Raw genomic sequence first — 143763 nt, forward strand, 5'->3', positions numbered from 1 at the left:
TGGGCATGTGCAGATCTGTGGTTGCTGGTGATACAGCGCCCCCTAATGTGTGCCCTGAGATGGCGCCTAGTTATGGGGGGTCCGCAGCTTATCCCCCCAGTTTCATGACTCTTCCTCCTGCTTTCTACTTTAGCAGTAAGATAAATAAAAAGAATAAACCTGAGGGACATAAAGACGTCTCCGGAGAAACGCGTCAGGAGCTGCAATCCCACAATGACCTCAGCGACATCATAAAGAAAACTGCGAAACCCGATACAGACGAGAACCGGGGCCCCAGCGCCACCGGGGGGATTATACATAGGACAGCAGGAGCCCGCAGGGGCATAGTGCATCATGGGACAGCAAATACTGTATACACCAGGTCTGGGGGTGTCATGTATAAGGTATAGGCTCCTGTATACATCAGGTCTGGGGGTGTCATGTATAAGGTATAGGCTCCTGTATACATCAGGTCTGGGGGTGTCATGTATAAGGTATAGGCTCCTGTGTACATCAGGTCTGGGGGTGTCATGTATATGGTATAGGCTCCTGTATACATCAGGTCTGGGGGTGTCATGTATAAGGTATAGGCTCCTGTGTACATCAGGTCTGGGGGTGTCATGTATATGGTATAGGCTCCTGTATACATCAGGTCTGGGGGTGTCATGTATATGGTATAGGCTCCTGTATACATCAGGTCTGGGGGTGTCATGTATATGGTATAGGCTCCTGTATACATCAGGTCTGGGGGTGTCAGGTATAAGGTATAGGCTCCTGTATACATCAGGTCTGGGGGTGTCATGTATATGGTATAGGCTCCTGTGTACATCAGGTCTGGGGGTGTCATGTATATGGTATAGGCTCCTGTATACATCAGGTCTGGGGGTGTCATGTATAAGGTATAGGCTCCTGTGTACATCAGGTCTGGGGGTGTCATGTATATGGTATAGGCTCCTGTGTACATCAGGTCTGGGGGTGTCATGTATATGGTATAGGCTCCTGTATACATCAGGTCTGGGGGTGTCATGTATATGGTATAGGCTCCTGTGTACATCAGGTCTGGGGGTGTCATGTATATGGTATAGGCTCCTGTATACATCAGGTCTGGGGGTGTCATGTATAAGGTATAGGCTCCTGTGTACATCAGGTCTGGGGGTGTCATGTATAAGGTATAGGCTCCTGTGTACATCAGGTCTGGGGGTGTCATGTATAAGGTATAGGCTCCTGTATACATCAGGTCTGGGGGTGTCATGTATAAGGTATAGGCTCCTGTATACATCAGGTCTGGGGGTGTCATGTATATGGTATAGGCTCCTGTATACATCAGGTCTGGGGGTGTCATGTATAAGGTATAGGCTCCTGTATACATCAGGTCTGGGGGGGTCATGTATAAGGTATAGGCTCCTGTATACATCAGGCCTGGGGGGTCATGTATAAGGTATAGGCTCCTGTATACATCAGGTCTGGGAGGGTCATGTATAAGGTATAGGCTCCTGTATACATCAGGCCTGGGGGGTCATGTATAAGGTATAGGCTCCTGTATACATCAGGCCTGGGGGGTCATGTATAAGGTATAGGCTCCTGTATACATCAGGTCTGGGGGTGTCATGTATAAGGTATAGGCTCCTGTATACATCAGGTCTGGGGGGGTCATGTATATGGTATAGGCTCCTGTATACATCAGGTCTGGGGGTGTCATGTATAAGGTATAGGCTCCTGTATACATCAGGTCTGGGGGTGTCATGTATAAGGTATAGGCTCCTGTATACATCAGGTCTGGGGGTGTCATGTATAAGGTATAGGCTCCTGTGTACATCAGGTCTGGGGGTGTCATGTATATGGTATAGGCTCCTGTGTACATCAGGTCTGGGAGGGTCATGTATAAGGTATAGGCTCCTGTATAAATCAGGCCTGGGGGGTCATGTATAAGGTATAGGCTCCTGTATACATCAGGTCTGGGGGTGTCATGTATATGGTATAGGCTCCTGTATACATCAGGTCTGGGGGTGTCATGTATAAGGTATAGGCTCCTGTGTACATCAGGCCTGGGGGGTCATGTATAAGGTATAGGCTCCTGTATACATCAGGTCTGGGGGTGTCATGTATAAGGTATAGGCTCCTGTGTACATCAGGTCTGGGGGTGTCATGTATATGGTATAGGCTCCTGTGTACATCAGGTCTGGGAGGGTCATGTATAAGGTATAGGCTCCTGTATAAATCAGGCCTGGGGGGTCATGTATAAGGTATAGGCTCCTGTATACATCAGGCCTGGGGGGTCATGTATAAGGTATAGGCTCCTGTATACATCAGGTCTGGGGGTGTCATGTATATGGTATAGGCTCCTGTATACATCAGGTCTGGGGGTGTCATGTATAAGGTATAGGCTCCTGTATACATCAGGTCTGGGGGTGTCATGTATAAGGTATAGGCTCCTGTGTACATCAGGTCTGGAGGTGTCATGTATAAGGTATAGGCTCCTGTATACATCAGGTCTGGGGGTGTCATGTATAAGGTATAGGCTCCTGTATACATCAGGTCTGGGGGGGTCATGTATATGGTATAGGCTCCTGTATACATCAGGTCTGGGGGTGTCATGTATATGGTATAGGCTCCTGTATACATCAGGTCTGGGGGTGTCATGTATAAGGTATAGGCTCCTGTATACATCAGGTCTGGGGGTGTCATGTATAAGGTATAGGCTCCTGTATACATCAGGTCTGGGGGTGTCATGTATAAGGTATAGGCTCCTGTATACATCAGGCCTGGGGGGTCATGTATAAGGTATAGGCTCCTGTATACATCAGGCCTGGGGGGTCATGTATAAGGTATAGGCTCCTGTATACATCAGGTCTGGGAGGGTCATGTATAAGGTATAGGCTCCTGTATACATCAGGCCTGGGGGGTCATGTATAAGGTATAGGCTCCTGTATACATCAGGTCTGGGGGTGTCATGTATAAGGTATAGGCTCCTGTGTACATCAGGTCTGGGGGTGTCATGTATAAGGTATAGGCTCCTGTATACATCAGGTCTGGGGGTGTCATGTATAAGGTATAGGCTCCTGTATACATCAGGTCTGGGGGTGTCATGTATATGGTATAGGCTCCTGTATACATCAGGTCTGGGGGTGTCATGTATAAGGTATAGGCTCCTGTATACATCAGGTCTGGGGGGGTCATGTATATGGTATAGGCTCCTGTATACATCAGGTCTGGGAGGGTCATGTATAAGGTATAGGCTCCTGTATACATCAGGTCTGGGGGTGTCATGTATAAGGTATAGGCTCCTGTATACATCAGGCCTGGGGGGTCATGTATAAGGTATAGGCTCCTGTATACATCAGGTCTGGGGGGTCATGTATAAGGTATAGGCTCCTGTATACATCAGGCCTGGGGGGTCATGTATAAGGTATAGGCTCCTGTATACATCAGGTCTGGGGGTGTCATGTATATGGTATAGGCTCCTGTGTACATCAGGTCTGGGGGTGTCATGTATATGGTATAGGCTCCTGTATACATCAGGTCTGGGGGTGTCATGTATAAGGTATAGGCTCCTGTATACATCAGGTCTGGGGGTGTCATGTATATGGTATAGGCTCCTGTATACATCAGGTCTGGGGGGGTCATGTATATGGTATAGGCTCCTGTATACATCAGGTCTGGGGGTGTCATGTATAAGGTATAGGCTCCTGTATACATCAGGTCTGGGGGTGTCATGTATATGGTATAGGCTCCTGTGTACATCAGGTCTGGGGGTGTCATGTATATGGTATAGGCTCCTGTGTACATCAGGTCTGGGGGTGTCATGTATATGGTATAGGCTCCTGTATACATCAGGTCTGGGGGGGTCATGTATATGGTATAGGCTCCTGTATACATCAGGTCTGGGGGGGTCATGTATATGGTATAGGCTCCTGTATACATCAGGTCTGGGGGTGTCATGTATAAGGTATAGGCTCCTGTATACATCAGGTCTGGGGGTGTCATGTATATGGTATAGGCTCCTGTGTACATCAGGTCTGGGGGTGTCATGTATATGGTATAGGCTCCTGTATACATCAGGTCTGGGGGTGTCATGTATATGGTATAGGCTCCTGTATACATCAGGTCTGGGGGTGTCATGTATAAGGTATAGGCTCCTGTATACATCAGGTCTGGGGGTGTCATGTATAAGGTATAGGCTCCTGTGTACATCAGGTCTGGGGGTGTCATGTATAAGGTATAGGCTCCTGTATACATCAGGTCTGGGGGTGTCATGTATAAGGTATAGGCTCCTGTATACATCAGGTCTGGGGGGGTCATGTATATGGTATAGGCTCCTGTATACATCAGGTCTGGGGGGGTCATGTATATGGTATAGGCTCCTGTATACATCAGGTCTGGGGGGGTCATGTATATGGTATAGGCTCCTGTATACATCAGGTCTGGGGGTGTCATGTATAAGGTATAGGCTCCTGTATACATCAGGTCTGGGGGTGTCATGTATAAGGTATAGGCTCCTGTATACATCAGGTCTGGGGGTGTCATGTATAAGGTATAGGCTCCTGTATACATCAGGTCTGGGGGTGTCATGTATAAGGTATAGGCTCCTGTATACATCAGGTCTGGGGGTGTCATGTATAAGGTATAGGCTCCTGTGTACATCAGGTCTGGGGGTGTCATGTATATGGTATAGGCTCCTGTATACATCAGGTCTGGGGGGGTCATGTATATGGTATAGGCTCCTGTATACATCAGGTCTGGGGGGGTCATGTATATGGTATAGGCTCCTGTATACATCAGGTCTGGGGGGGTCATGTATATGGTATAGGCTCCTGTATACATCAGGTCTGGGGGGGTCATGTATAAGGTATAGGCTCCTGTATACATCAGGTCTGGGGGTGTCATGTATATGGTATAGGCTCCTGTATACATCAGGTCTGGGGGTGTCATGTATAAGGTATAGGCTCCTGTGTACATCAGGTCTGGGGGGGTCATGTATAAGGTATAGGCTCCTGTATACATCAGGTCTGGGGGTGTCATGTATAAGGTATAGGCTCCTGTATACATCAGGTCTGGGGGTGTCATGTATAAGGTATAGGCTCCTGTATACATCAGGTCTGGGAGGGTCATGTATAAGGTATAGGCTCCTGTGTACATCAGGTCTGGGGGTGTCATGTATAAGGTATAGGCTCCTGTATACATCAGGTCTGGGGGTGTCATGTATGAGGTATAGGCTCCTGTATACATCAGGTCTGGGAGGGTCATGTATAAGGTATAGGCTCCTGTATACATCAGGTCTGGGGGGGTCATGTATGAGGTATAGGCTCCTGTGTACATCAGGTCTGGGGGTGTCATGTATAAGGTATAGGCTCCTGTATACATCAGGTCTGGGGGGTCATGTATAAGGTATAGGCTCCTGTATACATCAGGTCTGGGGGGGTCATGTATATGGTATAGGCTCCTGTATACACCAGGTCTGGGGGTGTCATGTATAAGGTATAGGCTCCTGTATACATCAGGTCTGGGGGTGTCATGTATAAGGTATAGGCTCCTGTATACATCAGGTCTGGGGTGTCATGTATAAGGTATAGGCTCCTGTATACATCAGGTCTGGGGGGGTCATGTATAAGGTATAGGCTCCTGTATACATCAGGTCTGGGGGTGTCATGTATAAGGTATAGGCTCCTGTGTACATCAGGTCTGGGGGTGTCATGTATAAGGTATAGGCTCCTGTATACATCAGGTCTGGGGGTGTCATGTATATGGTATAGGCTCCTGTATACATCAGGTCTGGGGGTGTCATGTATAAGGTATAGGCTCCTGTATACATCAGGTCTGGGGGGTCATGTATATGGTATAGGCTCCTGTATACATCAGGTCTGGGGGGTCATGTATATGGTATAGGCTCCTGTATACATCAGGTCTGGGGGTGTCATGTATGAGGTATAGGCTCCTGTATACATCAGGTCTGGGGGGGTCATGTATAAGGTATAGGCTCCTGTATACATCAGGTCTGGGGGTGTCATGTATATGGTATAGGCTCCTGTATACATCAGGTCTGGGGGTGTCATGTATATGGTATAGGCTCCTGTGTACATCAGGTCTGGGGGGTCATGTATATGGTATAGCAGTGATGGCAAACCTTTTGGAGACAGAGTGCCCAAGCTACAACCAAAACCCACTTATATGTCGCAAAGTGCCAACAAGACAATTTAAGTGGTAACTTATTGATCCCTGCTGTATCACAGGTTTAATCGTATTGGCGTCCTGAGTTCATCAATACAATAGAAAGATGATGGAAAAATTTGGATTGTATCTTCCCTCCAGGGTGCCCTGAAGAGGAAGGATCAGGGGACCCAGAGTGGGAGTTCCAATGACAATCCATCTCTATCCACACCTTCTTGCTCTTCATGTAGTCCTGGCAGCCAAATAGCGCTGAGCATGGCACGTCCTGGGCTGTATTGGATTACATGAGAAAGCCTTAAGTAATAGCTGGCAAACTCTGTGTTGGAGTAAAGGCCTGAGTGCCCACAGAAAGGGCTCCGAGTGCCACCTCTGGCACCAGTGCCATAGGTTCGCCACCACTGTGGTATAGGCTCCTGTATACATCAGGTCTGGGGGTGTCATGTATATGGTATAGGCTCCTGTATACATCAGGTCTGGGGGGGTCATGTATAAGGTATAGGCTCCTGTATACATCAGGTCTGGGGGTGTCATGTATAAGGTATAGGCTCCTGTATACACCAGGTCTGGGGGTGTCATGTATAAGGTATAGGCTCCTGTATACATCAGGTCTGGGGGTGTCATGTATAAGGTATAGGCTCCTGTATACACCAGGTCTGGGGGTGTCATGTATGAGGTATAGGCTCCTGTATACATCAGGTCTGGGGGTGTCATGTATAAGGTATAGGCTCCTGTATACATCAGGTCTGGGGTGTCATGTATAAGGTATAGGCTCCTGTATACATCAGGTCTGGGGGTGTCATGTATAAGGTATAGGCTCCTGTATACATCAGGTCTGGGGGTGTCATGTATAAGGTATAGGCTCCTGTATACATCAGGTCTGGGGGTGTCATGTATATGGTATAGGCTCCTGTATACATCAGGTCTGGGGGTGTCATGTATAAGGTATAGGCTCCTGTATACATCAGGTCTGGGGGGGTCATGTATAAGGTATAGGCTCCTGTATACATCAGGTCTGGGGGGTCATGTATATGGTATAGGCTCCTGTATACATCAGGTCTGGGGGTGTCATGTATAAGGTATAGGCTCCTGTGTACATCAGGTCTGGGGGTGTCATGTATATGGTATAGGCTCCTGTATACATCAGGTCTGGGGGGTCATGTATAAGGTATTTTTGCTGATGTGGTGTAATGTTGGTGCGCTTCTATCCTCAGACTGGAGTGTGCGCTCCGCCGAGTATCCGGCCCCCCCACCCCCACCCGGGAGACGATTATGTATTTATAAAGCTGCAAGAACAAATATAAAACTTGTGTCTTACTGTTTGCTCTGCCCGAGGCCTCGTCTCCAGCAGCTGCTCACAGCCGGGATATTACAGGGAGAGACGCGGCTATTACAATGGTTAGAGAAGGGCTGGAAATATGGTCTGACCCTAGAACTGGACGGACTGTGTATCAGGACAGGGTCACCCTATAACACGACCGGGTCACCCAGTATCAGGACAGGGTCACCCTATAACAGGACAGGCTGACCCTATATCAGGACAGGGTCACAATATATCAGGACAGGGTCACCCAATATCAGGACAGGGTCACCCAATATCAGGACAGGGTCACCCTATAACAGGACAGGCTGACCCTATAACAGGACAGGGTCACCCTATAACAGGACAGGGTCACCCTATAACAGGACAGGGTCACCCAATATCAGGACAGGGTCACCCTATAACAGGACAGGGTCACCCTATAACAGGACAGGGTCACCCAATATCAGGACAGGGTCACCCAATATCAGGACAGGGTCACCCTATAACAGGACTGGCTGACCCTATATCAGGACAGGGTCACCCAATATAAGGACAGGGTCACCCTATAACAGGACAGACTGACCCTATATCAGGACAGACTGACCCTATATCAGGACAGACTGACCCTATATCAGGACAGACTGACCCTATATCAGGACAGACTGACCCTATAACAGGACAGGCGGATACCGGAGCAGGAGGGGGACTGAGATGATAACACTACAAGGTGACACAGTGTCCGCCTGTACTGCTCCGGCGTCCGCCTGGACTGCTCCGGCGTCCGCCTGTACTGCTCCGGCGTCCGCCTGTACTGCTCCGGCGTCCGCCTGTACTGCTCCGGCGTCCGCCTGTACTGCTCCGGCGTCCGCCTGTACTGCTCCGGTGTCCGCCTGTACTGCTCCGGTGTCCGCCTGTACTGCTCCAGAGCAGAGCACAGCAGGGAGAGGAGAGAGCGTCACACAGAGCACAGCACAGCAGGGAGAGGAGAGAGCGTCACACAGAGCAGAGCACAGCAGGGACAGGAGAGAGCGTCACACAGAGCAGAGCACAGCAGGGACAGGAGAGAGCGTCACACAGAGCAGAGCACAGCAGGGACAGGAGAGAGCGTCACACAGAGCAGAGCACAGCAGGGACAGGAGAGAGCGTCACACAGAGCAGAGCACAGCAGGGAGAGGAGAGAGCGTCACACAGAGCAGGGCACAGCAGGGAGAGGAGAGAGCGTCACACAGAGCAGAGCACAGCAGGGACAGGAGAGAGCGTCACACAGAGCAGGGCACAGCAGGGAGAGGAGAGAGCGTCACACAGAGCAGAGCACAGCAGGGAGAGGAGAGAGCGTCACACAGAGCAGAGCACAGCAGGGAGAGGAGAGAGCGTCACACAGAGCAGAGCACAGCAGGGAGAGGAGAGAGCGTCACACAGGGCAGAGCACATCAGGGACAGGAGAGAGCGTCACACAGAGCAGAGCACAGCAGGGAGAGGAGAGAGCGTCACACAGAGCAGAGCACAGCAGGGACAGGAGAGAGCGTCACACAGAGCAGAGCACAGCAGGGACAGGAGAGAGCGTCACACAGAGCAGAGCACAGCAGGGACAGCAGAGAGCGTCACACAGAGCAGAGCACAGCAGGGACAGGAGAGAGCATCAGACAGAGCAGAGCACAGCAGGGAGAGGAGAGAGCGTCACACAGAGCAGAGCACAGCAGGGAGAGGAGAGAGCATCACACAGGGCACAGCACAGCAGGGACAGGAGAGAGCGTCACACAGAGCACAGCACAGCAGGGGCAGGAGAGAGCGTCACACAGAGCAGAGCACAGCAGGGACAGGAGAGAGCGTCACACAGGGCAGAGCACAGCAAGGAGAGAGCGTCACACAGAGCAGAGCACAGCAGGGACAGGAGAGAGCGTCACACAGCAGAGCACAGCAGGGAGAGGAGAGAGCATCACACAGAGCAGAGCACAGCAGGGAGAGAGCGTCACACAGAGCAGAGCACAGCAGGGAGAGAGCGTCACACAGAGCACAGCAGGGACAGGAGAGAGCGTCACACAGAGCAGAGCACAGCAGGGACAGGAGAGAGCGTCACACAGAGCAGAGCACAGCAGGGACAGGAGAGAGCGTCACACAGAGCAGAGCACAGCAAGGAGAGAGCGTCACACAGAGCAGAGCACAGCAGGGAGAGGAGAGAGCGTCACACAGAGCACAGCACAGCAGGGAGAGAGCGTCACACAGAGCAGAGCACAGCAGGGAGAGAGCGTCACACAGAGCACAGCACAGCAGGGACAGGAGAGAGCGTCACACAGAGCAGAGCACAGCAGGGACAGGAGAGAGCGTCACACAGAGCAGAGCACAGCAGGGACAGGAGAGAGCGTCACACAGAGCACAGCACAGCAGGGACAGGAGAGAGCGTCACACAGAGCACTGAAATCTACAGGCTGCCCAAGTACAGGCTGACACCGGATCAGTACATGTGGAGACCGGATCAGTACATGTGGACACCGGATCAGTACATGTGGACACCAGAGCAGTACAGGCTGACACCGGATCAGTACATGTGGACACCGGATCAGTACATGTGGACACCGGATCAGTACATGTGGACACCAGAGCAGTACAGACTGACACCGGATCAGTACATGTGGACACCGGAGCAGTACAGGCTGACACCGGATCAGTACATGTGGACACCGGAGCAGTACATGTGGACACCGGATCAGTACAGGCTGACACCGGAGCAGTACAGGCTGACACCGGAGCAGTACAGGCTGACACCGGAGCAGTACAGGCTGACACCGGAGCAGTACAGGCTGACACCGGAGCAGTACAGGCTGACACCGGAGCAGTACAGGCTGACACCGGAGCAGTACAGGCTGACACCGGATCAGTACATGTGGACACCGGATCAGTACATGTGGACACCGGAGCAGTACATGTGGACACCGGAGCAGTACATGTGGACACCGGAGCAGTACATGTGGACACCGGAGCAGTACAGGCTGACACCGGAGCAGTACAGGCGGACACCGGAGCAGTACATGTGGTCACCGGATCAGTACAGGCCGACATCGAATCGGTACATGAGGACACCGGAGCAGTACAGGCTGACACCGGAGCAGTACAGGCTGACACCGGATGAGTACATGTGGACACCGGATGAGTACATGTGGACACCGGATGAGTACATGTGGACACCGGATGAGTACATGTGGACACCGGATGAGTACATGTGGACACCGGATGAGTACATGTGGACACCGGATGAGTACATGTGGACACCGGATCAGTACATGTGGACACCGGATGAGTACATGTGGACACCGGATGAGTACATGTGGACACCGGATGAGTACATGTGGACACCGGATGAGTACATGTGGACACCGGATGAGTACATGTGGACACCGGATGAGTACATGTGGACACCGGATGAGTACATGTGGACACCGGATGAGTACATGTGGACACCGGATGAGTACATGTGGACACCGGATGAGTACATGTGGACACCGGATGAGTACATGTGGACACCGGATGAGTACATGTGGACACCGGATGAGTACATGTGGACACCGGATGAGTACATGTGGACACCGGATGAGTACATGTGGACACCGGATGAGTACATGTGGACACCGGATGAGTACATGTGGACACCGGATGAGTACATGTGGACACCGGATGAGTACATGTGGACACCGGATGAGTACATGTGGACACCGGATGAGTACATGTGGACACCGGATGAGTACATGTGGACACCGGATGAGTACATGTGGACACCGGATGAGTACATGTGGACACCGGATGAGTACATGTGGACACCGGATGAGTACATGTGGACACCGGATGAGTACATGTGGACACCGGATGAGTACATGTGGACACCGGATGAGTACATGTGGACACCGGATGAGTACATGTGGACACCGGATGAGTACATGTGGACACCGGATGAGTACATGTGGACACCGGATGAGTACATGTGGACACCGGAGCAGTACAGGCGGACACCGGAGCAGTACAGGCGGACACCGGAGCAGTACAGGCGGACACCGGATCAGTACAGGCGGACACCGGATCAGTACATGTGGACACCGGATCAGTACAGGCCGACAACGGAGCAGTACAGGATGACAACAGAGCAGTACGGGCTTGCACTGGAGCACTTTAGGCTGACACCGGAGCACTTCAGGCTGACACCAGAGGCTGCAGTACAGGGTGACACCGGAGCACTTTAGGCTGACACCGGAGCACTTCAGGCTGACACCGGACTAGGACAGGCTGACACCAGAGGCTGCAGTACAGGGTGACATTAGGGCACTGATGTATCCAACATTTTTCCCCCGAAAAGAGCCGCTATCTGCCATATTGTCACATGACTTGTCAGTCCAGCGCCTTCCTCTCCTGGAGCTGCTGATGACTTCATCCGTCTGCTCCCTCCCCGCTCCTTGCCCTCCACTGGGGATAATACTACAGAGTGGGGAGGATACGAGGGGCACAGACCCCCTGCCCGCCGTGCGGAGGGGACATGAGGGGATAAAACACAGAGTTCTGGACAAAAAGTAAAATCTACATCGGGATGAAGATCTGCCCTGACATAACCTCAGTAATCCCTCAAAAACCTTCACCCCGGAGACCTTCTATGAAGAGGAGCCTCACAATCTGCTGCACCAACAGACCCTCCGCTCCAAAGAGGGGACATAATCTGCCCTACCTGCACCCCCCGGCAATGGAGAGACCCATCAGGAGCCACATAATCTGCCCTACCTGCACCCCCCGGCAATGGAGAGGTCCCATCAGGAGCCACATAATCTGCCCTACCTGCACCCCCCGGCAATGGAGAGGTCCCATCAGGAGCCACATAATCTGCCCTACCTGCACCCCCCGGCAATGGAGAGGTCCCATCAGGAGCCGCATAATCTGCCCTACCTGCACCCCCCGGCAATGGAGAGGCCCATCAGGAGCCGCATAATCTGCCCTACCTGCACCCCTCGGCAATGGAGAGGTCCCATCAGGAGCCGCATAATCTGCCCTACCTGCACCCCCCGGCAATGGAGAGGTCCCATCAGGGGCCACATAATCTGCCCTACCTGCACCCCCCGGCAATGGAGAGGTCCCACCAGGGGCCACATAATCTGCCCTACCTGCACCCCCCGGCAATGCAGAGACCCATCAGGAGCCACATAATCTGCCCTACCTGCACCCCCCGGCAATGATGAGGTCCCATCAGGAGCCACATAATCTGCCCTACCTGCACCCCTCGGTAATGGAAAGGTCCCATCAGGAGCCGCATAATCTGCCCTATCTGCACCCCTCGGAAATGGAGAGGTCCCATCAGGAGCCACATAATCTGCCCTACCTGCACCCCCCGGGAATGGAGAGGTCCCATCAGGAGCCGCATAATCTGCCCTATCTGCACCCCTCGGTAATGGAGAGGTCCCATCAGGAGCCACATGATCTGCCCTACCTGTACCCCCCAGCTATGGAGAGTTCCCATCAGGGGCCACATAATCCACCCTACCTGCACCCCCCGGAAATGGAGAGGTCCCATCAGGAGCCACATAATCTGCCCTACCTGCACCCCCCGGCAATGGAGAGGTCCCATCAGGAGCCACATAATCTGCCCTACCTGCACCCCCCGGCAATGGAGAGGTCCCATCAGGAGCCACATAATCTGCCCTACCTGCACCCCCCGGCAATGGAGAGGTCCCATCAGGGGCCACATAATCTGCCCTACCTGCACCCCCGGCAATGGAGAGGTCCCATCAGGAGCCACATAATCTGCCCTACCTGCACCCCCGGCAATGGAGAGGTCCCATCAGGAGCCACATAATCTGCCCTACCTGCACCCCCGGCAATGGAGAGGTCCCATCAGGAGCCACATAATCTGCCCTACCTGCACCCCCGGCAATGGAGAGGTCCCATCAGGAGCCACATAATCTGCCCTACCTGTACCCCTGGCTATGGAGAGGTCCCATCAGGGGCCACATAATCTGCCCTACCTGCACCCCCCGGCAATGCAGAGACCCATCAGGAGCCACATAATCTGCCCTACATGCACCCCCCGGCAATGGAGAGGTCCCACCAGGAGCCACATAATCCGCCCTACCTGCACCCCCCGGCAATGGAGAGGTCCCATCAGGAGCCGCATAATCTGCCCTACCTGCACCCCCCGGCAATGCAGAGACCCATCAGGAGCCACATAATCTGCCCTACATGCACCCCCCGGCAATGGAGAGGTCCCACCAGGAGCCACATAATCCGCCCTACCTGCACCCCCCGGCAATGGAGAGGTCCCATCAGGGGCCACATAATCCGCCCTACCTGCACCCCCCGGCAATGGAGAGGTCCCATCAGGGGCCACATAATCTGCCCTACCTGCACCCCCAGCAATGGAGAGGTCCCATCAGGGGCCACATAATCTGCCCTACCTGTACCCCCAGCAATGGAGAGCTCCCATCAGGGGCCAGACAACCAGCTCCACCTGTGGACCCCTTGGCTGTACAGAGGCACCAGCAGGCGAAGCACAACCTGCTCCACTTGTAGACCCTCTGTTCTACAAAGAGATGCCATTAGGAGGCACACAACCGGCTCCACGTGCGACCCCCTTGGATCTGGAGTGAGGAGGTCTTGCTGTCATACCTTGCACACTTGGAACTGTTCGGAAGTTATGCTCTCCTGTATTTCCGCTTCTCGGGGTGACACCACAGCCCCGGGCTGGCCAGACGGATATACGACATAGCCACCACCTGTCCCACCAGTGACTCCTGCCCCAGCTGGTGTTGAAGCAGTTAAGCCGTCCAAAACTTTCCGGATAGTCTTCATCCTTGGACACCTCTATGAGGTCAGGGGAGCGCAGGGAGCCCCAATGTTCATCCCCCAAATAAATGGAGTCACTTTCAGATGATGTAGGAAGGCACCACTTATACACGACTATGGGGGATCATAGTGGATATTGTGGGAATACTCTGTCCAGGATAATCCTTATCCGAATGATAAATCCTCCGGAGCAAAGTCCAATCCAAGAGGGAAGGTTCTTAGAAAGTGATGCCAGGATCTTCTCTATCGGGGGTCCCTAATAAAGTCCATAGAGTGATCCTAAAAACAGCTAAATCATGGACTGATATCCCCCCCGACCAGCAGCTGCAACACATGTCCTGCAGCAGCCTGATCCTCCCTACTGTCTGACCCGTCAGTCCCTACACCCCACACAGGTCCTGCATCAACCAACACAAAATCTAGGACTATAGGAGGAACCCCGCACCCAACCGAGAATCTAATGTTCTCCTCAGACCTTCTACCTCCTCCGATGCCTCTGGGCTACGGCTTCCCGTCAGGATCCTACACGGCAAACACGTGACCTGAACACAGACCAGACCACGGTCTCCTCCACCAGCATCTGGCATCAATCACTGACAGGACCGGATCCACCAACCTCCGCTACAGACAACCAGATCCCTAAACCTCCGCTACAGACAACCAGATCCCTAAACCTCCGCTACAGACAACCAGATCCCTAAACCTCCGCTACAGACAACCAGATCCCTAAACCTCCGCTACAGACAACCAGATCCCTAAACCTCCGCTACAGACAACCAGATCCCTAAACCTCCGCTACAGACAACCAGATCCCTAAACCTCCGCTACAGACAACCAGATCCCTAAACCTCCGCTACAGACAACCAGATCCCTAAACCTCCGCTACAGACAACCAGATCCCTAAACCTCCGCTACAGACAACCAGATCCCTAAACCTCCGCTACAGACAACCAGATCCCTAAACCTCCGCTACAGACAACCAGATCCCTAAACCTCCGCTACAGACAACCGGATCACCTGCAATTATCTACAGACAACCGGATCCCCCCGAAATTATCTACAGACAACCGGATCCCCTGCCATTATCTACAGACAACCGGATCCACCAACCTCCGCTACAGACAACCGGATCACCTGCAATTATCTACAGACAACCAGATCCCCCGAAATTACCTACAGACAACCAGATCCCCTACAATTACCTACAGACAACCAGATCCCCTACAATTATCTACAACCAGATCCCCTGCAATTATCTACAGACAACCAGATCCCCCGAAATTACCTACAGACAACCAGATCCCCCAGAAATTATCTACAGACAACCAGATCCCCCAGAAATTATCTACAGACAACCAGATCCCCCGAAATTATCTACAAACAACCAGATCCCCCGAAATTATCTACAGACAACCAGATCCCCCGAAATTATCTACAGACAACCAGATCCCCCCAAATCATCTACAGACAACCAGATCCCCCCAAATCATCTACAGACAACCAGATCCACCGAAATTATCTACAGACAACCGGATCCCCTACAATTAACAACCAGATCCCCTGCAATTATCTACAGACAACCAGATCCCCTGCAATTATCTACAGACAACCAGATCCCCTGCAATTATCTACAGACAACCAGATCCCCTGCAATTATCTACAGACAACCAGATCCCCTGCAATTATGTACAGACAACCGGGTCCCCTGCAATTCTGTACAACCAGATTCACAGACCTGAATTTTTAATAGTTTCTATGACCAGCACTAGATCCCTGTGTATTGTGTATAATTTCTATGACCAGCACTAGATCCCTGTGTATTGTGTATAATTTCTATGACCAGCACTAGATCCCTGTGTATTGTGTATAATTTCTATGACCAGCACTAGATCCCTGTGTATTGTGTATAATTTCTATGACCAGCACTAGATCCCTGTGTATTGTGTATAATTTCTATGACCAGCACTAGATCCCTGTGTATTGTGTATAATTTCCTCAGTCTCTGTATAGTTTATAGACAGATCTCCCGCTATACAACCAGATCCCTCAATGTCCTGTGCAGTAACTTTACAGCTGACTCAGGGTGAAGACTCTCTGCTCTACAATCTATGATCTCCTCTACAATCTGGATCTTTCTAGATTGCTCCAACTTCTCTGCAGCGGATCCCCGTGTCCTGAACAATAGAAATGATCCCTCACTAGTGACTGGATCTCTCCTAGATCTCTCTATGTTCCTCACAGAAGATCAGATCTCTCTATATTATACACATAGATCTCTATGAAATGTCCTGATCTCTCTAGATTCCTCACAGCAGACCAGATCGATTCCAGATCTCTCTAGATTCCTCACAGCAGATTAGATCTGTGGTGGCTCCCCTGATCTCTCTATGTTTCTCACAGTAGATCAGATCGATGCCCGATCTCTCCAGATTCCTGACAGCAGACCAGATCGATGCCCGATCTCTCCAGATTCCTCACAGCAGATCAGATCGATGCCCGATCTCTCTAGATTCCTCACAGCAGATCAGATCGATGGCCGATCTCTCCAGATTCCTCACAGTTGTGGGTGTGCAGGTCCTGGGCTCCGCTCCCGCCACAGGTTCCGCACCTGCCTCCCGTGTGAGGGCGCAGCCACTGCGGAGGTTTGTCCGCCCGCCTCGGCTGCAGGATGACAGGGATGAGGGATGGCGGGAGGCGGTCACCGGGCGCTCGTCCTCCGCCCGCGGCTCTTCTCTCTCCGGCTCTGCAGGTGCGGCCGCCGCTGGAGCCCGCTCGGTCGCTGTCACAGCTCTGCTGTCCGTGGTGCTGAGGAGAATGGGCGGGAACAGGGCGGTGCGCCACGGCATAAATAATTCACGAGCCGCTGACGTTAGCCCCGCCTACGACACGCCCAACACGTGGCAGCCAATCGGGTTGTGGCAGCCATTAGCAGGGACAAGGCGCCAACTCACGTTTGACCAATCAGTATCCGGACCTGTAAGATATCCACGCCCATGCTGCGTTCCGTCAGCTGCAGCAAACGTGGGCGGTGCTTTGCATGGAGAGCAACGACTCCCGCCAGACGTCCAGTGATTGGTTCACTTTGATGACAGACATCTCCAGCAGCAAATGAGAAATCAATGAATGAGTGGGTGTGGTTAGACAGTGATATATAAGAGTTATTTGTCGCGCTGTAGTTTATATCGATGTGTGAGGGGATGGTGGTGAGTAAGGAAGCAGGAGCACAGTCCTAATAGTGAGCAGCATCATAGTGTACGTTATTATAGATAAAGGGGCCATTCACCTGAGGCCGGAGCAGCGTCGTAACTTAGGGAGTAGATAGAGGAACACAATATAATGGGGCACATTTACTTACCCGGGCCTGTCCCGATCCCTGCTGTGCGGTGTCCAACGATCATGGACTCGGCCCCATTCACTAAGGTCCTGCATGTGTCGCTTCCCCGCTCAGGTCCCTGGAGTTCACCTTCTTCTTCCTGGTGCATGTAAGTGCATTGTCTGTGTATAATGCGCTGTGCGGGGAGTCACTAAGATCCTGCGCCCGATATCCTGCATGTGTCACTTCCCCGCTCAGGTCCCCGGAGTTCACCTTCTTCTTCCTGGTGCATGTAAGTGCATTGTCCGTGTATAATGCGCTGTGCGGGGAGTCACTAAGATCGTGCGCCCGATATCCTGCATGTGTCACTTCCCCGCTCAGGTCCCCGGAGTTCTCCTTCTTCTCTCTGGTGCATGTAAGTGCATTGTCCGTGTATAATGCGCTGTGCGGGGAGTCACTAAGATCCTGCGCCCGATATCCTGCATGTGTCACTTCCCCGCTCAGGTCCCCGGAGTTCACCTTCTTCCTGGTGCATGTAAGTGCATTGTCCGTGTATAATGCGCTGTGCGGGGAGTCACTAAGATCCTGCACCCGATATCCTGCATGTGTCGCTTCCCCGCTCAGGTCCCCGGAGTTCTCCTTCTTCTTCCTGGTGCATGTAAGTGCATTGTCCGTGTATAATGCGCTGTGCGGGGAGTCACTAAGATCCTGCGTCCGATATCCTGCATGTGTCGCTTCCCCGCTCAGGTCCCTGGAGTTCACCTTCTTCTTCCTGGTGCATGTAAGTGCATTGTCCGTGTATAATGCGCTGTGCGGGGAGTCACTAAGATCCTCCTGCGCCTGATATCCTGTATGTGTCGCTTCCCCGCTCAGGTCCCAGGAGTTCACCTTCTTCTTCCTGGTGCATGTAAGTGCATTGTCCGTGTATAATGTGCTGTGCGGGGAGTCACTAAGATCCTGCGCCTGATATCCTGCATGTGTCCCTTCCCCACTCAGGTCCCCGGAGTTCACCTTCTTCTTCCTGCTGCATGTAAGTGCATTGTCCGTGTATAATGTGCTGTGCGGGGAGTCACTAAGATCCTGCGCCTCAAACTATCCTGCATGTGTTGCTTCCCCGCTCAGGTCCCCGGAGTTCACCTTCTTCTTCCTGGTGCATGTAAGTGCATTGTCCGTGTATAATGCGCTGTGCGGGGAGTCACTAAGATCCTGTGCCCGATATCCTGCATGTGTCGCTTCCCTGCTCAGGTCCCTGGAGTTCACCTTCTTCTTCCTGGTGCATGTAAGTGCATTGTCCGTGTATAATGCGCTGTGCGGGGAGTCACTAAGATCCTGCACCCGATATCCTGCATGTGTCGCTTCCCCGCTCAGGTCCCCGGAGTTCACCTTCTTCTTCCTGGTGCATGTAAGTGCATTGTCTTGTAACACCTGCGCCGATGCGCTTGCACCACGATCCTCTTCTAAATGCCTGTCCCAGCGGCGCAATCCCCGAAATGTTGGAAACCCTGACGGAAATGCGGCTGCGGGACCCTTAGTAAATATGACCCAATGGGGGTCATTTACTAAGGGCCCGAATCGCGTTTTCCCGACGTGTTACCCGAATATTTCCGATTTGCGCCGATTGTACCTGAATTGCCCCGGGATTGTGTCGCACGCGATCGGATTGTGGCGCATCGGCGCCGGCATGCGCGCGACGGAAATCGAGGGGCGTGGCCGAACGAAAACCCGACGTATTCGGAAAAAACGCCGCATTTAAAAACCGAAAAGTGTCGCTTGGGGAGTGCTTACCTTCACCTGGTCCGAGGTGGTGCATTCCGGCGCGTTGAGATGATTTTCAGCGCAGCAGCGCCACCTGGTGGACGGCGGAGGAACTTCCTTCTTAAATCCCGGCCGGACCCGAATCCAGAGCAGAGAACGCGCCGCTGGATCGCGAATGGGCCGGGTAAGTAAATCTGCCCCAATGTGTCCATAAGGAGCCGGTCACCCCACAGAGGGCGGAGCATCGTCGTATCGGTCAGGAGCGTCATGCACCCACCTTGGGCCCTGGACTGGATGAACATTCTGGGGGCCAGATCAAAATTTTTTTAAAATGGTCTGACATTCACTGCCCAGGATGACTTCATAGATAACAAAGGGAAGAGATACAGTTCTGCTCTGGAGTTTGAGGACCTTTCAGAGGTCCTGGAGGTGCTTTGTACATTTGTGTCAGGAATCAGGTCAGTATCTTTGGTTTAGTTCCTCAGGCGGCTGCCATGTCGCCCATATGCTGGTATGTGTGAGGTGTTCACCATTACACATAAAGACGGACAATACTGAGAGCTAAATATCAGGAGAGTATCTGGAGGAAGATGACGCGTGTCTCTCGGCTGCCTCTCTGAGAGCCGGGGCCTAATTTACATGGGTCCGTGGATCATGGATTAAAGGGGTTTTCCAGGCCAAATGCAATGACTGACAAACGATAGCGTCCAAATCGCGAATTTGCCAAAAAAATGTAATAAAGAGTGACCAAATTGTCGTACAGTCCCCAAATGGTGGCTACAAAAACATCAGCTCCTCCTGTAACAAACCATACGAAGTGTGAGAATGGAACAGCAGCAGACAGCGCCGTTATCTTTGCAGTGGCTGAATGGAGGCGCTGCAGCCTCGCTCCTCTTCACATGACCTGCAGTAACCTGATCGGACCCCTGAGAATAGTCGTGTGCGTGTGTGCTGCCTGTAGTACGCAGTCACGTAGAGGAGGTATATATCCACACAGTGGGGGTGACGGATCAATATGTCGTTCTTTAGAGTAGCACCAGACCGTCTCCTGCTGCGCCAGATTTATCACCGCGTCTGATGCCGGATCATGGAGCCGGCGCCGTACAAGATCATGGAGTCCGACTCCTTTCCATCTACCAGCGAAATTTACATCAGAAAACCTCACTTTTGGTGCAATTGCATGATTGTTGGCGCGCAGACTTTTGACTGAAGTAACGCCCCTCTCCCTAGGACACGCCTCTTTATCACGATAGTCAAAAAAAGGAAACTCCTCAATAAATGTAGCACCAGGCGTTTTGGGGTTTTTGTTTTTTTTTTTTTCTGCAAATTTTGACAGTTTTCTGTCGTAGACCATTTAACAAAAGCCGTTCCCAAATTAGAGATGACCTCTACTTACAGACAAAGCCCTCTGCCCCTTGTGACCTCTGGTAAATCCTTGTCCCCATTATGAACACTGGGACAATGAACATACTACAAATATAGCAGTTCCTACTTATATACAAATTCAACTTCAGAACAAACCTACAGAACGGATCCTGTTCGTGACCCGAGAACTTTCTCGAGTTCTGAGGATGTTGGACAGAATCCTCTCCTAGACATCGGTGCAGCCTCTGGCGACAGCTCGTCCTGGGTGTGATCCATAGGGGGCGCCGCACTTCAAGGCCATATGTACCATGGGGCATGTACTGCTGAAGCTCTGGGGGAGGGGCTTCCAGTGTAGCCCCGCCCTATTTTATCTCCTGCCTCCTCCCCTCATTTTTGGGATCCAGAATATGATCAATGATGTCTAGGATTACAAAAACCTGGCTGCTTGCACCCCAAAAGTATGGCCGCGCCTGTCCATAGCTGGTGTCTGGTTCTGCAGCGCTGTCCTGCTCCTGAGGGGGGCGCCGTCTATGGAAGAAGAGGGCAATGGCTTTCTAAGGAAGCTAAAAAACACAATTGAATCCTTTCCCCACAGCTGAAGGTTTGTTACAGTGTATGAGCCCAGGTAGAGGAGAACCCTCCCGGCTGTAGGTTGTGACAGTTTACCAGACATTTGGGCCGTGTTCACACGCAGGGTTTGATCACATGCGTTGGCTAAACGTGATGGACTGTTCCCTTGTGATCACGGTCGGAGACTCTCAAAACGTGCGAACGCGGCTTCAGGCGCATAGGATAGGTTTTCACTGTATGCAACCGCCAAGAGATTGTCTGGACTGGATACAATTGTAACAACACCCCATCTGTGAGCAGTGCACCAGCTCTGCAGGAGCACGTTTATATTCCCTGACAGCAAGCGGAGATCTTTAGAAGGGCAGAATGTGTCTGTTACCGGTTATAAATGTGACACAAATTAGGAGCAGACCCCAACCTCCCGCCCCTGTATGTGCCCAAAAGTGTCAGAATGCAGACGGCACAACGATCTATCTGCCCCAAGTCTACGAGTCTGAACACGCCTTTAACCATGTGCATGTCCCCCCCCCGCCGTGCTCCCACCCAAGAGGGTGACACTCAGAGCGAGGCCTCAGATAACACGTCCCGGGTCACACGTCGCTTACATTGTATCATCCCAGATAAGATATTCCCTACAAGACAGCGGCTCCGCAGAGAACCAGGACAAGAGATCCCGGGATTATCCTCATCATCACCGATGTCCTCACTGAGTGCTGGAAACCATCCCTAAAGCTGCCGTATCTAATCCTATCCAGTGTGATACTGCCTTCTGTGCTGTGTATCTAATCCTATCCAGTGTGATGCTGTCTGCTGAGCAGTGGATCTAATCCTCTCCTGTGTGATACTGACTGCTGAGCTGTGTATCTAATCCTATCCTGTGTGATACTGCCTGCTGAGCTGTGTATCTAATCATATCATGTGTGATACTGCCTGCTGTGCTGTGTATCTAATCCTATCCTGTGTGATACTGCCTGCTGAGCTGTGTATCTAATCCTATCCAGTGTGATACTGTGTGCTGAGCTGTGTATCTAATCCTATCCAGTGTGATACTGTGTGCTGAGCTGTGTATCTAATCCTATCCAGTGTGATACAGTCTGCTGAGCCGTGTATCTTATCCCATCCTGTGTGATACTGACTGCTGAGCTGTGTATCTAATCCTATCCAGTGTGATACTGTGTGCTGAGCTGTGTATCTAATCCTATCCAGTGTGATACAGTCTGCTGAGCCGTGTATCTAATCCTATCCAGTGTGATACTGTGTGCTGAGCTGCGTATCTAATCCTATCCTGTGTGATACTGTCTGCTGAGCTGTGTATCTAATCCTATCCTGTGTGATACTGTCTGCTGAGCTGTGTATCTAATTCTATCCAGTGTGATACTGTCTGCTGAGCTGTGTATCTAATCCTATCCAGTGTGATACTGTGTGCTGAGCTGTGTATCTAATCCTATCCAGTGTGATACTGTCTGCTGTGTATCTAATCCCATCCTGTGTGATACTGTCTGCTGAGCTGTGTATCTAATCCTATCCTGTGTGATACAGTCTGCTGAGCCGTGTATCTAATCCTATCCAGTGTGATACTGTGTGCTGAGCTGTGTATCTAATCCTATCCAGTGTGATACTGTCTGCTGTGTATCTAATCCCATCCTGTGTGATACTGTCTGCTGAGCTGTGTATCTAATCCTATCCTGTGTGATACAGTCTGCTGAGCCGTGTATCTAATCCTATCCAGTGTGATACTGTGTGCTGAGCTGTGTATCTAATCCTATCCTGTGTGATACTGTCTGCTGAGCTGTGTATCTAATCCTATCCTGTGTGATACTGTGTGCTGAGCTGTGTATCTAATCCTATCCTGTGTGATACTGTCTGCTGTGTATCTAATCCTATCCTGTGTGATACTGTCTGCTGAGCTGTGTATCTAATCCTATCCTGTGTGATACTGTGTGCTGAGCTGTGTATCTAATCCTATCCTGTGTGATACTGTGTGCTGAGCTGTGTATCTAATCCTATCCTGTGTGATACTGTCTGCTGTGTATCTAATCCTATCCTGTGTGATACTGTCTGCTGAGCTGTGTATCTAATCCTATCCTGTGTGATACTGTGTGCTGAGCTGTGTATCTAATCCTATCCTGTGTGATACTGCCTGCTGTGTATCTAATCCTGTCCTGTGTGATACTGCCTGCTGTGTATCTAATCCCGTCCTGTGTGATATTGTCTGCTGTGTATCTAATCCCATCCTGTGTGATACTGTCTGCTGAGATGTGTATCTAATCCTCTCCTGTGTGATACTGACTGCTGAGCCGTGTATCTAATCCTCTCCTGTGTGATACTGACTGCTGAGCCGTGTATCTAATCCTCTCCTGTGTGATACTGACTGCTGAGCCGTGTATCTAATCCTCTCCTGTGTGATACTGACTGCTGAGCCGTGTATCTAATCCTCTCCTGTGTGATACTGACTGCTGAGCCGTGTATCTAATCCTCTCCTGTGTGATACTGACTGCTGAGCCGTGTATCTAATCCTCTCCTGTGTGATACTGACTGCTGAGCCGTGTATCTAATCCTCTCCTGTGTGATACTGACTGCTGAGCCGTGTATCTAATCCTCTCCTGTGTGATACTGACTGCTGAGCCGTGTATCTAATCCTCTCCTGTGTGATACTGACTGCTGAGCCGTGTATCTAATCCTCTCCTGTGTGATACTGACTGCTGAGCCGTGTATCTAATCCTCTCCTGTGTGATACTGACTGCTGAGCCGTGTATCTAATCCTCTCCTGTGTGATACTGACTGCTGAGCCGTGTATCTAATCCTCTCCTGTGTGATACTGACTGCTGAGCCGTGTATCTAATCCTCTCCTGTGTGATACTGACTGCTGAGCCGTGTATCTAATCCTCTCCTGTGTGATACTGACTGCTGAGCCGTGTATCTAATCCTCTCCTGTGTGATACTGACTGCTGAGCCGTGTATCTAATCCTCTCCTGTGTGATACTGACTGCTGAGCCGTGTATCTAATCCTCTCCTGTGTGATAGTTCTGCTGAATCGCTGTATCTAATCCTCTCCTGTGTGATAGTTCTGCTGAATCGCTGTATCTAAGCTCGTGCTTGCGGTCGCAGGTGGCGTTGTGTTCGGCTGCTGACGCTGCAGGACGGGCGCATGAATATGATTACATCCGAGGATCTTGCGCTCGGCGCGCTCTATTAACCCTCTAGAGACCTGGCGCAGTGTGACGCAGCCGGTGCAATGCTCCCGTGCGATGGATCCGCCGCTGGATCCTATTCAGAATTTCTGGTGTTCTGTAACAAACCTTCAGCTGTGTTAGGACTAGTAATGGCAGATGAAACGACCCCCTGCTCCTGTGCTTTACCGGCAGGTGCCACAAATTAACCCCTAGAAGCCCCTTATCCGTGGCCCCTACTTCTGCTGTCTTTTAACCCTTTGGGCACGGGCACTCACCTGCTGACCCCTGCCCCTTCCACGCTGTATATTATGGATGTGATAACCACTACTCCCCACATCCAGCCGCTCCAGGCCTCCTCTTAATTACAGCCAATCAATAGCCGGATCGTTTATCTTCTGTGTCCCAGCGTCCGTCCTTCCACCTCTGCCAGGGGGAGAATATTCTGCTGACGCCCATGAACCTGGCCCCGCTCATACAGTGTGACAGATTCACGACACGGGATAAAGGGAACCTGTCAGCGACGCAACTAGGAATTTTGAGGGTCTTACCTGGAAATTTATGTGCTCGTATGTTAGCGATTGGAGTAGTAGTTTAAGACTGTGATAGGCCCTGAGCTGTAAGGAGAGGGTGGGGTCATACCACAGTATTCTCACATAGATACAGCATCATAACCAAGCTTACTAGATAGATGCGCTACCGGAACCAAGCCTGGTGCGCGGATGCGTTACCGGAACCAAGCCTGGTGCGCGGATGCGTTACCGGAACCAAGCCTGGTGCGCGGATGCGTTACCGGAACCAAGCCTGGTGCGCGGATGCACAACCGGAACCAAGCCTGGTGCGCGGATGCACAACCGGAACCAAGCCTGGTGCGCGGATGCACAACCGGAACCAAGCCTGGTGCGCGGATGCACAACCGGAACCAAGCCTGGTGCGCGGATGCACAACCGGAACCAAGCCTGGTGCGCGGATGCACAACCGGAACCAAGCCTGGTGCGCGGATGCACAACCGGAACCAAGCCTGGTGCGCGGATGCACAACCGGAACCAAGCCTGGTGCGCGGATGCACAACCGGAACCAAGCCTGGTGCGCGGATGCACAACCGGAACCAAGCCTGGTGCGCGGATGCACAACCGGAACCAAGCCTGGTGCGCGGATGCACAACCGGAACCAAGCCTGGTGCGCGGATGCACAACCGGAACCAAGATTACTACAAAGATACAGAAAAAAATTAGAGGAGCATGATCAAGCTTTCTACTTCGCACAACACAGCTTACTACATGGTCACCAGAACCAAGCAGAGTAAGACGACAGCCTTCTACTGCAGCCTATTTATCACAGTGTCTGATGCTGGATGATAAATGTGACGTTGTATAAGATAAGAGGGTCTCCGCACAAAGAAAATGCTGAAGAACTGGGAGCTCTTGGGGAATTCAGCACTTGCTATGAATTTGCTGACAGATGAAAGATACTCCTCCAATCATAGATGTCATGTTCCACTTACTCACCATGTCAGCTTCTTCCAGCCATGACTCGCAAATTATGCAACACAATTTTAGGTTCCTTACTTCATCATCATCATCATCTCCTGTTACTACTGTAATTCTGTTCTTTAGCTCTCATGAAAATCGTTACAATGACACCACAGTAGCCAAAAGGGTTTAGTTACAGCTCTCCTACAGGAGCCATTATATTAATCCTGTCCACCTGCTGAAGCCTATAAAGTAAATGTGCCCCCACAGTATCCAATACAGTGTCAGTTCTCCCTACTGTACCCAATAGAGTAATAACGCTCCCATGGTAGCCCTTATAGTCACATGACCCCCACAGTAGCCAAACTGGTTAGGATTACAGCTCTACTATAATAGCCAAAATTTTAAGTTTCCACCTGCTCAAGCCTATTAAGTAAATGTGCCCTCTCAGTATCCAGTATATTCATAATGGCCCCACAGGAACCAATACAGTAGCCCATGTAGTACCGGCGCCCCCTGCAGTAGCCCATGTAGTACCGGCGCCCCCTGCAGTAGCCCATGTAGTACCGGCGCCCTCTGCAGTAGCCCATGTAGTAACGGCGCCCCCCCGCAGTAGCCCATGTAGTAACGGCGCCCCCCCCCCGCAGTAGCCCATGTAGTAACGGCGCCCCCCCCGCAGTAGCCCATGTAGTAACGGCGCCCCCCCCCCCCCCGCAGTAGCCCACGTAGTAACGGCGCCCCCCCGCAGTAGCCCACGTAGTAACGGCGCCCCCCCGCAGTAGCCCACGTAGTAACGGCGCCCCCCCCCCCCCGCAGTAGCCCACGTAGTTACGGCGCCCCCCGCAGTAGCCCACGTAGTTACGGCGCTCCCCGCAGTAGCCCACGTAGTAACGGCGCCCCCCGCAGTAGCCCACGTAGTAACGGCGCCCCCCGCAGTAGCCCGCGTAGTAACGGCGCCCCCCGCAGTAGCCCGCGTAGTAACGGCGCCCCCCGCAGTAGCCCGCGTAGTAACGGCGCCCCCCGCAGTAGCCCGCGTAGTAACGGCGCCCCCCGCAGTAGCCCGCGTAGTAACGGCGCCCCCCGCAGTAGCCCGCGTAGTAACGGCGCCCCCCGCAGTAGCCCGCGTAGTAACGGCGCCCCCCGCAGTAGCCCGCGTAGTAACGGCGCCCCCCGCAGTAGCCCGCGTAGTAACGGCGCCCCCCGCAGTAGCCCGCGTAGTAACGGCGCCACCACGTTCTGTTCCATCTTTGCTTTACTAGATTTGAGCCAGCCGAACGCCCTCACAGTTGGTGTAATTTTAAGCAGGGGTTGGGCATTAGGGGATTCACTTGAATATCCCCGTATCAGATATTAAACATCTTAGAGAATAACGTATTAGGGAAAGGTTTGGTGTATTACATGTGAATGATTCCTATAGATGCTGCCAGTTGTGTCGCCCTCTTAGCGGATCACTTGGGTCTTAGGTGTTTTGTTTATTTAAATTTTGCACAAAAGCTTTTCTCCCAAATCTATAAAGTTATCAGGACGGTAGAAGCCCAAGGAGAGGGGCATCCTCGCCTGCTGATGGGCTATGGAGGTGCAATTAGTAGTCACCAGGGGGTAACGTTATAGGAATGTTGCATCTTCCTCATTGAATAGGAAACTCTGGATTTCCTTCCGGAACATCTTCATACAATGCCCGGCTTCATCCTCTGCTGCAATAACTGGAAGGTGGGGGACAGTTTGGAGCCCAATTGCTTCCCAGTTCCCTGAATCGGCTGTAAGTTAAACATTCAGTTCAGGAAAACTGGGGAGATCCCTGCACCAATATCTTCAAGACACCAGTACAATTGTCCAAGGGGGGCACTGGGACTATTTACCAGGCCCATGACAGGAGTCACAGTATTCCCTCCCAATGCAGAGTCTGGTAACCCTGCAGACTGCCGCCAGTGCAGTAATCAGACCTTTGTGTATGTTAGTAGCAGCAGGACTGTGATATACAGATTATATTCCAACAGCCCCTTCTTTCTGTGATTAGTTAATGCTTCTGGGTCAGCACCACAAAAGTTACTGAGAAATCGTCCTCACACTGCTGTGCTCTGTGCACTTGGAAGTTACAATGCTGCATATGGAAAGATAAGGGTATAGATCAGGATCTGAATGAATCAGCGGGCTCTGGATGTACAGCATGATGGGTCCTGTGTGAATCGATGGAAGATGAATCCATAATGTAAATGTATACGGTGCTGCAGAGACGATGTGTGGAGAGGCGGCTTCTCTTCTTGTATTTTACATGACTGTGATCCAAACCTTCTTCCTCATGTTGTGCATGTGCCGAGCGCCAGCGCCCCGAGCACCCAATGCTCAACAATAGTGACAGCCATGAACCCTGCCGGATGTGACCGCAACGTTCTACGGATTATTTGGCCTAGAAACGTTATTCATGTACCAAAAATGTATCGATGTCATTATTGTATATTAGTGGAAGTGACTGCAAGCATGAGGCCGGGTGCTAAGACGCCACGTAACAACAACGGGCACGGGGCCGGGAGCTAAGACGCCACGTAACAACAACGGGCACGGGGCCGGGAGCTAAGACGCCACGTAACAACAACGGGCACGGGGCCGGGAGCTAAGACGCCACGTAACAACAACGGGCACGGGGCCGGGCGCTAAGACGCCACGTAACAACAACGGGCACGAGGCCGGGTGCTAAGACGCCACGTAACAACAACGGGCACGGGGCCGGGAGCTAAGATGCCACGTAACAACAACGGGCACGGGGCCGGGAGCTAAGACGACACGTAACAACAACGGGCACGGGGCCGGGAGCTAAGACGACACGTAACAACAACGGGCACGGGGCCGGGAGCTAAGACGACACGTAACAACAACGGGCACGGGGCCGGGCGCTAAGACGACACGTAACAACAACGGGCACGGGGCCGGGAGCTAAGATGCCACGTAGCGACAACGTGCACGGGGCCGGGAGCTAAGATGCCACGTAACAACAACGGGCACGGGGCCGGGAGCTAAGATGCCACGTAGCGACAACGTGCACGGGGCCGGGAGCTAAGATGCCACGTAACAACAACTGGCACGGGAGCTAAGACTCATGAAGCAACAACGGGCACAGGGCCGGGAGCTAAGATGCCACGTAGCGCCAACGGGGCCGGGCGCTAAGACTCATGAAGCAACAACTAGCACGGGGCCGGGAGCTAAGACGCACGTAGCAACAACGGGCACATGGCCGTGCGCGAAGACGCCACATAGTAACAACGGGCACAAGGCTGGGCGCCAAGACGCCACGTAGCAACAACGGGAACAAGGCTGGGCGCCAAGACGCCACGTAGCAACAACGGGAACAAGGCTGGGTGCCAAGACGCCACGTAGCAACAACGAGCACAAGGCTGGGTGCCAAGACGCCACGTAGCAACAACGGGCACGGGGCCGGGCGCTAAGACGCATGTAGCAACAACGGGCACGGGGCCGGGCACTAAGACGCACTTTAGCACCACCGGGCACGAGTCCGGCAACGACTAGGAGTATTTCACATGCGTTTTGTTTGTGTATTTCATAAACAGAACCTTGTAATCCTCTATAATTCTATGCATCACGCTCTATCACATGTATCACCGTTATTATTAATGCCATTATAGCATCATGAATCACAATGACTACTTGGTGTGGACCTGCCTCCTGCTGGAGATGTAAAGCTTATAGAGACGCGGCAGGGGACTGCCTGGTATTTATGGGCTGCACAGAACCTCCTGTGCTCTGTAATAAAGGTCCTCTATATCATATACAGACACAGTACACAGTGCGGGAAGGAATCTCCCCGTATTCACCAGCAGATGGAAAGTACTGGCCTCCGAGCACACTGCTTCCCCATGAGGAGCTGACTCACTTTCCATGATGCCTGCAGGCGTAGGGAGCGGAGACAGACAGCGGATAACACATCTATAGTGCACTCTGGATAATGAGACCGTCCCAGGGATTCTCTGTGACTACACATGTCCCTGCGATTATCTGCAATATGAGGGCCGTGAGATAGATCCGCCGCTATACCCGGGCCCATGGGGGACATGGGGGCCCCCGTTACATTTCACCTTCTATCATCCTGTTTATTTGTAGCATTTTTGGTACATCCTAGATCTCCAGTAATGAAATCTTCCAGCTTATTCTTTATTCATTGCAAAGTGAAATGTGCTGAGAGCAAGAAAATCACAATGAATATCCCCTGGATGTCGGGATTTGGAATGATCCTGAAAATCAATGTGTCTGGAGCCGGTGCTGACAGTCACAGATGATCCCGGATGAGCTGCACTAGCTGGGCACCGTAGACACCACCTCCTGCTACCTCTAGGGGGGAGCAATGACAAAATGGTCTGTGGTCACCACCTACAGAACCTCCTTTGCAGCGATTGTCCTGCTTGATATCTGTTTTCTGTTCCATCTGCAGAACATACAGAGAAATGTATTCACAATCGGTGATGATTCTATAACAACTTATAAAAGTTTTATCGTATAAGGGGACAGGTGATTGAGTTGGAGTTACATTGTGTAGGTGTGCATTGTGTCCTATCAGTGGCTCCTCTTCTTCTAGTCCTGGATTCCTGGTCATTTTTTGTGTTTGTTCTGTAACCTAAGTGTATGGGGGTGCAGTACCTATAACTGCCTAAAAGGTGGCGCTGTTTAGGAATAAAAAATGTTTACCGGCTGTGTCGTCCTAGACATCCCCTTTAAGAGAGGTGATAAGAGCAATGTGTAGTAATGCTGTCTGCGTGACACTGTGTCTGAGGGGAGTGTGAATGATTGTCATCTGGAGTCTACTAATCTGTTACTATCTCCCTGTAATTACCCCACACAGATCCTGCGTGACTCACTGAACGCATCTGTGACTCGCCCCCAGCCTAACGGAGCGAAACAAAGTGCGAAACTTAGGAGGACTTCAAGATGGTCAGACCCCGGCGGGCTGACACACAGAGAACCCATCCTAAGAATAGGGGGTAGGTAACACCTACAGTGCTTAATAATATAAATGTATATAATACCGCCATGCAGTGCTCAAATAATACCACCATACAGAGCTCAGATAATACCACCATACAGAGCTCAGATAATACCACCATACAGAGCTCAGATAATACCACCATACAGGGCTCAGATAATACCACCATACAGCGCTCAGATAATACCACCATACAGGGCTCAGATAATACCACCATACAGTGCTCAGATAATACCACCATACAGAGCTCAGATAATACCACCATACAGCGCTCAGATAATATCACCATACAGCGCTCAGATAATATCACCATACAGTGCTCAGATAATACCAGCATACAGCGCTCAGATAATACCAGCATACAGCGCTCAGATAATACCAGCATACAGCGCTCAGATAATACCACCATACAGCGCTCAGATAATACCACCATACAGCGCTCAGATAATATCACCATACAGCGCTCAGATAATACCGCCATACAGAGCTCAGATAATACCGCCATACAGCGCTCAGATAATACCACCATACAGTGCTCAGATAATACCACCATACAGTGCTCAGATAATACCACCATACAGCGCTCAGATAATACCACCATACAGCGCTCAGATAATACCACCATACAGGGCTCAGATAATACCACCATACAGTGCTTAGATAATACCACCATACAGAGCTCAGATAATACCACCATACAGCGCTCAGATAATACCACCATACAGAGCTCAGATAATATCAATATACAGTACTGGCCAAAAGTTGTGAGAATGATACAAATGTTAATCTTTACAAAGTCTCCGGCATCAGGTGTTATAATGGTAATTTGCATATTCTCCAGAATGTTATAAAGAGCGATCAGCTTAACAGCAATTAATTGCAAAGTCAGTATTTGCCTAGAAAATGAACTTTTTCCCCCAAAACAAAGCAGCCAGAAAGATGTCACCTCTGTCACCGATCTATCGCATCATCAAGGAATTCAAGTAGAGAGGCTCCAGGGCCCAAGAAGGAACAGCAAGCGCCAGGAGCGTCTCTTACAAGTGTCTCAGCTTGGGGATGGGGCTCCCAGCATCGCAGAGCTCAGGAATGGCAGCAGCAGGTGTGAGGCATCTGCACGCACTGTGACACTGCGGAGACTCCTGGAGCAAGGCCTGGTGTCCAGGAGGGCAGCACAGAAGCCGCTTCTCTCCAGAAACCATCAGGGACAGACGGATATTCTGCAGGAGGTGCAGGGAGTGGACGCTGAGGACTGGGGAACAGACGGATATTCTGCAGGAGGTGCAGGGAGTGGACGCTGAGGACTGGGGGACAGACGGATATTCTGCAGGAGGTGCAGGGAGTGGACGCTGAGGACTGGGGGACAGACGGATATTCTGCAGGAGGTGCAGGGAGTGGACGCTGAGGACTGGGGGACAGACGGATATTCTGCAGGAGGTGCAGGGAGTGGACGCTGAGGACTGGGGAAAGACGGATATTCTGCAGGAGGTGCAGGGAGTGGACGCTGAGGACTGGGGGACAGACGGATATTCTGCAGGAGGTGCAGGGAGTGGACGCTGAGGACTGGGGGACAGACGGATATTTTGCAGGAGGTGCAGGGAGTGGACGCTGAGGACTGGGGGACAGACGGATATTCTGCAGGAGGTGCAGGGAGTGGACGCTGAGGACTGGGGGATAGACGGATATTCTGCAGGAGGTGCAGGGAGTGGACGCTGAGGACTGGGGGACAGACGGATATTCTGCAGGAGGTGCAGGGAGTGGACGCTGAGGACTGGGGGACTGACGGATATTCTGCAGGAGGTGCAGGGAGTGGACGCTGAGGACTGGGGGAAAGTCATTGTCTCTGATTGTTGGGAGCAGACAAGGTGAGCGATGCCCCCAGTCCTGTCTCCTGCACCTGTAAAGCTCCTGCAGCCATTCATGTGGGGGGGGGGGGGGGGTGTTGAGAACACAGAGATTCTGGGTCCATGGCCCGGGAACAGAACACAGAGATTCTGGGTCCATGGCTCCGGGGACAGAACAAAGAGATTCTGGGTCCATGGCCCGGGAACAGAACACAGAGACTCTGGGTCCATGGCTCCGGGGACAGAACACAGAGACTCTGGGTCCATGGCTCCGGGGACAGAACACAGAGATTCTGGGTCCATGGCTCCGGGGACAGAACACAGAGATTCTGGGTCCATGGCCCGGGAACAGAACACACAGATTCTGGGTCCATGGCCTGGAGACTCCCCGTATCTTATCCCAATCATCAGGAGACGGGGGACAAACAAAACCCAACACAGTGGGGCAGATTTACTTACCCGGTCCATTCGCGATCCAGCGGCGCGTTCTCTGCACTGGATTCGGGTCCGGCCGGGATTTAATAAGGTAGTTCCTCCGCCGTCCACAAGGTGGCGGTGCTGCGCTGAAGTTCCCCGGAACGCACTGGAGTACACCGGCTCGGGCTGAGTGAAGGTAAGCGCGTCCCGAGCAACACATTTAACGTTCTTAAATGCGGCGGTTTTTCCGAATCCGTCGGGTTTTCGTTCGGCCACGCCCCCCAATTTCCGTTGCGTGCATACCAGCGCCGATGCGCCACAATCCGATCTCGTGCGCCAAAATACCGGGGCAATTCAGGTACAATTGGCGCAAATCGGAAATATTTGGGTAACACGTCGGGAAAACGCATATCGGGCCCTTAGTAAATGACCCCCAATGTGACAGAATGCAGCAGTGATAGTGCAGGAATGGACGGCGATCAGTCAGGATCTGGTGCAGGAGGTGAGTGAGAGCTGCCAGGGAGAATTGCAGAGGTCCTGAAGAAGAAGGAGAGGTCCTGCAGATACTGACTGGCTGCAGTAACTCCTCCCACCTGACAATAAAAGCTTCTTCTCCCCATAATATGATTGCACTTGTATCTCTGTATGTGATAAACATCTGACATACCAGAGGGACACATCATGTGACAGGAGGAGATTGTGTCATTCTCAGGACTTATGGCCAGGACTGTACACTGCTCAAATAATACCGTCATACAGTGCTCAAATAATACTGTCATACAGTGCTCAAATAATACTGTCATACAGTGCTCAAATAATACCGCCATACAGTGCTCAAATAATACTGTCATACAGTGCTCAAAAATTATCGCTATAGTGGCCAAATAATTGAATTCATATTAGAAGTAAAACATTACAGCTCTCAAATATCTCCAAGAAGAGTTCATACAAAACCACCATAAAGAACGTAAGGAATGTTTCCGTGTATTACTCAAATAATACCGCCAGACAGTGCCCTAATAATACCATCATACAAATAATATGGAATATTACAGAATTGCCCCTTTTGCCCCTGGTATAATCTGCCCTTGTCTGATCTCATGAATATTAATGAGGCCCCGCAGCACAGGTTGTAGTCCTGCGGTAATCCGGGGGGAGGGGGCTCCCCCAAATGACTTCCATCCTTACATTGTGTATGTGGATCCAGCATGGGAGTGAGTGGGCAGAGCGAGGAGTGAGTCAATCATGGAGAGGATGAGTCAGAGATGACAGGCGGAGAGGAATCTGTCAGCCCCCAGCAGGGATGGCGGCATTATTAACCCCCGATGTCACGTATCTCTTATGTACACAGCAGGTAATAAGCCCCGGGTGACTATAAACATCTCCAGTCACATCCAGAGCTGCAATCACAAGTCTGCGATGACATTGGAGATTATACTCCACTCACTACTAGAGCAGCATTTACAAGAAACCTATCGGCTTCTGTTACGTAATGTCCTAAGTGCCCCTCGTAATCTGTGGGGTCACATCACTGAGACTAATCAGAAAGTTACCCCCTGACCTGAGAACAGGGACTAACTTATGGTCACTGGACAACCCCTTTAATACAAGGAATAATCTGGTCTGTAGTGTCCAGCACATTGGCCGCTGAGCAGCACCCCCGGGTGACAGGACGATGCCCGAGTCACTTATAGAGGCAGAGCACCTAAACATGAGATAGTGACAGTCCCTTTAAGAACATAAAGCACTTCCTGCTGTAAAGGGTTCGTGTCTGCGACATGTGCAGAGCGTCTCCTCCCGCAAACAAAGAAGAAAACCATGGATTCTATTCTCCAGGGAAACAACGCGGAGGATGAGACGCCTGATACACTGTCACACTGGTAACACAGCACCGACCCTCCCCCCACCACTGCCTGCAGGAGGAAATGAGGGAACTGCTGCAAATGTACAGATTATACACAAACTAGTGGTGGTGTATAATGTGTATGTAGTGATCTCCCCCTAGTGGTGGTGTATAATGTGTATGTAGTGATCTCCCCCTAGTGGTGGTGTATAATGTGTATGTAGTGATCTCCCCCTAGTGGTGGTGTATAATCTGTATGTAGTGATCTCCCCCTAGTGGTGGTGTATAATCTGTATGTAGTGAGCTCCCCCTAGTGGTGGTGTATAATCTGTATGTAGTGAGCTCCCCCTAGTGGTGGTGTATAATCTGTATGTAGTGATCTCCTCCTAGTGGTGGAGTATAATGTGTATGTAGTGATCTCCCCCTAGTGGTGGTGTATAATCTGTATGTAGTGATCTCCTCCTAGTGGTGGTGTATAATGTGTATGTAGTGATCTCCCCCTAGTGGTGGTGTATAATCAGTATGTAGTGATCTCCTCCTAGTGGTGGTGTATAATGTGTATGTAGTGATCTCCTCCTAGTGGTGGTGTATAATCTGTATGTAGTGATCTCCCCCTAGCGGTGGTGTATAATCTGTATGTAGTGATTTCCCCCTAGTGGTGGTGTATAATCTGTATGTAGTGATCTCCTCCTAGTGGTGGTGTATAATCTGTATGTAGTGATCTCCCCCTAGTGGTGGTGTATAATCTGTATGTAGTGATCTCCCCCTAGTGGTGGTGTATAATGTGTATGTAGTGATCTCCTCCTAGTGGTGGTGTATAATCTGTATGTAGTGATCTCCTCCTAGTGGTGGTGTATAATCTGTATGTAGTGATCTCCCTCTAGTGGTGGTGTATAATCTGTATGCAGTGATCTCCCCCCTAGTGGTGGTGTATAATCTGTATGTAGTGATCTCCCTCTAGTGGTGGTGTATAATCTGTATGTAGTGATCTCCCCCCTAGTGGTGGTGTATAATGTGTATGTAGTGATCTCCCCCTAGTGGTGGTGTATAATCTGTATGTAGTGATCTCCCCCCTAGTGGTGGTGTATAATCTGTATGTAGTGATCTCCCTCTAGTGGTGGTGTATAATCTGTATGCAGTGAGCTCCCCCTAGTGGTGGTGTATAATCTGTATGTAGTGATCTCCTCCTAGTGGTGGTGTATAATGTGTATGTAGTGAGCTCCTCCTAGTGGTGGTGTATAATGTGTATGTAGTGATCTCCCCCTAGTGGTGGTGTATAATGTGTATGTAGTGATCTCCCCATAGTGGTGGTGTATAATCTGTATGTAGTGATCTCACCCTAGTGGTGGTGTATAATTAATCTGTATGTAGTGATCTCCTCCTAGTGGTGGTGCATAATCTGTATGTAGTGATCTCCCCCTAGTGGTGGTGTATAATCTGTATGTAGTGATCTCCCCCTAGTGGTGGTGTATAATCTGTATGTAGTGATCTCCTCCTAGTGGTGGTGTATAATCTGTATGTAGTGATCTCCCCCTAGTGGTGGTGTATAATCTGTATGTAGTGATCTCCCCCTAGTGGTGGTGTATAATGTGTATGTAGTGATCTCCCCCTAGTGGTGGTGTATAATCTGTATGTAGTGATCTCCCCCTAGTGGTGGTGTATAATGTGTATGTAGTGATCTCCTCCTAGTGGTGGTGTATAATGTGTATGTAGTAATCTCCTCCTAGTGGTGGTGTATAATGTGTATGTAGTGAGCTCCCCCTAGTGGTGGTGTATAATGTGTATGTAGTGATCTCCCCCTAGTGGTGGTGTATAATGTGTATGTAGTGATCTCCTCCTAGTGGTGGTGTATAATGTGTATGTAGTAATCTCCTCCTAGTGGTGGTGTATAATGTGTATGTAGTGATCTCCTCCTAGTGGTGGTGTATAATGTGTATGTAGTGAGCTCCCCCTAGTGGTGGTGTATAATCTGTATGTAGTGATCTCCCCCTAGTGGTGGTGTATAATGTGTATGTAGTGATCACCCCCTAGTGGTGGTGTATAATCTGTATGTAGTGATCTCCTCCTAGTGGTGGTGTATAATCTGTATGTAGTGATCTCCCCCTAGTGGTGGTGTATAATGTGTATGTAGTGAGCTCCTCCTAGTGGTGGTGTATAATGTGTATGTAGTGATCTCCCCCTAGTGGTGGTGTATAATGTGTATGTAGTGATCACCCTCTAGTGGTGGTGTATAATGTGTATGTAGTGATCTCCCCCTAGTGGTGATGTATAATGTGTATGTAGTGATCTCCCCCTAGTGGTGGTGTATAATGTGTATGTAGTGATCTCCCCCTAGTGGTGATGTATAATGTGTATGTAGTGATCTCCCCCTAGTGGTGGTGTATAATCTGTATGTAGTGATCTCCCCCTAGTGGTGATGTATAATCTGTATGTAGTGATCTCCCCCTAGTGGTGGTGTATAATCTGTATGTAGTGATCTCCCCCTAGTGGTGGTGTATAATGTGTATGTAGTGATCTCCCCCTAGTGGTGGTGTATAATGTGTATGTAGTGATCTCCCCCTAGTGGTGGTGTATAATTTGTATGTACTGATCTCCCCCTAGTGGTGGTGTATAATCTGTATGTAGTGATCTCCCCCTAGTGGTGGTGTATAATGTGTATGTAGTGATCTCCTCCTAGTGGTGGTGTATAATGTGTATGTAGTGATCTCCTCCTAGTGGTGGTGTATAATGTGTATGTAGTGATCTCCTCCTAGTGGTGGTGTATAATGTGTATGTAGTGATCTCCTCCTAGTGGTGGTGTATAATGTGTATGTAGTGATCTCCTCCTAGTGGTGGTGTATAATCTGTATGTAGTGATCTCCCCCTAGTGGTGGTGTATAATGTGTATGTAGTGATCTCCCCCTAGTGGTGGTGTATAATGTGTATGTAGTGATCTCCCCCTAGTGGTGGTGTATAATGTGTATGTACTGATCTCCCCCTAGTGGTGGTGTATAATGTGTATGTAGTGATCTCCCCCTAGTGGTGGTGTATAATGTGTATGTAGTGATCTCCTCCTAGTGGTGATGTATAATATGTATGTAGTGAGCTCCTCCTAGTGGTGGTGTATAATGTGTATGTAGTGATCTCCCCCTAGTGGTGGTGTATAATCTGTATGTAGTGATCTCCTCCTAGTGGTGGTGTATAATCTGTATGTAGTGATCTCCCCCTAGTGGTGGTGTATAATGTGTATGTAGTGATCTCCTCCTAGTGGTGGTGTATAATGTGTATGTAGTGATCTCCTCCTAGTGGTGGTGTATAATCTGTATGTAGTGATCTCCTCCTAGTGGTGGTGTATAGTCTGTAGTGATCTCCCCCTAGCGGTGGTGTATAATGTGTATGTAGTGATCTCCCCCTAGTGGTGGTGTATAATCTGTATGTAGTGATCTCCCCCTAGTGGTGGTGTATAATGTGTATGTAGTGATCTCCTCCTAGTGGTGGTGTATAATGTGTATGTAGTGAGCTCCCCCTAGTGGTGGTGTATAATGTGTATGTAGTGATCTCCCCCTAGTGGTGGTGTATAATCTGTATGTAGTGATCTTCTCCTAGTGGTGGTGTATAATGTGTATGTAGTGATCTCCTCCTAGTGGTGGTGTATAATATGTATGTAGTGATCTCCTCCTAGTGGTGGTGTATAATGTGTATGTAGTGATCTCCTCCTAGTGGTGGTGTATAATGTGTATGTAGTGATCTCCTCCTAGTGGTGGTGTATAATCTGTATGTAGTGATCTCCCCCTAGTGGTGGTGTATAATGTGTATGTAGTGATCTCCCCCTAGTGGTGGTGTATAATGTGTATGTAGTGATCTCCCCCTAGTGGTGGTGTATAATGTGTATGTACTGATCTCCCCCTAGTGGTGGTGTATAATGTGTATGTAGTGATCTCCCCCTAGTGGTGGTGTATAATGTGTATGTAGTGATCTCCTCCTAGTGGTGATGTATAATATGTATGTAGTGAGCTCCTCCTAGTGGTGGTGTATAATGTGTATGTAGTGATCTCCCCCTAGTGGTGGTGTATAATCTGTATGTAGTGATCTCCTCCTAGTGGTGGTGTATAATCTGTATGTAGTGATCTCCCCCTAGTGGTGGTGTATAATCTGTATGTAGTGAGCTCCCCCTAGTGGTGGTGTATAATGTGTATTTAGTGATCTCCTCCTAGTGGTGGTGTATAATGTGTATGTAGTGATCTCCTCCTAGTGGTGGTGTATAATGTGTATGTAGTGATCTCCTCCTAGTGGTGGTGTATAATCTGTATGTAGTGATCTCCTCCTAGTGGTGGTGTATAGTCTGTAGTGATCTCCCCCTAGTGGTGGTGTATAATGTGTATGTAGTGATCTCCCCCTAGTGGTGGTGTATAATGTGTATGTAGTGATCTCCTCCTAGTGGTGGTGTATAATGTGTATGTAGTGAGCTCCCCCTAGTGGTGGTGTATAATGTGTATGTAGTGATCTCCCCCTAGTGGTGGTGTATAATATGTATGTAGTGATCTCCTCCTAGTGGTGGTGTATAATGTGTATGTAGTGAGCTCCCCCTAGTGGTGGTGTATAATCTGTATGTAGTGATCTCCTCCTAGTGGTGGTGTATAATCTGTATGTAGTGATCTCCTCCTAGTGGTGGTGTATAATGTGTATGTAGTGATCTCCTCCTAGTGGTGGTGTATAATGTGTATGTAGTGATCTCCCCCTAGTGGTGGTGTATAATGTGTATGTAGTGATCTCCCCCTAGAGGTGATGTATAATGTGTATGTAGTGATCTCCCCCTAGTGGTGGTGTATAATGTGTATGTAGGGATCTCCCCCTAGAGGTGATGTATAATGTGTATGTAGTGATCTCCCCCTAGTGGTGGTGTATAATGTGTATGTAGTGATCTCCCCCTAGTGGTGGTGTATAATGTGTATGTAGTGATCTCCTCCTAGTGGTGGTGTATAATGTGTATGTAGTGATCTCCCCCTAGTGGTGGTGTATAATGTGTATGTAGTGATCTCCCCCTAGTGGTGGTGTATAATGTGTATGTAGTGATCTCCCCCTAGTGGTGGTGTATAATCTGTATGTAGTGATCTCCTCCTAGTGGTGGTGTATAATGTGTATGTAGTGATCTCCTCCTAGTGGTGGTGTATAATGTGTATGTAGTGATCTCCCCCTAGTGGTGGTGTATAATGTGTATGTAGTGATCTCCCCCTAGTGGTGGTGTATAATCTGTATGTAGTGATCTCCTCCTAGTGGTGGTGTATAATGTGTATGTAGTGATCTCCTCCTAGTGGTGGTGTATAATGTGTATGTAGTGATCTCCCCCTAGTGGTGGTGTATAATCTGTATGTAGTAATCTCCTCCTAGTGGTGGTGTATAATGTGTATGTAGTGATCTCCCCCTAGTGGTGGTGTATAATGTGTATGTAGTGATCTCCCCCTAGTGGTGGTGTATAATGTGTATGTAGTGATCTCCCCCTAGTGGTGGTGTATAATGTGTATGTAGTGATCTCCTCCTAGTGGTGGTGTATAATGTGTATGTAGTGATCTCCCCCTAGTGGTGGTGTATAATCTGTATGTAGTGATCTCCTCCTAGTGGTGGTGTATAATGTGTATGTAGTGATCTCCTCCTAGTGGTGGTGTATAATCTGTATGTAGTGATCTCCCCCTAGTGGTGGTGTATAATGTGTATGTAGTGATCTCCCCCTAGTGGTGGTGTATAATGTGTATGTAGTGATCTCCCCCTAGTGGTGGTGTATAATCTGCATGTAGTGATCTCCTCCTAGTGGTGGTGTATAATCTGTATGTAGTGATCTCCTCCTAGTGGTGGTGTATAATGTGTATGTAGTGATCTCCTCCTAGTGGTGGTGTATAATCTGTATGTAGTGATCTCCCCCTAGTGGTGGTGTATAATCTGTATGTAGTGATCTCCTCCTAGTGGTGGTGTATAATCTGTATGTAGTGATCTCCCCCTAGTGGTGGTGTATAATCTGTATGTAGTGATCTCCCCCTAGTGGTGGTGTATAATGTGTATGTAGTGATCTCCCCCTAGTGGTGGTGTATAATGTGTATGTAGTGATCTCCTCCTAGTGGTGGTGTATAATGTGTATGTAGTGATCTCCTCCTAGTGGTGGTGTATAATGTGTATGTAGTGATCTCCTCCTAGTGGTGGTGTATAATCTGTATGTAGTGATCTCCCCCTAGTGGTGGTGTATAATGTGTATGTAGTGATCTCCTCCTAGTGGTGGTGTATAATGTGTATGTAGTGATCTCCTCCTAGTGGTGGTGTATAATCTGTATGTAGTGATCTCCCCCTAGTGGTGGTGTATAATCTGTATGTAGTGATCTCCCCCTAGTGGTGGTGTATAATCTGTATGTAGTGATCTCCCCCTAGTGGTGGTGTATAATGTGTATGTAGTGATCTCCCCCTAGTGGTGGTGTATAATCTGTATGTAGTGATCTCCTCCTAGTGGTGGTGTATAATGTGTATGTAATGATCTCCCCCTAGTGGTGGTGTATAATCTGTATGTAGTGATCTCCCCCTAGTGGTGGTGTATAATGTGTATGTAGTGATCTCCTCCTAGTGGTGGTGTATAATCTGTATGTAGTGATCTCCCCCTAGTGGTGGTGTATAATCTGTATGCCCTCGCTGCACTTGTTACCCCCCTCCTTGTATATCTTTCTCTCTCCTGCTCCTTCTACATATTTCTTAGGTGAATAATCTTCCTGATTTTCCATTCTTCATTAATATTCAGCCGGATGCAGCGGCTTTGATGTCAGTCCGGCAGAGAGTGAGGCCGCCGGGGAGATAGCGGGGTCAGACCCCGGGATACAGGAGAATATATCTCAGACTTGTCTTTGTTCTGTAGACCCATTGATTGAATCCTCAGAGCCCAGGAGCCGGATTTTATAAATAAATCCATTAATATTACATCACAGCATTGGCCTCGGAAGTTACTCCGGACAGCTGGACGCTGACTGCCCAGTGTGAACGTGGAGCAGAGGCCGGAGGAGGAGGAAATATCAGAAGAAGGAGACACCAGAGACTAAAATCCCAAAGAATACAGAGCTGCCCCTTTTATACAGGGAATTACTGTCTTCTACTGTACTGACTACTAAGAGGGAGAGGCTGTCATCTTATAGCCGGTCCTGCCTCAGTAATAATAAGAAGAGGCTGTCATCTTATAGCCGGTCCTGCCTCAGTAATAATAGGGAGAGGCTGTCATCTTATAGCCAGTCCTGCCTCAGTAATAATAAGGAGAGGTTGTCATCCTATAGCCAGTCCTGCCTCAGTAATAATAGGGAGAGGCTGTCATCTTATAGCCAGTCCTGCCTCAGTAATAATAAGGAGAGGTTGTCCTCTTATAGCCAGTGCGGCTTCAGTAATAATAGGGAGAGGCTGTCATCTTATAGCCAGTCCTGCCTCAGTAATAATAAGGAGAGGCTGTCATCTTATAGCCAGTCCCGCCTCAGTAATAATAAGGAGAGGCTGTCATCTATAGCCAGTGCAGCCTCAGTAATAATAAGGAGAGGCTGTCATCTTATAACCAGTCCTGCCTCAGTAATAATAGGGAGAGGCTGTCATCTTATAGCCAGTCCTGCCTCAGTAATAATAAGGAGAGGTTGTCCTCTTATAGCCAGTGCGGCCTCAGTAATAATAGGGAGAGGCTGTCATCTTATAGCCAGTCCTGCCTCAGTAATAATGAGAGGCTGTCATCGTATAGCCAGTCCTGCCTCAGTAATAATAAGGAGAGGCTGTCATCGTATAGCCAGTCCTGCCTCAGTAATAATAAGGAGAGGCTGTCATCCTATAGCCAGTCCTGCCTCAGTAATAATAAGGAGAGGCTGTCATCTTATAGCCAGTGCAGCCTCAGTAATAAGGAGAGGCTGTCATCTTATAGCCAGTCCTGCCTCAGTAATAATAGGGAGAGGCTGTCATCTTATAGCCAGTGCGTCCTTAGTAATAATAAGGAGAGGCTGTCCTCTTATAGCCAGTCCTGCCTCAGTAATAATAAGGAGAGGATGTCATCTTATAACCAGTCCTGCCTCAGTAATAATAGGGAGAGGCTGTCATCTTATAGCCAGTGCGTCCTTAGTAATAATAAGGAGAGGCTGTCCTCTTATAGCCAGTCCTGCCTCAGTAATAATAAGGAGAGGCTGTCCTCTTATAGCCAGTCTAGCCTCAGTAATTATAAGGAGACGCTGTCATCTTATAGCCAGTGCGGCCTTAGTAATAATAAGGAGAGGCTGTCCTCTTCTAGACAGTCCTGCCCCAGTAATAATAAGGAGAGGCTGTCATCTTATAGCCAGTCCTGCCTCAGTAATAATAAGTAGATGCTGTCATCCTATAGCCAGTCCTGCCTCAGTAATAAGGAGAGGCTGTCATCCTATAGCCAGTCCTGCCTCAGTAATAATAAGGATAGGCTGTCATCTTATAGCCAGTCCTGCCTCAGTAATAATAAGGAGAGGATGTCAACCTATAGCCAGTCCTGCCTCAGTAATAATAAGGAGAGGCTGTCTTCTTATAGCCAGTCCTGCCTCACTAATACTAAGGAGAGGCTGTCATCTTATAGCCAGTCCTACCTCAGTAATAAGTAGATGCTGTCATCCTATAGCCAGTCCTGCCTCAGTAATCATAAGGAGAGGCTGTCATCCTATAGCCAGTCCTGCCTCAGTAATAATAAGGAGAGGCTGTCATCTTGAAGCCAGTATGGCCTCAGTAATAATAAGGAGAGGCTGTCATCTTATAGCCAGTCCAGCCTCAGTAATAATTAGGAGAGGCTGTCATCTTATAGCCAGTGCAGCCTCCGTAATAATAAGGAGAGGCTGTCCTCTTATAGCCAGTTCAGCCTCAGTAATAATGAGACGCTGTCATCTTATAGCCAGTGCGGCCTTAGTAATAATAAGGAGAGGCTGTCATCTTATAGCCAGTGCGGCCTCAGTAATAATAAAGAGAGGCTGTCATATTATAGACAGTGCGGCCTCAGTAATAATAAGGAGCGGCTGTCCTCTTATAGCCAGTCCTGCCTCAGTAATAATAAGGAGAGGCTGTCATATCATAGTCAGTCCTGCCTCAGTAATAATAGCGAGAGGCTGTCATCCTATAGCCAGTCCTCCCTCAGTAATAATAAGTAGATATTGTCTTCCTATAGCCAGTCCTGCCTCAGTAATAATAAGGATAGTCTGTCATCTTATAGCCAGTCCTGCCTCAGTAATAATAAGAAGAGACTGTCATCCTATAGCCAGTCCTGCCTCAGTAATAATAAGGAAAGGCTGTCATCTTATAGCCAATGCGGCCTCAGTAATAATAAGGAGAGGCTGTCATCTTATAGCCAGTTCTGTCTCAGCAATAATAAGGAGAGGCTGTCATCTTATTGCCAGTCCTGCCTCAGTACTAATAGGGAGAGGCTGTCATCGTATAGCCAGTCCTGCCTCAGTAATAATAAGGAGAGGCTGTCATCTTATAGCCAGTCCTGCCTTAGTAATAATAAGGAGAGGCTGTCATCTTATAGCCAGTCCAGCCTCAGTAATAATAAGGAGAGGCTGTCATCTTATAGCCAGTCCTGCCTCAGTAATAATAGGGAGAGGCTGTCATCTTATAGCCAGTCCTGCCTCAGTAATAATAAGGAGAGGCTGTCATCCTATAGCCAGTCCTCCCTCAGTAATAATAGGGAAAGGTTGTCATCTTGTAGTCAGTCCTGCCTCGGTAATAATAAGGAGAGGCTGGCATCTTATAGCCAGTCCTCCCTCAGTAATAATGAGAGGCTGTCATCCTATAGCCAGTCCTCCCTCAGTAATAATAGGGAGAGGCTGTCATCTTATAGCCAGTCCTGCCTCAGTAATAATAAGTAGATGCTGTCATCCTATAGCCAGTCCTGCCTCAGTAATAAGGAGAGGCTGTCATCCTATAGCCAGTCCTGCCTCAGTAATAATAAGGAGAGGCTGTTATCCTATAGCCAGTCCTGCCTCAGTAATAATAAGGAGAGACTGTCATCTTATAGCCAGTCCTGCCTCAGTAATAATAAGGATAGGCTGTCATCTTATAGCCAGTCCTGCCTCAGTAATAATAAGGAGAGGCTGTCTTCTTATAGCCAGTCCTGCCTCAGTAATAATAAGGAGAGGCTGTCATCTTATAGCCAGTCCTACCTCAGTAATAAGTAGATGCTGTCATCCTATAGCCAGTCCTGCCTCAGTAATCATAAGGAGAGGCTGTCATCCTATAGCCAGTCCTGCCTCAGTAATAATAAGGAGAGGCTGTCATCTTGAAGCCAGTATGGCCTCAGTAATAATTAGGAGAGGCTGTCATCTTATAGCCAGTGCAGCCTCCGTAATAATAAGGAGAGGCTGTCCTCTTATAGCCAGTTCAGCCTCAGTAATAATAAGGAGACGCTGTCATCTTATAGCCAGTGCGGCCTTAGTAATAATAAGGAGAGGCTGTCATCTTATAGACAGTCCTGCCTCAATAATAATAAGGAGAAGCTGTCATCTTATAGACAGTCCTGCCTCAGTAATAATAAGGAGAAGCTGTCATCTTATAGACAGTCCTGCCTCAGTAATAATAAGGAGAGGCTGTCATCTTATAGCCAGTGCGGCCTCAGTAATAATAGAGGCTGTCATATTATAGACAGTGCGGCCTCAGTAATAATAAGGAGAGACTGTCCTCTTATAGCCAGTGCGGCCTCAGTAATAATAAGGAGAGGCTGTCATCTCATAGTCAGTCCTGCCTCAGTAATAATAGCGAGAGGCTGTCATCCTATAGCCAGTCCTGCCTCAGTAATAATAGCGAGAGGCTGTCATCCTATAGCCAGTCCTCCCTCAGTAATAATAAGTAGATATTGTCTTCCTATAGCCAGTCCTGCCTCAGTAATAATAAGGATAGTCTGTCATCTTATAGCCAGTCCTGCCTCAGTAATAATAAGGATAGTCTGTCATCCTATAGCCAGTCCTGCCTCAGTAATAATAAGGAAAGGCTGTCATCTTATAGCCAATGCGGCCTCAGTAATAATAAGGAGAGGCTGTCATCTTATAGCCAGTTCTGTCTCAGCAATAATAAGGAGAGGCTGTCATCTTATTGCCAGTCCTGCCTCAGTACTAATAGGGAGAGGCTGTCATCGTATAGCCAGTCCTGCCTCAGTAATAATAAGGAGAGGCTGTCATCTTATAGCCAGTCCTGCCTTAGTAATAATAAGGAGAGGCTGTCATCTTATAGCCAGTCCAGCCTCAGTAATAATAAGGAGAGGCTGTCATCTTATAGCCAGTCCTGCCTCAGTAATAATAGGGAGAGGCTGTCATCTTATAGCCAGTCCTGCCTCAGTAATAATAGGGAGAGGCTGTCATCCTATAGCCAGTCCTCTCTCAGTAATAATAGGGAGAGGCTGTCATCTTATAGTCAGTCCTGCCTCAGTAATAATAGGGAGAGGCTGTCATCTTATAGCCAGTCCTCCCTCAGTAATAATAAGGAGAGGCTGTCATCCTATAGCCAGTCCTGCCTCAGTAATAATAAGGAGAGGCTGTCATCTTATAGCCAGTGCGGCCTCAGTAATAATAAGGAGATGCTGTCATCTTATAGCCAGTTCTGTCTCAGCAATAATAAGGAGAGGCAGTCATCTTATAGCCAGTCTTGCCTCAGTAATAATAAGGAGATGCTGCCATCTTATAGCCAGTCCTGCCTCAGTAATAATAAGGAGAGGCTGTCATCTTATAGCCAGTCCCGCCTCAGTAATAATAAGGAGAGGCTGTCATCTTATAGCCAGTCCCGCCTCAGTAATAATAAGGAGAGGCTGTCATCTTATAGCCAGTCCTGCCTCAGTAATAATAAGGAGAGGCTGTCATCTTATAGCCAGTCCTGCCTCAGTAATAATAAGGAGAGGCTGTCATCTTATAGCCAGTCCTGCCTCAGTAATAATAAGGAGATGCTGTCATCTTATAGACAGTCCTGCCTCAGTAATACTAAGGAGATGCTGTCATCTTATAGCCAGTCCTGCCTCAGTAATAATAAGGAGATGCTGTCATCTTATAGCCAATGCGGCCTCAGTAATAATAGGGAGAGGCTGTCATCTTATAGCCAGTCCCGCCTCAGACCTTTAGCTGCTCCTCCCAGGGACCTCAGACTGCTCAGCTACTATATCTAACAGTTGGTTTTAGTTTGTTCCTTAAAGGGGATTTTCCCACAAATACAAGTTATGCCATATCCACAGGATAGGACCTAACTTACTGATCATCTCAGTGCTGAGACCCCCACAGATCGGGAAAATGAGGGGTTCAACCGACCCCTCGCCATTCCTCAGACTAATGGAGCAGACGGCTGCACATGACCATTCTGCTCCATTCATCCCTATGGTGCTGACGGAGACCCCCCGTGAAACCCTTTAAGGATGTTAAGGAGACTCATCCAGATCTCATCAGCCTGTAGTAATAGGAAACGACCACTAGGGGTAAACATTACGATTGTCACTACATTGCATTCATTGTAACAATATAGTAATGGCCTCTGGGTTATTACAGGGCAGTGACTGTATGAGACGGGGTAAAAAATGGTGGTAAAATATTGTCTCCTCCATGTGACAAGTGAGTACACAGAGGACCCCATCATGTGCAGCAGATCAGCGGAGACTTACAGCTCTGGAGCCTCGGCCTCACACACTGCAGTAATCTCTTCGCGCCTCCATGATTGTGATTAATTCCTTCCATTACATGTTCTGACCTTATCTACATATTTCTTCTTAGGAATTTCTTGTAAAAGAAAATGATTATGTAAAAAGTCCTAAGTCTCAGACGCCTCACCGAGAACAAATTACCCCCCAGCGACTCCGACTCCTGGGGATGTATTACTAATCCGTGCCGTGCTCTGCTGCATGATTATAGCCGGGTAAAGAGGTGCCCTAAATCTAGGCCCACAGGGACATAAATCCTGAATACTACACATCAATGTCACTACTACTCTATAGTACTATAACTACTATAATACTGCCCCCTATGTACAAGAATATAACTACTATAATACTGCCCCTATGTACAAGAATATAACTACTATAATACTGCCCCCTATGTACAAGAATATAACTACTATAATACTGCCCCTATGTACAGGAATATAACTACTATAATACTGCCCCCCTATGTACAGGAATATAACTACTATAATACTGCCCCCTATGTACAGGAATATAACTACTATAACACTGCCCCCTATGTACAAGAATATAACTACTATAATACTGCCCCCTATGTACAGGAATATAACTACTATAATACTGCCCCCTATGTACAGGAATATAACTACTATAATACTGCCCCCTATGTACAGGAATATAACTACTATAATACTGCCCCCTATGTACAAGAATATAACTACTATAATACTGCCCCCTATGTACAAGAATATAACTACTATAATACTGCCCCCTATGTACAGGAATATAACTACTATAATACTGCCCCCTATGTACAGGAATATAACTACTATAATACTGCCCCCTATGTACAGGAATATAACTACTATAATACTGCCCCCTATGTACAGGAATATAACTACTATAATACTGCCCCCTATGTACAAGAATATAACTACTATAATACTGCCTCCTATGTACAGGAATATAACTACTATAATACTGCCCCCTATGTACAGGAATATAACTACTATAATACTGCCCCCTATGTACAAGAATATAACTACTATAATACTGCCTCCTATGTACAGGAATATAACTACTATAATACTGTCCCCTATGTACAGGAATATAACTACTATAATACTGCCCCCTATGTACAGGAATATAACTACTATAATACTGCCCCCTATGTACAGGAATATAACTACTATAATACTGCCCCCTATGTACAGGAATATAACTACTATAATACTGCCCCCTATGTACAAGAATATAACTACTATAATACTGCCCCCTATGTACAGGAATATAACTACTATAATACTGCCCCCTATGTACAGGAATATAACTACTATAATACTGCCCCCTATGTACAGGAATATAACTACTATAATACTGCCCCCTATGTACAAGAATATAACTACTATAATACTGCCCCCTATGTACAAGAATATAACTACTATAATACTGCCCCCTATGTACAAGAATATAACTACTATAATACTGCCCCCTATGTACAGGAATATAACTACTATAATACTGCCCCTATGTACAAGAATATAACTACTATAATACTGCCCCATATGTACAAGAATATAACTACTATAATACTGCCCCCTATGTACAGGAATATAACTACTATAATACTGCCCCTATGTACAAGAATATAACTACTATAATACTGCCCCCTATGTACAGTAATATAACTACTATAATACTGCCCCCTATGTACAGGAATATAACTACTATAATACTGCCCCCTATGTACAGGAATATAACCACTATAATACTACCCCCTATGTACAGGAATATAACTACTATAATACTGCCCCCTATGTACAGGAATATAACTACTATAATACTGCCCCCTATGTACAGGAATATAACTACTATAATACTGCCCCCTATGTACAAGAATATAACTACTATAATACTGCCCCCTATGTACAGGAATATAACTACTATAATACTGCCTCCTATGTACAAGAATATAACTACAATAATACTGCCCCCTATTTACAAGAATATAACTACTATAATACTGCCCCCTATGTACAAGAATATAACTACTATAATACTGCCCCCTATTTACAAGAATATAACTACTATAATACTGCCCCCTATGTACAGGAATATAACTACTATAATACTGCCCCCTATGTACAAGAATATAACTACTATAATACTGCCCCCTATGTACAAGAATATAACTACTATAATACTGCCCCCTATGTACAGGAATATAACTACTATAATACTGCCCCCTATGTACAGGAATATAACTACTATAATACTGCCCCCTATGTACAGGAATATAACTACTATAATACTGCCCCCTATGTACAGGAATATAACTACTATAATACTGCTCCCTATGTACAAGAATATAACTACTATAATACTGCCCCCTATGTACAGGAATATAACTACTATAATACTTCCCCCTTTGTACAGGAATATAACTACTATAATACTGCTCCCTATGTACAAGAATATAACTACTATAATACTGCCCCCTATGTACAGGAATATAACTACTATAATACTGCCCCCTATGTACAGGAATATAACTACTATAATACTGCCCCCTATGTACAGGAATATAACTACTATAATACTGCCCCCTATGTACAGGAATATAACTACTATAATACTGCCCCCTATGTACAGGAATATAACTACTATAATACTGCCCCCTATGTACAGGAATATAACTACTATAATACGGCTCCCTATGTACACAAATATAACTACTATAATACTACTATACGTGTTCCCGATTGACCCATTCCTTAGGAGGGTTGATCGTGGGCCGTTGGTGGGAGTCGGGATGGATCGGCAGCACCGGAAGCGGCTCTTAGAGTGGTAGCGTATGCCGATGACGTCACCGTTTTCGTGTCCTCGGGAGGGGAGGCACAATGGGTGATGTCAGAGGTCGACCGCTACTCAGAGGCTTCTGGGTCCAAGATCAACCTGGATAAGTCTCATAGTCTCTGGCTGGGATAGGGAGGTCCAGGCTTTGATCTCCCGGACACTCTTCCAGGGCCCCAAGACTCTGCCAAAGTTCTCGGCATCGAATTTGGCCAGGGGGATTACCCCATGCAAAACTGGGACGGCAGGCTTAAGATCGCCGCTCAGAAGGTGGACTAGTGGAAGGGTTGGTCTTTGACCCTCAGAGAAAGGGTTAACCTGATTAAAACTTACCTGCTCCCATTGCTGATTTATCTGGGCAGTGTGTGCATGTTGCCAGAACCCCTCTGGACTCGGGTGTACAGTCTGTTCTTCCAGCTGTTATGGGGGAATAGGCTGAACCTAATCAAGAGGGAGGTTACTTACCGCACGAGGAGACAAGGAGGGTTGTGTATGGTCAACCCTGTGGTGTTCCTAGTGAATACCGTTCTTAAGATCAATGTAGCAAACCTCTGGAAAGAGAGGGCTCCTCCGTGGGTATACTCCTGCAGGGGATGGGCTCCTCCGTGGGTATACTCCTGCAGGGGATGGGCTCCTCCGTGGGTATACTCCTGCAGGGGATGGGCTCCTCCGTGGGTATACTCCTGCAGGGGATGGTTTCGGCCTTTCTTCCAGGAATGGGAGACAGGAGGGCAAGTGAAGGATCTTCGTACACCGCATGGGCATCTTCCGGCTTACGCTACCCCGGTTCTGAAGGTGATTCGCCGGTGGGGTCTGGGAATGTGGGAGATCAGGACCATGTCGAGGAAACTCCTTGACAAGAGGGTTCTATTGACCCATTTCCAGAAGCCTCTGGCCCTCAGGGATTGCCCAAGTCGGGATCTGAGGGTGGGTTTGAGTTTATTGAATTCCATCAGGATCCCCTTGAAGTTTTGGGACGTGACTTGGCGCTGCTTCCATGGAAAGCTGTGTGTGAGGGACAATTTGAAGTGTAGGAGCTCTGAGGAAAGGGGTTGTCCCCGGGAGGAGTGCGGTGGTCTACTGGAGAGCATGGACCACTTCCTGCTTCAGTGCCCCTTTAACACAGAGGTGTACAACCGGGTGGGCGCTTCCATCCATTGGCCCGAGTTGGCCGGTCTCTTCTATGCGGAGTGGGCCTATGGAGCATTCAGAGGCCTGGGTGGCCGGGACCGCTGCACGTTATTCCTAGTTAGCCTAGTGGTTAGGTACCACACGTGGAACGCACGGTGTTTAGTATCAACGAAGCGTAAAATCCTCCCGGTGGATGAGGTGGTTAGGAACATTCTGGGTGACCTGGTGAAGGTGTGCTCTCTGGAGTATGAGGGGCTGGGCACGGGGAGGGCCTCTCTGCTTAGTGTCCCTTAGTCTGTCCTCTCCCTCCTGGTGAAGGTGCGCTCTCTGGAGTATGAGAGGCTGGGCACGGGGAGGGCCTCTCTCCTTAGTGTCCCTTAGTCTGTCCTCTCCCCCCCTAGTGAAGGTGCGCTCTCTGGAGTATGAGAGGCTGGGCACGGGGAGGACCTCTCTCCTTAGTGTCCCTTAGTCTGTCCTCTCCCCTCCTGGTGAAGGTGCGCTCTCTGGAGTATGAGAGGCTGGGCACGGGGAGGACCTCTCTGCTTAGTGTCCCTTAGTCTGTCCTCTCCCTCCTGGTGAAGCTGCGCTCTCTGGAGTATGAGAGGCTGGGCACGGGGAGGGCCTCTCTCCTTAGTGTCCCTTAGTCTGTCCTCTCGCTCCTGGTGAAGGTGCGCTCTCTGGAGTATGAGAGGCTGGGCACGGGGAGGGCCTCTCTCCTTAGTGTCCCTTAGTCTGTCCTCTCCCTCCTGGTGAAGGTGCGCTCTCTGGAGTATGAGAGGCTGGGCACACGGAGGGCCTTTCTCCTTAGTGTCCCTTAGTCTGTCCTCTCCCCTCCTGGTGAAGGTGCGCTCTCTGGAGTATGAGAGGCTGGGCACGGGGAGGACCTCTCTCCTTAGTGTCCCTTAGTCTGTCCGCACACCCCTGGTGAAGGTGCGCTCTCTGGAGTATGAGAGGCTGGGCACGGGGAGGGCCTCTCTCCTTAGTGTCCTTAGTCTGTCCTCTCTCTCCTGGTGAAGGTGCGCTCTCTGGAGTATGAGAGGCTGGGCACGGGGAGGACCTCTCTCCTTAGTGTCCCTTAGTCTGTCCTCTCCCCTCCTGGTGAAGGTGCGCTCTCTGGAGTATGAGAGGCTGGGCACGGGGAGGACCTCTCTCCTTAGTGTCCCTTAGTCTGTCCTCTCCCCTCCTGGTGAAGGTGCGCTCTCTGGAGTATGAGAGGCTGAGCACGGGGAGGACCTCTCTCCTTAGTGTCCCTTAGTCTGTCCTCTCCCCTCCTGGTGAAGGTGCGCTCTCTGGAGTATGAGAGGCTGGGCACGGGGAGGGCCTCTCTCCTTAGTGTCCCTTAGTCTGTCCTCTCCCTCCTGGTGAAGGTGCGCTCTCTGGAGTATGAGAGGCTGGGCACGGGGAGGACCTCTCTCCTTAGTGCCCCTTAGTCTGTCCTCTCCCTCCTGGTGAAGGTGCGCTCTCTGGAGTATGAGAGGCTGGGCACGGGGAGGACCTCTCTCCTTAGTGTCCCTTAGTCTGTCCTCTCCCCTCCTGGTGAAGGTGCGCTCTCTGGAGTATGAGAGGCTGGGCACGGGGAGGGCCTCTCTCCTTAGTGTCCCTTAGTCTGTCCTCTCCCTCCTGGTGAAGGTGCGCTCTCTGGAGTATGAGAGGCTGGGCACGGGGAGGGCCTCTCTCCTTAGTGTCCCTTAGTCTGTCCTCTCCCCTCCTGGTGAAGGTGTGCTCTCTGGAGTATGAGGGGCTGGGCACGGGGAGGGCCTCTCTCCTTAGTGTCCCTTAGTCTGTCCTCCCCCCTCCTGGTGAAGGTGCGCTCTCTGGAGTATGAGAGCCTGGGCACGGGGAGGACCTCTCTCCTTAGTGCCCCTTAGTCTGTCCTCTCCCCTCCTGGTGAAGGTGCGCTCTCTGGAGTATGAGAGGCGGGGCACGGGGAGGACCTCTCTCCTTAGTGCCCCTTAGTCTGTCCTCTCCCCTCCTGGTGAAGGTGCGCTCTCTGGAGTATGAGAGGCTGGGCACCGGGAAGGGCCTCTCTCCTTAGTGTCCCTTAGTCTGTCCTCTCCCCTCCTGGTGAAGGTGAGCTCTCTGGAGTATGAGAGGCTGGGCACGGGGAGGACCTCTCTCCTTAGTGTCCCTTATTCTGTCCTCTGCTCCCCTGGTGAAGGTGCGCTCTCTGGAGTATGAGAGGCTGGGCACCGGGAAGGGCCTCTCTCCTTAGTGTCCCTTAGTCTGTCCTCTCCCCTCCTGGTGAAGGTGCGCTCTCTGGAGTATGAGAGGCTGGGCACCGGGGAGGGCCTCTCTCCTTAGTGTCCCTTAGTCTGTCCTCTCCCCTCCTGGTGAAGGTGCGCTCTCTGGAGTATGAGAGGCTGGGCACCGGGAGGGCCTCTCTCCTTAGTGTCCCATAGTCTGTCCTCTCCCTCCTGGTGAAGGTGCGCTCTCTGGAGTATGAGAGGCTGGGCACGGGGAGGGCCTCTCTCCTTAGTCTGTCCTCTCCCCCCCAGGTGAAGGTGCGCTCTCTGGAGTATGAGAGGCTGGGCACGGGGAGGGCCTCTCTCCTTAGTGTCCCTTAGTCTGTCCTCTCCCCTCCTGGTGAAGGTGCGCTCTCTGGAGTATGAGAGGCTGGGCACGGGGAGGACCTCTCTCCTTAGTGTCCCTTAGTCTGTCCTCTCCCCTCCTGGTGAAGGTGCGCTCTCTGGAGTATGAGAGGCTGGGCACGGGGAGGACCTCTCTCCTTAGTGTCCCTTAGTCTGTCCTCTCCCCTCCTGGTGAAGGTGCGCTCTCTGGAGTATGAGAGGCTGGGCACGGGGAGGGCCTCTCTCCTTAGTGTCCCTTAGTTTGTCCTCTCCCTCCTGGTGAAGGTGCGCTCTCTGGAGTATGAGAGGCTGGGCACGGGGAGGGCCTCTCTCCTTAGTGTCCCTTAGTCTGTCCTCTCCCTCCTGGTGAAGGTGCGCTCTCTGGAGTATGAGAGGCTGGGCACGGGGAGGGCCTCTCTCCTTAGTGTACCTTAGTCTGTCCTCTCCCTCCTGGTGAAGGTGCGCTCTCTGGAGTATGAGAGGCTGGGCACGGGGAGGGCCTCTCTCCTTAGTGTCCCTTAGTCTGTCCTCTCCCTCCTGGTGAAGGTGCGCTCTCTGGAGTATGAGAGGCTGGGCACGGGGAGGGCCTCTCTCCTTTGGAGGGGGTTCTCCTTTAGTGTCCCTTAGTCTGTCATCTCCTCTCCTGGTGTTGGGCTGAAGCTGACACTGTAGATTTTTGTTTTGTGTCCTGATGTTATAGTGATGTTGGGCTTGCAGGCACCGAACCTGGGCTTTATGTGGTTGATTTGTTATATGTTGATATGTTTAATGTGTTTGTATCTTGTGTACAGTGTGATATAGTTATATGTAGTTATAGTTCTTGTGTGTATATATAGGTTGGTTGGTTTTTGGGGTGTTGGTGTTAGGTTGGGGGGGGGGGTGGACTGGACTTGGACTATACAATCCTGGGCACTGGTCTGGACTATATAACGCGAACTTTGGACGTTAGACCAGTGTCTGGGGGGGGGAGGGTGATGGGCGTGGGATTTAGTTAGTTATATTTAATGTTAATAATGTTATTTCCGTTATATTCATTGTTATTTCTGTGTTTATTTATTGTTTATTTATGTGTATTTTGCTGTGTATTTCAATTAAAAAAAAAAAAAAAAATGTAGGTGGTGGGACTGGGTGAGGGTTTTTGGTTATTTTCATGCTGAGTGTGTGGTGTGTGTGGCTGGGCCAGGAGAAGTTTTTGTAAGTTTCTCTTAGTTTATATCAATGTTTTTTGCTAGAAGTTATGGCTTGATTTATGTCTATGATTGTTATGTTTTTCATTTTTGTATAAAATAAAAGATCTACAGGATGAGTAATGTTATGTATGTAGTCTCCTCCTCTGTGCTGTATTACACAGATTAGTGGTGACATGAGGGGTTAATGAGGTCCAGGGTTCTGGATCCGTCTCTATTATTTGATCACAACATTCAGTAATCTGGAGTATAAACATGCCTGCGGCGCTCGTGGTTTCCTTGGTGACGCTTCGTGGTGTGATATAATGGTTGTCTGGTATATTACACTCCTGCACTTACAGTAATTAATAGAGAAGGTGAAATGTTAATGAGGTAATTGTCCCGGATCCGGCTACAGGCGGCACGGACCCCCAGGGAGCAGCTTCCCGCTAATGAGAAGGTCAAACTACAGCAAGGGGCACACAAGAATAATAGGACCGGATTATAACGTCGCTTTACTGGATCAGAACCAGAACCTTTGCAGATATTAGAGAGAAACACACCACAGTCTCTGCTCAGGAGGGGGCGCTGTACAGCAACAAACTGAGAAAAGCTGTCATGATGTATCTAATCCCATTTTAGGATATTCAACTGTGACTATAGTTTCACCTATAGCTGGACCAGATCCACTCAGGGGCATAACTACAGGGGCAGCAGCTGCTATGGGGCCCGCAGTGTCAGGGGGCCCCAGCATCTGACTAAAGAGTGGAGGATGAGGGCAGTGGGATCTGGCGGAGGACAGGGCAGGAGTCGTGGGGGCGGAGGAGGACAGGGCAGGAGTCGTGGGGGCGGAGGAGGACAGAGGAGTCTGGAGTAGGAGAAGGAGGTGACCTCCGGGCAGGAGCATTACTCAGGTCACCAGTCTGTGTGGTCCCAGTCCCGTTCCTGTCCCTGTGCACTGACCGTTCTGTACCCATATATTGTTCTTCCATGTGGATAATAAGTATAATGTGATTGTTCTCTGTGTGGAGAACCCGGGGGGGCATCCGATTCCTGACATCTCCGGACACAAGGAAACCATCAGCCGCACAGAAGACGGAAGCGCTGTGCTCGGGGTAATGAATTTACTGGAGTCGCTGCTTTCCAGGAAATCATCTGCTCATTACTGTCTGCCCGGGGGTCAGATGCAGCAGAGATGACGATGAGCAGGGTGGGCAGACAGGGGGCTGCCAGCTGGAAAGTCCTAATGATGCCCCCAGTGTCACCCGTAACGCTAGAGGGACGGTAACCGGGTGACACATGGACACTCGGATCCTTAATGGTAAAAAGAGACGGTCGGGGGATCTGGACGGTGAATTCAGTTTTAGTTTATTTTGATGAGTTTAAGGGATTCTCCACTTTCAGCCAATAAATAATATTGTTTGTGGAATGAAACGTTTTACATACTTTCTACATCTCTGCTTGCTGTCCTGCTATAGGAAGGTTCATTGTTTACTTCAAGTGTATAAAGGCCATTCCATAGTCCTGCCAGGACCTAAGGTGGTGATGGAGACCTTCACCTGGAAGATCCTCCTACACCTGTTGGAACTGAAAGTAGCCGGGGGACGGTGAGGATCCCCTGGGCTCTACCGGGCAGATAGTATAGGGGAAGCTTGTGGTGGTAATAGATCTGCACACAGGGTGCGCCTGGTCGTGCTGGCTGCACACAGGGTGCGCCTGGTCGTGCTGGCTGCACACAGGGTGCGCCTGGTCGTGCTGGCTGCACACAGGGTGCGCCTGGTCGTGCTGGCTGCACACAGGGTGCGCCTGGTCGTGCTGGCTGCACACAGGGTGCGCCTGGTCGTGCTGGCTGCACACAGGGTGCGCCTGGTCGTGCTGGCTGCACACAGGGTGCGCCTGGTCGTGCTGGCTGCACACAGGGTGCGCCTGGTCGTGCTGGCTGCACACAGGGTGCGCCTGGTCGTGCTGGCTGCACACAGGGTGCGCCTGGTCGTGCTGGCTGCACACAGGGTGCGCCTGGTCGTGCTGGCTGCACACAGGGTGCGCCTGGTCGTGCTGGCTGCACACAGGGTGCGCCTGGTCGTGCTGGCTGCACACAGGGTGCGCCTGGTCGTGCTGGCTGCACACAGGGTGCGCCTGGTCGTGCTGGCTGCACACAGGGTGCGCCTGGTCGTGCTGGCTGCACACAGGGTGCGCCTGGTCGTGCTGGCTGCACACAGGGTGCGCCTGGTCGTGCTGGCTGCACACAGGGTGCGCCTGGTCGTGCTGGCTGCACACAGGGTGCGCCTGGTCGTGCTGGCTGCACACAGGGTGCGCCTGGTCGTGCTGGCTGCACACAGGGTGCGCCTGGTCGTGCTGGCTGCACACAGGGTGCGCCTGGTCGTGCTGGCTGCACACAGGGTGCGCCTGGTCGTGCTGGCTGCACACAGGGTGCGCCTGGTCGTGCTGGCTGCACACAGGGTGCGCCTGGTCGTGCTGGCTGCACACAGGGTGCGCCTGGTCGTGCTGGCTGCACACAGGGTGCGCCTGGTCGTGCTGGCTGCACACAGGGTGCGCCTGGTCGTGCTGGCTGCACACAGGGTGCGCCTGGTCGTGCTGGCTGCACACAGGGTGCGCCTGGTCGTGCTGGCTGCACACAGGGTGCGCCTGGTCGTGCTGGCTGCACACAGGGTGCGCCTGGTCGTGCTGGCTGCACACAGGGTGCGCCTGGTCGTGCTGGCTGCACACAGGGTGCGCCTGGTCGTGCTGGCTGCACACAGGGTGCGCCTGGTCGTGCTGGCTGCACACAGGGTGCGCCTGGTCGTGCTGGCTGCACACAGGGTGCGCCTGGTCGTGCTGGCTGCACACAGGGTGCGCCTGGTCGTAGCAGGGCTGAGGTAGTACTGACTGTATACAGGATACATATTACAGGGTCAGGAGGGGCCGGGACGTCTGCAGTGTAATAATGTCACATGTTACGGATGGTGCATGGCACGGGGTCAGGAGGGGCCGGGACGTCTGCAGTGTAATAATGTCACATGTTACGGATGGTGCATGGCACGGGGTCAGGAGGGGACGGGACGTCTGCAGTGTAATAATGTCACATGTTACGGATGGTGCATGGCACGGGGTCAGGAGGGGCCGGGACGTCTGCAGTGTAATAATGTCACATGTTATGGATGATACATGGTCAGGAGCGGCCGGGACGTCTGCAGTGTAATAATGTCACATGTTACGGATGGTGCATGGCACGGGGTCAGGAGGGGCCGGGAAGTCTGCAGTGTAATAATGTCACATGTTACTGATGGTGCATGGCACGGGGTCAGGAGGGGCCGGGACGTCTGCAGTGTAATAATGTCACATGTTATGGATGATACATGGTCAGGAGCGGCCGGGACGTCTGCAGTGTAATAATGTCACATGTTATGGATGATACATGGTCAGGAGCGGCCGGGACGTCTGCAGTGTAATAATGTCACATGTTATGGATGATACATGGTGCAGGGTCAGGAGGGGCCGGGATGTCTGCAGTGTAATAATATCACATGTTATGGATGATACATGGTACAGGGTCAGGAGGAGGAGGGATGTCTGCAGTGTAATAATATCACATGTTATGGATGATACACGGTACAGGGTCAGGAGGGGCCGGGATGTCTGCAGTGTAATAATATCACATGTTATGGATGATACACGGTACAGGGTCAGGAGGGGCCGGGATGTCTGCAGTGTAATAATATCACATGTTATGGATGATACACGGTGCAGGGTCAGGAGGGGCCGGGATGTCTGCAGTGTAATAATATCACATGTTATGGATGATACACGGTGCAGGGTCAGGAGGGGCCGGGATGTCTGCAGTGTAATAATATCACATGTTATGGATGATACACGGTGCAGGGTCAGGAGGGGCCGGGATGTCTGCAGTGTAATAATATCACATGTTATGGATGATACACGGTGCAGGGTCAGGAGGGGCTGGGATGTCTGCAGTGTAATAATATCACATGTTATGGATGATACACGGTACAGGGTCAGGAGGGGCCGGGATGTCTGCAGTGTAATAATATCACATGTTATGGATGATACACGGTACAGGGTCAGGAGGAGCCGGGATGTCTGCAGTGTAATAATATCACATGTTATGGATGTTACATGGTACAGGGTCAGGAGGAGCCGGGATGTCTGCAGTGTAATAATATCACATGTTATGGATGATACATGGTCAGGAGCGGCCGGGACGTCTGCAGTGTAATAATATCACATGTTATGGATGATACACGGTGCAGGGTCAGGAGGGGCCGGGATGTCTGCAGTGTAATAATATCACATGTTATGGATGATACACGGTACAGGGTCAGGAGGGGCCGGGATGTCTGCAGTGTAATAATATCACATGTTATGGATGATACACGGTACAGGGTCAGGAGGGGCCGGGATGTCTGCAGTGTAATAATATCACATGTTATGGATGATACACGGTACAGGGTCAGGAGGGGCCGGGATGTCTGCAGTGTAATAATATCACATGTTATGGATGATACATGGTACAGGGTCAGGAGGGGCCGGGATGCCTGCAGTGTAATAATATCACATGTTATGGATGATACATGGCACAGGGTCAGGAGGGGCTGGGATGTCTGCAGTGTAATAATATCACATGTTATGGATGATACATGGTACAGGGTCAGGAGGAGGAGGGATGTCTGCAGTGTAATAATATCACATGTTATGGATGATACACGGTACAGGGTCAGGAGGGGCCGGGATGTCTGCAGTGTAATAATATCACATGTTATGGATGATACACGGTACAGGGTCAGGAGGGGCCGGGATGTCTGCAGTGTAATAATATCACATGTTATGGATGATACACGGTACAGGGTCAGGAGGGGCCGGGATGTCTGCAGTGTAATAATATCACATGTTATGGATGATACATGGTACAGGGTCAGGAGGGGCGGGATGTCTGTAGTGTAATAATATCACATGGGGAGTTAACCCCTGCCATACTAACAGGACGTGTAATGTTACTCACACAACTTTCCCAGACTCCAGAACAGCAGATCTGCCTTGCCCTGCAGTCATAGTAAGGTCACTCAGCTTTTCCAGAGACAGATAATTACTAAGATAATGAATCTGACAAATACAAAACTATTTATTTCAGAAAAAGGTAAAATAAGTGTAAGAACATTTTAGACAAATCATGTAAAAACCGCGGGAAACGGAGCGACCCCCCCCCCCTAACACCCGGAGTCCCAACGGCCGAGGAGGCGGCTACCTACTGATACAGATACCTACCTGAGCCGTAACAAAGGCCGACCATGTATCTGCTAGAACACAGCTCATCACTGACAGCAAGCAGAGGTCTTACAGCCACAGCACAGTTATGCCTCCAGCTGCCGCAACCACCAAGAGGAAAACCTTCCGGAAATCTAAAATATCTATTCACAGAATTTGGTGGAAGAAAAGTGTCCTTTGTGGTTTTGGCAGCAGCATTCATAAGGTCACCCTAGGGGTCGTGCCGCTCCTGCGGGTCACATGGGAGGGGGCGGGATCTAAAAACCACATACCACTGCCTTATCCAATAATAAAATCCAAATAAAACCGGACTCACCCGGGGGAGGGGGCAATGAATGATTGAATGAAGCCCCGCCCCATAGTCATGTGACACCCTTGAAGAGGCGGGGTTATGAATAAATGAACTGCCCCCTTCTATGTAAAAGTATAAAATGTAAGTCGTGGCGCCTCCTGCTGCTGGCGGGTCAGTCGTACATGTCCTCGAACACCCTCTGCCCCATCTCGATGTAGACCTCCTTCTCCTGGGGGGTCATCTGTGCCACCAGCTCCGGCCTCTGGCTGACCTCGCTGTACAGGAAAGGTCGTCCCCCCACCGTGACCGTGGGGTCTGCGGACACCTCCTCAAACTCGTCCTCGTCATCATCCTCGTCCTCCATCAGGCGGGGGGCGCTGGTGAGCGGGTGGCGGGGGGCCGGGCTCTCTGCCTCGGACTCGCTGGTGTCGCTGTCTGAATCGCTGCCCATGCCGGTGTTGGTGCTGGGGGCGGAGGAGACCCCCACGGCACCGGCGCCGCTCTTCTTCTCGTGGATCAGCAGCGCCTGCATCACCTCCTCATTCTCATCCGCCAGCGGCCGACTCGCGTCCTGGAAGGAGTCCGCGTCCAGACCTGGGGAGACACGAGGGGTCATATACAGCGACCTCACACATACAGGGGTCATATACAGCGACCCGACACACACAGGGGTCATATACAGCGACCCGACACACACAGGGGTCATATACAGCGACCTGACACACACAGGGGTCATATACAGCGACCAGACACACACAGGGGTCATATACAGCGACCAGACACACACAGGGGTCATATACAGCGACCTGACACACACAGGGGTCATATACAGCGACCAGACACACACAGGGGTCATATACAGCGACCAGACACACACAGGGGTCATATACAGCGACCTGACACACACAGGGGTCATATACAGCGACCTGACACACACAGGGGTCATATACAGCGACCCGACACACACAGGGGTCATATACAGCGACCCGACACACACAGGGGTCATATACAGCGACCAGACACACACAGGGGTCATATACAGCGACCAGACACACACAGGGGTCATATACAGCGACCCGACACACACAGGGGTCATATACAGCGACCCGACACACACAGGGGTCATATACAGCGACCCGACACACACAGGGGTCATATACAGCGACCCGACACACACAGGGGTCATATACAGCGACCCGACACACACAGGGGGTCATATACAGCGACCAGACACACACAGGGGGTCATATACAGCGACCCGACACACACAGGGGTCATATACAGCGACCCGACACACATACAGGGGTCATATACAGCGACCCGACACACACAGGGGGTCATATACAGCGACCCGACACACACAGGGGTCATATACAGCGACCCGACACACACAGGGGGTCATATACAGCGACCCGACACACACAGGGGTCATATACAGCGACCCGACACACACAGGGGGTCATATACAGCGACCTGACACACACAGGGGTCATATACAGCGACCTGACACACACAGGGGTCATATACAGCGACCAGACACACACAGGGGTCATATACAGCGACCCGACACACACAGGGGGTCATATACAGCGACCAGACACACACAGGGGGTCATATACAGCGACCCGACACACACAGGGGTCATATACAGCGACCCGACACACACAGGGGGTCATATACAGCGACCCGACACACACAGGGGTCATATACAGCGACCTGACACACACAGGGGTCATATACAGCGACCCGACACACACAGGGGTCATATACAGCGACCCGACACACACAGGGGGTCATATACAGCGACCTGACACACACAGGGGTCATATACAGCGACCAGACACACACAGGGGGTCATATACAGCGACCTGACACACACAGGGGTCATATACAGCGACCCGACACACACAGGGGGTCATATACAGCGACCTGACACACACAGGGGTCATATACAGCGACCCGACACACACAGGGGTCATATACAGCGACCCGACACACACAGGGGGTCATATACAGCGACCCGACACACACAGGGGTCATATACAGCGACCAGACACACACAGGGGTCATATACAGCGACCAGACACATACAGGGGTCATATACAGCGACCCGACACACACAGGGGTCATATACAGCGACCCGACACACACAGGGGTCATATACAGCGACCCGACACACACAGGGGGTCACACAGGGAGAGGCGACCTAAGACTGACCCTGTGGTGGCCAAGTTAGGACGTGAAACAAAAAGTAGTAGAAATTTTCAAATATTGGGTCTTCTCCCCAGAGACGCCTCTACTGCCTCTATTTATAGCAACTCCATGAGGAATCACAGATTTATACTTCAGGATTGTTCTCCAAATGGTGTAGGGGGCGGATCCTCACACTGCTGTGCTCTGTGCAACCTCTATTGAGCTGTTACTGAGCACCTTTATTCTGCTCTGACTTTTGCAACTTTAAAGCAATACAGTAGGCTGAGTCTGTGGTGTAGCTCAATGCACAGAGCACAGCAGTGTGAGGTCTACAATCCTGAAATATAAATCCATATCTCACAGTCCTGCTGCTACTAATATCATACACAGAGGTCTGATTACACGTAACACTGGCTGCAGAGAGCACAGAGCACAGCAGTGTGAGGTCTGACTACACATCTCTCCAGGGACAATACATAACACTGACTGCAGAGAGCACAGAGCACAGCAGTGTGAGGTCTGATTACACATCTCTCCAGGGACAATACATAACACTGACTGCAGAGAGCACAGAGCACAGCAGTGTGAGGTCTGATTACACATCTCTCCAGGGACAATACATAACACTGACTGCAGAGAGCACAGAGCACAGCAGTGTGAGGTCTGATTACACATCTCTCCAGGACAATACATAACACTGGCTGCAGAGAGCACAGGGCACAGCAGTGTGAGGTCTGATTACACATCTCTCCAGGGACAATACATAACACTGGCTGCAGAGAGCACAGAGCACAGCAGTGTGAGGCTGATTACACATCTCTCCAGGGACAATACATAACACTGGCTGCAGAGAGCACAGAGCACAGCAGTGTGAGGTCTGATTACACATCTCTCCAGGGACAGTACATAATACTGGCTGCAGAGAGCACAGCAGTGTGAGGTCTGATTACACATCTCTCCAGGGACAACACATAACACTGGCTGCAGAGAGCACAGCAGTGTGAGGTCTGATTACACATCTCTCCAGGGACAATACATAACACTGTCTGCAGAGAGCACAGAGCACAGCAGTGTGAGGTCTGATTACACATCTCTCCAGGGACAATACATAACACTGTCTGCAGAGAGCACAGAGCACAGCAGTGTGAGGTCTGATTACACATCTCTCCAGGGACAATACATAACACTGGCTGCAGAGAGCACAGAGCACAGCAGTGTGAGGTATAATTGAGCATCTCTCCAGGGACAATACATAACACTGTCTGCAGAGAGCACAGAGCACAGCAGTGTGAGGTATAATTGAGCATCTCTCCGGGGACAATACATAACACTGGCTGCAGAGAGCACAGAGCACAGCAGTGTGAGGTATAATCTCTCCGGGGACAATACATAACACTGGCTGCAGTCTGTATGATGACACTTGCTGACTCACCATCTTTGATGTCGGTGGTCTCGCTGTAAGCTCCGCCCTGCACGGTGCTCTCCCTCAGCCAGATGGGGCGCTCTTTCACTGGTTTGCCCTCGGTGGGCGCTCTCTGCAGGTCCTCCTGCTCCTCCATGCTGATGACCACGTCTTGGGTGTAGAGATCATCATAGGACGGACCTTTGGACCAGGATTCCTTGTGAGGACCGGAGGGTCCCACCCCCGCAGCCGCGGCCCGGTCCTTACTGCAAAACAAGGAGGATTAACAGCGAGAACAGCCCCCCCCCAGACATACACAGCGCACGGAGGGGGGAAATTACCCCCCCCCCCCAATAATCATCCACTAAGTGCAGAGTTATAGAGATATGACAGGAAAGAAAGAACTGAGGGGGAGACAAAGGAACGTGATACAATGTACCAAAAACACAACCTACACCCCCACAGAATACAGGGGCCCCCAACACCTACAGGAGAGGACCCCAAATATACAGAAAACTGAGGCACCAAGTACAAACAGGACATTACTGATCCTGCATTATACTGCAGAGCTGCACTCACTTTTCTGGATTCTATGTGTGAGGGGGCAGAAAGCTTTTCCTGCTGTTCCCTTAGTTCCTGCATAAAACTAGTTCTATCACACAATGCAGGATGTTACAGCGCCCCCTGCAGTTCAGGAGGATCATGTACCTTTGTCTGAGTGCTGGGATTTCTGTGGGTTCTGGCTCCAAGATCTCGTAGGCAAGGTTTATGTCCTCGGTGTCACGGAGCAGAGCGTAGATCGGTTCTATCTGCTCATTAAATCGGGCAACAAGGGTGCGGGCGTCCTTCTTGGGCATCGCAGACTCATCCTCCTCCACCTCTGTCTGGCAGAATGTACATCGAAAAGTGCCTGGAAGACGAGAAGATTATCAGGCAAGAAGCCAATGTCATGTATGTACAAAGAGACTGCAGAATAGTGAGTGCAGCTCTGGGGTATAATACAGGATGTAACTCAGGATCAGTACAGGATAAGTAATGTCATGTATGTACACAGTGACTGCACCAGCAGCAGAATAGTGAGTGCAGCTCTGGGGTATAATACAGGATGTAACTCAGGATCAGTACAGGATAAGTAATGTCATGTATGTACAGTGACTGCACCAGCAGCAGAATAGTGAGTGCAGCTCTGGAGTATAATACAGGATGTAACTCAGGATCAGTACAGGATAAGTAATGTCATGTATGTACACAGTGACTCCTCCAGCAGCAGAATAGTGAGTGCAGCTCTGGAGTATAATACAGGATGTAACTCAGGATCAGTACAGGATAAGTAATGTCATGTATGTACACAGTGACTGCACCAGCAGCAGAATAGTGAGTGCAGCTCTGGAGTATAATACAGGATGTAACTCAGGATCAGTACAGGATAAGTAATGTCATGTATGTACAGTGACTGCACCAGCAGCAGAATAGTGAGTGCAGCTCTGGAGTATAATACAGGATGTAACTCAGGATCAGTACAGGATAAGTAATGTCATGTATGTACACAGTGACTCCTCCAGCAGCAGAATAGTGAGTGCAGCTCTGGAGTATAATACAGGATGTAACTCAGGATCAGTACAGGATAAGTAATGTCATGTATGTACACAGTGACTGCACCAGCAGCAGAATAGTGAGTGCAGCTCTGGAGTATAATACAGGATGTAACTCAGGATCAGTACAGGATAAGTAATGTCATGTATGTACACAGTGACTGCACCAGCAGCAGAATAGTGAGTGCAGCTCTGGGGTATAATACAGGATGTAACTCAGGATCAGTGCAGGATAAGTAATGTCATGTATGTACACAGTGACTGCACCAGCAGCAGAATAGTGAGTGCAGCTCTGGGGTATAATACAGGATGTAACTCAGGATCAGTACAGGATAAGTAATGTCATGTATATACACAGTGACTGTACCAGCAGCAGAATAGTGAGTGCAGCTCTGGGGTATAATACAGGATGTAACTCAGGATCAGTGCAGGATAAGTAATGTCATGTATGTACACAGTGACTGCACCAGCAGCAGAATAGTGAGTGCAGCTCTGGAGTATAATACAGGATGTAACTCAGGATCAGTACAGGATAAGTAATGTCATGTATGTACTCAGTGACTGCACCAGCAGCAGAATAGTGAGTGCAGCTCTGGGGTATAATACAGGATGTAACTCAGGATCAGTACAGGATAAGTAATGTCATGTATGTACACAGTGACTGCACCAGCAGCAGAATAGTGAGTGCAGCTCTGGAGTATAATACGGGATGTAACTCAGGATCAGTACAGGATAAGTAATGTCATGTATGTACACAGTGACTGCACCAGCAGCAGAATAGTGAGTGCAGCTCTGGGGTATAATACAGGATGTAACTCAGGATCAGTACAGGATAAGTAATGTCATGTATGTACACAGTGACTGCACCAGCAGCAGAATAGTGAGTGCAGCTCTGGGGTATAATACAGGATGTAACTCAGGATCAGTACAGGATAAGTAATGTCATGTATGTACAGTGACTGCACCAGCAGCAGAATAGTGAGTGCAGCTCTGGGGTATAATACAGGATGTAACTCAGGATCAGTACAGGATAAGTAATGTCATGTATGTACAGTGACTGCACCAGCAGCAGAATAGTGAGTGCAGCTCTGGGGTATATGATCTGATCTCCTGATGCTACTGTCTATCTTTCTGAGTAGATGACGTGCGGCGCCTGCAGAGAGTTTCAAGGTCTCGCATTCAGCGAGTGTCTGCAGCGGCGTTCATCGCTCTACGCCTCCAGCTTTCCAGCTGCTCATTGTTTCTCCTCCCGGATCCTGACAATGGCGCGGAGCAGAGGGAGACGCAGCCAAGGTCGGAGTCACTTCTGCGGCGGTTTTGCTTCTGGAAATGACATTAAAAGAAGAACAAAAACAACAACAAATTCTGCTGTGATCTTCAAGGGTTAATCCTGCGGAAAGCTGGGTGGAGGTTGATCCTGAGCATCATCCTCCAGTCACACCCAGAGCTGCGTGCAGATAGTTGGAAGACCGCAGCTTCCATTATACTAAGCGTCATTGGACCTCACAGCTCAGGGAGGCATCATGGTAGCAGCTCTCGCTGTGACTAGAGTAGAACATAGAACTGATGTAGTGAAATGACTTCATATTAGGACAAGGTCACTTTAAGGGAAGTCAACCTCTATAAGATCTCATTCACACACAGCAGAAAAGCAGAACCAGCGGATTTTCATAGGGTGAAAGGGACTGCAGCGAGGCCTTAAAGGGGAAGGAGAAGGCAGACAAAGGCAGAGGATGCTGGGAGCCCCAGGGAATTGTGGGGCTTTAACGCCGCCTGTGGTCAGGAATAGAGAGGAGCCGGGGCCCATCAGGGATCAATCACAAGGAAATAACTGCAGGACTGGTAGAGGAAGGGTTAAACTGCCCTCACCTATTCCCCCCTGTACAGTCTCCTCTCCCCAGGGTGTATTGGCTGATAACAGAGAGTAATAGATTGTATTCCCCCCCCCCCCCTGTACAGTCTCCTCTCCCCGGGATGTAATGGCTGATAACAGAGAGTAATAGATTGTATCCCCCCTGTACAGTCTCCTCTCCCCGGGATGTAATGGCTGATAACAGAGAGTAATAGATTGTATCCCCCCTGTACAGTCTCCTCTCCCCGGGATGTAATGGCTGATAACAGAGAGTAATAGATTGTATCCCCCCTGTACAGTCTCCTCTCCCCGGGATGTAATGGCTGATAACAGAGAGTAATAGATTGTATCCCCCCCTGTACAGTCTCCTCTCCCCGGGATGTAATGGCTGATAACAGAGAGTAATAGATTGTATCCCCCCTGTACAGTCTCCTGCCCCCGGGATGTAATGGCTGATAACAGAGAGTAATAGATTGTACCCCCCCCCCCCCCCCTGTACAGTCTCCTCTCCCCGGGGTGTAATGGCTGATAACAGAGAGTAATAGATTGTATCCCCCCCTGTACAGTCTCCTCTCCCCGGGATGTAATGGCTGATAACAGAGAGTAATAGATTGTATCCCCCTGTACAGTCTCCTCTCCCCGGGATGTAATGGCTGATAACAGAGAGTAATAGATTGTATCCCCCTGTACAGTCTCCTCTCCCCGGGATGTAATGGCTGATAACAGAGAGTAATAGATTGTATCCCCCTGTACAGTCTCCTCTCCCCGGGATGTAATGGCTGATAACAGAGAGTAATAGATTGTATCCCCCTGTACAGTCTCCTCTCCCCGGGATGTAATGGCTGATAACAGAGAGTAATAGATTGTATCCCCCCTGTACAGTCTTCTCTCCCCGGGGTGTAATGGCTGATAACAGAGAGTAATAGATTGTATCCCCCCTGTACAGTCTCCTCTCCCCGGGGTGTAATGGCTGATAACAGAGAGTAATAGATTGTATCCCCCCCTGTACAGTCTTCTCTCCCCGGGGTGTAATGGCTGATAACAGAGAGTAATAGATTGTATCCCCCCCTGTACAGTCTTCTCTCCCCGGGGTGTAATGGCTGATAACAGAGAGTAATAGATTGTATCCCCCCTGTACAGTCTTCTCTCCCCGGGGTGTAATGGCTGATAACAGAGAGTAATAGATTGTATCCCCCTGTACAGTCTCCTCTCCCCGGGGTGTAATGGCTGATAACAGAGAGTAATAGATTGTATCCCCCCCTGTACAGTCTTCTCTCCCCGGGGTGTAATGGCTGATAACAGAGAGTAATAGATTGTACCCCCCCCCCCCCCTGTACAGTCTCCTCTCCCCGGGGTGTAATGGCTGATAACAGAGAGTAATAGATTGTATCCCTCCTGTACAGTCTCCTCTCCCCGGGATGTAATGGCTGATAACAGAGAGTAATAGATTGTATCCCCCCCTGTACAGTCTCCTCTCCCCGGGGTGTAATGGCTGATAACAGAGAGTAATAGATTGTAATAGATTGTATCCCCCTGTACAGTCTCCTCTCCCCGGGATGTAATGGCTGATAACAGAGAGTAATAGATTGTATCCCCCTGTACAGTCTCCTCTCCCCGGGGTGTAATGGCTGATAACAGAGAGTAATAGATTGTATCCCCCCCCCCCCCTGTACAGTCTCCTCTCCCCGGGATGTAATGGCTGATAACAGAGAGTAATAGATTGTATCCCCCCCCCCCTGTACAGTCTCCTCTCCCCGGGGCGTTATGGCTGATAACAGAGAGTAATAGATTGTATCCCCCTGTACAGTCTCCTCTCCCCGGGGTGTAATGGCTGATAACAGAGAGTAATAGATTGTATCCCCCCTGTACAGTCTCCTCTCCCCAGGGTGTATTGGCTGATAACAGAGAGTAATAGATTGTATTCCCCCCCCCCCCTGTACAGTCTCCTCTCCCCGGGGTGTAATGGCTGATAACAGAGAGTAATAGATTGTATCCCCCCTGTACAGTCTCCTCTCCCCGGGATGTAATGGCTGATAACAGAGAGTAATAGATTGTATCCCCCTGTACAGTCTCCTCTCCCCGGGATGTAATGGCTGATAACAGAGAGTAATAGATTGTATCCCCCCCTGTACAGTCTCCTCTCCCCGGGATGTAATGGCTGATAACAGAGAGTAATAGATTGTATCCCCCTGTACAGTCTCCTCTCCCCGGGATGTAATGGCTGATAACAGAGAGTAATAGATTGTATCCCCCTGTACAGTCTCCTCTCCCCGGGGTGTAATGGCTGATAACAGAGAGTAATAGATTGTATCCCCCCTGTACAGTCTCCTCTCCCCGGGGTGTAATGGCTGATAACAGAGAGTAATAGATTGTATCCCCCTGTACAGTCTCCTCTCCCCGGGGTGTAATGGCTGATAACAGAGAGTAATAGATTGTATCCCCCCTGTACAGTCTTCTCTCCCCGGGGTGTAATGGCTGATAACAGAGAGTAATAGATTGTATCCCCCCTGTACAGTCTTCTCTCCCCGGGGTGTAATGGCTGATAACAGAGAGTAATAGATTGTATCCCCCCTGTACAGTCTCCTCTCCCCGGGGTGTAATGGCTGATAACAGAGAGTAATAGATTGTATCCCCCCCTGTACAGTCTTCTCTCCCCGGGGTGTAATGGCTGATAACAGAGAGTAATAGATTGTATCCCCCCCTGTACAGTCTTCTCTCCCCGGGGTGTAATGGCTGATAACAGAGAGTAATAGATTGTATCCCCCCTGTACAGTCTTCTCTCCCCGGGGTGTAATGGCTGATAACAGAGAGTAATAGATTGTATCCCCCTGTACAGTCTCCTCTCCCCGGGGTGTAATGGCTGATAACAGAGAGTAATAGATTGTATCCCCCCCTGTACAGTCTTCTCTCCCCGGGGTGTAATGGCTGATAACAGAGAGTAATAGATTGTATCCCCCCCTCTGTACAGTCTCCTCTCCCCGGGATGTAATGGCTGATAACTGAGAGTAATAGATTGTATCCCCCCCTGTACAGTCTCCTCTCCCCGGGGTGTAATGGCTGATAACAGAGAGTAATAGATTGTAATAGATTGTATCCCCCTGTACAGTCTCCTCTCCCCGGGATGTAATGGCTGATAACAGAGAGTAATAGATTGTATCCCCCTGTACAGTCTCCTCTCCCCGGGGTGTAATGGCTGATAACAGAGAGTAATAGATTGTATCCCCCCCCCCCCTGTACAGTCTCCTCTCCCCGGGATGTAATGGCTGATAACAGAGAGTAATAGATTGTATCCCCCCCCCCTGTACAGTCTCCTCTCCCCGGGGCGTTATGGCTGATAACAGAGAGTAATAGATTGTATCCCCCTGTACAGTCTCCTCTCCCCGGGGTGTAATGGCTGATAACAGAGAGTAATAGATTGTATCCCCCCCCCTGTACAGTCTCCTCTCCCCGGGATGTAATGGCTGATAACAGAGAGTAATAGATTGTATCCCCCCCTGTACAGTCTCCTCTCCCCGGGATGTAATGGCTGATAACAGAGAGTAATAGATTGTATCCCCCCCTGTACAGTCTCCTCTCCCCGGGGTGTAATGGCTGATAACAGAGAGTAATAGATTGTATCCCCCTGTACAGTCTCCTCTCCCCGGGGTGTAATGGCTGATAACAGAGAGTAATAGATTGTATCCCCCCCCCCTGTACAGTCTCCTCTCCCCGGGATGTAATGGCTGATAACAGAGAGTAATAGATTGTATCCCCCCCCCCTGTACAGTCTCCTCTCCCCGGGATGTAATGGCTGATAACAGAGAGTAATAGATTGTATCCCCCCTGTACAGCCTCCTCTCCCCGGGGTGTAATGGCTGATAACAGAGAGTAATAGATTGTATCCCCCCCTGTACAGTCTCCTCTCCCCGGGGTGTAATGGCTGATAACAGAGAGTAATAGATTGTATCCCCCCCCTGTACAGTCTCCTCTACCCGGGATGTAATGGCTGATAACAGAGAGTAATAGATTGTATCCCCCCCCCTGTACAGTCTCCTCTCCCCGGGATGTAATGGCTGATAACAGAGAGTAATAGATTGTATCCCCCCTGTACAGTCTCCTCTCCCCGGGGTGTAATGGCTGATAACAGAGAGTAATAGATTGTATCCCCCCCCTGTACAGTCTCCTCTCCCCGGGGTGTAATGGCTGATAACAGAGAGTAATAGATTGTATCCCCCCCCCCCTGTACAGTCTCCTCTCCCCGGGGTGTAATGGCTGATAACAGAGAGTAATAGATTGTATCCCCCTGTACAGTCTCCTCTCCCCGGGATGTAATGGCTGATAACAGAGAGTAATAGATTGTATCCCCCCTGTACAGTCTCCTCTCCCCGGGGTGTAATGGCTGATAACAGAGAGTAATAGATTGTATACCCCCCCCTGTACAGTCTCCTCTCCCCGGGGTGTAATGGCTGATAACAGAGAGTAATAGATTGTATCCCCCCCTGTACAGTCTCCTCTCCCCGGGATGTAGTGGCTGATAACAGAGAGTAATAGATTGTATCCCCCCTGTACAGTCTCCTCTCCCCGGGATGTAATGGCTGATAACAGAGAGTAATAGATTGTATCCCCCCTGTACAGTCTCCTCTCCCCGGGGTGTAATGGCTGATAACAGAGAGTAATAGATTGTATCCCCCCCTGTACAGTCTCCTCTCCCCGGGGTGTAATGGCTGATAACAGAGAGTAATAGATTGTATCCCCCCCTGTACAGTCTCCTCTCCCTGGGGTGTAATGGCTGATAACAGAGAGTAATAGATTGTATACCCCTGTACAGTCTCCTCTCCCCGGGGTGTAATGGCTGATAACAGAGAGTAATAGATTGTATACCCCTGTACAGTCTCCTCTCCCCGGGGTGTAATGGCTGATAACAGAGAGTAATAGATTGTATACCCCCCTGTACAGTCTCCTCTCCCCGGGGTGTAATGGCTGATAACAGAGAGTAATAGATTGTATCCCCCCTGTACAGTCCCCTCTCCCCGGGGTGTAATGGCTGATAACAGAGAGTAATAGATTGTATCCCCCCTGTACAGTTTCTTCCCCCCCCTGAGATGTAATGGCTGATAACAGAGAGTAATAGATTGTATCCCTCCTGTACAGTCTCCCCTCCCTGAGATGTAATGGCTGATAACAGAGAGTCTTATCTTCTCATAGATCAGAATCATCCAGGGAGATACATTCTAGGCATGGAAAGAGTTAATCATTAGCCTCCTTATCTGTCTGAACTGGATAGACCTCATGAAGCTTTCAGTAACTGCTCACTACAGATTCATTGCCATTCAGGGTCTTGAGAAAGCTGGGAACAAAGATCATCCGCTGCCCCTGATAAGGTAACACTGAAGAGGGGGGCACTTACTTCCCATAATACACCTCTGCAGACCCTGAACAAGCAGGGAATTGCTGAGACTTGAGACAACGCAGCAGAACTCTGAGCGCAGCTGTGAAGTACAGAGGCCGATAATCACTTGTAGAAGGGGAATTACTACTAATTATTTCTCTCTGAATACAAAGACCGAAACCGGCGAGCAGACAGCACAGCGCCCCCCGAAATGTAACAGAGGGGAATACTGGGGGGTCTTATCAATGGAAGAAACAGCAGGGAGACAACAACCGCCTGGACAGCGAGTAAGCAGGGAGAAGAGCGCCTCCTGCTGGAGCCACCCTCACATAGCAGTCTCCTCCCACTGTATACAGGGGGACACAACAAGGACCCCAGGAAGATCCGGGGACCCCAGAAATTGTGGGGAAGGGATGGAAGTGCAAACATCCTAGTGTGAGTATATGTATGATACTACTCCAGAGCTGCACTCACTATTCTGCTGCTGGTGCAGTCACTGTGTACATACATGACATTACTTATCCTGTACTGATCCTGAGTTACATCCTGTATTATACCCCAGAGCTGCACTCACTATTCTGCTGCTGGTGCAGTCACTGTACATACATGACATTACTTATCCTGTACTGATCCTGAGTTACATCCTGTATTATACCCCAGAGCTGCACTCACTATTCTGCTGCTGGTGCAGTCACTGTGTACATACATGACATTACTTATCCTGTACTGATCCTGAGTTACATCCTGTATTATACCCCAGAGCTGCACTCACTATTCTGCTGCTGGTGCAGTCACTGTGTACATACATGACATTACTTATCCTGTACTGATCCTGAGTTACATCCTGTATTATACCCCAGAGCTGCACTCACTATTCTGCTGCTGGTGCAGTCACTGTGTACATACATGACATTACTTATCCTGTACTGATCCTGAGTTACATCCTGTATTATACTCCAGAGCTGCACTCACTATTCTGCTGCTAGTGCAGTCACTGTGTACATACATGACATTACTTATCCTGTACTGATCCTGAGTTACATCCTGTATTATACTCCAGAGCTGCACTCACTATTCTGCTGCTAGTGCAGTCACTGTGTACATACATGACATTACTTATCCTGTACTGATCCTGAGTTACATCCTGTATTATACTCCAGAGCTGCACTCACTATTCTGCTGCTGGTGCAGTCACTGTGTACATACATGACATTACTTATCCTGTACTGGTCCTGAGTTACATCCTGTATTATACTCCAGAGCTGCACTCACTATTCTGCTGCTGGTGCAGTCACTGTGTACATACATGACATTACTTATCCTGTACTGATCCTGAGTTACATCTTGTATTATACCCCAGAGCTGCACTCACTATTCTGCTGCTGGTGCAGTCACTGTGTACATACATGACATTACTTATCCTGTACTGATCCTGAGTTACATCCTATATTATACCCCAGAGCTGCACTCACTATTCTGCTGCTGGTGCAGTCACTGTGTACATACATGACATTACTTATCCTGTACTGATCCTGAGTTACATCCTGTATTATACCCCAGAGCTGCACTCACTATTCTGCTGCTGGTGCAGTCACTGTGTACATACATGACATTACTTATCCTGTACTGATCCTGAGTTACATCCTGTATTATACTCCAGAGCTGCACTCATTATTCTGCTGCTGGTGCAGTCACTGTGTACATACATGAGATTACTTATCCTGTACTGATCCTGAGTTACATCCTGTATTATACCCCAGAGCTGCACTCACTATTCTGCTGCTGGTGCAGTCACTGTGTACATACATGACATTACTTATCCTGTACTGATCCTGAGTTACATCCTGTATTATACCCCAGAGCTGCACTCACTATTCTGCTGCTGGTGCAGTCACTGTGTACATACATGACATTACTTATCCTGTACTGATCCTGAGATACATCCTGTATTATACCCCAGAGCTGCACTCACTATTCTGCTGCTGGTGCAGTCACTGTGTACATACATGACATTACTTATCCTGTACTGATCCTGAGTTACATCCTGTATTATACCCCAGAGCTGCACTCACTATTCTGCTTCTGGTGCAGTCACTGTGTACATACATGACATTACTTATCCTGTACTGATCCTGAGTTACATCCTGTATTATACTCCAGAGCTGCACTCACTATTCTGCTGCTGGTGCAGTCACTGTGTACATACATGACATTACTTATCCTGTACTGATCCCGAGTTACATCCTGTATTATACCCCAGAGCTGCACTCACTATTCTGCTGCTGGTGCAGTCACTGTGTACATACATGACATTACTTATCCTGTACTGATCCTGAGTTACATCCTGTATTATACTCCAGAGCTGCACTCACTATTCTGCTGGTACAGTCACTGTGTACATACATGACATTACTTATCCTGTACTGATCCTGAGTTACATCCTGTATTATACTCCAGAGCTGCACTCACTATTCTGCTGCTGGTGCAGTCACTGTGTACATACATGACATTACTTATCCTGTACTGATCCTGAGTTACATCCTGTATTATACCCCAGAGCTGCACTCACTATTCTGCTGCTGGTGCAGTCACTGTGTACATACATGACATTACTTATCCTGTACTGATCCTGAGTTACATCCTATATTATACCCCAGAGCTGCACTCACTATTCTGCTGCTGGTGCAGTCACTGTGTACATACATGACATTACTTATCCTGTACTGATCCTGAGTTACATCCTGTATTATACCCCAGAGCTGCACTCACTATTCTGCTGCTGGTGCAGTCACTGTGTACATACATGACATTACTTATCCTGTACTGATCCTGAGTTACATCCTGCATTATACTCCAGAGCTGCACTCACTATTCTGCTGCTGCTGCAGTCACTGTGTACATACATGACATTACTTATCCTGTACTGATCCTGAGATACATCCTGTATTATACCCCAGAGCTGCACTCACTATTCTGCTGCTGGTGCAGTCACTGTGTACATACATGACATTACTTATCCTGTACTGATCCTGAGTTACATCCTGTATTATACCCCAGAGCTACACTCACTATTCTGCTGCTGGTGCAGTCACTGTGTACATACATGACATTACTTATCCTGTACTGATCCGGAGTTACATCCTGTATTATACTCCAGAGCTGCACTCACTATTCTGCTGCTGGTGCTGTCACTGTGTACATACATGACATTACTTATCCTGTACTGATCCTGAGTTACATCCTGTATTATACCCAGAGCTGCACTCACTATTCTGCTGCTGGTGCAGTCACTGTACATACATGACATTACTTATCCTGTACTGATCCTGAGTTACATCCTGTATTATACTCCAGAGCTGCACTCACTATTCTGCTGCTGGTGCAGTCACTGTGTACATACATGACATTACTTATCCTGTACTGATCCTGAGTTACATCCTGTATTATACCCCAGAGCTGCACTCACTATTCTGCTGCTGGTGCAGTCACTGTGTACATACATGACATTACTTATCCTGTACTGATCCTGAGTTACATCCTGTATTATACCCCAGAGCTGCACTCACTATTCTGCTGCTGGTGCAGTCACTGTGTACATACATGACATTACTTATCCTGTACTGATCCTGAGTTACATCCTATATTATACCCCAGAGCTGCACTCACTATTCTGCTGCTGGTGCAGTCACTGTGCACATACATGACATTACTTATCCTGTACTGATCCTGAGTTACATCCTGTATTATACCCCAGAGCTGCACTCACTGTTCTGCTGCTGGTACAGTCACTGTATATAGAGAGTGCAGCTCTGGAGGATGATGTATGTGGTTGGCTCCTCCTTCTCTCTTACCGGTCATGGGGTCAAACAGCTGATTGGCCTCCAGGTCGGTGAATGTGCTGCAGCAGTTGGGACACCTGAATGAGGCTCGGTTGGTGGAGTCCCTCTCGTCAGTCTCTATCCTGCGCCTCATGTGGTCCAGCTTGTACTTGACCACGTTGACCAGCAGGCGGTAGTTGATGAAGTAGTAGTTGTGCCTGGTGGTCTTCCCGTCAGAGGCGGTCTCCACCCGCACACGACATTTGATGAACTTGTCGCCCTTCAGGGTGTTGAGCACGGCCCTCAGCTGCTTGCGGTCAAACTTGAGCAGCTCCAGCATGTCGTCCTCCTTAACGCAGGGGTTACGGATTAGGATGTCCAGCGCCAGCGCATGCTCCAGCCCGTAGAACCCGCGCACCACGTACTTGGCCAGACGCTTCAGCACGGCCGGGACCTCCGTCACCACATCCGCGTCAGTCATGTCACACAGAGTCCTGCAGAGCAGAGGGGTCGTCACAATGACATCTCACGTCAGGAGAGTCCGTTACACTGTGTCACTGCAGTCACAGAGGATTCTCTACACACTGTAACAAAACCTCCGCTCTGACAAGCTTCTGCCCCTCAATATAACGGCGACATTCACTGACAACAAGCAGAGGAGGCATTGAGAGGCTGCTATGTGTCAGCATTAGGGAGAGGTTCTGTTACAATGTAATAGGGGCTATGGGCAGAGGGGGCACATACTTATGTACAGGAGGGGCGGAGCTAAGAGGTAAGTAGCCTCCATAATTTACAATCAGCTAGGCCCAGGACACAGACCCTCAGCCACACACTCACCTCTCACACCGCCTCGCCGGCCACTATACACTACGTCACCAGCCGGCGCCTCTTACTGACGTCATAACCCCGGCCGCCATATTGTGTAAGGGAACCTGTCCTGAGGGGGTGAGCGTTCCCAGGGCTCTGCGCGGCCTCAGCTCTGAATGTCACATCCCCCAGTCTGATACATATATACAAACGTATAATACTATATTATATTACTGTAGCTGCAGTGTTATTACAGGCCGCTGCCAGTACTGATAATGGCGGCCGAAGTTTCATCATAGAATATCCAGCCTGAACCGCACGATGACGCATTTCCTCTATAGAGCGCCTTCTGATTGGTGAACGAATGAAGATCTGACCAATCAGGGCCAGGCGTAGATTGGTTGTCATGGTGACTCGAGAAGAGAGGCGGGGCATGTCCGGGTGACATGGCGGCGCTGGACAGAGTGAAGGTGCTGGTCCTGGGGGACTCTGGTGAGTGCGCGGGGGAGACACCGAGGTCCTAGAGCCGCCCCTCACCGCCCAGAGGAAAGCTGAGAGAAGAGCAATATGGCGGATACACAGAACATCTCCTAGCACTGCCCCCCTCCCTGTGCGGTCCTCTCCCAGCACTGCCCCCCTCCCCCTGTGCGGTCCTCTCCCAGCACTGCCCCCTCCCTGTGTGGTCCTCTCCTTGCACTGCCCCCCTCCCTGTGTGGTCCTCTCCCAGCACTGCCCCCCTCCCCCTGTGCGGTCCTCTCCTAGCACTGCCCCCCTCCCTGTGCGCTCCTCTCCCAGCACTGCCCCCTCCCTGTGTGGTCCTCTCCCAGCACTGCCCCCTCCCTGTGTGGTCCTCTCCCAGCACTGCCCCCTCCCTGTGTGGTCCTCTCCCAGCACTGCCCCCCCCCGTGTGGTCCTCTCCCAGCACTGCCCCCCCCGTGTGCGCTCCTCTCCCAGCACTGCCCCCCGCCCCCTGTGCGCTCCTCTCCCAGCACTGCCCCCCTCCCCCTGTGTGGTCCTCTCCCAGCACTGCCCCCCCCCCCCCGTGTGGTCCTCTCCTAGCACTGCCCCCCTCCCTGTGTGGTCCTCTCCCAGCACTGCCCCCCTCCCCCTGTGTGGTCCTCTCCCAGCACTGCCCCCCTCCCCCTGTGTGGTCCTCTCCCAGCACTGCCCCCTCCCCCTGTGTGGTCCTCTCCCAGCACTGCCCCCCTCCCCCTGTGTGGTCCTCTCCCAGCACTGCCCCCCTCCCCCTGTGCGGTCCTCTCCCAGCACTGCCCCCCTCCCTGTGCGGTCCTCTCCCAGCACTGCCCCCCTCCCTGTGCGGTCCTCTCCCAGCACTGCCCCCCTCCCCCTGTGCGGTCCTCTCCCAGCACTGCCCCCCTCCCCCTGTGCGGTCCTCTCCCAGCACTGCCCCCCGCCCCCTGTGCGGTCCTCTCCCAGCACTGCCCCCCGCCCCCTGTGCGGTCCTCTCCCAGCACTGCCCCCCTCCCCCTGTGCGCTCCTCTCCCAGCACTGCCCCCCTCCCCCTGTGCGCTCCTCTCCCAGCACTGCCCCCCTCCCCCTGTGCGCTCCTCTCCCAGCACTGCCCCCCTCCCCCTGTGCGCTCCTCTCCCAGCACTGCCCCCCTCCCCCTGTGCGCTCCTCTCCCAGCACTGCCCCCCTCCCCCTGTGCGCTCCTCTCCCAGCACTGCCCCCCCCCCCTGTGCGCTCCTCTCCCAGCACTGCCCCCCTCCCCCTGTGCGCTCCTCTCCCAGCACTGCCCCCCTCCCCCTGTGCGCTCCTCTCCCAGCACTGCCCCCCTCCCCCTGTGCGCTCCTCTCCCAGCACTGCCCCCCTCCCCCTGTGCGCTCCTCTCCCAGCACTGCCCCCCTCCCCCTGTGCGCTCCTCTCCCAGCACTGCCCCCCTCCCCCTGTGCGCTCCTCTCCCAGCACTGCCCCCCTCCCCCTGTGCGCTCCTCTCCCAGCACTGCCCCCCTCCCCCTGTGCGCTCCTCTCCCAGCACTGCCCCCCTCCCCCTGTGCGCTCCTCTCCCAGCACTGCCCCCCTCCCCCTGTGCGCTCCTCTCCCAGCACTGCCCCCCTCCCCCTGTGCGCTCCTCTCCCGGATCACTTGCTGGTGTCTCTGTGTTGCAGGGGTGGGGAAGTCGTCGCTGGTCCATCTGCTGTGCCAGAACCTGGTGCTGGGGAACCCGTCTTGGACTGTGGGCTGTTCTGTGGACGTCCGGGTGAGTGATGTGGGGCTGGTACGTAGGGGGCCCGGTCCTGGGAGTCTGGGGCCCCATCACTCCCCTCTCTCTCTCTGTGACAGCTCCATGAGTATCGGGAGGGGACCCCGGAGGAAAAGACCTTCTACATCGAGCTGTGGGACGTGGGCGGCTCCGTGGGCAGCGCCAGCAGCGTCAAGAGCACCAGAGCCGTATTCTACAACAGTGTCAATGGTGAGAGGGGTCCGGGGGGTCCGCTCCCCATCCCACATTACATGGTGTCTACTACTCCAATCACAGCCAAAGCTGCATCATGTCTAGACTACAGGACATGTCTCTGATTGTTTGTAGGGATCGTCCTCGTCCATGATCTGACCAATAAGAAGTCCTCCCAGAACCTGTACCGCTGGTCCCTGGAGGCCCTGAACCGGGACCTGCAGCCCACGGGGGTCCTGGTGACTAACGGGTGAGCCCCCCATTATTACTGACCCTCCACGTGGGAGCTGTGAGGATGGACATTGCTCTGACCCTCCCCCTCTCTGCTCCGGTAGGGATTATGACCGGGAGAACTTTGCTGACAACCAGATCCCTCTGCTGGTCATCGGCACCAAACTGGATCAGATCCCAGAGGCGAAGCGGAGCGAAGTCCTGACCCGCACGGCCTTCCTGGCCGAGGACTTCAATGCCGAGGAGATTAATCTGGTGAGAAGGAGAGAACTGCTGCCGTGTCCTCCAGTCACCCCCAGAGCTGCAGGCACAGAGCTCACACGGGTACCACCCATTCTGTCCATACAATGTATACAGGAAAGGTCCCATTCACTGACAGCAAGCAGAGCTACTGAAACACCTTCACTCACTTTCACTCACATAACACTTGTAGAAGTTTTGGTTAGACAAGTTGCGTCTTCTTTTCCCCAGCAGGGGGCAGTATAACAGTGTGACCTTCTCCCCTACAGGACTGCACCAATACCCGATACCTGGCCGCAGGGTCTTCCAACGCCGTCAAACTGAGCAGGTTCTTCGACAAGGTAACATGGCTGATAACAGAGATCAATAGATTGGAGCACCCTCTGTACAGTCTCACAGCTTGTGACTGCTATATTAAGTAAAGATGATAGGAGAGAGTAGTTATACTGCAGTTAATTCGTTTCAGGGTCTGGGGAAAGTTGGGTTTCTAACAGTCCTCCCATCTTCTGTGTTTCAGGTGATAGAGAAAAGATACTTCTCAAGGGATGGAAGTGCAGTAAGTTTCACCCCCCAAACACCCGTCCATCATGTGAGGCAACCCCACACCATATATCTACATCCTGTATTATACCCCAGAGCTGCACTCACTATTCTGCTGCTGGTGCAGTCACTGTGTACATACATGACATTACTTATCCTGTACTGATCCTGAGTTACATCCTGTATTATACTCCAGAGCTGCACTCACTATTCTGCTGCTGGTGCAGTCACTGTGTACATACATGACATTACTTATCCTGTACTGATCCTGAGTTACATCCTGTATTATACTCCAGAGCTGCACTCACTATTCTGCTGCTGGTGCAGTCACTGTGTACATACATGACATTACTTATCCTGTACTGATCCTGAGTTACATCCTGTATTATATACTCCAGAGCTGCACTCACTATTCTGCTGCTGGTGCAGTCACTGTACATACATGACATTACTTATCCTGTACTGATCCTGAGTTACATCCTGTATTATACCCCAGAGCTGCACTCACTATTCTGCTGCTGGTGCAGTCACTGTGTACATACATGACATTACTTATCCTGTACTGATCCTGAGTTACATCCTGTATTATACCCCAGAGCTGCACTCACTATTCTGCTGCTGGTGCAGTCACTGTACATACATGACATTACTTATCCTGTACTGATCCTGAGTTACATCCTGTATTATACCCCAGAGCTGCACTCACTATTCTGCTGCTGGTATGGTCACTGTGTACATACATGACATTACTTATCCTGTACTGATCCTGAGTTACATCCTGTATTATACCCCAGAGCTGCACTCACTATTCTGCTGCTGGTGCAGTCACTGTGTACATACATGACATTACTTATCCTGTACTGATCCTGAGTTACATCCTGTATTATACCCCAGAGCTGCACTCACTATTCTGCTGCTGGTGCAGTCACTGTGTACATACATGACATTACTTATCCTGTACTGATCCTGAGTTACATCCTGTATTATACCCCAGAGCTGCACTCACTATTCTGCTGCTGGTGCAGTCACTGTGTACATACATGACATTACTTATCCTGTACTGATCCTGAGTTACATCCTGTATTATACCCCAGAGCTGCACTCACTATTCTGCTGGTGGTGCAGTCACTGTGTATATACATGACATTACTTATCCTGTACTGATCCTGAGTTACGTCCTCTATTATACCCCAGAGCTGCACTCACTATTCTGCTGCTGGTGCAGTCACTGTGTACATACATGACATTACTTATCCTGTACTGATCCTGAGTTACATCCTGTATTATACTCCAGAGCTGCACTCACTATTCTGCTGCTGGTGCAGTCACTGTGTACATACATGACATTACTTATCCTGTACTGATCCTGAGTTACATCCTGTATTATACCCCAGAGCTGCACTCACTATTCTGCTGCTGGTGCAGTCACTTTGTACATACATGACATTACTTATCCTGTACTGATCCTGAGTTACATCCTGTATTATACCCCAGAGCTGCACTCACTATTCTGCTGCTGGTGCAGTCACTGTGTACATACATGACATTACTTATCCTGTACTGATCCTGAGTTACATCCTGTATTATACTCCAGAGCTGCACTCACTATTCTGCTGCTGGTGCAGTCACTGTGTACATACATGACATTACTTATCCTGTACTGATCCTGAGTTACATCCTGTATTATACCCCAGAGCTGCACTCACTATTCTGCTGCTGGTGCAGTCACTGTGTACATACATGACATTACTTATCCTGTACTGATCCTGAGTTACATCCTGTATTATACCCCAGAGCTGCACTCACTATTCTGCTGCTGGTGCAGTCACTGTGTACATGCATGACATTACTTATCCTGTACTGATCCTGAGTTACATCCTGTATTATACCCCAGAGCTGCACTCACTATTCTGCTGCTGGTGCAGTCACTGTGTACATACATGACATTACTTATCCTGTACTGATCCTGAGTTACATCCTGTATTATACCCCAGAGCTGCACTCACTATTCTGCTGCTGGTGCAGTCACTGTGTACATACATGACATTACTTATCCTGTACTGATCCTGAGTTACATCCTGTATTATACTCCAGAGCTGCACTCACTATTCTGCTGCTGGTGCAGTCACTGTGTACATACATGACATTACTTATCCTGCACTGATCCTGAGTTACATCCTGTATTATACCCCAGAGCTGCACTCACTATTCTGCTGCTGGTGCAGTCACTGTGTACATACATGACATTACTTATCCTGTACTGATCCTGAGTTACATCCTGTATTATACTCCAGAGATGCACTCACTATTCTGCTGCTGGTGCAGTCACTGTGTACATACGTGACATTACTTATCCTGTACTGATCCTGAGTTACATCCTGTATTATACTCCAGAGCTGCACTCACTATTCTGCTGCTGGTGCAGACCTTATTTCTTCTCTTCTTTCTCTCCCTAGATGGCTGGATTCTCCGATAGGAAGCGTTTTGGATCCTTTAAGAGTCTTCACTATGACTGAGTTACTGACTTATCAGCTTTGCCCTTCAATAAGGACCTATATGGACAGTAACAACGGCCACATCTGATGGATCAGTCAAAAAGAGCCTGGAAGTTGTCATGTGACCGGATCAACGGTGCCAAACTGGCAGATTGTTATTCATTAGAATTTTCTTGGTTCCGCCCCCGTGTGTTACATTGTATCAACTGGAATGTTCTATTGTAAATATTGTGATATTTACAATCACTTCTTGTGATTCTGTCTCTATATTTGTTCCCCAGGCTGCGTTATACTCCAGAGCTGCACTCCTTATTCTGCTGGTGGCTATGGGACGGTGCTCCCCTCACAGCTGCCTTCCCATAATGCACTTAGGCTGGAGGACACTTGTGAGCTGTCAGCAGACACTGGAGCAGCAGAGGAGATTGTTTTATTATTTCATCTGAATAAACCTCCTATTCTGGCCTGTAGTGCTGCCCCCTGTCTGTGAGATGTGTCCTCACACTGCTGTGCTCTTGGGTCTCTGCATTGAGTTGCTCCTTTGCCCCCACTGGTAACATTAGTACCCACCACTCAAATGGAGGAACATGGGTTGCATGCAGCTCTTTGGCTGTGTTCACATATTACAACAAGATTTGTAATCGCATCATAATCCGATTAAACAAGGTTTTAGGTTAAGTTTCTTTATGTAAAAAATGAAACATGAGAATCCACTTCACATTCAGTAAGTTCCCCTTAATCCTCATCACGTCTCATACCTTGTGGTGGTGTATAATGTGTATGTAGTGATCTCCTCCTAGTGGTGGTGTATAATGTGTATGTAGTGATCTCCCCCTAGTGGTGGTGTATAATGTGTATGTAGTGATCTCCTCCTAGTGGTGGTGTATAATGTGTATGTAGTGATCTCCCCCTAGTGGTGGTGTATGATGTGTATGTAGTGATCTCCTCCTAGTGGTGGTGTATAATCTGTATGTAGTGATCTCCTCCTAGTGGTGGTGTATAATGTGTATGTAGTGATCTCCTCCTAGTGGTGATGTATAATGTGTATGTAGTGATCTCCCCCTAGTGGTGGTGTATAATGTGTATGTAGTGATCTCCCCCTAGTGGTGGTGTATAATGTGTATGTAGTGATCTCCTCCTAGTGGTGGTGCATAATCTGTATGTAGTGATCTCCCCCTAGTGGTGGTGTATAATGTGTATGTAGTGATCTCCCCCTAGTGGTGGTGTATAATGTGTATGTAGTGATCTCCTCCTAGTGGTGGTGTATAATGTGTATGTAGTGATCTCCCCCTAGTGGTGGTGTATAATGTGTATGTAGTGATCTCCCCCTAGTGGTGGTGTATAATGTGTATGTAGTGATCTCCCCCTAGTGGTGATGTATAATCTGTATGTAGTGATCTCCTCCTAGTGGTGGTGTATAATGTGTATGTAGTGATCTCCCCCTAGTGGTGGTGTATAATCTGTATGTAGTGATCTCCCCCTAGTGGTGGTGTATAATGTGTATGTAGTGATCTCCTCCTAGTGGTGGTGTATAATCTGTATGTAGTGATCTCCTCCTAGTGGTGGTGTATAATCTGTATGTAGTGACCTCCCCCCTAGTGGTGGTGTATAATATGTATGTAGTGATCTCCTCCTAGTGGTGGTGTATAATGTGTATGTAGTGATCTCCTCCTAGTGGTGGTGTATAATGTGTATGTAGTGATCTCCCCCTAGTGGTGGTGTATAATGTGTATGTAGTGATCTCCTCCTAGTGGTGGTGTATAATCTGTATGTAGTGATCTCCTCCTAGTGGTGGTGTATAATGTGTATGTAGTGATCTCCCCCTAGTGGTGGTGTATAATCTGTATGTAGTGATCTCCTCCTAGTGGTGGTGTATAATGTGTATGTAGTGATCTCCTCCTAGTGGTGGTGTATAATGTGTATGTAGTGATCTCCCCCTAGTGGTGGTGTATAATCTGTATGTAGTGATCTCCTCCTAGTGGTGGTCTATAATCTGTATGTAGTGATCTCCTCCTAGTGGTGGTGTATAATGTGTATGCAGTGATCTCCTCCTAGTGGTGGTGTATAATCTGTATGTAGTGATCTCCCTCTAGTGGTGGTGTATAATGTGTATGTAGTGATCTCCTCCTAGTGGTGGTGTATAATCTGTATGTAGTGATCCCCCCCCTAGTGGTGGTGTATAATCTGTATGTAGTGATCTCCTCCTAGTGGTGGTGTATAATGTGTATGTAGTGATCTCCTCCTAGTGGTGGTGTATAATGTGTATGTAGTGATCTCCCCCTAGTGGTGGTGTATAATGTGTATGTAGTGATCTCCTCCTAGTGGTGGTGTATAATCTGTATGTAGTGATCTCCTCCTAGTGGTGGTGTATAATGTGTATGTAGTGATCTCCCCCTAGTGGTGGTGTATAATGTGTATGTAGTGATCTCCTCCTAGTGGTGGTGTATAATCTGTATGTAGTGATCTCCTCCTAGTAGTGTTGTATAATGTGTATGTAGTGATCTCCCCCTAGTGGTGGTGTATAATCTGTATGTAGTGATCTCCTCCTAGTGGTGGTGTATAATGTGTATGTAGTGATCTCCTCCTAGTGGTGGTGTATAATGTGTATGTAGTGATCTCCTCCTAGTGGTGGTGTATAATGTGTATGTAGTGATCTCTCCCTAGTGGTGATGTATAATATGTATGTAGTGATCTCCCCCTAGTGGTGGTGTATAATGTGTATGTAGTGATCTCCCCCTAGTGGTGGTGTATAATGTGTATGTAGTGATCTCCTCCTAGTGGTGGTGTATAATCTGTATGTAGTGATCTCCCCCTAGTGGTGGTGTATTATGTGTATGTAGTGATCTCCTCCTAGTGGTGGTGTATAATCTGTATGTAGTGATCTCCTCCTAGTGGTGATGTATAATCTGTATGTAGTGATCTCCCCCTAGTGGTGGTGTATAATGTGTATGTAGAGATCTCCCCCTAGTGGTGGTGTATAATGTGTATGTAGTGATCTCCCCCTAGTGGTGGTGTATAATGTGTATGTAGTGATCTCCCCCTAGTGGTGGTGTATAATGTGTATGTAGTGATCTCCCCCTAGTGGTGGTGTATAATGTGTATGTAGTGAGCTCCCCCTAGTGGTGATGTATAATGTGTATGTAGTGATCTCCCCCTAGTGGTGGTGTATAATCTATATGTAGTGATCTCCCCCTAGTGGTGGTGTATAATCTGTATGTAGTGATCTCCCCCTAGTGGTGGTGTATAATCTGTATGTAGTGATCTCCCCCTAGTGGTGGTGTATAATGTGTATGTAGTGATCTCCTCCTAGTGGTGGTGTATAATGTGTATGTAGTGATCTCCCCCTAGTGGTGGTGTATAATGTGTATGTAGTGATCTCCCCCTAGTGGTGGTGTATAATGTGTATGTAGTGATCTCCCCCTAGTGGTGGTGTATAATGTGTATGTAGTGATCTCCCCCTAGTGGTGGTGTATAATGTGTATGTAGTGATCTCCCCCTAGTGGTGGTGTATAATGTGTATGTAGTGATCTCCCCCTAGTGGTGGTGTATAATGTGTATGTAGTGATCTTCCCCTAGTGGTGGTGTATAATCTGTATGTAGTGAGCTCCCCCTAGTGGTGGTGTATAATGTGTATGTAGTGATCTTCCCCTAGTGGTGGTATATAATCTGTATGTAGTGAGCTCCCCCTAGTGGTGGTGTATAATGTGTATGTAGTGATCTCCTCCTAGTGGTGGTGTATAATGTGTATGTAGTGATCTCCCCCTAGTGGTGGTGTATAATGTGTATGTAGTGATCTCCTCCTAGTGGTGGTGTATAATGTGTATGTAGTGATCTCCTCCTAGTGGTGGTGTATAATGTGTATGTAGTGATCTCCTCCTAGTGGTGGTGTATAATGTGTATGTAGTGATCTCCTCCTAGTGGTGGTGTATAATGTGTATGTAGTGATCTCCTCCTAGTGGTGGTGTATAATGTGTATGTAGTGATCTCCCCCTAGTGGTGGTGTATAATGTGTATGTAGTGATCTCCTCCTAGTGGTGGTGTATAATGTGTATGTAGTGATCTCCCCCTAGTGGTGGTGTATAATGTGTATGTAGTGATCTCCTCCTAGTGGTGGTGTATAATGTGTATGTAGTGATCTCCCCCTAGTGGTGGTGTATAATGTGTATGTAGTGAGCTCCTCCTAGTGGTGGTGTATAATCTGTATGTAGTGATCTCCCCCTAGTGGTGGTGTATAATGTGTATGTAGTGATCTCCTCCTAGTGGTGGTGTATAATGTGTATGTAGTGATCTCCCCCTAGTGGTGGTGTATAATCTCTATGTAGTGATCTCCCCCTAGTGGTGGTGTATAATGTGTATGTAGTGATCTCCTCCTAGTGGTGGTGTATAATGTGTATGTAGTGATCTCCCCCTAGTGGTGGTGTATAATGTGTATGTAGTGATCTCCTCCTAGTGGTGGTGTATAATGTGTATGTAGTGATCTCCCCCTAGTGGTGGTGTATAATCTGTATGTAGTGATCTCCTCCTAGTGGTGGTGTATAATCTGTATGTAGTGATCTCCCCCTAGTGGTGGTGTATAATCTGTATGTAGTGATCTCCTCCTAGTGGTGGTGTATAATCTGTATGTAGTGATCTCCCCCTAGTGGTGGTGTATAATGTGTATGTAGTGATCTCCTCCTAGTGGTGGTGTATAATGTGTATGTAGTGATCTCCCTCTAGTGGTGGTGCATAATCTGTATGTAGTGATCTCCCCCTAGTGGTGGTGTATAATCTGTATGTAGTGATCTCCCCCTAGTGATGGTATATAATCTGTATGTAGTGAGCTCCCCCTAGTGGTGGTGTATAATCTGTATGTAGTGATCTCCCCCTAGTGGTGGTGTATAATCTGTATGTAGTGATCTCCCCCTAGTGATGGTATATAATCTGTATGTAGTGATCTCCTCCTAGTGGTGGTGTATAATGTGTATGTAGTGATCTCCCCCTAGTGGTGGTGTATAATGTGTATGTAGTGATCTCCTCCTAGTGGTGGTGTATAATCTGTATGTAGTGATCTCCCCCTAGTGGTGGTGTATAATGTGTATGTAGTGATCTCCCCCTAGTGGTGGTGTATAATCTGTATGTAGTGATCTCCCCCTAGTGGTGGTGTATAATGTGTATGTAGTGATCTCCCCCTAGTGGTGGTGTATAATCTGTATGTAGTGATCTCCTCCTAGTGGTGGTGTATAATCTGTATGTAGTGATCTCCCCTAGTGGTGGTGTATAATCTGTATGTAGTGATCTCCCCTAGTGGTGGTGTATAATCTGTATGTAGTGATCTCCTCCTAGTGGTGGTGTATAATGTGTATGTAGTGATCTCCTCCTAGTGGTGGTGTATAATGTGTATGTAGTGATCTCCTCCTAGTGGTGGTGTATAATGTGTATGTAGTGATCTCCCCCTAGTGGTGGTGTATAATGTGTATGTAGTGAGCTCCCCCTAGTGGTGGTGTATAATGTGTATGTAGTGATCTCCTCCTAGTGGTGGTGTATAATGTGTATGTAGTGATCTCCTCCTAGTGGTGGTGTATAATGTGTATGTAGTGATCTCCTCCTAGTGGTGGTGTATAATGTGTATGTAGTGATCTCCCCCTAGTGGTGGTGTATAATGTGTATGCAGTGAGCTCCCCCTAGTGGTGGCTACAGGCAGGTCAGATGTATTAGCAGTGGATTTGGTTCTCCTCTGCTTGCTGTGGTCTGTGCAGTGTAGGATCGGACACCTGTGGTGAGTTGTGTCAGTGACCCGTGCACACAGAGGCACCCTCCCCCGCCCCCCTCGCTCTGCAGAGTTGTGTAAGGGGCCTGTGTCTAATCAACTCCACATTGAGCGACTGGTTAAATCCTCGCAGAGCGCAGATCTAGGACGCAGAGAGCAGCAGGGACCCAACATGGCAGAGCTCAAGGTAGGTCCTGCGGGGGAGGGGGCGTATTCACATCCTCCTGCTACATGAGACTTGCTGCTACTTGTGGTGCCACAATACCCAGAACCAAGGGGCTCCAGTTCTGTGTCTATTCTTCATCATCAAGACCTCTGCTTGCTGTCAGGGAATAAGAAGGAAACCTGTTGGCATCCAGTGAGTGTAATCTTGTAGAAAGCTTTTCCTGTGTTCAGCTGAGGGTTTGCTTCTGTTGTATCCAATGTGGACAATCCATCAGCAGCTGATGTATGATGCTCTCTGCTGGTTTGCTACAATGTATCAGTCTGGAGTATAACTTTCTCTGCTGAGAGCAGGACAAGCTCCGTACAGGTTTGCTACAATGTATCAGGCTGTAGTCAATGCTGAGCACTCACAGAGCATTGTCTGGACTGGATGAAATTGTAGCAAATCCCCAGCTACAGCAGAGGTATGTACAGGTTTCGCTACAATGTATCAGCTCAACCTTGTCTAGAGACTGGATACAACTTGTCTCCACTTGTACTGGACTAGACATAATTAACCATTCACTGACAGCAAGCAGAGGTCTTCAGAAAGTCTGTTCATGTAGAAAGTTGCAGCACTTTATGACACCATATCTCGTTCCCTCGTAATGTCTGTGACCATTTTCAGTATCTCTGCTTGCTGTCAGGTGAGGGGATATGTTGTCCTGACGGATTACAATTCATACAATGCGGCCCCCCGTGAGCTCAGGCGACATGTGAGGGGTGTAACAGCCTTTCTTGTACTGTAGTCTGGAGATGCTGGGAGTTGTAGTCCTGCTCTGCGGCCTCTCGCTATCTGTGACCTTTGATGCCTCCTGATGTGCAGTGTCTGTGGGTGATGGGGGCGGTGGAGGGCGGATGGGTGGGCTGTTCCCCTCTCAGCCAATCACAGCCGGCGCTCCCACATCTGCCCAGATGTTCATCCACATGGAAGCGTTCACCCTCCGAACATCAAAGTCACATTCCTGCCGCTGTCACTTATTAACCCCATCCTAGCCTAAACTGCCCCACAGGGGGGTAAAAGTGATAAACCTCCCCCAGCTATCCCATAATACAACGTGATATAACTGTGTGTGACATCCTGCTACAAGGTGGCGCCAAATATATAAAGATTTATTATTACCCAAATATAAGTATGTGAACCCCTTACTGCTTGTAGAGCATCATGGGATGGATGGTTTCTATATAAATAATAATACAGATAAGTGTCAGGTAAAGAAGTGTCACCGGGTGTGACCCCACATATTGCAGCCAGTGTTATGTAATGCCCCTGGAGAGATGTGTAATCAGACCTCACACTGCTGTGCTCTGTGCTCTCTGCAGCCAGTGTTATGTATTGTCCCTGGAGAGATGTGTAATCAGACCTCACACTGCTGTGCTCTGTGCTCTCTGCAGCCAGTGTTATGTATTGTCCCTGGAGAGATGTGTAATCAGACCTCACACTGCTGTGCTCTGAGCTCTCTGCAGCCAGTGTTATGTATTGTCCCTGGAGAGATGTGTAATCAGACCTCACACTGCTGTGCTCTGTGCTCTCTGCAGCCAGTGTTATGTATTGTCCCTGGAGAGATGTGTAATCAGACCTCACACTGCTGTGCTCTGTGCTCCCTGCAGCCAGTGTTATGTATTGTCCCTGGAGAGATGTGTAATCAGACCTCACACTGCTGTGCTCTGTGCTCTCTGCAGCCAGTGTTATGTAATGCCCCTGGAGAGATGTGTAATCAGACCTCACACTGCTGTGCTCTGTGCTCTCTGCAGCCAGTGTTATGTATTGTCCCTGGAGAGATGTGTAATCAGACCTCACACTGCGGTGCTCTGTGCTCTCTGCAGCCAGTGTTATGTATTATCCCTGGAGAGATGTGTAATCAGACCCCACACTGCTGTGCTCTGTGCTCTCTGCAGCCAGTGTTATGTATTGTCCCTGGAGAGATGTGTAATCAGACCTCACACTGCTGTGCTCTGTGCTCTCTGCAGCCAGTGTTATGTATTATCCCTGGAGAGATGTGTAATCAGACCCCACACTGCTGTGCTCTGTGCTCTCTGCAGCCAGTGTTATGTATTGTCCCTGGAGAGATGTGTAATCAGACCTCACACTGCTGTGCTCTGTGCTCTCTGCAGCCAGTGTTATGTATTGACCCTGGAGAGATGTGTTATCAGACCTCACACTGCTGTGCTCTGTGCTCTCTGCAGCCAGTGTTATGTATTATCCCTGGAGAGATGTGTAATCAGACCTCACACTGCTGTGCTCTGTGCTCTCTGCAGCCAGTGTTATGTATTGTCCCTGGAGAGATGTGTAATCAGACCTCACACTGCTGTGCTCTGTACTCTCTGCAGCCAGTGTTATGTATTGACCCTGGAGAGATGTGTAATCAGACCTCACACTGCTGTGCTCTGTGCTCTCTGCAGCCAGTGTTATGTATTGTCCCTGGAGAGATGTGTAATCAGACCTCACACTGCTGTGCTCTGTGCTCTCTGCAGCCAGTGTTATGTATTGTCCCTGGAGAGATGTGTAATCAGACCTCACACTGCTGTGCTCTGTGCTCTCTGCAGCCAGTGTTATGTATTATCCCTGGAGAGATGTGTAATCAGACCTTACACTGCTGTGCTCTGTGCTCTCTGCAGCCAGTGTTATGTATTGTCCCTGGAGAGATGTGTAATCAGACCTCACACTGCTGTGCTCTGTGCTCTCTGCAGCCAGTGTTATGTATTGTCCCTGGAGAGATGCGTAATCATACCTCACACTGCTGTGCTCTGTGCTCTCTGCAGACAGTGTTATGTATTGTCCCTGGAGAGATGTGTAATCAGACCTCACACTGCTGTGCTCTGTGCTCTCTGCAGCCAGTGTTATGTACTGTCCCTGGAGAGATGTGTAATCAGACCTCACACTGCTGTGCTCTGTGCTCTCTGCAGCCAGTGTTATGTATTGTCCTTGGAGAGATGTGTAATCAGACCTCACACTGCTGTGCTCTGTGCTCTCTGCAGCCAGTGTTAGGTATTATCCCTGGAGAGATGTGTAATCAGACCTCACACTGCTGTGCTCTGAGCTCTCTGCAGCCAGTGTTATGTATTGTCCCTGGAGAGATGTGTAATCAGACCTCACACTGCTGTGCTCTGTGCTCTCTGCAGCCAGTGTTATATACTGTCCCTGGAGAGATGTGTAATCAGACCTCACACTGCTGTGCTCTGTGCTCTCTGCAGCCAGTGTTATGTATTGTCCTTGGAGAGATGTGTAATCAGACCTCACACTGCTGTGCTCTGTGCTCTCTGCAGCCAGTGTTATGTATTGTCCTTGGAGAGATGTGTAATCAGACCTCACACTGCTGTGCTCTCTGCAGCCAGTGTTATGTATTGTCCTTGGAGAGATGTGTAATCAGACCTCACACTGCTGTGCTCTGTGCTCTCTGCAGCCAGTGTTATGTACTGTCCCTGGAGAGATGTGTAATCAGACCTCACACTGCTGTGCTCTGTGCTCTCTGCAGCCAGTGTTATGTATTGTCCCTGGAGAGATGTGTAATCAGACCTCACACTGCTGTGCTCTGTGCTCTCTGCAGCCAGTGTTATGTATTGTCCCTGGAGAGATGTGTAATCAGACCTCACACTGCTGTGCTCTGTGCTCTCTGCAGCCAGTGTTATGTATTGTCCCTGGAGAGATGTGTAATCAGACCTCACACTGCTGTGCTCTGTGCTCTCTGCAGCCAGTGTTATGTATTGTCCCTGGAGAGATGTGTAATCAGACCTCACACTGCTGTGCTCTGTGCTCTCTGCAGCCAGTATTATGTATTGTCCCTGGAGAGATGTGTAATCAGACCTCACACTGCTGTGCTCTGTGCTCTCTGCAGCCAGTGTTATGTATTGTCCCTGGAGAGATGTGTAATCAGACCTCACACTGCTGTGCTCTGTGCTCTCTGCAGCCAGTGTTATGTATTGTCCCTGGAGGGAGGTGTAATCAGACCTCACACTGCTGTGCTCTGTGCTCTCTGCAGCCAGTGTTATGTATTGTCCCTGGAGAGATGTGTAATCAGACCTCACACTGCTGTGCTCTGTGCTCTCTGCAGCCAGTGCTATGTATTGTCCTGGAGAGATGTATAATCAGACCTCACACTGCTGTGCTCTGTGCTCTCTGCAGCCAGTGTTATGTATTGTCCCTGGAGAGATGTGTAATCAGACCTCACACTGCTGTGCTCTGTGCTCTCTGCAGCCAGTGTTATGTATTGTCCCTGGAGAGATGTGTAATCAGACCTCACACTGCTGTGCTCTGTGCTCTCTGCAGCCATTTACCTGTGTGACATCACATGACCAGGGATATAACAAGCCGTGCACCTGTGTGACATCACATGACCAGGGATATAAAGAGCCGTGCACCTGTGTGACATCACATGACCAGGGATATAACGAGCCGTGCACCTGTGTGACATCACATGACCAGGGATATAACGAGCCGTGCACCTGTGTGACATCACATGACCAGGGATATAACGAGCCGAGCACCTGTGTGACATCGCATGACCAGGGATATAACGAGCCGTGCACCTGTGTGACATCACATGACCAGGGATATAACGAGCCGTGCACCTGTGTGACATCACATGACCAGGGATATAACGAGCCGAGCACCTGTGTGACATCACATGACCAGGGATATAACGAGCCGTGCACCTGTGTGACATCACATGACCAGGGATATAACGAGCCGTGCACCTGTGTGACATCACATGACCAGGGATATAACGAGCCGTGCACCTGTGTGACATCACATGACCAGGGATATAACCTGCCATGCACCTGTGTGACATCACATGACCAGGGATATAACAAGCCATGCACCTGTGTGACATCACATGACCAGGGATATAATGAGCTGTGCACCTGTGTGACATCACATGACCAGGGATATAACGAGCCGTGCACCTGTGTGACATCACATGACCAGGGATATAACGAGCCGTGCACCTGTGTGACATCACATGACCAGGGATATAACCTGCCATGCACCTGTGTGACATCACATGACCAGGGATATAACAAGCCATGCACCTGTGTGACATCACATGACCAGGGATATAATGAGCTGTGCACCTGTGTGACATCACATGACCAGGGATATAACGAGCGGTGCACCTGTGTGACATCACATGACCTGGGATTGTTCTTTTATTTTTCCACTGGAAGAAAATAATGAAGCTTCCTATAGAATGATGACAGCAAGCAGAGATCTAGAAAACCATGAGGAATTGATACAGAAAGGGAATGGTCTCCTCCATGCCCCATTCCCTCTGCCAGACTCTACACCCGGAAGAGCTGGTTCTGGCTCCGTTCTCTGTGACCCGGGATCAGTTCATAGGTCGTAGTTCCTGGGCTGATCACAACCTAAATGATTTTAAGAAAATTATATCTCTAATGCCTAAAGCAACCAATAATAGGGCAACCTCTACGGTACTGTCCAGTGCTCCGGTGCTGTGCCGTGGTCTGAGGGCAGTGACATAATCTTCTGACCTCTGTGGCAGGGTGTAGTGGGTGCTCTGATGCTGTGCCGTGGCCTGGGGTCTGTGACGTCATTTTCTGACCTCTGTGGCAGGGTGTAGTGGGTGCTTCAGTGCTGTGCCGTGGTCTGGGGGCTGTGACATCATCTTCTGACCTCTGTGGCAGGGTGTAGTGGGTGCTCTGATGCTGTGCTGTGGTCTGGGGGCTGTGACATCATCTTCTGACCTCTGTGGCAGGGTGTAGTGGGTGCTCCAGTGCTGTGCCGTGGTCTGGGAGCTGTGACATCGTCTCCTGACCTCTGTGGCAGGGTGTAGTGGGTGCTCCGGTGCAGTGCCGTGGTCTGGGGTCTGTGACATCATCTACTGACATTCGTGGCAGGGTGTATTGGGTGCTCTGATGCTGTGCTGTGGTCTGGGGGCTGTGACATTATCTTCTGACATTCGTGGCAGGGTGTATTGGGTGCCCTGATGCTGTGCCGTGGTCTGGGGGCTGTGACATCATCTTCTGACATTCGTGGCAAGGTGTAGTGGGTGCTCCGATGCTGTGCCGGGGGCTGTGACACCTTCTTCTGACCTCTGTGGCAGGGTGTAGTGGGTGCTCTGATGCTGTGCCGTGGTCTGGGGGCTGTGACATCATCTTCTGATCTCTGTGGCAAGGTGTAGTGGGTGCTCCAGTGCTGTGCCGTGGTCTGGGGGCTGTGACATCATCTTCTGACCTCCTGTGGCAGGGTGTAGTGGGTGCTCCAGTGCTGTGCCGTGGTCTGGGGGCTGTGGCAGGGTGTAGTGGGTGCTCCAGTGCTGTGCCGTGGTCTGGGGGCTGTGGCAGGGTGTAGTGGGTGCTCCGGTGCTGTGCCGTGGTCTGGGGGCTGTGACATCATCTTCTGACCTCCTGTGGCAGGGTGTAGTGGGTGCTCCAGTGCTGTGCCGTGGTCTGGGGGCTGTGGCAGGGTGTAGTGGGTGCTCCGGTGCTGTGCCGTGGTCTGGGGGCTGTGACAGGTTGTAGTGCGTGCTCCTGTGCTGTGCCGTGGTCTGGGGGCTGTGACATCATCTTCTGACATCTGTGGCAGGGTGTAGTGGGTGCTCCAGTGCTGTGCCATGGTCTGGGGGCTGTGACATCATCTTCTGACATCTGTGGCAGGGTGTAGTGGGTGCTCCAGTGCTGTGCCATGGTCTGGGGGCTGTGACATCATCTTCTGACCTGTGTGGCAGGGTGTAGTTGGTGCTCCTGTGCTGTGCCATGGTCTGGGGGCTGTGACATCGTCTTGTGATCTCTGTGGCAGGGTGTAGTGGGTGCTCCGGTGCAGTGCCATGGTCTGGGGGCTGTGGCAGGGTGTAGTGGGTGCTCCGGTGCTGTGCCGTGGTCCCCTCGTTCCCTGACGTCCTGTCGGGGGTTAATCCTGAATCATCTTCTGTAAACATAAACAGGTTTAATTAGAGACTCGACAGCAGGAGAGAGAGCGCCCCCCGCAGGCTCCGCCCTTTATCCATCAATCATCCCACCGGGTGTTCTAGCGAGAGGGAGGGGGACAGGAAGGACCTGCAGGGAGGAGAGGACCCAACCAAAGGTCACCGCCAGCAGCCAGACACCAGGAGATACAAGCTATTACTCTCTGTTATCAGCCATTTGGCTGTCACGCGGCTCCTGAGCAGAGGACCTCCTCTTGTATCTGTATAAATGCTGCACTTCCCTCCTCCTCCTTGTATTTATCCGGGGTCTTTACTCTCCTCCTCTCTCCAGATCTTCAGTAATTTTTCCCATGTGCTGCGAGTCCTGACACATTGTGACTCAGCAGCTTTATCTGGCACATGCTCCTGAGTGCACAGAGCACAGCAGTGGTGACAATGTATAGCCACAGGATGGACGACCCCATCCAGAGAATACAACTACTTACCTCCTACCGTCCCCCTACTCCCCAGAGAAATCTACAACCACATATCTCCTCCTAGTGGGGGTGTATAATGTGTATGTAGTGATCTCCTCCTAGTGGGGGTGTATAATGTGTATGTAGTGATCTCCTCCTAGTGGTGGTGTATAATGTGTATGTAGTGATCTCCCCCTAGTGGTGGTGTATAATGTGTATGTAGTGATCTCCCCCTAGTGGTGGTGTATAATGTGTATGTAGTGATCTCCTCCTAGTGGTGGTGTATAATCTGTATGTAGTGATCTCCCCCTAGTGGTGGTGTATAATCTGTATATAGTGATCTCCTCCTAGTGGTGGTGTATAATCTGTATGTAGTGATCTCCTCCTAGTGGTGGTGTATAATCTGTATGTAGTGATCTCCCCCTAGTGGTGGTGTATAATCTGTATGTAGTGATCTCCCCCTAGTGGTGGTGTATAATGTGTATGTAGTGATCTCCTCCTAGTGGTGGTGTATAATGTGTATGTAGTGATCTCCCCCTAGTGGTGGTGTATACTATGTATGTAGTGATCTCCCCCTAGTGGTGGTGTATAATGTATATGTAGTGATCTCCTCCTAGTGGTGGTGTATAATCTGTATGTAGTGATCTCCTCCTAGTGGTGGTGTATAATGTGTATGTAGTGATCTCCTCCTAGTGGTGGTGTATAATGTGTATGTAGTGATCTCCCCCTAGTGGTAGTGTATAATGTGTATGTAGTGATCTCCCCCTAGTGGTGGTGTATAATGTGTATGTAGTGATCTCCCCCTAGTGGTGATGTATAATCTGTATGTAGTGATCTCCTCCTAGTGGTGGTGTATAATATGTATGTAGTGATCTCCCCCTAGTGGTGGTGTATAATGTGTATGTAGTGATCTCCTCCTAGTGGTGGTGTATAATGTGTATGTAGTGATCTCCCCCTAGTGGTGGTGTATAATGTGTATGTAGTGATCTCCCCCTAGTGGTGGTGTATAATGTGTATGTAGTGATCTCCTCCTAGTGGTGGTGTATAATGTGTATGTAGTGATCTCCCCCTAGTGGTGGTGTATAATCTGTATGTAGTGATCTCCCCCTAGTGGTGGTGTGTAATCTGTATGTAGTGATCTCCTCCTAGTGGTGGTGTATAATCTGTATGTAGTGATCTCCTCCTAGTGGTGGTGTATAATGTGTATGTAGTGATCTCCCCCTAGTGGTGGTGTATAATGTGTATGTAGTGATCTCCTCCTAGTGGTGGTGTATAATCTGTAGGTAGTGATCTCCTCCTAGTGGTGGTGTATAATGTGTATGTAGTGATCTCCCCCTAGTGGTGGTGTATAATGTGTATGTAGTGATCTCCCCCTAGTGGTGGTGTATAATGTGTATGTAGTGATCTCCCCCTAGTGGTGATGTATAATCTGTATGTAGTGATCTCCCCCTAGTGGTGGTGTGTAATCTGTATGTAGTGATCTCCTCCTAGTGGTGGTGTATAATCTGTATGTAGTGATCTCCTCCTAGTGGTGTTGTATAATGTGTATGTAGTGATCTCCTCCTAGTGGTGGTGTATAATCTGTATGTAGTGATCTCCCCCTAGTGGTGGTGTATAATCTGTATGTAGTGATCTCCCCCCTAGTGGTGGTGTATAATGTGTATGTAGTGATCTCCCCCCTAGTGGTGGTGTATAATCTGTATGTAGTGATCTCCCCCTAGTGGTGGTGTATAATCTGTATGTAGTGATCTCCTCCTAGTGGTGATGTATAATGTGTATGTAGTGATCTCCTCCTAGTGGTGGTGTATAATCTGTATGTAGTGAGCTCCCCCTAGTGGTGGTGTATAATCTGTATGTAGTGATCTCCTCCTAGTGGTGGTGTATAATGTGTATGTAGTGATCTCCCCCTAGTGGTGGTGTATAATGTGTATGTAGTGATCTCCCCCTAGTGGTGGTGTATAATCTGTATGTAGTGATCTCCTCCTAGTGGTGGTGTATAATGTGTATGTAGTGATCTCCCCCTAGTGGTAGTGTATAATCTGTATGTAGTGATCTCCCCCTAGTGGTGGTGTATAATGTGTATGTAGTGATCTCCCCCTAGTGGTGGTGTATAATGTGTATGTAGTGATCTCCTCCTAGTGGTGGTGTATAATGTGTATGTAGTGATCTCCCCCTAGTGGTGGTGTATAATCTGTATGTAGTGATCTCCCCCTAGTGGTGGTGTATAATGTGTATGTAGTGATCTCCCCCTAGTGGTGGTGTATAATGTGTATGTAGTGATCTCCCCCTAGTGGTGGTGTATAATGTGTATGTAGTGATCTCCCCCTAGTGGTGGTGTATAATCTGTATGTAGTGATCTCCCCCTAGTGGTGGTGTATAATGTGTATGTAGTGATCTCCCCCTAGTGGTGGTGTATAATGTGTATGTAGTGATCTCCTCCTAGTGGTGGTGTATAATGTGTATGTAGTGATCTCCTCCTAGTGGTGGTGTATAATGTGTATGTAGTGATCTCCCCCTAGTGGTGGTGTATAATATGTATGTAGTGATCTCCCCCTAGTGGTGGTGTATAATGTGTATGTAGTGATCTCCCCCTAGTGGTGGTGTATAATCTGTATGTAGTGAGCTCCCCCTAGTGGTGGTGTATAATCTGTATGTAGTGAGCTCCCCCTAGTGGTGGTGTATAATCTGTATGTAGTGATCTCCCCCTAGTGGTGGTGTATAATCTGTATGTAGTGAGCTCCTCCTAGTGGTGGTGTATAATGTGTATGTAGTGATCTCCCCCTAGTGGTGGTGTATAATGTGTATGTAGTGATCTCCTCCTAGTGGTGGTGTATAATCTGTATGTAGTGATCTCCCCCTAGTGGTGATGTATAATGTGTATGTAGTGATCTCCTCCTAGTGGTGGTGTATAATGTGTATGTAGTGATCTCCCCCTAGTGGTGGTGTATAATGTGTATGTAGTGATCTCCCCCTAGTGGTGGTGTATAATGTGTATGTGGTGATCTCCCCCTAGTGGTGGTGTATAATCTGTATGTAGTGATCTCCTCCTAGTGGTGGTGTATAATGTGTATGTAGTGATCTCCCCCTAGTGGTGGTGTATAATCTGTACGTAGTGAGCTCCCCCTAGTGGTGGTGTATAATCTGTACGTAGTGATCTCCCCCTAGTGGTGGTGTATAATATGTATGTAGTGATCTCCCCCTAGTGGTGGTGTATAATGTGTATGTAGTGATCTCCCCCTAGTGGTGGTGTATAATCTGTATGTAGTGATCTCCCCCTAGTGGTGGTGTATAATCTGTATGTAGTGAGCTCCCCCTAGTGGTGGTGTATAATCTGTATGTAGTGATCTCCCCCTAGTGGTGGTGTATAATGTGTATGTAGTGATCTCCCCCTAGTGGTGGTGTATAATGTGTATGTGGTGATCTCCCCCTAGTGGTGGTGTATAATCTGTATGTAGTGAGCTCCTCCTAGTGGTGGTGTATAATGTGTATGTAGTGATCTCCCCCTAGTGGTGGTGTATAATGTGTATGTAGTGATCTCCTCCTAGTGGTGGTGTATAATCTGTATGTAGTGAGCTCCCCCTAGTGGTGGTGTATAATCTGTATGTAGTGATCTCCCCCTAGTGGTGATGTATAATGTGTATGTAGTGATCTCCTCCTAGTGGTGGTGTATAATGTGTATGTAGTGATCTCCCCCTAGTGGTGGTGTATAATGTGTATGTAGTGATCTCCCCCTAGTGGTGGTGTATAATGTGTATGTGGTGATCTCCCCCTAGTGGTGGTGTATAATCTGTATGTAGTGATCTCCTCCTAGTGGTGGTGTATAATGTGTATGTAGTGATCTCCCCCTAGTGGTGGTGTATAATCTGTATGTAGTGATCTCCTCCTAGTGGTGGTGTATAATGTGTATGTAGTGATCTCCTCCTAGTGGTGGTGTATAATCTGTATGTAGTGATCTCCCCCTAGTGGTGGTGTATAATCTGTATGTAGTGATCTCCCCCTAGTGGTGGTGTATAATGTGTATGTAGTGATCTCCCCCTAGTGGTGGTGTATAATGTGTATGTAGTGATCTCCCCCTAGTGGTGGTGTATAATGTGTATGTGGTGATCTCCCCCTAGTGGTGGTGTATAATCTGTATGTAGTGATCTCCTCCTAGTGGTGGTGTATAATGTGTATGTAGTGAGCTCCCCCTAGTGGTGGTGTATAATGTGTATGTAGTGATCTCCCCCTAGTGGTGGTGTATAATGTGTATGTAGTGATCTCCCCCTAGTGGTGGTGTATAATGTGTATGTAGTGATCTCCCCCTAGTGGTGGTGTATAATGGGTATGTAGTGATCTCCCCCTAGTGGTGGTGTATAATGTGTATGTAGTGATCTCCCCCTAGTGGTGGTGTATAATGTGTATGTGGTGATCTCCCCCTAGTGGTGGTGTATAATGTGTATGTGGTGATCTCCCCCTAGTGGTGGTGTATAATGTGTATGTAGTGATCTCCCCCTAGTGGTGGTGTATAATGTGTATGTAGTGATCTCCTCCTAGTGGTGGTGTATAATCTGTATGTAGTGATCTCCCCCTAGTGGTGGTGTATAATCTGTATGTAGTGATCTCCCCCTAGTGGTGGTGTATAATGTGTATGTAGTTATCTCCCCCTAGTGGTGGTGTATAATCTGTATGTAGTGATCTCCCCCTAGTGGTGGTGTATAATCTGTATGTAGTGATCTCCTCCTAGTGGTGGTGTATAATCTGTATGTAGTGATCTCCCCCTAGTGGTGGTGTATAATGTGTATGTAGTGATCTCCCCCTAGTGGTGGTGTATAATGTGTATGTAGTGATCTCCCCCTAGTGGTGGTGTATAATGTGTATGTAGTGATCTCCCCCTAGTGGTGGTGTATAATGTGTATGTAGTGATCTCCTCCTAGTGGTGGTGTATAATGTGTATGTAGTGATCTCCTCCTAGTGGTGGTGTATAATGTGTATGTAGTGATCTCCCCCTAGTGGTGGTGTATGATGTGTATGTAGTGATCTCCTCCTAGTGGTGGTGTATAATCTGTATGTAGTGATCTCCTCCTAGTGGTGGTGTATAATGTGTATGTAGTGATCTCCTCCTAGTGGTGGTGTATAATGTGTATGTAGTGATCTCCCCCTAGTGGTGGTGTATAATGTGTATGTAGTGATCTCCTCCTAGTGGTGATGTATAATGTGTATGTAGTGATCTCCCCCTAGTGGTGGTGTATAATGTGTATGTAGTGATCTCCCCCTAGTGGTGGTGTATAATGTGTATGTAGTGATCTCCTCCTAGTGGTGGTGTATAATGTGTATGTAGTGATCTCCCTCTAGTGGTGGTGTATAATGTGTATGTAGTGATCTCCCCCTAGTGGTGGTGTATAATGTGTATGTAGTGATCTCCTCCTAGTGGTGGTGTATAATGTGTATGTAGTGATCTCCCCCTAGTGGTGGTGTATAATCTGTATGTAGTGATCTCCCCCTAGTGGTGGTGTATAATGTGTATGTAGTGATCTCCCCCTAGTGGTGGTGTATAATCTGTATGTAGTGATCTCCCCCTAGTGGTGGTGTATAATCTGTATGTAGTGATCTCCCCCTAGTGGTGGTGTATAATCTGTATGTAGTGATCTCCTCCTAGTGGTGGTGTATAATCTGTATGTAGTGATCTCCCCCTAGTGGTGGTGTATAATGTGTATGTAGTGAGCTCCCCCTAGTGGTGGTGTATAATCTGTATGTAGTTATCTCCTCCTAGTGGTGGTGTATAATGTGTATGTAGTGATCTCCTCCTAGTGGTGGTGTATAATCTGTATGTAGTGATCTCCCCCTAGTGGTGGCTATGTATGCTTGCATGATGTTTTATCCCCTGACGTCTTTCATTCTGATTTTAGTATCTTCCTGGATTTGGGAATGAATTCTCCTCCGAGGATCCCCGGTGTCCGGGGTCGTTACCCGAGGGTCAGGTCTGTGTCATCAGGTGGAATAATATAATTTATTGCTAATTTTGCAAGTTGATTAAATGTAATGATTATATAATAAGTAATTCCATTCCCTATACCTCTGCTTGCTGTCAGTGATTAGAAACATTCTTATTGATGTGAAGGGCTCTGCATTCACTGACAGCCAGCAGAGGTCCAGGAATCTTGTGTGACAGAGTTGTTGTTCTGCAGAACTCCCCCCAGGTGTGTCCGTACGGTCTGTACGCTGAGCAGCTCTCTGGTTCTGCCTTCACCTGCCCCCGAAGCTCCAACAAGAGGAGGTAAGAGGTCAGCAGCGCCCCCTGGAGGCCACCACCATGTCATTACATCCTCTATACAGTCACTGCACGGCTATACTGCGGGAAAGTTGGGTAACAACCAGGATCATCCAGCTTTGCCTCTGGTCCTATATTAACCATTCAGGGATGATGGGAGTGATAATCTCTGGTATTTGTCGCCCCCAGCTGGCTGTACAGGATTCTGCCCTCCGTCTGCCACAAACCCTTCGAGGCCTATGAGCAAAAACACCTGACACATAACTGGGACGAGGTGGAGCCGGACCCCAACCAGGTGAGCGCCCCCCAGAGGCAGGTGCAGGGCAGAGTCTGGACATTATACCCTAATCTTTACTGGGTCGGCTGAGCAGAACTGGTCCAGGAAAGTTCTATGAGATCAGTCACTGACAAATCCCCAGCACAGACCTGATGATAATGTTCTCCCCACCTGCGGCCACCACTAGGTGGAGCTCTCTATGTGATGTGCTGCTGTTCCTGAGCTCCCCCTAGTGGCAGCTGCAGATAGTGAGAATATTATCTTGTCCTGACAGAGGGTTTGGAGCTTTGTATCAGTAACTGCTATAAAGAAATACTGAGAAGTGGCACGTCCTGCATTGTCCTCGCTAGGGGGCGCTATTAACCTCTTGTGTTTCATCTGCAGCTGAGGTGGAAGCCGTTTGTGGTCGGAGAGAAGAAGCAGGACTTTGTGGATGTGAGTCATTATAATGCATCAATAAGGGCGACCCCGGGTAGTAATGTTAATGGGGGGCATTGTTAGGGTTGGGGGGACCCTTTAACCAGTCCCCTGAAGGCAGCGCGACTCCATTGTTCTTTGCTGGCAGATGCCCTGGGAGGGGAAGGGTCTTTCTTGGGGACCCCCTAGCAGCCTCTGTGATGAGCCCATCCTGGGTCGCGGTGCCAGGCGGCTTATACTTGGGGGGGCCCCCGATGGACGCCCAATGTGTCCCCCAATTTTAACGATCCATAAGACTTGGGGTCAGTAAATGTCCATCTGATGACTGTCTGCAGGGTCTGTACACGCTGTGCGGAGCCGGAGACGCCAAGTCACGCAATGGGATCGCCATCCACATATACACCTGCAGGGTCTCCATGATTGACAGGTCAGCCCCCCCCCCCCCCGACTATTATAACTGTATAATGTGATGGGGGTTCCCCTGAGATGACGACTTTGTCTCCCCTCCAGGTGCCTGTACAACTCGGACGGGGATTTCCTCATCGGTGAGACCCTCATTTGTGAATCTTCACATTTTTTGCTCCCCATCTCTCAGCTGCCCTCTAGTGTCAGGGTCGGTAACTGCAGTCACCTGACTTTTTTATCCCACAGTCCCGCAGCAAGGAAAACTCCTGATCCTGACTGAATTTGGGAAGATCCTGGTGGAACCCAATGAGATCTGTGTGATCCAGGTAATGGGGGGGGAGGGGATCCAGGTGATGGGGGGATCCAGGTAATGGGGGGGGGGGAGAGGAGGGGATCCAGGTAATGGGGGGGGGGGATCCAGGTAATGGGGGGGGGGAGGAGGGGATCCAGGTAATGGGGGGGGGGGGGGATCCATGTAATGGGGGGGGGGGATCCAGGTGATGGGGGGGAGGGGATCCAGGTGATGGGGGAGGGGGGGATCCAGGTGATGGGGGGGATCCAGGTGATGGGGGAGGGGGGGAATCCAGGTGACATACGGGGGGGGAAATCCAGGTGACATACGGGGGGGTTGGGTGGTGGGGAGATCCAGGTGACATACGGGGGTGGTGGGGAGATCCAGGTGACATACGGGGGGGGGGGGGGGGGGAGATTCAGGTGACATACGGGGGGGGGGGAGATTCAGGTGACATACGGGGGGGGGGGGGAGATTCAGGTGACATACGGGGGGGGGGGGGGAGATTCAGGTGACATACGGGGGGGGGGAGATTCAGGTGACATATGGGGGGGGGGAGATTCAGGTGACATACGGGGGGGGGGGAGATTCAGGTGACATACGGGGGGGGGGGATCCAGGTGACATACGGGGGGGGGAGATCCAGGTGACATACGGGGGGGGGGGGGGGGGAGAGATTCAGGTGACGGGGGGTGGGGTGTCCCATATCATATAACCTCTTCTCACTCTTCTATGCTCTCTGTGCGGCAGCAAGGAATGCGCTTCAGTGTTGAGGTCTTTGGGGACTCCAGAGGTTACGTCCTTGAAGTATTTGGGGTTCACTTTGAGCTCCCCGACCTGGGACCAATAGGTGAGAGTCTGGGACACATTTATAATCTGGACTGGAGACATATTACCCAGAATAATCTGAACCGTGGGACTTTATTCCAGGAGCCAACGGCCTGGCGAATCCCCGGGACTTCCTGACCCCTGTGGCCTGGTATGAGGACAGGACTGTGAGCGGAGGCTACACCGTCATCAGCAAGTACCAGGGGAAGCTCTTCTCCGCAGAGCAGGTCCGGCCGCGCTAAGTGCAGCGATGGGCGCAACAACAGCCCCAACTAATGTATAGGAATAGATAATGAGACGCCATAGACTCCTCTACCCTCCTTATACATGCAGTCAGGCACCGCCCTATATACCTGGCCCTGAGTGCAGCACCCGCCCTATATACCTGGCCATGGGTGCTGCACCCGCCCTATATACCTGGCCATGGGTGCAGCACCCGCCCTATATACCTGGCCATGGGTGCTGCACCCGCCCTATATACCTGGCCATGGGTGCTGCACCCGCCCTATATACCTGGCCATGGGTGCTGCACCCGCCCTATATACCTGGCCATGGGTGCTGCACCCGCCCTATATACCTGGCCATGGGTGCTGCACCCGCCCTATATACCTGGCCATGGGTGCTGCACCCGCCCTATATACCTGGCCATGGGTGCTGCACCCGCCCTATATACCTGGCCATGGGTGCAGCACCCGCCCTATATATACCTGGCCATGGGTGCTGCACCCGCCCTATATACCTGGCCATGGGTGCTGCACCCGCCCTATATACCTGGCCATGGGTGCTGCACCCGCCCTATATACCTGGCCATGGGTGCTGCACCCGCCCTATATACCTGGCCATGGGTGCTGCACCCGCCCTATATACCTGGCCATGGGATTTCCTATGAGACACTGTAATGGGTGCGCTATGCAGGGACTCGATGCTCTGGAGATTATTTCTATCCACAATTATTATTCAGGAATCTCCGGATTATAGGAGGAAGTGACGGGAAAACTTCTTTTCCTCTTGTCGTTTATATTAGAATTTATTACTAATAATAGTTTTATATAGAAATATAATTTATATTGATGAGTTATTTATTACAAACCCCTGACCTTATAATTGTCTAATCCTTCATCATCTGTTATGAATCTGAAGCTGTGATGGGAAGGAGCGCGGCCCCCAATGTAACACAAGTCTTAGAGGGGGATCAGACCCTCCAGGAGACTCCTCGCAGGGATGGGGTCAGAGCAATCACCCGCTGCTGATATCAGAGATTGCTGGGGGTCCCTGTGGCACCGATGTCATGGGGGGGGGGGGTGACATTGTATCTTCTCTTTGTCCGCCAGAGCTTCTCCCCGTACAATGTGGTCGCCTGGCACGGGAACTACGCCCCCTACAAGTACAATCTGGACAACTTCATGGTCATTAACTGTGTGGCGTTTGACCACGCGGTGAGTTTTGGGGTGACCTGGTATTTGGGGGGTCTCGGCCGGTTACAGATTATGTTATCGTGTCCCTTTGTCTCCAGGACCCGTCCATCTTCACCGTTCTGACCGCTAAGTCCCTCAGGCCGGGGGTGGCCATTGCAGATTTTGTCATCTTCCCTCCGCGCTGGGGGGTGGCGGATCGGACCTTCCGCCCCCCCTATTATCACAGTAAGTGCCCCCCGAGGCGACTGCACGGTCAGACCCTCCATGTACGTAATGCGGAGTGTCCTCTCTACAGGGAACTGCATGAGCGAGTTCATGGGGCTCATCAAGGGTCACTACGAGGCCAAGGAGGAGGGGTTCCAGCCGGGGGGCGGCAGCCTGCACAGCGCCATGACCCCCCACGGGCCCGACGCCGAATGCTTCGAGAAGGCGAGTAACGCCGACCTGGCGCCGGAGCGAGTGGCTGAAGGAACAATGGTAGGTGCCAGCATCTCCCACAATGCAATGCAGCACGTCACATGACACATTAGTCACAGACTGGAAGTGATGACATCTCACAGCTGAGGGTTTGTTACAATGTATCCTGACCTGATGTTGTAACGCAGCAGAGACATCACATGACACAGTCACAGACTGGAAGTGATGACATCTCACAGCTGAGGGTTTGTTACAATGTATCCTGACCTGTTCTTGTCTCGTCCAGGCCTTCATGTTCGAGTCTTCGCTCAGCATGGCGGTGACCCGCTGGGGCCTGGAGACCTGCAGCCGCCTGGATAAGGATTATCACCGGTGCTGGGAGCCGCTGCGCAGCCACTTCACCCCCGCACAGCGCACGCACAAGTGATCCCGTGGAGAGCGTCGCTCCAGCCTGCAGACTATCACAGCACAGAATAATAAAAGTCACCAATCAGACTCCTTGTCCGTCTTCTGTTCATGACCGATAAGACAGGATCAATGTCAATCACCTGTGGGAAGGCGGGGCCTATACACACTGGGATCATGTGACCTCTACAAGAACAAGTTCACCCAATCACAATCCTGCAGCAACATTACTCCAGTCACAGTCAGAGCTGCATCCATAGAACCCAGAATGCACTGCTCCGAGGAAGACGACATCTCACATGAAAACTACAACTCCCACAATGCAGCAGAAAACACCAGATACACATGGAAACGGAGGCCGAAGGAAGGAGCCCGGTGGTCATAGAGAGAGGCGCCCGGAGGTCATAGAGAGAGGCGCCCGGTGGTCATAGAGAGAGGCGCCCGGTGGTCATAGAGAGAGGCGCCCGGAGGGAGGCGCCCGGTGGTCATAGAGAGAGGCGCCCGGAGGGAGGCGCCCGGTGGACATAGAGAGAGGCGCCCGGAGGGAGGCGCCCGGTGGACATAGAGAGAGGCGCCCGGAGGGAGGCGCCCGGTGGACATAGAGAGAGGCGCCCGGAGGGAGGCGCCCGGTGGACATAGAGAGAGGCGCCCGGAGGGAGGCGCCCGGTGGACATAGAGAGAGGCGCCCGGAGGGAGGCGCCCGGTGGACATAGAGAGAGGCGCCCGGAGGGAGGCGCCCGGTGGACATAGAGAGAGGCGCCCGGAGGGAGGCGCCCGGTGGACATAGAGAGAGGCGCCCGGAGGGAGGCGCCCGGTGGACATAGAGAGAGGCGCCCGGAGGGAGGCGCCCGGTGGACATAGAGAGAGGCGCCCGGAGGGAGGCGCCCGGTGGACATAGAGAGAGGCGCCCGGAGGGAGGCGCCCGGTGGACATAGAGAGAGGCGCCCGGAGGGAGGCGCCCGGTGGACATAGAGAGAGGCGCCCGGAGGGAGGCGCCCGGTGGACATAGAGAGAGGCGCCCGGAGGGAGGCGCCCGGTGGACATAGAGAGAGGCGCCCGGAGGGAGGCGCCCGGTGGACATAGAGAGAGGCGCCCGGAGGGAGGCGCCCGGTGGACATAGAGAGAGGCGCCCGGAGGGAGGCGCCCGGTGGACATAGAGAGAGGCGCCCGGAGGGAGGCGCCCGGTGGACATAGAGAGAGGCGCCCGGAGGGAGGCGCCCGGTGGACATAGAGAGAGGCGCCCGGAGGGAGGCGCCCGGTGGACATAGAGAGAGGCGCCCGGAGGGAGGCGCCCGGTGGACATAGAGAGAGGCGCCCGGAGGGAGGCGCCCGGTGGACATAGAGAGAGGCGCCCGGAGGGAGGCGCCCGGTGGACATAGAGAGAGGCGCCCGGAGGGAGGCGCCCGGTGGACATAGAGAGAGGCGCCCGGAGGGAGGCGCCCGGTGGACATAGAGAGAGGCGCCCGGAGGGAGGCGCCCGGTGGACATAGAGAGAGGCGCCCGGAGGGAGGCGCCCGGTGGACATAGAGAGAGGCGCCCGGAGGGAGGCGCCCGGTGGACATAGAGAGAGGCGCCCGGAGGGAGGCGCCCGGTGGACATAGAGAGAGGCGCCCGGAGGGAGGCGCCCGGTGGACATAGAGAGAGGCGCCCGGAGGGAGGCGCCCGGTGGACATAGAGAGAGGCGCCCGGAGGGAGGCGCCCGGTGGACATAGAGAGAGGCGCCCGGAGGGAGGCGCCCGGTGGACATAGAGAGAGGCGCCCGGAGGGAGGCGCCCGGTGGACATAGAGAGAGGCGCCCGGAGGGAGGCGCCCGGTGGACATAGAGAGAGGCGCCCGGAGGGAGGCGCCCGGTGGACATAGAGAGAGGCGCCCGGAGGGAGGCGCCCGGTGGACATAGAGAGAGGCGCCCGGAGGGAGGCGCCCGGTGGACATAGAGAGAGGCGCCCGGAGGGAGGCGCCCGGTGGACATAGAGAGAGGCGCCCGGAGGGAGGCGCCCGGTGGACATAGAGAGAGGCGCCCGGAGGGAGGCGCCCGGTGGACATAGAGAGAGGCGCCCGGAGGGAGGCGCCCGGTGGACATAGAGAGAGGCGCCCGGAGGGAGGCGCCCGGTGGACATAGAGAGAGGCGCCCGGAGGGAGGCGCCCGGTGGACATAGAGAGAGGCGCCCGGAGGGAGGCGCCCGGTGGACATAGAGAGAGGCGCCCGGAGGGAGGCGCCCGGTGGACATAGAGAGAGGCGCCCGGAGGGAGGCGCCCGGTGGACATAGAGAGAGGCGCCCGGAGGGAGGCGCCCGGTGGACATAGAGAGAGGCGCCCGGAGGGAGGCGCCCGGTGGACATAGAGAGAGGCGCCCGGAGGGAGGCGCCCGGTGGACATAGAGAGAGGCGCCCGGAGGGAGGCGCCCGGTGGACATAGAGAGAGGCGCCCGGAGGGAGGCGCCCGGTGGACATAGAGAGAGGCGCCCGGAGGGAGGCGCCCGGTGGACATAGAGAGAGGCGCCCGGAGGGAGGCGCCCGGTGGACATAGAGAGAGGCGCCCGGAGGGAGGCGCCCGGTGGACATAGAGAGAGGCGCCCGGAGGGAGGCGCCCGGTGGACATAGAGAGAGGCGCCCGGAGGGAGGCGCCCGGTGGACATAGAGAGAGGCGCCCGGAGGGAGGCGCCCGGTGGACATAGAGAGAGGCGCCCGGAGGGAGGCGCCCGGTGGACATAGAGAGAGGCGCCCGGAGGGAGGCGCCCGGTGGACATAGAGAGAGGCGCCCGGAGGGAGGCGCCCGGTGGACATAGAGAGAGGCGCCCGGAGGGAGGCGCCCGGTGGACATAGAGAGAGGCGCCCGGAGGGAGGCGCCCGGTGGACATAGAGAGAGGCGCCCGGAGGGAGGCGCCCGGTGGACATAGAGAGAGGCGCCCGGAGGGAGGCGCCCGGTGGACATAGAGAGAGGCGCCCGGAGGGAGGCGCCCGGTGGACATAGAGAGAGGCGCCCGGAGGGAGGCGCCCGGTGGACATAGAGAGAGGCGCCCGGAGGGAGGCGCCCGGTGGACATAGAGAGAGGCGCCCGGAGGGAGGCGCCCGGTGGACATAGAGAGAGGCGCCCGGAGGGAGGCGCCCGGTGGACATAGAGAGAGGCGCCCGGAGGGAGGCGCCCGGTGGACATAGAGAGAGGCGCCCGGAGGGAGGCGCCCGGTGGACATAGAGAGAGGCGCCCGGAGGGAGGCGCCCGGTGGACATAGAGAGAGGCGCCCGGAGGGAGGCGCCCGGTGGACATAGAGAGAGGCGCCCGGAGGGAGGCGCCCGGTGGACATAGAGAGAGGCGCCCGGAGGGAGGCGCCCGGTGGACATAGAGAGAGGCGCCTGGAGGGAGGCGCCCGGTGGACATAGAGAGAGGCGCCCGGAGGGAGGCGCCCGGTGGACATAGAGAGAGGCGCCCGGAGGGAGGCGCCCGGTGGACATAGAGAGAGGCGCCTGGAGGGAGGCGCCCGGTGGACATAGAGAGAGGCGCCTGGAGGGAGGCGCCCGGTGGACATAGAGAGAGGCGCCTGGAGGGAGGCGCCCGGTGGACATAGAGAGAGGCGCCTGGAGGGAGGCGCCCGGTGGACATAGAGAGAGGCGCCTGGAGGGAGGCGCCCGGTGGACATAGAGAGAGGCGCCTGGAGGGAGGCGCCCGGTGGACATAGAGAGAGGCGCCTGGAGGGAGGCGCCCGGTGGACATAGAGAGAGGCGCCTGGAGGGAGGCGCCCGGTGGACATAGAGAGAGGCGCCTGGAGGGAGGAGCCCGGTGGACATAGAGAGAGGCGCCTGGAGGGAGGAGCCCGGTGGACATAGAGAGAGGCGCCTGGAGGGAGGAGCCCGGTGGACATAGAGAGAGGCGCCTGGAGGGAGGAGCCCGGTGGACATAGAGAGAGGCGCCTGGAGGGAGGAGCCCGGTGGACATAGAGAGAGGCGCCTGGAGGGAGGAGCCCGGTGGACATAGAGAGAGGCGCCTGGAGGGAGGAGCCCGGTGGACATAGAGAGAGGCGCCTGGAGGGAGGAGCCCGGTGGACATAGAGAGAGGCGCCTGGAGGGAGGAGCCCGGTGGACATAGAGAGAGGCGCCTGGAGGGAGGAGCCCGGTGGACATAGAGAGAGGCGCCTGGAGGGAGGAGCCCGGTGGACATAGAGAGAGGCGCCTGGAGGGAGGAGCCCGGTGGATAGAGAGAGGCGCCTGGAGGGAGGAGCCTGGTGGATAGAGAGAGGCGCCTGGAGGGAGGAGCCTGGTGGATAGAGAGAGGCCTGGAGGGAGGAGCCTGGTGGATAGAGAGAGGCCTGGAGGGAGGAGCCTGGTGGCCATTACATATAGATGCCTCATATACACAACCTTCGCTACAGACAAGAGGATCAGGTACTGAGATACAAAACATTCAAGAACAATGTAATCTGGTGCTGGTTCTGGTCCATATCCGCCCACAGTCTGTCACAGGATCCACAAGAAAAAAGGCTTAAAAATTATGTAAATGACCCTGAGGGGCTACATAAGTGTTAATGGATCCTGGAGCCCCTCAGGTTCATTTGCATAATTGTTAAGCTTTTTTTAATTAAAAACCAGGGAATAAGAATCAGCGCAGAGGGGGCACTCACCAGTCAGCGCTGGGTTTACTGTCCGTCATCCTGGTGCTGATGTCCTGTAATATAACAATGTATCCGCCGGTGATCTATGGATGGTGCCGGGTTAGTCCGTGTTTCCCGCTCTTAGTCCCTGCGCGGGGTCCGGGGGCTCATTAGACGCCTGGATTGCACTTTGTGTTATAATTTGTTTGGCGTCTGCAGTGAATGTGCGCTGTTGCTCCGCGCAGGCGTATTCAGAGACGCAGGTGACCGGAGCGCTGCGCCCGCTATAGGGATCGGAGACGATGATCAGGTGGAATCCATCTCTTGTAGGGACTCGCTGTCGTTTCCTTCTATGTCCTTATGGATCGGGCTTTGCCGTATAGAACGTGGTTTCCGTTATTCGCGTTGCGATGCATCTTACTTCTTCTGTACCAGAAATCCATAACCGGACGCGTGTCTGTGCAGAACATGGCGCTGACCCATTGTACGCTTATAACACAAAACCCGAGCGTCTAATGAGCCGTCCGGACCAGCGCAAGAGCGGAAACCCGGCACCACCCCCAGAGGACGGGCGGATACATTGTTACACCATGGGGCTCATTAACTAAGGGTGGTGCACAGCCGCCGGGTGGGAGGAGCCTGGTGGTATATACCTCGGTGATGTGTAGGACGTGACCCCTCCCCCGCACACCATGGAGCAGCTCATTACACGGGGGGCAGCACTTTATTATCTCTCGTATGTACAGCCGGCGCAGGCGCCATTAGTTGGTCAGATGGAACGGACGCTCGTATTTCCCTTCTTTGATGAGTTGTTCCTTCTTTCTCTGTAAAAAGAAGAAGAAGAAGAAGAAATAATAATGAGTGAATGAGGAGAAGAAGCCGACGTCCCCTGAAGATGCTCCAGTCACAGCCAGAGCTGCATCCACACAGGACAAGGCCTGACGCTGCACTGCGCCCCCTGCAGGCGGGTACAACAATGCTATACAGCAGGAGGAGGGGTCATTATAAGACACACCCATCTACTTCCTGTCCTGCCTTCGCACAGCTGAGGGGTCATCACATTGTATCTAATCCATAATGTAAAGCGACACATTGTAACAAATCAGAATCACAGAACAGAGCCCCACCCACTGCAGAGAAGAGGGCGGAGCTATGGAATAGTGGGTGGAGACTTACCCGATCCCACGTGATGAGTTTATAGAAGAAGTAGAAGGGACCGGCGAACCAGAAGAGGCCGAGCAGCGAGTTCCGGGGCGTCGGGCGGAAGTTGGGGTAAATGTTGTGGCTTCTTGCGAACATCCAGCGGGTGACAGCGGGGTCCTCCTACAGGGGGGAGGGGGAGACGGTGACTGCAGGGGTCATAACCCCCCACCCCCAGTACCCGCTTGCCGCCCCCCCCGGACACCTGTGGCCCCCGGGGCCCCGCTTACCGCCCTCCCCGGACACCCTGTGGCCCCCGCTTGACGCCCCCCCCCTGAACACCGTGTGGCCCCGCTTACCGCCCCCCCCCCCTGAACACCGTGTGGCCCCGCTTACCGCCCCCCCCCTTGAACACCGTGTGGCCCCGCTTACCGCCCCCCCTTGAACACTGTGTGGCCCCCGAGGCCCCGCTTACCACCCCCCCTGTACACTGTGTGGCCCCCGCTTACCACCACCCCTGTACACTGTGTGGCCCCCGGGGCCCCGCTTACCATCCCCCTGTACACTGTGTGGCCCCCGGGGCCCCGCTTACCACCCCCCTGAACACTGTGTGGCCCCCGGGGCCCCGCTTACCAACCCCTGTGCACTGTGTGGCCCCCGGGGCCCCGCTTACCACCCCCTGTACACTGTGTGGCCCCCGGGGCCCCGCTTACCACCCCCCCCCTGTACACTGTGTGGCCCCCGGGGCCCCGCTTACCACCCCCCCCTGTACACTGTGTGGCCCCCGGGGCCCCGCTTACCACCCCCCCCTGTACACTGTGTGGCCCCCGGGGCCCCGCTTACCATCCCCCTGTACACTGTGTGGCCCCCGGGGCCCCGCTTACCACCCCCCTGAACACTGTGTGGCCCCCGGGGCCCCGCTTACCACCCCCCTGAACACTGTGTGGCCCCCGGGGCCCCGCTTACCACCCCCCTGAACACTGTGTGGCCCCCGGGGCCCCGCTTACCACCCCCCCTGTACACTGTGTGGCCCCCGGGGCCCCGCTTACCACCCCCTGTACACTGTGTGGCCCCCGGGGCCCCACTTTCCACCCCCCTGAACACTGTGTGGCCCCCGGGGCCCCGCTTACCACCCCCTGTGCACTGTGTGGCCCCCGGGGCCCCGCTTGCCACCCCCCCTGTACACTGTGTGGCCCCCGGGGCCCCGCTTACCACCCCCTGTACACTGTGTGGCCCCCGGGGCCCCGCTTACCACCCCCCTGTACACTGTGTGGCCCCCGGGGCCCCGCTTACCACCCCCTGTACACTGTGTGGCCCCCGGGGCCCCGCTTACCACCCCCCCTGTACACTGTGTGGCCCCCGGGGCCCCGCTTACCACCCCCCCCCTGTACACTGTGTGGCCCCCGGGGCCCCGCTTACCACCATGCCGCTCCGGTGCGGGTCGTTGAGGCGGAGGAGATATTGTCTCTTGACTTGGGCCTTCAGCGCCTCCCGCCGCTCCTGCAGCCTCCGCTGCTCCGGGGTCAGCTCATAGTACCGGGCCGGGTCCAGCTCCGGGGGCCGACTCACCAGAGGACTCTCCTTGTACTCCGCCATGACACAAGGACACGGACGCTGCGCCCGCGCCCGCGCAACTTTATTGACAGCAAGGACAGAGACAGAGACACATCGTGCAATACCAGGAGCCGCCACCAGAGGGACAAACAAGGAACAACACTGCCAGAAGCGACCACCAGAGGGCGCAGTCACCTCCCGAGAAGTGTAAGAGCTCATAGTGACCACCAGAGGGCGCAGTCACCTCCCGAGAAGTGTAAGAGCTCATAGTGACCACCAGAGGGCGCTGTCACCTCCTGAGAAGTGTAAGAGCTCATAGCGACCACCAGAGGGCGCAGTCACCTCCTGAGAAGTGTAAGAGCTCATAGCGACCACCAGAGGGCGCAGTCACCTCCTGAGAAGTGTAAGAGTCAATAGCGACCACCAGAGGGCGCAGTCACCTCCCGAGAAGTGTAAGAGCTCATAGCGATCAGCAGAGGGCGCAGTCACCTCCTGAGAAGTGTAAGAGCTCATAGCCACCACCAGAGGGCGCAGTCACCTCCCGAGAAGTGTAAGAGCTCATAGCGACCACCAGAGGGCGCAGTCACCTCCTGAGAAGTGTAAGAGCTCATAGCCACCAGCAGAGGGCGCAGTCACCTCCTGAGAAGTGTAAGAGCTCATAGCCACCAGCAGAGGGCGCAGTCACCTCCTGAGAAGTGTAAGAGCTCATAGCGACCACCAGAGAGCGCAGTCACCTCCTGAGAAGTGTAAGAGCTCATAGCGACCAGCAGAGGGTGCCGCCAACTCCTGAGAAGTGTAAGAGCTCATAGCCACCAGCAGAGGGCGCAGTCACCTCCCGAGAAGTGTAAGAGCTCATAGCCACCAGCAGAGGGCACAGTCACCTCCCGAGAAGTGTAAGAGCTCATAGAGACCACCAGAGGGCGCAGTCACCTCCTGAGAAGTGTAAGAGCTCATAGCCACCAGCAGAGGGCGCAGTCACCTCCTGAGAAGTGTAAGAGCTCATAGCGACCACCAGAGGGCGCAGTCACCTCCTGAGAAGTGTAAGAGCTCATAGTGACCACCAGAGGGCGCAGTCACCTCCTGAGAAGTATAAGAGCTCAAAGAGACCACCAGAGGGCGCAGTCACCTCCTGAGAAGTATAAGAGCTCATAGTGACCACCAGAGGGCGCAGTCACCTCCTGAGTAGTGTAAAAGCTCATAGCCACCAGCAGAGGGCGCAGTCACCTCCTGAGAAGTGCGCAGTCACCTCCTGAGAAGTGTAAGAGCTCATAGCAACCACCAGAGGGCGCAGTCACCTCCTGAGAAGTGTAAGAGCTCATAGTGACCACCAGAGGGCGCAGTCACCTCCTGAGTAGTGTAAGAGCTCATAGTGACCACCAGAGGGCGCAGTCACCTCCTGAGAAGTGTAAGAGCTCATAGTGACCACCAGAGGGCGCAGTCACCTCCTGAGAAGTGTAAGAGCTCATAGCAACCACCAGAGTGCGCAGTCACCTCCCGAGAAGTGTAAGAGCTCATAGCAACCACCAGAGGGCGCAGTCACCTCCTGAGAAGTGTAAGAGCTCATAGTGACCACCAGAGGGCGCAGTCACCTCCTGAGAAGTGTAAGAGCTCATAGCAACCACCAGAGGGCGCAGTCACCTCCTGAGAAGTGTAAGAGCTCATAGCAACCACCAGAGTGCGCAGTCACCTCCCGAGAAGTGTAAGAGCTCATAGCGACCACCAGAGGGCGCAGTCACCTCCTGAGTAGTGTAAGAGCTCATAGTGACCACCAGAAGGCGCAGTCACCTCCCGAGAGGTGTAAGAGCTCATAGCGACCACCAGAGGGCGCAGTCACCTCCTGAGTAGTGTAAGAGCTCATAGCGACCACCAGAGGGTGCAGTCACCTCCCGAGAAGTGTAAGAGCTCATAGCGACCACCAGAGGGCGCAGTCACCTCCTGAGAAGTGTAAGAGCTCATAGCGACCAGCAGAGGGCGCAGTCACCTCCTGAGAAGTGTAAGAGCTCATAGCGACCAGCAGAGGGCGCAGTCACCTCCTGAGAAGTGTAAGAGCTCATAGTGACCAGCAGAGGGCGCAGTCACCTCCCGAGAAGTGTAAGAGCTCATAGAGACCACCAGAGGGCGCAGTCACCTCCTGAGAAGTGTAAGAGCTCATAGCGACCACCAGGGGGCGCAGTCACCTCCTGAGAAGTGTAAGAGCTCATAGCGACCACCAGAGGGCGCAGTCACCTCCTGAAAAGTGTAAGAGCTCATAGCGACCACCAGAGGGCGCAGTCACCTCCTGAAAAGTGTAAGAGCTCATAGTGACCAGCAGAGGGCGCAATCACCTCCTGAGAAGTGTAAAAGCTCATAGCGACCACCAGAGGGCGTAGTCACCTCCAGAGAAGTGTAAGAGCTCATAGCCACCACCAGGGGGCACAGTCACCTCCAGAGAAGTGTAAAAGCTCATAGTGACCAGCAGAGGGCGCAGTCACCTCCCGAGAAGTGTAAGAGCTCATAGAGACCACCAGAGGGCGCAGTCACCTCCTGAGAAGTGTAAGAGCTCATAGCGACCACCAGAGGTCGCAGTCAGCTCCTGAGAAGTGTAAGAGCTCATAGTGACCAGCAGAGGGCGCAGTCACCTCCCGAGAAGTGTAAGAGCTCATAGCGACCAGCAGAGGGCGCAGTCACCTCCAGAGAAGTGTAAGAGCTCATAGCGACCACCAGAGGGCGCAATCACCTCCTGAGGGCGCAGTCACCACCTGAGAAGTATAAGAGCTCATAGTGACCAGCAGAGGGCGCAGTCACCTCCCGAGAAGTGTAAGAGCTCATAGCGACCAGCAGAGGGCGCGGTCACCTCCAGAGAAGTGTAAGAGCTCATAGCGACCACCAGAGGGCGCAATCACCTCCTGAGAAGTGTAAGAGCTCATAGTGACCAGCAGAGGGCGCAGTCACCTCCTGAGAAGTGTAAGAGCTCATAGCAACCACCAGAGGGCGCAGTCAGCTCCTGAGAAGTGTAAGAGCTCATAGTGACCAGCAGAGGGCGCAGTCACCTCCCGAGAAGTGTAAGAGCTCATAGCGACCAGCAGAGGGCGCAGTCACCTCCAGAGAAGTGTAAGAGCTCATAGCGACCACCAGAGGGCGCAATCACCTCCTGAGGGCGCAGTCACCTCCTGAGAAGAGTAAGAGCTCATAGTGACCAGCAGAGGGCGCAGTCACCTCCAGAGAAGTGTAAGAGCTCATAGTGACCAGCAGAGGGCGCAGTCACCTCCTGAGAAGTGTAAGAGCTCATAGCAACCACCAGAGGGCGCAGTCACCTCCTGAGAAGTCTAAGAGCTCATAGCGACCACCAGAGGGCGCAGTCACCTCCTGAGAAGTGTAAGAGCTCATAGTGACCAGCAGAGGGCGCAATCACCTCCTGAGAAGTGTAAGAGCTCATAGCGACCACCAGAGGGCGCAGTCACCTCCAGAGAAGTGTAAGAGCTCATAGCCACCACCAGGGGGCACAGTCACCTCCAGAGAAGTGTAAGAGCTCATAGCCACCACCAGGGGGCACAATCACCTCCTGAGAAGTGTAAGAGCTCATAGACACAAGCAGAGGGCGCAGTCACCTTCTGAGAAGTGTAAGAGCTCATAGCGACCAGCAGAGGGCGCAGTTACCTCCCGAGAAATGTAAGAGCTCATAGTGACCTGCAGAGGGCGCAGTCACCTCCTGAGAAGTGTAAGAGCTCATAGCCACCACGAGAGGGCGCAGTCACCTCCTGAGAAGTGTAAGAGCTCATAGCGAACACCAGAGGGCGCAGTCACCTCCTGAGAAGTGTAAGAGCTCATAGCGACCACCAGAGGGCACAGTCTCTTCCTGAAAAGTGAAAGAGCTCATAGCGACCACCAGAGGGCGCAGTCACCTCCTGAGAAGTGTAAGAGCTCATAGCGACCAGCAGAGGGCAGAGTCACCTCCTGAGAAGTGTAAGAGCTCATAGTGACCACCAGAAGGCACAGTCTCTTCCTGAAAAGTGAAAGAGCTCATAGCGACCACTAGAGGGCGCAGTCACCTCCTGAGAAGTGTAAGAGCTCATAGCGACCAGCAGAGGGCGCCGTCACCTCCTGAGAAGTGTAAGAGCTCATTTCGACCAGCAGAGGGAGCAGTCACCTCCCGAGAAGTATAAGAGCTCATAGCGACCACCAGAGAGATCAGTCACCTCCCGAGAAGTGTAAGAGCTCATAGCGAACAGCAGAGGGCGCAGTCACCTCCCGAGAAGTGTAATAGCTCAAAACGACCACCAGAGGGATCAGTCACCTCCTGAGAAGTGTAAGAGCTCATAGCGACCACCAGAGGGCGCAGTCACCTCCTGGGAAGTGTAAGAGCTCATAGCGACCACCAGTGGTTGCAGTCACCTCCTGAGAAGTGTTTAAACTCATAGCGACCAGCAGAGAGCGCACTCACCTCCCGAGAAGTGTAAGAGCTGATGGGGACCAGCAGAGGGCACACAAACCTCCCGAGAAGTTTAATATCTCATAGCTAGCTTCAGAGCGCGCAGTCGCCTCCTGAGATGTGTAAGAGCTCATAGGGACCACCAGAGGGCGCAGTCACCTCTTGAGAAGTGTAAGAGTTCATAGGGACCAGCAGAGGGTGCAGTGACCTCCTGAGAAGTGTAAGAGCTGATAGCGACCACCAGAGGGCGCAGTCACCTCCTGAGAAGTGTAAGAGCTGATAGCGACCACCAGAGGGCGCAGTCACCTCCTGAGAAGTGTAAGAGCTCATAGCAACCAGCAGAGGGCGCAGTAACCTCCTGAGAAGTTTAAGAGCTCATAGTGACCTCCAGAGGGCGCAGTCACCTCCTGGGAAGTGTAAGAGCTCATAGCCACCACCAGAGGGCACAGTCTCTTCCTGAGAAGTGTAAGAGCTCATACCGACCAGCAGAGGGAACAGTCACCTCCCGAGAAGTATAAGAGCTCATAGCGACCTCTAGAGGGCGTAGTCACCTCCCAAGACGTGTAAGAGCTCAAAGCGACCACCAGATGGCACAGTCACCTCCTGAGAAGTGTAAGAGCTCATAGCGACCACAAAAGGGCGCAGTCACCTCCTGAGAAGTGTAAGAGCTCATAGCCACCAGCAGAGGGGGCAGTCACTTCCTGAGAAGTGTAAGAGCTCATAGCCACCAGCAGAGAGTGCAGTCACCTCCTGAGAAGTGTAACAGCTGATAGCGACCAGGAGAGGGCACAGTCACCTCCTGAGAACTGTACGAGATCATAGCGACCACCAGGGGGCACAGTCACCTCCTGAGAAGTGTAAGAGCTCATAGCGACCACCAAAGGGCATATTCACCTCCTGAGAAGTGTAGGAGCTCATAGTGACCACCAGAGGTTGCAGTCACCTCCTGAGAAGTGTAAGAGCTCATAGCGACCCACAGAGGGCACAGTTTCTTCCTGAAAAGTGTAAGAGCTCATACAGACCAGCAGAGGGCGTAGTCACCTCCCAAGACGTGTAAGAGCTCATAGTGACCACCAGAGGGATCAGTCACCTCCTGAGAAGTGTAAGAGCTCATAGCGAACAGCAGAGGACGCAGTCACCTCCTGAGAAGTGTAAGAGCTCATAGTGACCTCCATAGGGTGCATTCACTTCCCGAGAAGTGTAATAGCTCATAGCGACCACAAGAGGTTGCAGTCACCTCCTGAGAAGTTAAAGAGCTCAAAGCAACCTCCAGAGGGCGCACTCACCTCCCAAGAAGTGTAAGAGCTGATGGGGACCAGCAGAGGGAACAGTCACCTCCTGAGAAGTGTAAGAGCTCAAAGCTACCACCAGAGGGCACACAAACCTTCCGAGAAGTTTATTATCTCATAGCTACCTTCAGAGGGTGCAGTCATCTCCTGAGATGTGTAAGAGCTCAAAGGGCCACCAGAGGGCGCAGTCACCTCCCGAGAAGTGTAAGAGCTCATAGGGACCAGAAGAGGGCTCAGTCACCTCCTGAGAAGTGTAAGAGCTGATAGCGACCACCAGAGGGCGCAGTCACCTCCTGAGAAGTGTAAGAGCTCATAGCAACCAGCAGAGGGCGCAGTCACCTCCTGAGAAGTTTAAGAGCTCATAGTGGCCTCCAGAGGGCGCAGTCACTTCCCGAGAAGTGTAATAGCTCATAGCGACCACCAGAGGGATCATTTACCTCCTGAGAAGTGTAAGAGATCACAGCGAACAGCAGAGGACACAGTCACCTCCCTAGAAGTTAAATAGCTCATAGCGAACAAAAGAGGTGGCAGTCCCCTCCTGAGAAGTGTAAGAGCTCGTAGCGACCACCAGAGGGCGCAGTCACCTCCGGAGAAGTGTAATAGCTCATAGCGACCAGCAGAGGGCGCAGTCACCTCCTGAGAAGTGTAAGAGCTCATAACGAAAAGCAAAGGGCGCAATCACCTCCTGAGATGTTTAAGAGCTCAAAGGGACAAGCAGAGGGCGCAATCACGTCCTGAAAGGTGTGATAGTTCATAGAGACCACCAGTAGAGTAGTGTAAGTAGTGTAGTAGTAGAGTAGTGTAAGGGCTCATAGAAACCACTAGAGGGTAGTAGAGTAGTAGTAGTAGTAGTAGTGTAGTAGTGTAGTAGTAGAGTAGTGTAAGGGCTCATAGAAACCACTAGAGGGCGCAGTCACCTCCTGAGAAGTGTAAGAGCTAATAGCGACCAGCAGAGGGCGCAGTCAACTCCCGAGAAGTTTGAGAGCTCATAGAAACCTCCAGAGGGTGCACTCACCTCCTGAGAAGTGTAAGAGCTCATGGGGACCAGCAGAAGGAACAGTCACTTCCTGAGAAGTGTAAAAGCTCGAAGCAACCACCAGAGGGCACACAAACCTCCCTAGAAGTTTAATAGCTCATAGCTACTCCAGAGGGTGCAGTCACCTCCTGATATGTGTAAGAGCTCATAGGGACCACGAGAGGGCGCAGTCACCTCCCAAGAAGTGTAAGAGCTCATAGCGACCAGCAGAGGGCGCAGTCACCTCCTGAGAAGTGTAATAGCTCATATGGAGAAGCAGAGGGCATATTCACCTCCTGAGAAGTGTAAGAGCTCATAGTGACCAGCAGAGGGTGGAGTCACCACCAGAGATGTGTAATAGCTCATATGGAGAAGCAGAGGGCACTGTCACCTCCTGAGAAGGGTAAGAGCTCATAGCGAACACCAGAGGGCGCAGTCACCCCCCTGAGAAGTGTAAGAGGTCATAGCCACCACTAGAGGGCGCTGTCACCTCCCGAGAAGTGTAATAGCTAATAGCGACCAGCAGAGGGCGCAGTCACCTCCTGAGAAGTGTAAGAGCTCATAGGAACCAGCAGAGGGTGCCGCCAACTCCTGAGAAGTGTAAGAGCTCATAAGGACCTCCAGAGGGCGCAGTCACCTCCTGTGAAGTGTAAGAGCTCCTAGCGACCAGCAGAGGGCGCAGTCACCAGTTACCTCCTGAGATGTGTAAGAGCTCTTTGGGATGGACAGAGGGCACAGTCACCTCCTGAGAAGGGTAAGAGCTCATAGGGACCAGCAGAGGGCGCAATTACCTCCTGAAAATTGTTAGAGCTCATAGAGACCACCAGAGGGCTCATTCACCTCCTGAGAAGTGTAAGAGCTAATAGCGACCAGCAGAGAGCGCAGTCACCTCCCGAGAAGTGTAAGAGCTCATGGGGACCAGCAGAGGGAACAGTCACCTCCAGAGAAGTGTAAGAGCTCAAAGCTACCACCAGAGGGCGCACAAACCTCCCGAGAAGTTTAATAGCTCATAGCGACCACCAGACGGCATATTCACCTACTGAGAAGTGTAAGAGCTCATAAAAACCACCAGAGGGCGCTGTCACCTCCTGAGAAGTGTTTTGTCAGGTTCGCTGGAGAGAATTCTGGTACTTCTGGTTCTTCTGGTGGTGCTAGCAGCGTTCTCCAACCTCCGGCGCGTATCCGCGCAAACTCCTTCTCTCGTCCCGGGCAGCGGCTGCTAAGATCTCGCGCTGTCTAGGAGTTGTGTTCTGAAATGCTGAGACTTATGGTACCTCTGCATGGTGCCTGCTATTGTGCTTGGTTATTCTGCACCATTAGGGGTTAATTCTCCATAGTTGTCCAGCTCCTATCAGGTTCTGGAGGTGGAGTTCTGGCTGCATAAATTGCAGCTTCACTAGTCACCTGTGCCAGTGTTTGAAATCCCTTAATCACTCGCTCTCAGCATTAGGTTGTATTGCTCTGTATCTGTATCGTTGTGACCTCGGCTCGTTTTTGACATTGACTCTTTGCCTACTGATTTTGCTCTTGACGTTCCCTCTCGTTGTGACTCCGGCTAGTTAACCATTCTTTAGTGTTTTGTGTTTGTCAGTCTGTTTGTGTTTCTCTTCCCGCACTTATCCAGTGTATTTCGAGTCTTCAAGTAGTCGCCCCACGGTTTAGCGTGGGGGGGCTATAGGAAGGGACAGAGGTTGGGGAAAGCTCAGGGCACACTAGAGGGCTCTAGAGGACCACCAGAGGGCTCAGTCACCTCCTGAGAAGTGTAAGAGCTCATAGCCACCAGCAGAGGGCGCAGTTACCTCCTGAGAAGTGTAAGAGCTCATAGCGACCAGCAGAGGGCGCAGTCACCTCCTGAGAAGTGTAAGAGCTCATAGCGACCAGCAGAGTGCGCAGTCACCTCCTGAGATGTGTAAGAGCTCAAAGCTACCACCAGAGGGCGCAGTCACCTCCTGAGCTGTGTAAAAGCTCATAGGGACCAGCAGAGGGCGCAGTCACCTGCTGAGAATTGTAAGAGCTCATAGCAACCAGCAGAGAGCGCAGTCCCCTCCTGAGAAGTGTAAGAGCTCATAGCGACCACCAGAGGGCGCAGTCACCTCCTTAGAAGTGTAAGAGCTCATAGCGACCACCAGAGGGCGCAGTCACCTCCTTAGAAGTGTAAGAGCTCATAGCGACCACCAGAGGGCGCAGTCACCTCCCGAGAAGTGTAATAGCTCATAGTGACCACCAGAGGGCGCAGTCACCTCCAGCGCAATCACCTACAGAGATTTGTAAGAGCTCATAGCGACCGGCAGAGGGTGCAGTCACCTCCCGAGAAGTGTAAGAGTTCATAGCGACCACCAGGGGACGAAGTTACCTCCAGCGCAGTCACCTCCTGAGAAGTGTAAGAGCTGATAGCAACCACCAGAGGGCACAGTCACCTGGCGGGAAGTGTAAGAGCTCATAGAGACCACCAGAGGGCGCAGTCACCTGTTCAGATGTGTAAGAGCTCATAAGGACCAGCAGAGTGCGCAGTCACCTCCCAAGAATTGTAAGAGCTCATAGCGCCACCAAAGGGCGCAGTCACTTCCTAAGAAGTGTAAGAGCTCATAGCAACCAGCAGAGGGTGCATTTACTCCCTGAGAAGTATAAGAGCTCATAGCGACCACTAGAGGGCGCAGTCACCTCCAGTGCAGTCACCTACAGAGATTTGTAAGAGCTCACAGCGACCGTCAGAGGGTGCAGTAACCTCCCGAGAAGTGTAATAGCTCATAGTGACCACCAGAGGGCGCAGTCACCTCCCGAGAAGTGTAAGAGCTCACAGTGACAACCAGAGGGCGCAGTCACCTCCCGAGAAGTGTAATAGCTCATAGTGACCACCAGAGGGCGCAGTCACCTCCAGTGCAGTCACCTACAGAGATTTGTAAGAGCTCATAGCGACCGGCAGAGGGTGCAGTCACCTCCCGAGAAGTGTAAGAGTTCATAGCGACCACCAGGGGACGAAGTTACCTCCAGCACAGTCACCTCCTGAGAAGTGTAAGAGCTCATAGCGACCACCAGAGGGCGCAGTCACCTCCTGAGAAGTGTAAGAGCTCATAGTGACCTGCAGAGGGCGCAGTCACCTCCTGAGAAGTGTAAGAGCTCATAGCCACCACCAGAGGGCGCAGTCACCTCCTAAGAAGTGTAAGAGCTCATAGCGACCAGCAGAGGGCACAGCCACCTCCCGAGAAGTGTAAGAGCTCATAGCGACCACCAGAGGGCGCAGTCACATCCTAAAAGTGTAAGAGCTAATAGCGACCACCAGAGGGTGCATTTACTCCCTGAGAAGTATAAGAGCTCATAGCGACCACTAGAGGGCGCAGTCACCTCCAGTGCAGTCACCTCCTGAGTAGTGTAAGAGCTCATAGTAATTAGCAGAGGGCAGAGTCACCTCCTGAGAAGTGTAAGAGCTCATAGCCACCAGCAGAGGGCGCAGTCACCTCCCGAGAAGTGTAAGAGCTCATAGTGACCACCAGAGGGCGCAGTCACCTCCTGAGTAGTGTAAGAGCTCATAGCGACCAGCAGAGGGCACTGTCACCTCCTGAGAAGTGTAAGAGCTGATAGCGACCACCAGAGGACGCAGTCACCTCCTGAGAAGTGTAAAAGCTCATAGCGACCACCAGAGGGCGCAGTCACCTCCTGAGTAGTGTAAGAGCTCATAGCCACCAGCAGAGGGCGCAGTCACCTCCTGAGAAGTGTAAGAGCTCATAGCGACCAGCAGAGGGCGCAGTCACCTCCTGAGAAGTGTAAGAGCTCATAGCCACCAGCAGAGGGCGCAGTCACCTCCTGAGAAGTGTAAGAGCTCATAGCGACCAGCAGAGGGCGCAGTCACCTCCTGAGAAGTGTAAGAGCTCATAGCGACCAGCAGAGGGCGCAGTCACCTCCTGAGAAGTGTAAGAGCTCATAGCAACCACCAGGGGGCGCAGTCACCTCCTGAGAAGTGTAAGAGCTCATAGCGAACAGCAGAGGGCGCAGTCACCTCCTAAGAAGTTGTGAGACACTGAAGGGGTTAACTGTGGATGGGCGGTATGTTTCCCCTAGGTTTTGCTTCTATGCAAGGCCTTAGTGCTGAGGTGGGTTTGTCCAGCACCTTGGACACAGGTGATGGGAACAGCCTAATTAGCCTGGATAAAATGACTCAGCAGAGTTGAGTGGGTTGTCTCTCTGTGGAAGGAGGCTGAGAGGACACAGCTCTGACCTGTGTGTCTGGAGCAGCCACGTGATCTTTGTTTAGTGTGAGCTAGTGGACTATTTGTATAGTTAGCACCCTGACGGGTAGGTTTTCTTTTGTTTATTCAAATACCTGAATGTAAAGGCTGTTTTATTTTGCTGCAATAAACGCAGGCGAGACCTGTTTGGACTGTACCCTGGTGTCCCTGTCTTGAACTGCATCCCAGCACCCCGCTACCACGGTCTCTACTGGGCCAAATCTCCACATATGGTGCTTCGGATTGCGGGCAGTTCAAAAAGACACACCTGAAAGGCTTGCTACATCCTGCAACATTGCATGGCCTGGGTGAAAGCAGCAGGCAAAGTGCAGGATAAAGCCAAGATGGAGGACTTTATTAAATACCTGCAAGAGGAGGCCAGAGCTAATCGGCAGCAGCAGCAGGAGGAGGCCAGAGCTAATCGGCAGCAGCAGCAGGAGGAGGCCAGAGCTACTCGGCTGCAGCAGCAGGAAGAGTCCCAGGCTAATCGACAGCTGCAGCAAGCCATGCTCCAGCAGCAGGAGGAGAGGTCCCGACAGCAGCAAGCCATGTTCCAGCAGCAGGAGGAGAGGTCCCGCCAGCAGCAGGAGGAGAGGTCCCGACAGCAGCAAGCCATGTTCCAGCAGCAGGAGGAGAGGTCCCGACAGCAGCAAGCCATGCTCCAGCAACAGCAGGAGGAGTCCCGAGCCATGTTCCAGCTGATGATGGAGAAGTTTTCTGGCATTATGGCAGCACCGCAAGCGTCGGCTACTGAGGGGTCCCATACTGGTCTACAAGGGTACCCGGTTGTCCAGTGTTCCGCACGGGCTGCAGTACAAAAGGCTTTACAAAAAATGGCGGTGACCGACGACGTGGAGGCGTATCTCACTGTGTTCGAGCGAGTAGCTGAGCGAGAGGAGTTACCGGCTGAGCAGTGGGCAGATGTCCTGGCACCGTTCCTGACCGGCGAGTCGCAGAAGGCTTACTACGACCTGAGTGAAACGGAGGCCCGTGAGTACCCCCAGCTAAAGGCGGAGATTCTGGCTCGTCTTGGGGTCACCGTTCAAGTTCGCTCCAGCCGGGTCCACCAGTGGGCTTACTCAGAAAAATTACCCCCACGCTCCCAAATGCATGACCTGATCCATCTTGTCCGGAAGTGGTTACAACCAGAGGACTGCACCCCCGCACAGATGGTAGAGAGAGTGGTCCTCGACAAATTCACCCGTTCTCTGCCCTCTCGGCTCCAGCGGTGGGTTGGACAGGCCGGTCCCACAAAAGCTGAGGAGCTGGTGTCCCTAGTAGAGAGGTATCGGGCTACGGAGGACCTGCTACTTACCTCTCCGACACGAAGCAGTGCCAGAGACAGGGTCACCAAACCAGCTGGTAAGACTGCTACTGCGGAAAAGGGGAGACATGTCAGGTTGGGAGGGGGTTCATTGGGGGGCGTGGATACCCAGAAACCCAGTGAGGCTCGTGACAGAGGTCATGGCCGCATCCAGTGCTGGCGGTGCCATGAAATGGGCCATATTGCTGCCAACTGTCCACTGTCAGTGGAGCCAATGGACTGCAACCAGACCCGGCGAGTGTCACTGTTTGCCCGGCCAGTTCTGGCGGCTGAGTCAGTCACGGATGCAGAACCCCAAGTATGCATGGTCACAATCGGTGGTCACACAGTGGAAGCCTTGCTAGACTCAGGGAGTCTGGTCACCCTGGTGCGGGGAACTTTGGTTGATCCTGGATTATACAGTGGGCGGAGAGTGGGAGTGTTGTGTATACATGGGGACACTCGCGATTATCCCACTGCTGTCATCAACCTACATACCCCTTGTGGTACTGTCACCCATGAAGTGGGGGTGGTGGGGACCCTGTTTCATGAGGCTATTATCGGCAGAGACTTACCGGTGTTTTGGGACCTCTGGAGACGAAGACCCACCTCAGGTGCTGTTGCAGATAATGGACATCAGGTATGTCCGGCCTTGGCCCCTGAACCCTTTGAGGCCGATGTACCCACACCAGCAGTAGGGGTGACCCCATGTGATGAATTCTCTCCCCTAGAGGTCCTAGCTGGTGAGGTCGAGGGCCACGAGGAGGTGGCCGACATGCTGGACCTTGAGATTTCCCGTGAAAATTTTGGGGCTGCACAGCTACAGGACCCTACCTTGGTTAAAGCACGGGAGAATGTTAAGGTGATAAATGGGGTACTCCAAATACCAGGGGCTGATAAAATATACCCCCGAATGGTGATTATTGGGGAACTGTTGTACAGGGTCGACCAGATACGGGGTGAGGAGGTTGAGCAACTTGTAGTACCCCAATCTCACCGTAGGCTGGTGCTAGAGTTGGCACACAAACATGTGCTGGGAGGGCACTTAGGTGCTGAGAAGACCAGAGAAAGGATCCTGCAGAGATTTTTCTGGCCCGGGGTGTGGGAGGAGGTAAACCGGTATTGTAGCTCCTGCCCTGAGTGTCAACTTACTGCCCCGGTCTCCCACTTCAGGAGTCCTTTGGTCCCGCTACCGATCATAGAAGTGCCCTTTGAACGGATTGCAATGGATCTGGTTGGCCCCATAGTCAAATCCTCCAGGGGGCACCAATACATCCTAGTTATCCTGGACTACGCTACGCGGTATCCCGAGGCGATTCCATTAAGGAACACCTCCTCCAAAAATATTGCTAGGGAGCTGTTCCAGGTGTTCTCACGCACAGGCCTCCCCAAGGAAATCTTGACTGACCAGGGTACCCCATTCATGTCTAGGGTAATGAAGGAGATGTGCAAGTTACTACAGGTAAAACAGCTCCGCACCTCTGTGTATCATCCTCAGACAGATGGCCTGGTCGAGAGGTTTAATAAGACCTTGAAGGGGATGCTTAAGAGGGTGGTCAGCAAAGATGGGAAGGACTGGGATTGTTTGTTGCCCTATTTGATGTTTGCCATACGTGAAGTTCCCCAGTCCTCCACGGGTTTCTCACCCTTTGAGCTGTTATATGGCCGTTCCCCACGTGGGCTTTTGGATGTAGCTAAGGAGACCTGGGAACAGGAGAGGACCCCCCACCGTAGTGTGATAGAACACGTCTCCCTTATGCAGGACCGCATAGCGGCGGTAATGCCCCTTGTAAAGGAGCACATGACAAGGGCACAAGAGGCCCAGTCTAGGGTCTACAATAGGTCAGCCAGACTCAGGACCTTTAACCCAGGCGACAGAGTGCTAGTTCTGGTGCCCACCGTGGAGAGCAAGTTCTTGGCCAAATGGCAAGGGCCATATGAGGTCATGGAGAGAGTGGGGAAGGTAACCTACAGGGTATCTCAGCCGGGGAGGAGGAAGCCCGAACAGATATACCACGTGAACCTCCTAAAGCCATGGAGGGAAAGAGAGTCCCTGATGGCCATGGGAATAGAGAAGGCGTCTGTCTCCAAGAAGGGGACACCGGAGGTAGGTGTACCCAATGCCAAGGTGCCTGAAGTACGGATCTCGGAGTCCCTCTCCAGGGCCCAGATTCAGGAAGCGAAGGAGTTTGTGCTCCGAAATATGGAGGTGTTCTCTAAGTTACCGGGACGTACTTCAGTCATCAAGCATGACATCATAACCGAACCCCACATCCGGGTACACCAAAAACCTTACCGGGTCCCTGAAGCGCGCCGGCTTGCCATATCCGAAGAAGTCAGGCAGATGTTAGACCTGGGGGTTATCGAGGAGTCTAAAAGTGACTGGTCGAGTCCTATTGTGTTGATTCCCAAACCTGATGGTTCCCTACGGTTCTGCAATGATTTTAGGAAGTTGAACGAGGTGTCCAAATTTGATTCCTATCCCATGCCCAGAGTTGACGAGTTGATAGAACGACTTGGACAGGCTAGATTCTTCTCCACCCTTGACCTGACGAAAGGGTATTGGCAGGTACCCCTGACTGACAGGGCTAAAGAGAAGACCGCTTTTGTTACCCCTGATGGGCTTTTTCAGTACGTGGTACTCCCCTTTGGGCTACATGGGGCTCCCGCCACATTCCAGAGGTTAATGGATCTCGTGCTAAAACCTCACCGGAGTTATGCCTCGGCCTACCTGGATGACATCATAGTCTATAGTAGCGACTGGGAGAGTCATCTAGCCAAAGTACAAGCAGTGGTAGACTCCCTGAGGGCAGCAGGGCTGACAGCGAACCCCCAAAAGTGTGCACTGGGTCTGGAAGAGGCCCGTTACCTGGGTTACCGTATTGGGCGAGGGGTCATCAAACCCCAAGTAAATAAAGTAGAGGCGATCCAGCAGTGGCCACGACCTATGAACAAGAAGCAAGTGAGGGCTTTTCTGGGCATAGTGGGATATTATCGCCGATTTATCCCCGATTTTGCGACAATAGCGGCACCCCTGACTGACCTGACTAAGGGTAGCAGGGCGGTCATGGTAAAGTGGAGTAAAGAGGCTGAGGGCGCGTTTCAGCGACTTAAGACGGTTTTGTGCGAGGGACCGGTACTGATCACCCCTAACTTCACCAAGACCTTTATTGTGCAGACTGACGCTTCTGACGTGGGCTTGGGGGCTGTCCTGTCCCAAGTAGTGGAGGGTGAGGAACATCCTGTAACATTCCTGAGCCGCAAGCTCACACCTCCTGAGAAGAACTATAGCATAGTTGAGAGGGAGTGCTTAGCGATCAAATGGGCTCTGGAATCCCTGAGGTATTACTTGATAGGGCGACAGTTTACACTAGTGACCGATCACTCTCCCCTCACCTGGATGAGTCAGGCCAAAGAGAGGAACGCCAGGGTCACAAGGTGGTTCCTAATGTTGCAGAATTTCAAGTTCACGGTAGAACATCGAGCAGGAAAGCTGCATGAGAATGCCGATGCCCTGTCTAGTACCCACTGTCTGATGGCCAAAAGTGTTCGCCCCCACAGGGTCAAACAGAGGGGGAGGGTATGTGAGACACTGAAGGGGTTAACTGTGGATGGGCGGTATGTTTCCTCTAGGTTTTGCTTCTATGCAAGGCCTTAGTGCTGAGGTGGGTTTGTCCAGCACCTTGGACACAGGTGATGGGAACAGCCTAATTAGCCTGGATAAAATGACTCAGCAGAGTTGAGTGGGTTGTCTCTCTGTGGAAGGAGGCTGAGAGGACACAGCTCTGACCTGTGTGTCTGGAGCAGCCACGTGATCTTTGTTTAGTGTGAGCTAGTGGACTATTTGTATAGTTAGCACCCTGACGGGTAGGTTTTCTTTTGTTTATTCAAATACCTGAATGTAAAGGCTGGTTTTATTTTGCTGCAATAAACGCAGGCGAGACCTGTTTGGACTGTACCCTGGTGTCCCTGTCTTGAACTGCATCCCAGCACCCCGCTACCACGGTCTCTACTGGGCCAAATCTCCACAAAGTGTAAGAGCTCATAGTGACCAGCAGAGGGCGCAGTCACCTCCCGAGAAGTGTAAGAGCTCATAGCCACCAGCAGAGGGCACAGTGACCTCCTGAGAAGTGTAAGAGCTCATAGTGATTAGCAGAGGGCAGAGTCACCTCCTGAGAAGTGTAAGAGCTCATAGCCACCAGCAGAGGGCGCAGTCACCTCCTGAGAAGTGTAAGAGCTCATAGCGACCAGCAGAGGGCGCAGTCACCTCCTGAGAAGTGTAAGAGCTCATAGCGACCACCAGAGGGCACAGTCACCTCCCGAGAAGTGTAAGAGCTCATAGCGACCACCAGAGGGCGCAGTCACCTCCTGAGAAATGTAAGAGCTCATAGCGACCACCAGAGGGCGCAGTCACCTCCTGAGAAGTGTAAGAGCTCATAGCGACCACCAGAGGGCGCAGTCACCTCCTGAGAAGTGTAAGAGCTCATAGAGACCAGCAGAGGGCGCAGTCACCTCCTTAGAAGTTTATAACGTTCTTTCTTTTTCATTCCATTCTTCCTGTTCCCTGTTTTCAGAATCTCTGCTTGCTGTCGGTGAATGTAACTTCCATGTTGAAGCTGAAAAAACCCCACAATCTAAATACCAGCCACATCTGAGTTCATGACAGGAAGCAGAGATTTTGATATTAGTGAGTGATTTGTTGAGCTTTTATTTACCCCTCCCCAGGCCTGAGGGGTTTATACATTGAGGGCAGCCGTCAGCCCTTGGCCATAACAGCCCCTCCTCCCTGTACCCCGGGCACACATCAGGGCGTACACCCTCTGGGCGCGCCCCATCCTCTCGCCCCATGGGGGGAGGTGAAGTCACATCTCAATTTCTTGCTCTTTTGTTAAGTCAAAGCTGGAAACTGCAGATTGTGTCCTGGGACCTCGCCAAGAATTACACAGACAGAGCAGGAGGGAGATTAACCCCTAAAGCACCCGCGGGGAGCACACAGGACGGAGAGGATTGGATACACGGCTCAGCAGTCAGTATCACACAGGATAGGATTAGATACACAGCTCAGCAGACAGTATCACACAGGATAGGATTAGATACACGGCTCAGCAGACAGTATCACACAGGAGAGGATTAGATACACAGCTCAGCAGTATCACACAGGATAGGATTAGATACATGGCTCAGCAGTCAGTATCACACAGGAGAGGTTTAGATACACGGCTCAGCAGTCAGTATCACACAGGAGAGGATTAGATACACAGTTCAGCAGTATCACACAGGAGAGGATTGGATACACGGCTCAGCAGTCAGTATCACACAGGATAGGATAAGATACACAGCTCAGCAGTCAGTATCACACAGGAGAGGATTAGATACACAGCTCAGCAGTATCACACAGGAGAGGATTAGATACACGGCTCAGCAGTCAGTATCACACAGGAGAGGATTGGATACACGGCTCTGCAGTCAGTATCACACAGGATAGGATTAGATACATGGCTCAGCAGACAGTATCACACAGGAGAGGATTAGATACACAGCTCAGCAGTCAGTATCACACAGGAGAGAATTAGATACACGGCTCAGCAGTCAGTATCACACAGGATAGGATTAGATACCCGGCTCAGCAGACAGTATCACACAGGAAAGGATTAGATACACTGCTCAGCAGACAGTATCACACAGGATAGGATTAGATACCCGGCTCAGCAGACAGTATCACACAGGAAAGGATTAGATACACTGCTCAGCAGACAGTATCACACAGGATAGGATTAGATACCCGGCACATCAGACAGTATCACACAGGAAAGGATTAGATACACCACTCAGCAGACTGTATCACACAGGAGAGGACTAGATACACAGCTCAGCAGTATCACACAGGATAGGATAAGATACACGGCTCAGCAGACTGTATCACACAGGAGAGGATTAGATACACAGTTCAGCAGACAGTATCACACAGGAGAGGATTAGATACACAGCTCAGCAGTATCACACAGGAGAGGATTAGATACACAGCTCAGCAGACAGTATCACACAGGATAGGATTAGATACACAGCTCAGCAGGCAGTATCACACAGGATAGGATTAGATACACAGCTCAGCAGTATCACACAGGATAGGATTAGATACACAGCTCAGCAGTATGACACAGGATAGGATTAGATACACAGCTCAGCAGTATCACACAGGAGAGGATTAGATACACGGCTCAGCAGACAGTATCACACAGGATAGGATTAGATACACGGCTCAGCAGACAGTATCACACAGGAGAGGATTAGATACACAGCTCAGCAGGCAGTATCACACAGGAGGGGATTAGATACACAGCTCAGCAGTCAGTATCACACAGGATAGGATTAGATACACAGCTCAGCAGACAGTATCACACAGGAGAGGATTAGATACACGGCTCAGCAGACAGTATCACACAGGATAGGATTAGATACACAGCTCAGCAGTATCACACAGGAGAGGATTAGATACACGGCTCAGCAGACAGTATCACACAGGATAGGATTAGATACACAGCTCAGCAAACAGTATCACACAGGAGAGGATTAGATACACAGCTCAGCAGACAGTATCACACAGGAGAGGATTAGATACACAGCTCAGCAGACAGTATCACACAGGATAGGATTAGATACACGGCTCAGCAGACAGTATCACACAGGAGAGGATTAGATACACAGCACAGCAGTATCACACCGGAGAGGATTAGATACACAGCTCAGCAGACAGGACAGTATCACACAGGAGAGGATTAGATACACAGCTCAGCAGACAGTATCACACAGGAGAGGATTAGATACAGGGCTCAGCAGACAGTATCACACAGGATAGGATTAGATACACAGCTCAGCAGTATCACACAGGAGAGGATTAGATACACGGCTCAGCAGACAGTATCACACAGGATAGGATTAGATACACAGCTCAGCAGACAGTATCACACAGGAGAGGATTAGATACACAGCTCAGCAGGCAGTATCACACAGGAGAGGATTAGATACACGGCTCTGCAGACAGTATCACACAGGAGAGGATTAGATACACAGCTCAGCAGTATCACACAGGAGAGGATTAGCTACACAGCTCAGCAGTATCACACAGGATAGGATTAGATACACAGCTCAGCAGTATCACACAGGAGAGGATGAGATACACAGCTCAGCAGACAGTATCACACAGGAGAGGATTAGATACACAGCTCAGCAGTATCACACAGGATAGGATTAGATACACAGCTCAGCAGTCAGTATCACACAGGAGAGGATTAGATACACAGCTCAGCAGACTGTATCACACAGGATAGGATTAGATACACAGCTCAGCAGACAGTATCACACAGGATAGGATTAGATACACAGCTCAGCAGACTGTATCACACAGGATAGGATTAGATACACAGCTCAGCAGACAGTATCACACAGGATAGGATTAGATACACAGCTCAGCAGACTGTATCACACAGGGGAGGATTAGATACTATATATTATGTGTGATTTATATGGAGAAATGTTTTGTGATTCTCATGTGGTGTATATCATAGCTTGGACATTACTTGTGTACACACCTCAGGCGCGGTCCATAGAACTATATCCCCTGATATTACACATCATCTGCACAGAAACCAACACCATGTCCTACAGTCTCCTCTCCCCGGGATATAATGGCTGATAACAGAGAGTAATAGATTGTATCCCCCCCCCTGTACAGTCTCCTCTCCCCGGGATGTAATGGCTGATAACAGAGAGTAATAGATTGTATCCCCCCCCCTGTACAGTCTCCTCTCCCCGGGGTGTAATGGCTGATAACAGAGAGTAATAGATTGTATCCCCCCCTGTACAGTCTCCTCTCCCCGGGATGTAATGGCTGATAACAGAGAGTAATAGATTGTATCCCCCCCTGTACAGTCTCCTCTCCCCGGGATGTAATGGCTGATAACAGAGAGTAATAGATTGTATCCCCCTGTACAGTCTCCTCTCCCCGGGATGTAATGGCTGATAACAGAGAGTAATAGATTGTATCCCCCCCTGTACAGTCTCCTCTCCCCGGGGTGTAATGGCTGATAACAGAGAGTAATAGATTGTATCCCCCCTGTACAGTCTCCTCTCCCCGGGGTGTAATGGCTGATAACAGAGAGTAATAGATTGTATCCCCCTGTACAGTCTCCTCTCCCCGGGATGTAATGGCTGATAACAGAGAGTAATAGATTGTATCCCCCCCCCTGTACAGTCTCCTCTCCCCGGGGTGTAATGGCTGATAACAGAGAGTAATAGATTGTATCCCCCCCTGTACAGTCTCCTCTCCCCGGGATGTAATGGCTGATAACAGAGAGTAATAGATTGTATCCCCCCCTGTACAGTCTCCTCTCCCCGGGATGTAATGGCTGATAACAGAGAGTAATAGATTGTATCCCCCTGTACAGTCTCCTCTCCCCGGGATGTAATGGCTGATAACAGAGAGTAATAGATTGTATCCCCCCCTGTACAGTCTCCTCTCCCCGGGGTGTAATGGCTGATAACAGAGAGTAATAGATTGTATCCCCCCTGTACAGTCTCCTCTCCCCGGGGTGTAATGGCTGATAACAGAGAGTAATAGATTGTATCCCCCCCCTGTACAGTCTCCTCTCCCCGGGGTGTAATGGCTGATAACAGAGAGTAATAGATTGTATCCCCCCTGTACAGTCTCCTCTCCCCGGGATGTAATGGCTGATAACAGAGAGTAATAGATTGTATCCCCCCCCTGTACAGTCTCCTCTCCCCGGGATGTAATGGCTGATAACAGAGAGTAATAGATTGTATCCCCCCTGTACAGTCTCCTCTCCCCGGGGTGTAATGGCTGATAACAGAGAGTAATAGATTGTATCCCCCCTGTACAGCCTCCTCTCCCCGGGGTGTAATGGCTGATAACAGAGAGTAATAGATTGTATCCCCCCCCCCCCCTGTACAGTCTCCTCTCCCCGGGATATAATGGCTGATAACAGAGAGTAATAGATTGTATCCCCCCCTGTACAGTCTCCTCTCCCCGGGATATAATGGCTGATAACAGAGAGTAATAGATTGTATCCCCCCCCCTGTACAGTCTCCTCTCCCCGGGATGTAATGGCTGATAACAGAGAGTAATAGATTGTATCCCCCCTGTACAGTCTCCTCTCCCCGGGATGTAATGGCTGATAACAGAGAGTAATAGATTGTATCCCCCCCCCCCCCTGTACAGTCTCCTCTCCCCGGGATATAATGGCTGATAACAGAGAGTAATAGATTGTATCCCCCTGTACAGTCTCCTCTCCCCGGGGTGTAATGGCTGATAACAGAGAGTAATAGATTGTATCCCCCCCCCCTGTACAGTCTCCTCTCCCCGGGATATAATGGCTGATAACAGAGAGTAATAGATTGTATCCCCCCCCCCTGTACAGTCTCCTCTCCCCGGGATGTAATGGCTGATAACAGAGAGTAATAGATTGTATCCCCCCCCCCTGTACAGTCTCCTCTCCCCGGGGTGTAATGGCTGATAACAGAGAGTAATAGATTGTATCCCCCCCTGTACAGTCTCCTCTCCCCGGGGTGTAATGGCTGATAACAGAGAGTAATAGATTGTATCCCCCTGTACAGTCTCCTCTCCCCGGGATATAATGGCTGATAACAGAGAGTAATAGATTGTATCCCCCCTGTACAGTCTCCTCTCCCCTGGATGTAATGGCTGATAACAGAGAGTAATAGATTGTATCCCCCCCTGTACAGTCTCCTCTCCCCGGGATGTAATGGCTGATAACAGAGAGTAATAGATTGTATCCCCCCCTGTACAGTCTCCTCTCCCCGGGGTGTAATGGCTGATAACAGAGAGTAATAGATTGTATCCCCCCCTGTACAGTCTCCTCTCCCCGGGGTGTAATGGCTGATAACAGAGAGTAATAGATTGTATCCCCCCCTGTACAGTCTCCTCTCCCCGGGGTGTAATGGCTGATAACAGAGAGTAATAGATTGTATCCCCCTGTACAGTTTCCTCTCCCCGGGATGTAATGGCTGATAACAGAGAGTAATAGATTGTATCCCCCCTGTACAGTCTCCTCTCCCCGGTGTGTAATGGCTGATAACAGAGAGTAATAGATTGTATCCCCCTGTACAGTCTCCTCTCCCCGGGATGTAATGGCTGATAACAGAGAGTAATAGATTGTATCCCCCTGTACAGTCTCCTCTCCCCGGGATGTAATGGCTGATAACAGAGAGTAATAGATTGTATCCCCCTGTACAGTCTCCACTCCCCGGGATGTAATGGCTGATAACAGAGAGTAATAGATTGTATCCCCCTGTACAGTCTCCTCTCCCCGGGGTGTAATGGCTGATAACAGAGAGTAATAGATTGTACCCCCCCCCTGTACAGTCTCCTCTCCCCGGGATGTAATGGCTGATAACAGAGAGTAATAGATTGTATCCCCCCTGTACAGTCTCCTCTCCCCGGGGTGTAATGACTGATAACAGAGAGTAATAGATTGTATCCCCCCTGTACAGTCTCCTCTCCCCGGGGTGTAATGGCTGATAACAGAGAGTAATAGATTGTATCCCCCCTGTACAGTCTCCTCTCCCCGGGGTGTAATGACTGATAACAGAGAGTAATAGATTGTATCCCCCCTGTACAGTCTCCTCTCCCCGGGATGTAATGGCTGATAACAGAGAGTAATAGATTGTATCCCCCCTGTACAGTCTCCTCTCCCCGGGGTGTAATGGCTGATAACAGAGAGTAATAGATTGTATCCCCCCCTGTACAGTCTCCTCTCCCCGGGGTGTAATGGCTGATAACAGAGAGTAATAGATTGTATCCCCCCCTGTACAGTCTCCTCTCCCCGGGGTGTAATGGCTGATAACAGAGAGTAATAGATTGTATCCCCCCCTGTACAGTCTCCTCTCCCCGGGGTGTAATGGCTGATAACAGAGAGTAATAGATTGTATCCCCCCCTGTACAGTCTCCTCTCCCCGGGATGTAATGGCTGATAACAGAGAGTAATAGATTGTATCCCCCCCTGTACAGTCTCCTCTCCCCGGGGTGTAATGGCTGATAACAGAGAGTAATAGATTGTATCCCCCTGTACAGTCTCCTCTCCCCGGGGTGTAATGGCTGATAACAGAGAGTAATAGATTGTATCCCCCTGTACCGTCTCCTCTCCCCGGGGTGTAATGGCTGATAACAGAGAGTAATAGATTGTATCCCCCCTGTACAGTCTCCTCTCCCCGGGATGTAATGGCTGATAACAGAGAGTAATAGATTGTATTCCCCCCCCCCTGTACAGTCTCCTCTCCCCGGGGTGTAATGGCTGATAACAGAGAGTAATAGATTGTATCCCATTGTACAGTCTCCACTCCCCGGGGTGTAATGGCTGATAACAGAGAGTAATAGATTGTACCCCCCCCCCCCCTGTACAGTCTCCTCTCCCCGGGGTGTAATGGCTGATAACAGAGAGTAATAGATTGTATCCCCCTGTACAGTCTCCTCTCCCCGGGGTGTAATGGCTGATAACAGAGAGTAATAGATTGTATCCCCCTGTACAGTCTCCTCTCCCCGGGATGTAATGGCTGATAACAGAGAGTAATAGATTGTATCCCCCTGTACAGTCTCCTCTCCCCGGGATGTAATGGCTGATAACAGAGAGTAATAGATTGTATCCCCCTGTACAGTCTCCTCTCCCCGGGGTGTAATGGCTGATAACAGAGAGTAATAGATTGTATCCCCCCCTGCACAGTCTCCTCTCCCCGGGGTGTAATGGCTGATAACAGAGAGTAATAGATTGTATCCCCCCCCTGTACAGTCTCCTCTCCCCGGGGTGTAATGGCTGATAACAGAGAGTAATAGATTGTATCCCCCCCTGTACAGTCTCCTCTCCCCGGGGTGTAATGGCTGATAACAGAGAGTAATAGATTGTATCCCCCTGTACAGTCACCTCTCCCCGGGATGTAATGGCTGATAACAGAGAGTAATAGATTGTATCCCCCTGTACAGTCACCTCTCCCCGGGATGTAATGGCTGATAACAGAGAGTAATAGATTGTACCCCCCCCCCCCCCCCTGTACAGTCTCCTCTCCCCGGGGTGTAATGGCTGATAACAGAGAGTAATAGATTGTATCCCCCCCTGTACAGTCTCCTCTCCCCCGGATGTAATGGCTGATAACAGAGAGTAATAGATTGTATCCCCCTGTACAGTCTCCTCTCCCCGGGATGTAATGGCTGATAACAGAGAGTAATAGATTGTATCCCCCTGTACAGTCTCCTCTCCCCGGGATGTAATGGCTGATAACAGAGAGTAATAGATTGTATCCCCCCCCTGTACAGTCTCCTCTCCCCGGGATGTAATGGCTGATAACAGAGAGTAATAGATTGTATCCCCCCTGTACAGTCTCCTCTCCCCGGGGTGTAATGGCTGATAACAGAGAGTAATAGATTGTATCCCCCCCTGTACAGTCTCCTCTCCCCGGGATGTAATGGCTGATAACAGAGAGTAATAGATTGTATCCCCCCCCCCCCTGTACAGTCTCCTCTCCCCGGGATATAATGGCTGATAACAGAGAGTAATAGATTGTATCCCCCTGTACAGTCTCCTCTCCCCGGGATGTAATGGCTGATAACAGAGAGTAATAGATTGTATCCCCCCCTGTACAGTCTCCTCTCCCCGGGATGTAATGGCTGATAACAGAGAGTAATAGATTGTATCCCCCCCCCCTGTACAGTCTCCTCTCCCCGGGATATAATGGCTGATAACAGAGAGTAATAGATTGTATCCCCCCCTGTACAGTCTCCTCTCCCCGGGGTGTAATGGCTGATAACAGAGAGTAATAGATTGTATCCCCCCCCCCCCTGTACAGTCTCCTCTCCCCGGGATATAATGGCTGATAACAGAGAGTAATAGATTGTATCCCCCCTGTACAGTCTCCTCTCCCCGGGATGTAATGGCTGATAACAGAGAGTAATAGATTGTATCCCCCCCCCCTGTACAGTCTCCTCTCCCCGGGGTGTAATGGCTGATAACAGAGAGTAATAGATTGTATCCCCCCCTGTACAGTCTCCTCTCCCCGGGGTGTAATGGCTGATAACAGAGAGTAATAGATTGTATCCCCCCCTGTACAGTCTCCTCTCCCCGGGGTGTAATGGCTGATAACAGAGAGTAATAGATTGTATCCCCCTGTACAGTTTCCTCTCCCCGGGATGTAATGGCTGATAACAGAGAGTAATAGATTGTATCCCCCTGTACAGTCTCCTCTCCCCGGGATGTAATGGCTGATAACAGAGAGTAATAGATTGTATCCCCCTGTACAGTCTCCTCTCCCCGGGGTGTAATGGCTGATAACAGAGAGTAATAGATTGTATCCCCCCCTGTACAGTCTCCTCTCCCCGGGATGTAATGGCTGATAACAGAGAGTAATAGATTGTATCCCCCTGTACATTCTCCTCTCCCCGGGGTGTAATGGCTGATACCAGAGAGTAATAGATTGTATCCCCCCCCCTGTACAGTCTCCTCTCCCCGGGATGTAATGGCTGATAACAGAGAGTAATAGATTGTATCCCCCCTGTACAGTCTCCTCTCCCCGGGGTGTAATGGCTGATAACAGAGAGTAATAGATTGTATCCCCCCTGTACAGTCTCCTCTCCCCGGGGTGTAATGACTGATAACAGAGAGTAATAGATTGTATCCCCCCCCCCCCTGTACAGTCTCCTCTCCCCGGGATGTAATGGCTGATAACAGAGAGTAATAGATTGTATCCCCCCTGTACAGTCTCCTCTCCCCGGGGTGTAATGGCTGATAACAGAGAGTAATAGATTGTATCCCCCTGTACAGTCTCCTCTCCCCGGGATGTAATGGCTGATAACAGAGAGTAATAGATTGTATCCCCCCCTGTACAGTCTCCTCTCCCCGGGGTGTAATGGCTGATAACAGAGAGTAATAGATTGTATCCCCCCTGTACAGTCTCCTCTCCCCGGGGTGTAATGGCTGATAACAGAGAGTAATAGATTGTATCCCCCCCTGTACAGTCTCCTCTCCCCGGGGTGTAATGGCTGATAACAGAGAGTAATAGATTGTATCCCCCTGTACAGTCTCCTCTCCCCGGGGTGTAATGGCTGATAACAGAGAGTAATAGATTGTATCCCCCTGTACAGTCTCCTCTCCCCGGGGTGTAATGGCTGATAACAGAGAGTAATAGATTGTATCCCCCTGTACAGTCTCCTCTCCCCGGGGTGTAATGGCTGATAACAGAGAGTAATAGATTGTATCCCCCCTGTACAGTCTCCTCTCCCCGGGATGTAATGGCTGATAACAGAGAGTAATAGATTGTACCCCCCCCCCCCTGTACAGTCTCCTCTCCCCGGGGTGTAATGGCTGATAACAGAGAGTAATAGATTGTATCCCCCTGTACAGTCTCCTCTCCCCGGGATGTAATGGCTGATAACAGAGAGTAATAGATTGTATCCCCCCCCCTGTACAGCCTCCTCTCCCCGGGGTGTAATGGCTGATAACAGAGAGTAATAGATTGTATCCCCCCCTGTACAGTCTCCTCTCCCCGGGATGTAATGGCTGATAACAGAGAGTAATAGATTGTATCCCCCCTGTATAGTCTCCTCTCCCCGGGATGTAATGGCTGATAACAGAGAGTAATAGATTGTATCCCCCTGTACAGTCTCCTCTCCCCGGGGTGTAATGGCTGATAACAGAGAGTAATAGATTGTATCCCCCCCTGTACAGTCTCCTCTCCCCGGGGTGTAATGGCTGATAACAGAGAGTAATAGATTGTATCCCCCCCTGTACAGTCTCCTCTCCCCGGGGTGTAATGGCTGATAACAGAGAGTAATAGATTGTATCCCCCTGTACAGTCTCCTCTCCCCGGGGTGTAATGGCTGATAACAGAGAGTAATAGATTGTATCCCCCTGTACCGTCTCCTCTCCCCGGGGTGTAATGGCTGATAACAGAGAGTAATAGATTGTATCCCCCCTGTACAGTCTCCTCTCCCCGGGATGTAATGGCTGATAACAGAGAGTAATAGATTGTATTCCCCCCCCCCCCTGTACAGTCTCCTCTCCCCGGGGTGTAATGGCTGATAACAGAGAGTAATAGATTGTATCCCATTGTACAGTCTCCACTCCCCGGGGTGTAATGGCTGATAACAGAGAGTAATAGATTGTATCCCCCTGTACAGTCTCCTCTCCCCGGGGTGTAATGGCTGATAACAGAGAGTAATAGATTGTACCCCCCCCCCCCCTGTACAGTCTCCTCTCCCCGGGGTGTAATGGCTGATAACAGAGAGTAATAGATTGTATCCCCCTGTACAGTCTCCTCTCCCCGGGGTGTAATGGCTGATAACAGAGAGTAATAGATTGTATCCCCCTGTACAGTCTCCTCTCCCCGGGATGTAATGGCTGATAACAGAGAGTAATAGATTGTATCCCCCTGTACAGTCTCCTCTCCCCGGGATGTAATGGCTGATAACAGAGAGTAATAGATTGTATCCCCCTGTACAGTCTCCTCTCCCCGGGGTGTAATGGCTGATAACAGAGAGTAATAGATTGTATCCCCCCCTGCACAGTCTCCTCTCCCCGGGGTGTAATGGCTGATAACAGAGAGTAATAGATTGTATCCCCCCCCTGTACAGTCTCCTCTCCCCGGGGTGTAATGGCTGATAACAGAGAGTAATAGATTGTATCCCCCCCTGTACAGTCTCCTCTCCCCGGGGTGTAATGGCTGATAACAGAGAGTAATAGATTGTATCCCCCTGTACAGTCTCCTCTCCCCGGGATGTAATGGCTGATAACAGAGAGTAATAGATTGTATCCCCCTGTACAGTCACCTCTCCCCGGGATGTAATGGCTGATAACAGAGAGTAATAGATTGTATCCCCCTGTACAGTCACCTCTCCCCGGGATGTAATGGCTGATAACAGAGAGTAATAGATTGTACCCCCCCCCCCCCCCCCTGTACAGTCTCCTCTCCCCGGGGTGTAATGGCTGATAACAGAGAGTAATAGATTGTATCCCCCCCTGTACAGTCTCCTCTCCCCCGGATGTAATGGCTGATAACAGAGAGTAATAGATTGTATCCCCCTGTACAGTCTCCTCTCCCCGGGATGTAATGGCTGATAACAGAGAGTAATAGATTGTATCCCCCCTGTACAGTCTCCTCTCCCCGGGATGTAGTGGCTGATAACAGAGAGTAATAGATTGTATCCCCCCCCTGTACAGTCTCCTCTCCCCGGGATGTAATGGCTGATAACAGAGAGTAATAGATTGTATCCCCCCCTGTACAGTCTCCTCTCCCCGGGATGTAATGGCTGATAACAGAGAGTAATAGATTGTATCCCCCCCCCCCTGTACAGTCTCCTCTCCCCGGGATATAATGGCTGA

At 51.1% G+C, this 143763-nt stretch overlaps 5 protein-coding genes across 18 annotated transcripts in view; 2 read left to right on the forward strand and 3 right to left on the reverse strand.

Annotated features, from left to right (window-relative positions):
• STXBP5L (syntaxin binding protein 5L) overlaps positions 1-17098 on the reverse strand; it is a 746575-nt gene extending 729477 nt beyond the window's left edge. For 4 of the 11 annotated variants that reach the window (XM_072139028.1, XM_072139030.1, XM_072139027.1 and 1 more), the window contains exon 1: positions 14078-17097. In XM_072139028.1, coding sequence (XP_071995129.1) covers positions 14078-14260 — 183 coding nt within the window. In that variant the 5' untranslated portion in view covers positions 14261-17097. Of the gene's footprint in view, positions 1-14077 lie in introns of all 11 variants that reach the window. The other 7 variants (XM_072139031.1, XM_072139029.1, XM_072139034.1 and 4 more) reach the window with 5 other exon arrangements.
• A 43353-nt stretch (positions 17099-60451) lies between these two features.
• Positions 60452-107849, reverse strand: GTF2E1 (general transcription factor IIE subunit 1). Of its 4 annotated transcripts, none has more exons than XM_072139041.1 (5): positions 107715-107849; positions 77169-77629; positions 65214-65415; positions 64536-64771; positions 60452-61504 (listed from the first exon to the last, which is right to left on the reverse strand). In XM_072139041.1, the coding sequence occupies exons 2-5, from the start codon at positions 77614-77616 to the stop codon at positions 61083-61085; spliced, it is 1308 nt and encodes a 435-aa protein (XP_071995142.1). In that variant the 5' UTR covers positions 77617-77629; positions 107715-107849; the 3' UTR covers positions 60452-61082. The 4 variants fall into 4 exon arrangements, with proteins under 4 accessions (XP_071995142.1, XP_071995139.1, XP_071995141.1 ...); XM_072139038.1 differs by lacking the exon at positions 107715-107849 and adding an exon at positions 77973-78123; XM_072139040.1 differs by lacking the exon at positions 107715-107849 and adding an exon at positions 77880-77981.
• Positions 78321-84331, forward strand: RABL3 (RAB, member of RAS oncogene family like 3). The gene is made up of 8 exons (XM_072139043.1): positions 78321-78434; positions 80072-80163; positions 80247-80376; positions 80494-80608; positions 80694-80844; positions 81099-81170; positions 81347-81385; positions 83826-84331. The coding sequence occupies exons 1-8, from the start codon at positions 78389-78391 to the stop codon at positions 83883-83885; spliced, it is 705 nt and encodes a 234-aa protein (XP_071995144.1). The 5' UTR covers positions 78321-78388; the 3' UTR covers positions 83886-84331.
• HGD (homogentisate 1,2-dioxygenase) lies at positions 89645-107942 on the forward strand. The gene is made up of 14 exons (XM_072139037.1): positions 89645-89794; positions 103036-103107; positions 103315-103403; positions 103587-103692; positions 104059-104109; positions 104427-104518; positions 104602-104636; positions 104743-104822; positions 105538-105637; positions 105718-105842; positions 106947-107051; positions 107129-107255; positions 107326-107507; positions 107734-107942. The coding sequence occupies exons 1-14, from the start codon at positions 89780-89782 to the stop codon at positions 107872-107874; spliced, it is 1320 nt and encodes a 439-aa protein (XP_071995138.1). The 5' UTR covers positions 89645-89779; the 3' UTR covers positions 107875-107942.
• A 5197-nt stretch (positions 107943-113139) lies between these two features.
• On the reverse strand, positions 113140-115210 carry NDUFB4 (NADH:ubiquinone oxidoreductase subunit B4). Its single transcript, XM_072133281.1, has 3 exons — positions 114994-115210; positions 113611-113757; positions 113140-113258 (listed from the first exon to the last, which is right to left on the reverse strand). The coding sequence occupies exons 1-3, from the start codon at positions 115168-115170 to the stop codon at positions 113196-113198; spliced, it is 387 nt and encodes a 128-aa protein (XP_071989382.1). The 5' UTR covers positions 115171-115210; the 3' UTR covers positions 113140-113195.
• Positions 115211-143763: the final 28553 nt, after the last annotated feature.

This window comes from Engystomops pustulosus, chromosome 2, assembly GCF_040894005.1.
Source record: "Engystomops pustulosus chromosome 2, aEngPut4.maternal, whole genome shotgun sequence".
Classification (NCBI taxonomy): Eukaryota; Metazoa; Chordata; class Amphibia; order Anura; family Leptodactylidae; genus Engystomops; species Engystomops pustulosus.

Bases quoted from the DNA above. Each gene is read 5' to 3' on its own strand.
- GTF2E1 (XM_072139041.1), bottom strand. From the start codon at position 77,616: ATGACTGACGCGGATGTGGTGACGGAGGTCCCGGCCGTGCTGAAGCGT. The intron at 65,416-77,168 runs GTAAGAGAGAAG...CTCGTCTTCCAG, and splicing joins GCTGTTTGACCCCATGACCG to GCACTTTTCGATGTACATTC. The intron at 61,505-64,535 runs GTGAGTCAGCAA...GTGTCTCCCCAG, and splicing joins GACCACCGACATCAAAGATG to GTCTGGACGCGGACTCCTTC.
- RABL3 (XM_072139043.1), top strand. From the start codon at position 78,389: ATGGCGGCGCTGGACAGAGTGAAGGTGCTGGTCCTGGGGGACTCTG. The intron at 80,164-80,246 runs GTGAGTGATGTG...TCTCTGTGACAG, and splicing joins GCTGTTCTGTGGACGTCCGG to CTCCATGAGTATCGGGAGGG. The intron at 81,171-81,346 runs GTAACATGGCTG...TCTGTGTTTCAG, and splicing joins TGAGCAGGTTCTTCGACAAG to GTGATAGAGAAAAGATACTT.
- HGD (XM_072139037.1), top strand. The intron at 104,110-104,426 runs GTGAGTCATTAT...GACTGTCTGCAG, and splicing joins AGAAGCAGGACTTTGTGGAT to GGTCTGTACACGCTGTGCGG. The intron at 107,052-107,128 runs GTGAGTTTTGGG...CTTTGTCTCCAG, and splicing joins GTGTGGCGTTTGACCACGCG to GACCCGTCCATCTTCACCGT.
- NDUFB4 (XM_072133281.1), bottom strand. From the start codon at position 115,170: ATGGCGGAGTACAAGGAGAGTCCTCTGGTGAGTCGGCCCCCGGAGCTG. The intron at 113,758-114,993 runs GTAAGCGGGGCC...TCCCCCCTGTAG, and splicing joins CGCACCGGAGCGGCATGGTG to GAGGACCCCGCTGTCACCCG. The intron at 113,259-113,610 runs GTAAGTCTCCAC...TTCTTTTTACAG, and splicing joins AACTCATCACGTGGGATCGG to AGAAAGAAGGAACAACTCAT.